This window comes from Littorina saxatilis, linkage group LG4, assembly GCF_037325665.1.
Source record: "Littorina saxatilis isolate snail1 linkage group LG4, US_GU_Lsax_2.0, whole genome shotgun sequence".
Taxonomy (NCBI): domain Eukaryota; kingdom Metazoa; phylum Mollusca; class Gastropoda; order Littorinimorpha; family Littorinidae; genus Littorina; species Littorina saxatilis.
The window spans coordinates 68,500,559-68,629,747 of record NC_090248.1 but is presented as its reverse complement, the minus strand read 5'-3'; the positions used below and the strand labels follow the sequence as shown (position 1 = coordinate 68,629,747).

The 129,189-nt window shown below is 42.1% G+C and overlaps 4 protein-coding genes across 6 annotated transcripts in view; 2 read left to right on the top strand and 2 right to left on the bottom strand.

Annotated features, from left to right (window-relative positions):
* Positions 1-24,558: 24,558 nt before the first annotated feature.
* LOC138965479 (DALR anticodon-binding domain-containing protein 3-like) lies at positions 24,559-42,082 on the top strand. The gene is made up of 13 exons (XM_070337645.1): positions 24,559-24,732; positions 25,331-25,659; positions 28,251-28,570; positions 30,603-30,697; positions 31,608-31,733; positions 31,971-32,047; positions 32,558-32,616; positions 32,978-33,060; positions 35,536-35,662; positions 36,174-36,232; positions 36,619-36,732; positions 37,249-37,317; positions 41,755-42,082. The coding sequence occupies exons 1-13, from the start codon at positions 24,568-24,570 to the stop codon at positions 41,872-41,874; spliced, it is 1,743 nt and encodes a 580-aa protein (XP_070193746.1). The 5' UTR covers positions 24,559-24,567; the 3' UTR covers positions 41,875-42,082.
* A 1,923-nt stretch (positions 42,083-44,005) lies between these two features.
* Positions 44,006-91,116, top strand: LOC138965478 (isoleucine--tRNA ligase, cytoplasmic-like). 3 transcript variants are annotated; one of them, XM_070337644.1, is made up of 29 exons: positions 44,006-44,118; positions 44,833-44,964; positions 46,705-46,861; positions 49,297-49,416; positions 50,092-50,226; positions 52,626-52,710; positions 54,119-54,247; positions 54,561-54,648; positions 56,500-56,560; positions 57,472-57,570; positions 59,630-59,752; positions 60,573-60,664; positions 61,099-61,197; positions 65,587-65,713; positions 65,977-66,050; positions 67,364-67,558; positions 68,316-68,402; positions 70,167-70,395; positions 70,748-70,868; positions 71,927-72,018; positions 72,634-72,711; positions 77,195-77,419; positions 80,486-80,569; positions 84,600-84,893; positions 85,248-85,343; positions 86,211-86,378; positions 87,578-87,868; positions 88,405-88,677; positions 89,526-91,116. In XM_070337644.1, exons 2-29 carry the CDS (start codon positions 44,846-44,848, stop codon positions 89,652-89,654), a joined length of 3,870 nt encoding a protein of 1,289 aa, XP_070193745.1. In that variant the 5' UTR covers positions 44,006-44,118; positions 44,833-44,845; the 3' UTR covers positions 89,655-91,116. The 3 variants fall into 3 exon arrangements, with proteins under 3 accessions (XP_070193745.1, XP_070193742.1, XP_070193743.1); XM_070337641.1 differs by lacking the exon at positions 44,006-44,118 and adding an exon at positions 44,356-44,418; XM_070337642.1 differs by lacking the exon at positions 44,006-44,118 and adding an exon at positions 44,474-44,499.
* Positions 91,117-99,788: 8,672 nt separating this feature from the next.
* LOC138965477 (ras-related protein Rab-7L1-like) lies at positions 99,789-117,184 on the bottom strand. The gene is made up of 5 exons (XM_070337640.1): positions 116,544-117,184; positions 115,953-116,024; positions 108,432-108,613; positions 106,868-106,989; positions 99,789-100,198 (listed from the first exon to the last, which is right to left on the bottom strand). Exons 1-5 carry the CDS (start codon positions 116,662-116,664, stop codon positions 100,060-100,062), a joined length of 636 nt encoding a protein of 211 aa, XP_070193741.1. The 5' UTR covers positions 116,665-117,184; the 3' UTR covers positions 99,789-100,059.
* Positions 117,185-125,682: 8,498 nt separating this feature from the next.
* LOC138965474 (uncharacterized) overlaps positions 125,683-129,189 on the bottom strand; it is a 23,073-nt gene continuing 19,566 nt past the window's right edge. The window contains exon 21 of the mRNA XM_070337638.1: positions 125,683-129,189. This exon is cut by the window's right edge and continues 84 nt beyond it. Coding sequence (XP_070193739.1) covers positions 129,188-129,189 — 2 coding nt within the window. The 3' untranslated portion in view covers positions 125,683-129,187.

Below are 129,189 nucleotides of genomic sequence, written 5' to 3'. Positions count from 1 at the left end.
TGTATGTATATTTTTGTTTGTTTGTTTAGTCTGTTAATCGTTTGCTTGTTTGTCGTTTGTTTTTATTACTTCTTTAATTGATATTCCAACATTTTTAAAACGTATTATCATTAGATTAAATCCTCCCATGGGCGAGGGCTGGATGTAAAAAAGCACCTGTTTGCTTATGCCATTACCCTCGTAAATAAAGAATTTGTCATTGTGTTTCTGTCTCTCTCAAACACACACACCCACACAAGCACACTCAGAGGCACACACACACACACACACACACACACACACACATACGGACGAGGAGCACCTTAGGTACCGGTCATACGCAGACGGATCTGTGTGACTTCTGTACGTACGAAATCCACATTAGGTACCGTTTGGCTATACACAGTGTGTAACCCGTACGGACGAAGGCGTTAAGTACCTGTTTCCTATACACACTGATGGTTGTGTATAGTGTCAGTAAAGTGTGAATAGGTGAGGATGGAACTTTAACCGTCGATCACTTTACATACATGTATAACCTCAATTAATATGTTGCATGTTTTGATTTGTATGTTCCTTACTTTGTCATTTTGTTGTTTATGTTTATTTGCTTGTTTGCTTACTTGTCGATTGTTTGCTGGTTCGTTCGTTTACTTTGTTTATTTCTCATGTTGCTTTACTTGTTTATCATTTATTAGACATTTGTATTAGAAGTAAGGACCGGTTGTAAGAAAAGGCGTCACCTTAAACCTCTATCCTTGAAAAATAAAGTTCCATCATCATCATTATCATCTCTCTCTCTCTCTCTCTCTCTCTCTCTCTCTCTCTCTCTCTCTCTCTCTCTCTCTCTCTCTCTCTCTCTCTCTCTCTCTCTCTCTCTCTCTCTCTCTCTCTCTCTCTCTCTTTTTACATTTAGTCAAGTTTTGTCTGTGCCGGTGTGCGTGCGCGTGTGTAGAGCGATTCAGAGTAAACTACTGGACCGATCTTTATGAAATTTGACATGAGAGTTCCTGGGTATGATATCCCCGGATTTTTTTTGATTTTTTTCGATAAATGTCTTTGATGACGTCATATCCGGCTTTTTGTAAAAGTTGAAGCGGCACTGTCACACCCTCATTTTTGAATCAAATTGATTGAAATTTTGGCCAAGCAATCTTCGACAAAGGTCGGACTTCGGTTTTGTATTTAAGCTTGGTGGCTTAAAAATGTATTAATGACTTTGGTCATTACAAATCTGAAAATTGTAAATAATTGTTTTTTTATAAAACGATCCAAATTTACGTTCATCTTATTCTTCATTATTTTCTGATTCCAAAAACATATAAATATGTTATATTCGGATTAAAAACAAGCTCTCAAAATTAAAAATATAAAAAATTCTGATCAAAATCAAATTTCCGAAATCGATTAAAAAACAATTTCATCTTATTCCTTGTCGGTTCCTGATTCCAAAAACATATAGATATGATATGTTTGGATTAAAAACACGCTCAGAAAGTTAAAACGAAGAGAGGTACAGAAAAGCGTGCTATGCAGCACAGCGAAACCATCACCGCGCTAAACAGTCTCGTCAGTTTCACTGGGTTTTGCGCGAGCGGCGGACTACGGTCACTGTGAAAAAATGCAGTGCGTTCAGTTTCATTCTGTGAGTTCCACAGCTTGACTAAAATGTAGTAATTTCGCCTTACGCGACTTGTTTTTTTGTTTGTTTTTTAAATTGGAGAAAACCGGTTTCTTTTTTTGTTGGTTTTGTTTGTGTGGTTTGCATGGTTGTTTATACAAAAAGCAATTGAGGAGCCATAGATGGTTACTTTGTTTTTCTCCTTTTTTTTATTTATTTTTTTTTTATTCTCGTCCATCCGCTCCCTCCCACCCCCCTCATAATATTCACAAACGTCATATATCACTTCACCTCATCTCGACTTACTCACAATCTTCTAATGTACATTTTATTTTTCAATAATGATACTATTCAAATCGTATCTATCACCATACTAATATTTACTAATACACATTTTTGCAATCAAGATAATGTGATTAAGTACCTTATTATTTTGGCATATATTACTAGGTTGATAACCAAACAAGACATCGTGTTCTGAGAGGTGCACATTTGATCCTGTATTTCTAAAAATATAATGGACAACATTTTCCCAAAAGCTCGTCAACTTCTCACATTGACAAAAAAAGTGTTCAACATAATCAATGTGTTTACAAAATGTACATAATTTTGTTTCTCTAATTTTCATTTTATTTAATAATATATTCGTGGGATAAATATTATGTAATATTTTTCATTGTAACAATCGCAATCTTTTTTCTTTTGTACATTTGCTTGCTAACAGCCAATGACTGTGATCTAGTTTAACCTGATATTTATGTAACCAAAATGTAGCAGCGCAAGGCTCGCTCGCTTTAGACTGGACTATCAGCATGCGAATCTTTCTCGCGGAGGGGTTAATGATCACAGTGTTCCGTGTGTCAAGGTCATTATTGTGTTCGCCTGCTCGCGGGCTGGCTGTGTTTTTGCGAAGTGCAAGCGCTCGCACAGCAGTCTTCACTGCGCGGTACTCAAAAAAATCTAGAGGGACTGTATCCTTTCTTTGTGCACAGCTGGTTAAAAGGAATCATATCTCCGTTAACCCAAATATCTTTCACCATATCTAAATGCGCTTCTATCCATTTTTTTGAGTCACTTGAGAAAAAGTGACTCTATGTAATCGGTCAGTGTTAGTCTGTCCGGCCGGCCGTCCGGCCGGCCGTCCGGCCGGCCGGCCGTCCGTAGACACCACCTTAACGTTGGACTTTTCTCGGAAACTATCAAAGCGATCGGGCTCATATTTTGTTTAGTCGTGACCTCCAATGACCTCTACACTTTAACGATGGTTTCGTTGACCTTTGACCTTTTTCAAGGTCACAGGTCAGCGTCAAAGGAAAAATTAGACATTTTATATCTTTGACAAAGTTCATCGGATGTGATTGAAACTTTGTAGGATTATTCTTTACATCAAAGTATTTACATCTGTAGCCTTTTACGAACGTTATCAGAAAAACAAGGGAGATAACTAGCCTTTTCTGTTCGGCAACACACAACTTAACGTTGGGCTTTTCTCGGAAACTATAAAAGTGACCGGGCTCAAATTTTATGTGAACGTGACTCATTGTGTTGTGAATAGCAATTTCTTCCTGTCCATCTGATGCCTCATATAATATTCAGAACTGCGAAAGTGACTCGATCGAGCGTTTGCTCTTCTTGTTAAATATAAGCTTTTATTTTTATAAACCACTTTTATATTGTTCCACAAACATTGATCGCCAAAGCGATCTTCTCTCTCATAAATCAATGCTTTATTATGGATTCATTTTAAGAGAACTTCTGTCTAAAAGTTTGATCGAATGCATTCAATACCTTGGTTTTAGTAGTGTTGTGGCTTTAAAACAAAGTAAATTTCTTCCCAATACCTGATAAAGACTTAACGGAATCGTTGTCCACGGTTCATGTTTTTGTTGTTGAAGTTTTGCTGCCCATGTCAGTAAAAAAGAAGTCTGCATATCGTGGACGTTTATCATGTTAATACCACCTTCTTCCACCACATTACACAATACATTTCGTTTAACTTTTTCAAAGGCTTTTGTATTTGAATACTTCCTTTTCCAGAGAAACCTGAACAAAATAGTATTCAACTTATCGAGAACTTTAACAGGGGCAAGAAGCGCCTGCATAACGTAAACAAATTGTGAAACTAAGAAGGACTTAATAATACATAATTTGCCGCTTATACTTAAATTTCTTCTTGACCATCTGCAAATGATTTGTTCAACTTTTTCAAGTCTTTTTGGACCAATTTTCCATAATTTCAGAGGCCGGGATGTCATTTTTAAAACTGACTAATTCCCATGATTTTAACCTGGGTATTCCATTTAATATCGCAATATTTCTCTTGACAGTTTTTACGCGATCCCTACCACATTGCTTCCGTTTCACTTTTATTTAATTTTAAGCGAGATATATTGGAAAAATCATCAATAATTTTCAAAACCGTTTCCATGTCGTTTTTATCTTGAAGTAAAACAGTTATGTCATCGGCGTACATAGCCAGTTTCAAGATACGCGATGTTTGTTCTGCAAAACCTACATCTGGTAAGGCAAATCCTTTAATATTGGGGTGACTTCGGATTTGTATTGCTAATAATTCTACACTTATTTCTTCCGAAATCCAACCCATATAATTTATGCAGCTCGTGGTGTTTGTCATTAAACCAATATGTAATGCTATTTGAGACCGTGGAAGAGCCAGGTTGGTTATTGCCCTTTTAACTTCTCTTAAAACTTTAATCCATTTAACAAATTTTTCGCCAAAACCAAATTTTTTAAAGGACCAGACCACATAGTCTTTTGAGATGGAATCGTAGGCTCGGGCGTAGTCAAGGGCAAGTAATATACCTGCTTGATTTCTTTCATTAGCGTAATTAATGACATCATCAATTAATCTAATCAAGTTACTTGCCTTTCTTCCCTTAATACATCCTGTCTGATCTTCTGACACGAGGTCAGAAATAACACCAGATACGCGCTGCGATAAACATGTTGCCAGCATTTTATAATCTGTATTGGTTACAGATATAGGGTTTCCAATTCTTAAGGCTATCTCTCGGCAAATCTTTATCCTTATGGATCAACGTGATAACTGCTCTTTTCTGAGTATCTGACAATTCACCGACTCTAAATGCACTTTGAAGGGAATTAACCACCATCATTTTTACTTTAGGCCAACATTTTTTCATGAAACTTGTAGTCAATCCGTCTAAACCTGGTGACGAACCATTTTTTAATAAAGACAGCGCCCTGCCGATTTCTAACACGGTAAAATCAGTTTCCAAACCATATTTTCGTTCGTCATTTAACTGAGGAATATTTAAATTAAGAACTTTACTTTCAGCATCCTCCTCAACAAAATTCCCATTTTTATCAAACACGTTATTGTAAAATCTCACTTGCTCCTGTAAAAGTCCTTTTTGCGTCGTTATTGAGAGCCATTTTCATCTATTAATCTGTCCATAAATTTTCAATCAGCTTTCACTTTTTCCATATTTAAAAAATATAATATCACTTCACATGCACAATTCTATATAACATATTACAACCAAACACAATAGCAAATAAGCAAAAAAACTCAGAACATGGTTTGAAAGGGTAGCTTTATTGGTCTTTTTTTCGAACGAATGTAAGGATCACTATATCCCGCCAAACCGCAACACGGTGGCCTAGTGGTAAGGCGTCCGCCCAGTGAGCGGGAGGTCGTGGGTTCGAACCCCGGCCGGGTCATACCTAAGACTTTAAAATTGGCAATCTAGTGGCTGCTCCGCCTGGCGTCTGGCATTATGGGGTTAGTGCTAGGACTGGTTGGTCCGGTGTCAGAATAATGTGACTGGGTGAGACATGAAGCCTGTGCTGCGACTTCTGTCTTGTGTGTGGCGCACGTTAAATGTCAAAGCAGCACCGCCCTGATATGGCCCTTCGTGGTCGGCTGGGCGTTAAGCAAACAAACAAACAAACAAACAAAATATATCTCGCCAACTAGAGTTATTACGGCTTGTTGATTTTGCCAATACAAAAGTCATTTTTTCTCACTTCATTGGTGCAAACAGTGTAATAGTGTGTTGTAAATTCTATTGTTATGCGATTGTTGTTATATTTGTAAGCATAAGAGAGAGAGAGAGAGAGAGAGAGAGAGAGAGAGAGAGAGAGAGAGAGAGAGAGAGAGAGAGAGAGAGAGAGAGAGGGAGAGAGAGAGATTTTTCACTCCATCAAAGTATCTCCTTTTGAATGCTAAATATAAGTCAGGGAATACGTCTAAAAATGGCCTCCAAATTCCAGGAAATATGTATATTACCTGGATATTTTAGGGAATATATATATATTCATTGAGTGAAACAGGGAATACGTATAAATCAAATCTCTTATATTATTAAAAGCTGCATCAAAAGGTGTGCAACATTGATATCGGGACTACACAAAATAGAATGTTTATATAATGGGTGGTGGTGGATAATGCTGTCTGGATTAAAATATAAAAAGAGGTAAACAGGTGGCGAACTGTTAAGTTTCACTGACGGTTTAGTCTTCAGTGACAATGCAAATAACAAATCAGAGGTGATTCTTGCTAAACATCAAGCTTTTATTTATTCGTATGAATTTAGCAATGAAAAACGGATTGACAATTAAGGGTAAAGAGAGAGGGGGGGAGAAAGAAGGAGGGGGAGAGAGGGAGGGGGGGGGGGAGAGAGGAACGGGGGAAGAGAGGCAGGGCGAGAGAGAGGGATGCGTGGGGCTGGCGGTGGGGGTTGGGGGGGGAGAGAGGAGCAGCTAGTCGTAGAGCGGTTCGACTCGCGCAGTGGCTATACATTACACGGTTCGCGTGCCATCAATTAGCACGTCGTCAAGCAGGTAACCCGCTGAGAAACCTACTGGAGAGCTAGAGAGACAGCTGGACGCATTCCTTGTTTATGGTCAGCAGATTAATGTACTGCTACACTGAGATTGAAGTCGCAGAGGGTTACATCGGACTGGGTGGCCGAGTGGTAACGCAGTTGCGCTCGGAAGCGAGAGGTTGCGAGTTCGACCCTGGGTCAGGGCGTTAGCAATTTTCTCCACCCTTTCCTAACCTAGGTGGTGGGTTCAAGTGCTAGTCTTTTGGATGAGACGAAAAACCGAGGTCCCTTCGTGTACACTACATTGGGGTGTGCACGTTAAAGATCCCACGACTGACAAAAGGGTCTTTCCTGGCAACATTGTATAGGCATAGATAAAAATGTCCACCAAAATACCCGTGTGACTTGGAATAATAGGCCGTGAAAAGTAGGATATGCGCCGAAATGGCTGCGATCTGCTGGCCGATGTGAATGCGTGATGTATTGTGTAATAAAAATTCCATCTCACACGGCATAAATAAATCCCTGCGCCTTGAATATGTGCGCGATATAAATTGCATAAAATAAAAATAAAATAAATAAATCCCTGCGCTTAGAACTGTACCCACGGAATACGCGCGATATAAGCCTCATATTGATTGATTGATTGACATCCTCATATAGTCACAGTATACTGACACCAGTCCTAGCATGATAGAGCGGCTGTCACTATAGGTGTCTCTCTTTGTGTGTCTGTATCATATTACTTGTGATTAAAACAAAAAATGCCTGATAGGAAACAAATAGAAAAAAATGTTATGACAGAGATTCCCCTAATATTTCCGAATGTCATTTCTACAATGACGCTTTGAATAACGTCTTGATAAAAGTTGGTTGACGTGAAATGTGGCTTGAAAAAAAAGAGCATTAGAACCTTTAACGTAATGCAACAAGCAGAGAATGCAGAGAATATGGAATATTAGCTGTCATAGGGGTACGATACCAGTTAATCACGTTTAACCGAATGTTTGGAGAGTGGAGGGTGTCATTATTGAAGAGAGAGAGATGGAGAGAGAGGAGAGTTGGGAAAAGAGAGAGTGTGTGTAAGAAGGTGAGAGACAGAGGGCGATGGGGAGAGGTTGAGTGATCATATGAGGGGTGTTGTCAATATTAGAAAGATAGAGGGGGAGAGAAGGAGAGAGAGAGATGGGAGGGTGAAGAAAGAGAGAGAGTGTGTAAGATGCCTCCATAAGAGATGTAGCCTAGAATAAAAGCAATGTCCCTCGATGCATGTATTATTTCTCTTAACGAGTATAAAATAAGTTATGTAAGTCATTTTTCGTAGGCCTAATATGAAAACAATAATGTTGAAGTCTGAATCCAGTATCATTATTTTGAACTGTTTCGGTCTATACATGTAGTCTGCTTAAAGCAGAACGCTTCCGTGTAGCATAAATATATATCTTTCATGTTCTCTTGGGACGGGCCAGGGAATGTGTTACAAACTAACGCTTGCTTATTAGCAAGCCCAGTCAGTTCTGTACGCGAGTAGTGAAACATGATAGCGGTCAGTGGATCAGTTACCAACATTCCTACTGACATCTGGTAGTGATTTAGTCTTGATGGTGATCGGTGCTTTCCTTCGTTAGCCACTGGACTTGTCAGTTACATTTTGACGATTATCTGAGCGACCCCTTTTACAGAAAATTCAAATAGCAACCGAACCCATTCATGGAAGATCATATAGGATGTACATTAGGTCCCTAATCACGAAGACGGTCACCTAGAAACTCGCTCAAATATGTGATTTTTCTTGATACATTGTTAACTAATCTAAAAGATTGGAGTTTTTCTAACAATACACACACACACAACGTATTCGTTTTGATAACAAAAATAATGATATGGCATGTATCAATAGCCGGCATGTGATAAAGGGGTAACAAAATAATAATTAACAAGTGACCATAAGGATCCTAATACTTTCTGTTTATCATCTCGTGCTGTGGTTGTTGTTTTATTATTTAAAGTCTTCTTCATCGAAATGATAAGACATCTCGGGCTGATTGGTCCTGATATGGCTCAAAACTTGAGTCGGCTGGATCGAAAGCAAATATCAAGTAAAGTATCTGGGGCTGATAGAACATATAGACCCTAACGGGTGTAAAGTGAGCAAATATTAAAACCCTTCCTGGCCGGATAATATGGTACCTAGGGTCACCAAAGTTCAGAGCTTCTCGGCATCGACTCCGATGAACATGCTTCCGAATAGTGGTGTCACCAGTTTTATCAGTTTTGGAGAAAAGTGGGTGCAAACGAAAACATTTAAACCATGCCTGACGGGATAATGTTGGCACTAGGATCATCAAACTACAGAGCAAATCAATATCAATCACCACAAACTGGGGCCTTAATTTCGGAGAAAATAACTGTGTCCTTACTGGAGACAATTGAGTTTGTTTGTTTGTTTGCTTAACGCCCAGCCGACCACGAAGGGCCATATCAGGGCGGTGCTGCTTTGACATAGAACGTGCGCCACACACAAGACAGAAGTCGCAGCACAGGCTTCATGTCTCACCCAGTCACATTATTTTGACACCGGACCAACCAATCCTAGCACTAACCCCATAATGCCAGACGCCAGGCGGAGCAGCCACTAGATTGCCAATTTTAAAGTCTTAGGTATGACCCGGCCGGGGTTTGAACCCACGACCTCCCGATCACGGGGCGGACGCCTTACCACTAGGCCAACCGTGCCGGTTAGACAATTGAGTACATGTATACGAAATAGCATTTCCTGACGGGATAATTTTGAGTGACACCAGGGTCATCGATCCGCAGGACATAATTATGAGCGTTTATTCCCATGGACCTCGAGCTCATAGCCAAAATGAGTTTCAATAGCTTTACCTATTTGGGAGAAATGAGTACATATATATGTTAGTCATATTGAGAACAGACACAAGTCAAACGGGATAATTGCACTATGATCAACAAACTACTTTGTTTGAATGCAAATGTGTTGTTTGTCCCCCAGAGGGTGGACGTTTGCGTTTGTTCCGGTCAGTCTATATGTCACACAAGTCACTAAAATATCACTCACGCGAACTGTCAAGACGCAAAATAGATAAGTTGGTAAATTGCTCTCCTAACGTGACAAAACGAAAGTGTCTGAGGCTGGAGATCGAATCCCATTGGCGTCGTTAATTTAAAAAAAAAAGCTCACTGGGTGACGCAGGGGTTTGTCGGACCTGTTCTTCTTAGGGGTTGGGGAGGGGGGAGGTGTTGCGTTGTTGTTGTTGTTTTTTGGGGGAGAAGAACATTGCAGTTATGATAAAAAAAATTCTGTCAATATTTGTCCCGCGCTAATCTGTGTGAAATCGCTTACCGTTGCCAATCATAATTCATATATTAATACAGGTACTGGTAGCCTCAGTCACACGAAATTGCTAATTTCTGTGGTACTGGGCAACTTTCACGTTATTCCTTTTGCATGGGCATAGTGGAGGCCACCTCAATCAGGACTGGCTGGGACTAATGTGTTTATTTTTTTTAATTAAGTGGGTTTATTTGAACATTAAATATTTTTACCTACCGCCGGATGCCCTTAGGCACCCCTGAAGCTCGACATGCAGCCGTCCGGGATAAAACTGCCCGAGAATCCAATAAACACTTTAGACAACACAGTATCATGTCAAATCAAGTTCACTCTCAAACCTATCAAGTTATTATTGTTGTTACTTATTGGAATGGCAAACGGAACATCCATTGCCTATGGTTTTTGTAATGTCATAGCTGTATTTCTCCCTGAAACTTTTGCAAATTATTAGTAGGCCAGTTGGTTAGGACACTCTTGCTTCATCACGTTCTAATCACGCACGTTCGAATCCACGCGGTGTCACTTTTTTTTCTCCCTTTCCCCTACGCTACATTACTTTTCAGGGAATGTGTGCTGTTCATTGTTATTTTATTTTACTGATACGTTTTTTATAATTTAATTCGTCATCCAGCGGGGACGTTTGCGATTGTTCCATTCCGTAAGTATGTATGTATGTCACAATATAGGAACTGCGATAAATCCTGAACGGCTAAGTATTTTTCAACCAAACTTTGTAGGTAGATGTAGACACACGATAGCCTATTGCGTGCAACATTTATATTGGATAGGTCAAAGGTCAAGGTCATTACGGGGCCCGATGGTCAAAATACATAATCAGCCATGTCTCCCAAAGTTCTGGGAATATTTCAATGAAACTTTTTTTCATTACATACTCTGAGGACGGGTCTACAAAATAGCAGTTAAAAATTACATAATCACAGCAAAAATGTTTTTCTCAGAAAATCGAGTTGAATTTTTTCTTCTTTTTTTCCCCCTTAAGTTGAAGGGACTAATGTGCTGCGTCTTCATGTTTAATTTCATTTAAAAAAAATGGTTGGCTGGTTCCAAAGTTATAAGGGGTTTAACCATCATATTTGTGGTAATCATATGACTGATAGTTATAAGGCTTCGCTGATCAGGGGAGCTAATCTACTCCACTGAATCACCATCGCTTTGAAGCTATGAATACAATAATAAATCAGTCATGATTCAGACAAGATAAGTCGACCATTGCAACAATAATAGCAATTGATAATGGTATGGATTCGCATAGACACTTTAATATCCACACCATCAGTGATTAATGAAAATCATAAAACATTTGTTACATCCCGTGAGGAGCACGAGTATTGCTAGTGATAATAATAATAAACATTTAGAATCCGAATACTTCCTAATGCAAGGAGCCCTAGTCGTTTACATAAACCGAAGATGGGGAGGTAGAACTTTTCTCTCCCTTCTTCAATGCTAGCGTTCTTGGCCAGGGCACGGTAACTTGATACCAACACGAAAAGGAACGCTGAAACCATGGTCCTGTGGCGCCGCTAACCCGTAACCGGTGGTCAGCATCTGAGTTACAGTGCTAGCTCGGCGAAGCCACGGCGAAAGGGCTACGGCTGTAACCCGATAACGGCACCGGCTGATAACAAGTTCACGCTGATATCAATGGCCTTGCTGCATCGCCAACTACCCTTCTGAGGCTCGGGCACCCCGCTGCACCAGCCTCTCCTTTCACCTCTACTTCTGGTGGCCCAATTGTTCAGTCATACTGCCGGAGACTAAGGATTAAATCCTAAAGAATTTATTTTATAATGGCTGCGCTCAGCATGGAACACTTAACATGCATACACAATTCGACTCCATTTGAAGATCGCACGGCCGAGATATGATCGATTAAAAGTTCGATACAGAGAGATCATGGCATCACTCGCCTGCCATTCTGCAGCAGGAAGAGGGGGGGATGAGGGGGTTCCTGGATAGAGGGTAAGGGAGGCTGGCTATCAGTAATCTGATCGCCGTGACCGCGCGCTCGCCGGATGCTCTCACCATAACTCTGGTCTGACAGCACAGCCTGTCTTTGATACCATCTTGCTGGAATCTTCACAGTTTGATTATTTGAAGCAGTTTTTCACTTCAGTCTTTGTGATACACCAGAGCTGCATGGACGTTTATTTGTGGTCATCTACAACTTTAAAACAATGAAGGTTAGTTTTGGTTTGACTATTCCATAAAATACTTTAACTGAAGGTTTTACTGTCTGTACTGCCGCCTGAAAAACTCTCTTTTAGCAAGGATTTGTATGGCTGAACATTCCAGTCAAAATTCCTATTTTCATGTGTTTTAGTTGTTTTCCTCTAGAATCAACTGATTACATAAGTAACATGCAGGACGCACTATATATTATTGTGGTATTTAATGGTGGTGCTGTTATCAATGTTGAACATTACAAATTTGTGTTCATGAAAACTATTTTACTTGCAGCACTTCAAAGGCTACCACAATGGATGATCCATTAAAAACCTGTCCAATATGCAACGAACCATGTGACGTCGAGTTTAATACCCTGGGAAAGAAAGGATGTGCAAGTATGTTCTCTCTCTTGATTTGTTTCAATTCTTATGATAAATTTGAGTTTCTTAGTGTTCTGTATACTATAACGTTTGTTTGTTTGTTTGTTTGTTTTATGTCCTTTTTATTTTGTTTGTTTTTGTTCTTTTGTTGGTTTTTCCCTTTGGTGATCTTTTACATGTTGTGCTGTATTTGTAGTTTGTTGTATTACTGGGTGTCATCCAGTGAGACTTATCAAAGCAAGTGTGTGGGGTCATAGCCGGTTAACAAATTGCGTGCTTCTGTTGAAATGTCTATAAAAAAGAGTTTGTAGTGAGCAATGTTATTTGTTTGTTGATACAGGAATCAAGGATTCGAGCCAGAGAAGACAGAACAGAACCGTTCAGCCTACAGTTGGTCAAAGGGTGCATATCGAGTGTCGAAGGGATTACACCAACGACAATAATATCGAGAAAGACTTAAGACAGCAAAACAGAGATACCGATAAGACTGAGCTTGGAGAGCGAAGCACACGATCTAAGCAACACAGATTTGACTTTGCAAGTTGCTGCTTTTTCTGTGGGACTCGGGTAAATCTTTCCAAAACACGTGGACCTGATGAGGCATACAGAGTCAGAACATTATCTTTACAAACTGAAATTTTGAAAAAATGTGACGAAAGAAATGATGAGTGGGCAGATATCGTCAAGGGAAAGCTTGAATTTGCAAGAGACCTGCATGCAGCAGATGCTGTGTACCATATAACTTGTAACTGTAACTTCAGAGCGCTTGGTCTGTCAATTCCCAAACGTTATAATGACAAGCCAGGTGCATACGCACTGACAAACGCTCCAAGCCGAAGTGTGGGTAGACCACCGGACACTGAAAAACTTGAAGCTTTTGAGAAAACAGCAGAATATCTCATTAACCACGATGACGAACAGATCACCATCGGAGAGCTTGTGCAGAAAATGCAAGAGTTCAGTGGAGGGGTTGGTTACACCACCAAATGGATGAAGGAAAAGCTCTTGGAGAGATTTGATGAAAAAATCATCATAGCGAACATTCTGGGCAAGTCTAATGTTGTAACATTCCGCACAACAGCTAAATCCATTCTTCATGATTTCTACAGTTCTCCGAAGACTAATGACGACGAAAGTGAAAAACTGAAGCTGGTGAAAGCTGCTGCAGCACTGATAAAGAATGAAATAAAAGCTGCTTCTGCAACGACAAACAAGGAATATCCAACATCAGAGGATATTTCTTCAGGGGCGTACAACCTGGACTTTGTTCCCCAGTCCCTTCAGCTTTTCCTGCGTTTGATTTTCAGCGAAAAAGATGCTGACAATAAAATTGCATCTGTGGGACAAGCAATTGTCCAGGCAGCTCGACCTAGGGTTGTCATCGCCCCACTTCAAATTGGACTTGGAGTCCAAATGCACCACCATTTTGGCTCCCGATATCTGATCGATGTGTTGAATGCGATGGGCTTCTCGTCTTCCTACACAGAGGTGCAGAGATTTGAGGCAAATGCAGCTGTGTCCCAAAGTACAGATATTCCAGGATGTGCCAAGAATGTGATTCTACAATACGTGGCTGACAATGTGGATCACAATTCCTGTACCTTGGATGGATACAATTCTTTCCATGGTATGGGAATGATTGCTACCACAACTCCTGGAACACGACGAACAACGCCTATTCCTAGGTTGGATGTCACCTCCAAAGATTCAAAAGAAAAGGGAACAATTGACATCGTGTATTTCCAGTCAAAGGCAGTTCACTTTGGGAACACTACATACAGGGAACTAGAAAACCTGCGAGCTGTTGACCCATCTATACACCTTGATGTCTTGTGGAAGGTGGTGTGGCCGCTGAAGCCTGCAAGACCTTCATGGTCTGGAACGATGCAGGCTGTCCACAACGACCGTCACCCTGGTAAGTCGAGCGTTTTCTTCTTGCCAATGATCGACATGAACCCTGGTGATCTGACTTGCATTCACTCTACACTGCTGTTCACGGCGAAGGAAGCAAAGAGACATGGCTCGACTCCAGTGCTCACTTTCGACCAGCCCCTATTTTGGAAAGCCCATGAGATCGTCGCCAACAAACCTGATGATGCTGACTTGGCCTCCATTGTTCTAAGGCTTGGAGGTTTTCACATGGAAATGAGCTTTTTGGGCTGCATTGGACGTTTGATGGAGGGCAGCGGTCTGCAGGAGGTGCTAGAACTGACATATGCACCAACAGCTGTCAACTACATGCTTCAAGGCAAGGCAGTGTCCCGAGCAGTTAGAGGCCACTTTCTGGTTGACTCGGCTCTGAACGCACTCCTGACCTCACAAACGTTCAAAATCTCTCTGCCACTCCCAGACCTGGATGTGACACTAAGTGACGTCTCCATTGAGGAAATTGATAGCACAGATGTACCAGAAGATGTGCAAATTGCTGGGACAGTGGATGATATCGCGCCATCAGCAAATGAAGATGCTCCTGTCTCATGTGAGGAGCCTGATGGGGACCTTGCCCGTGCAGCCAACATGTGGGACTTGTTGATGAGTGGAGCTATCCCGCTAGGAGAAGTTTGCGTTGATGAGACAATCGCATCGATTCAGCTAAAACTAGAACGCCAAAAGCAAACCCTCAAGTGCCACCCCACAGCTGCACTGTGGATTCAGTACATGGACATGGTTGACATTCTGCGCAAGTTCCTCAAAGCTGAACGCACAGGAAACTGGGACCTGCATCTGTCCACTGTCCATGAAATGATGCCTTTCATGGCAGCAGCAGGGCACAACCTCTACACCAAATCCCTCCACCTGTATCTCCAGGACATGCTGCAGCTGAAAGAAACTCACAAGGATGTCTACCAGAGCTTCCAAGCCGGTCACCATGTACGCAGGACGGATCGATGTTGGGCAGGCCTTTCTACAGACAGATGATTAAGAGAACAACTAGCATTGCTCTTTGGAGAATGTACAAATATGTATTGGAGACTTTCTTTATTTCTATGACAGTGACCGGTGTGAGATGTTTTTCAAATGTACAAATGTGTATTGGAGCCTTTCTTTATTTCTATGACAGTGACTGATGTTGTGAGATGTTTTTCAAGGGACATAATTATTATCATTCCTGTTGTTTCCTGATTTTTTTCTGATTACGGAATGTGTTCACAGATATTTGTATTCAGTGAATGCATTCATTGAGTGTTTTATGACTGCTTTGATGCTCAATTCTGCAGTCTGCAGTCGACCAATGCATGACTAACGCTGTGAATACATTATTGGTCAATAATGTTTATGAATGTTGTGCAATGTTTGTGTAATGATGTTGGAGTTATGTGCTTTGAATTTAAAATGTTGTCGATTATTTGATTATGTGATGCTTTATCTAATCAATTGCCTTGTTTACGTTTGTTGTTTCATTGCTTGTGTTTGAATGGTTTGCTTTTGTATACCCTGCTCCCTTGTCACGCGGTAGACTATCCAGCGACTTCCTGACATCATTCATCTTACTTTTCTTAGTTTACACTGCAAACTTTGTGGCCTTTTTACATGTTGCTTGAGTGCGCTTACATTCTCCTGTACAGGAATACTTATGTTTTTGTAGAACAAAACCTTCACAAAGATGATGTTTGGTTTAAAATGAGTACAGTATTCTACTTTTAGTTGAAAACAATAAATATGACCTTGTGTACCAATTACTTTGGAATTTCCCCTGTGTGTGTGTGTGTGTGTGTGTGTGTGTGTGTCCTGTGTGTGTGTGTGTGTGTGTGTGTGTGTGTGTGTGTGTGTGTGTGTGTGTGTGTGTGTGTTTAGTGCGTGTATAAAAAAAATATTCGTTATGCTGCTGAAAATGATTACACAGCCTTCACTTCACGCATAAACAACAAATTTGACCTTATGACCCAATGACCTTGACCTTTTGATTTTTAATATCTTAGACATTTTTTTATATTGTAATCATAAACTGTGACTTGCATGTTATATTTGATGTTCGTGGTGTCAAAACAGTTCAGACAATGTAAAAAACGTAGAATCGCTTTGTGACAAAATACACACTGACAAACACACTTGATAACTTTTTTAAAAATAATTATATTTTTCTCGATTTTTGACCAGACATACTACAAACATAGCAGAACATGAATCTGAAAACAGAAATTCTTTAGCAATAAATCCTTGGTTATGGTGCCATTTTCCGTAGACTGACTAGGCAATTTCACCTCTACTTCTGGTGGCCCAATCGGAGGTTCCTCTGCTAGCCACCGATGGTCTGGTTGCTTCAACTTTACGTGATATTTGACATCCTTGACCTCTGATAACATCTAGCCTTGTGTAGAGCACTTGATCACAAAATCAGGACTATTATAATTAAGACAAGTACTATACACTTATAACTTTTTTCATATTTTTTTCTTGCTGTTTATTTTTAGTATTATCATAAAACCATTAATATTACAATTAAGTTCTCATGACCCACAATCTTGACAATAACTGAAATAATGACATCAGTGACTATGCCTTGAAGCTCTTGGACAACATTCAAGTGTGTGATATTTATACTGATATTACTGACTTGAAAAATAACTGTGAAGTAAAATGCTTATACTGTCTTAATATACTGTTTAAAACGTTCGCCAGAGACGCTTCTGTTTAATTTTGGTAGCACTTATTTGAGCCTCGTGCTTTTGTGTTTCTTCATCTTGCCCTTTCTATTGTAATTCGGACTGTTGGATAAATATGTATTTAAACCAAAAGAAGGCGTACTTCTCTTTTTAACTGTCAATAGTTCGATGAAACAACGCATCAGTTCAGGCGCAGTCAAGTCCAGACAAGCCCCTGTCAGTCACTCCAGTACACGCGTTCGGAATGCACGACAAGCTTGATACGGTTAGTTAAACACTTCCCCTCCGCCTTTGGTAACTTGACACTGATAGCGCGGCGGGGAGGTAGCTCAGTTGGTAGCGCGCTGGCTTTGTAGCCAGTCGGTCGCTATCAGCGTGGGTTCGATCCCCACGTTCGGCGAGAGATTTATTTCTCGGAGTCAACTTTGTGCAGACTCTCTTCGGTGTCTGAACACCCCCGTGTGAACACATGCGCACGAAAAAGATCCCACGTTCACAGCGAAAGTCTCAGGGCTTGGAAAACACGAAGACACGCATGCATCATCTCTCGTCTCCGATTATAATGATCGTATTTCGATACTTTGACGAGACAAACCCAATGCTGGTGTGTCGAAGAAGACAGCCACAGCGGGCTTGTTCGAATCAAAGTATCACACCATAACTTCAACGTATTACCAATACCTGTCCCAATATAGACCAGTTGGTCTAAGAGGACGTTAAACCCTAAAAGTCAGTTACACTGATAGCCGAAGGCGCAGCTCCTTTGCCCAGTCCATAAAACAAGAGGCACATACAATACACGCACAGGGGTAGAGGAGACGAAATAGGTGAATAAGAATAATCAGATATGTAATAGTTTTACTGCATTATAACAAACATTTAGGTGTTAATGTTGCTATTTTAAATTAAAGCCATGCTTTTTTTTTTGTTTAAACTGTGGCGTCATTTTCTGGTTTTGTTTTTGTATCCGGGGTTGTAAGAATTTACATGACAAATACAGGCATGTGATCATGCAGCCGAGTTGCAATGAGAAAGGCAACACAGATTCAGGCAGTTCGAGTTCATCATTAAAATTGTCTACTGTTGGTCTTTGGCATGGTGCGTGTCAAGACCTCACAGTCATGCTGGGAAGAAACCCTAGGTAGTGGAAGGTTACCGCTGTTCTCCCCTCACACTCTCTGTATCTCTCACGGTCCCTCTTTCTCCTCCCCCCCCCCTCTCTCTTGTATCTTATAATAAATTTAGAGTACAAATATATATCTCTCTTTCCCCCTATCTCGATTTCTCTCCCTTTCCCTCCTCTCTCTGTTTCCCTCTTTCCTCTATCAATAAATTTAGAATACACATTTTTTTTTCTCTCTCTCTCTCTCTCTCTCTCTCCCTCTCTCTCCCTCTCTCTCCCCCTCTCTCTCTCTCTCTCTCTCTCTCTCTCTCTCTCTCTCTCTCTCTCTCTCTCTCTCTCCCTCTCTCTCCTTTTTAGAATGCAGTGAACGTTTCGACATTTATAATTGTTACAAAACATGTTTGGAAAAAGAGAAATACATTGAATTAATCGAAGATATTAAGTACAGAGTTGCTCTTACTCGTTTCCGCGCAGGAGTATCCGAAATCAACGCTCACAAGTTTCGGAACACACCAAACCAAACGACAAGAAACTGTCCTCTCTGTACAGCTGATAAAGAAGATGAACACCATGTTGTATTTTTATGTCCTTTTTATCAAGACCTTCGAGCAAAGTATTTAACAATCTCGATCTCTAAGACGCTGCAACAACAACTTGTGTATTTCTGTGGCAGTAATGAGGATAATTTGATGAACAGCTTCAGCAGATTTGTGTTCTTCATGTTACAGAAGAGACGAACCCTTAGAAATCAGGTTCAGTGACATGTCATCAGGGTCTTAATGTATTTGTTGAATTTTATGCGTGACTATAATTTATAACTGTGCAGATACTAATGCTGTTATTTTAACCACTATTGTAAGGGGCTGTGGCCTTAGACAATTAAAGATTTGTTCTTGTTCTTGTTCTTGTTCTTGTTCTCTCTCTCTCTCTCTCTATCTCTCTCTCTCTATCTCTCTCTCTCTCTCCCATAATTTATTGATAGTGATACTAATAGTATTCCTTCTCCCGTCACGCTCTCTGTATCTCTCATGGTCCCTCTTTCTCTCCCCCCCCTCCTACCTCTCTCTCTTATCTTATAATACATTTCTCTCCTCTATCAATAAATTTAGAATACGATATTATCTCTCTGTGCCTCTCTCTCTTACTGTCGTTGCGCGCGCACGCTTATTATGAGATAAGGGAGGTAGAGGTAGGGGGGGGGGGGGGGGGAGGGGAAGAGGGAACGTGAGCTAGAGACGGAAAAAGTGAGGAGAGAATACTATAAATATATATTATGTAATAGAGCCTGAGAGAGAGAGAGAGCGAGAGAGATATAAAAGAAAGAGAGAGAGAGATGAGAGAGAGAGAGCGAAAGAGAGAGAGAGAGAGAGAGAGAGAGAGAGAGAGAGAGAGAGAGAGAGACTTAGACTTAGACTTAGACTTAGAACATTTTATTCACATAAAGGGTAGACATTTTAGGCCATAGGCTTAATCTTACAATGTGCCCTTTACATTCACACAAACACATATTCACGCGTGCGCCCGACTAGAATCATAGAAACATCAAACATACAGTAATAATAAATGAGAAAAGTAGTAGAAAATACATGAATGGAACATCAATAAAGCAATTACAGAATGGAACATTAATTACGCAATCACACTTGCGCACTCACACGCAGACGCACAAGGAGGAACACATATAATACTAATAATAATATACACACAACTAAGTGCCATTCAACAAGCACACAATGAGCCTACCAAGACAGGTAGATTTAGCATTATGTAGGCATGCAGCAGTCAATATTTCAGAGTAATAAAATAATTATAATTAACAAAGCTAGCTACAATACCGGCAGCGTAACTTATGAAGACCTCAGTATGTGTTTCCTGAGGGAGGTTTTGAATGCGTTCAATGAACGGCACGTTTGTACATTCGAAGTAAGAGAGTTCCACAGTGAAGGTCCCACGAAAGCAAAGCTAGTTTTGTATAGATCTATGCGAGTCCTTGGTAATATATATATAGATTTGTTTGACACATAGCGCTCGGAAGCTTTAGTCAAGAATGCATTTAGGTATGGTGGGGCCAGCTCATTGAGCGCCTTGTACATTAGAATTAAGATGTTGTAATCAAACTGCTGTTGAAGTGGAAGAATATTGGCTACCTTCAACTTTTCTGACGTGGACAGATAAGGATTGGTTACAATAAGCTTAGCACCTCTTCTGTGCAAGGAGTTTAGTTTTTTCATTATATTTTCACTGGCACCGCACCATACAGTGGAGGCATAATTAATATATGATAGACAGTGTGCCACGTAAAACATTTTCAGTCCCTCCTTGTCTACAAAGGGTTTTAGTTTAGATAGGAGATGGAGATTGCTTGACAGCTTTTTACAGATATTCTTAACGTGTATGTTCCACCTAAGCTCCTGGTCAACTTCAATTCCTAGTACTCTGTGTGATGAAACCTGTTCTATAGGATCTGAGTGCAGTTTTAAGTTGAGGAGAAGGGGCGCTCTCTGATGTTTCTGTCTAGATGTGACTACCATACTGCTGGATAGAGAGAGAGAGAGAGAGAGAGAGAGAGAGAGAGAGAGAGAGAGAGAGAGAGAGAGAGAGAGAGAGAGAGAGAGAGAGAGAGAATTGAATTGAACTTTATTTAACAAGGATTAAGATTTAAGGCTACGCCTTTTCTTACAATCTGTCCTTGGGACGCATAGACACACAATAATATAATTAAAAAAAAATAAAATAAAATAAAATAAAAAAAGTTAAAAAGTCAAGGAGGTCGGAAAACTGCAGCACGTGATAATAAAGATGACGATGATGATGATGATGACGATGATGATGATGATGATGACGATGATGATAATGATGAAGATGAGGCATGAAGAGCATACATATGTGGTTATTCATAAAATCAAATGCATACTATGCAGGTAATAATAAATACAAGCTGGTAGCAATCGAACATGTAGCAATTATGAGAGAGAGAGAGAGAGAGAGAGAGAGAGAGAGAGAGAGAGAGAGAGAGAGAGAGAGAGAGAGAGAGAGAGAGAGAGAGAGAGAGAGAGAGAGTATGTAAAGCGCTTAGAGAACGTCAAGCGCTATATAAATCTCCCATATAAATAAATAAAGGAGTGAGAGAATACTATAAATATATTATGGAAAAGACAGAGAGAGAGAGAGAGAGAGAGAGAGAGAGAGAGAGAGAGAGAGAGAGAGAGGGGGGAGAGAGAAAGAGAGAGAGAGAGAGAGAGACAGAGACTGACACTGACACAGTTTAATTGAATATGGGCCTACAGCCCCTTTCAATGGGGGGGGGGGGGGGGGGTACACATAAATCACAGGAAAAAAAATAGAAAACATGATATTTAAACGTATGCAAAATACACAGTGGTTTGTTCCAAGCATTGCTGCTTTCCTCTATCAATAATCTTGCACATCAATGCTGCCTAATATACACATACAACCGAGAGAGAGAGAGAGAGAGAGAGAGAGAGAGAGAGAGAGAGAGAGAGAGAGAGAGAGAGAGAGAGAGAGAGAGAGAGAGAGAGAGAGAGAGATGCCTAATAAAGTTTGTTTTCAGGCCTATTCACTTCACTATTGGTCATTCTTTGTAAAAGATTGTTTCTACTCAGTTATTTACTGTCAATGATGCTTGAGACACAAGAGAACGATTGCTGTTATTTTTAAATCTGCAGTGATAACTTTTAGGTTGTGTGTAAAAAGTTGGTTCTGTACGTATATTTCATACGTTAAGTACCTTTGAAATTCAAACCGCTACTACTTGACAAAATGATGAGCCTTATTTACAAAAATAAAGGATCGTAGTTCAAACTGTCTGTCTATGAATGTCTGAATTGAATGTGCTGTCCCGATATACAGGTCGAAATAATATGGCCACCAACATCTCTATTTCTGTGTAATAAAACCTTGGAACCGCAGGCGACGTTAAGTACCGCTATGTCCGTACGGAAAGCACTAAGTACCGCTATGTCCGTACAGAAAGCACTAAGTACCGTTGGTCAAAACACCCGACTACTCCCAATTAGGGCTATGTTTCTACTCAGTTATTTGCTGTCAATGATGATTGAGATACAAGAGAACGATTGCTGTTATTTTTAAATCTGCAGTGAGAACTTTTAGGTTGTGTGTAAAAAGTTGGTTCTGTACGTATATTTCATACGTTAAGTACCTTTGAAATTCAAACCGCTACTACTTGACAAAATGATGAGCCTTATTTACGAAAATAAAGGATCGTAGTTCAAACTAACATGCCTACATATAAACATCATAAACAACACACAAAAGTATTATGTACATGGGTTTTAACATCGCAGGTACTTAGCGCGGTACCTAGTGCAGCCAAGGTCTATGCACGGTACCTAAGGCCCTCTCATACGGACATGCCGGTACTTAGCGTCAGCCTCGCACACACACACACACACACACACACACACACTCACACATGCACACAACGACGCCCATTTTCATAGAAACACAGTAACCCCCTCGTATAAGCGGGAATGAAAGAGTGGTGGCCAATGACCCAGATCAACAAACAAAAGTCAAAGCTGGCAACTCAGGTTTGTATTCAGGGAAATTTGCACGAAATGCATGCAGAAGATACGACTTTTCCCTCTATTTTCTCTCTTTTGGAGCGTCAGCTCGGTTTGACATGAAAAACTGAAGAAAAGCCCTGCCTTTTTGCACTGAGAAACTGTGGAAGTAGCGTGTTTACTACTGGGTCTGGCTGTAGTACATTTACCCTCATTTACTTCCTCGTTAGTTTCCAAAGTAAACTCTTTTTTCGTCCCATGCATGCGAAAGTGAGGATGTACTTCCGATGTCACTCAAAACTTTAGAAGTAGTCGCAAAATACCCTGAGTTACTTCCTCGCTTTGCTTCGAGGTAAACCCTTTTTCCGGCCCATGCATACGAAAGTGAGGCAAGTACTTCCGATGTCACTCAAAACTTCGGGAGTTGTCGCGAACTTCTCCCATAAGCATACGGGCCCAGAGTAGGATAACTGTTTCGGTAAACACGGATAGAGCGGGAAGAGACACAACACATCTTGTCATTATTTTCACATGTGTGTTTTTGACTCACATGCGAAGCAAAAGTGAGTCTATGTACTCACCCGAGTCGTCCGTCCGTCCGTCCGTCCGTCCGTCCGTCCGGACGTCCGGAAAACTTTAACGTTGGATATTTCTTGGACACTATTCAGTCTATCAGTACCAAATTTGGCAAGATGGTGTATGATGACAAGGCCCCAAAAAACATACATAGCATCTTGACCTTGCTTCAAGGTCAAGGTCGCAGGAGCCATAAATGTTGCCTAAAAAACAGCTATTTTTCACATTTTTCCCATTTTCTCTGAAGTTTTTGAGATTGAATACCTCACCTACATATGATATATAGGGCAAAGTAAGCCCCATCTTTTGATACCAGTTTGGTTTACCTTGCTTCAAGGTCAAGGTCACAGGAGCTCTTCAAAGTTGGATTGTATACATATTTTGAAGTGACCTTGACCCTGAACTATGGAAGATAACTGTTTCAAACTTAAAAATTATGTGGGGCACATGTTATGCTTTCATCATGAGACACATTTGGTCACATATGATCAAGGTCAAGGTCACTTTGACCCTTATGAAATGTGACCAAAATAAGGTAGTGAACCACTAAAAGTGACCATATCTCATGGTAGAAAGAGCCAATAAGCACCATTGTACTTCCTATGTCTTGAATTAACAGCTTTGTGTTGCATGACCTTGGATGACCTTGACCTTGGGTCAAGGTCACATGTATTTTGGTAGAAAAAATGTGTAAAGCAGTTCTTAGTGTATGATGTCATTGCTAGGTTTAGTTACCCTAAAGGTCTAGGTCAAGCATGTGAGTCGTATGGGCTTTGCCCTTCTTGTTGTGTTTTTGTGGTTGTCCTATGGGTCCGCAGAAGACTTTTGCGTTCTGCAGATTATCTGTGCACTAGGAGGTGGCTCTGCAACCCTAGTCTGGAGGCAGAGAGTCTGCAACAGTCAGTGGGGGCACTGGAAGTCAGTCATGGTCACTGTCAGTAATCCGAAGTGGTAGCCATTGATAGAGGGCTGGGTGACACACGTGAAACGTCAAGCTATATAAATAGCCTACGCTCAAGCCGGCAAACAACTCTGTCAGTGCCTGACACAATTATTTCATTAATCATTATACGCCCGCCCCCTCCCACCCCTCGTACACAGTTGTGTCTGCCATGTTCAGAAGTTGGTTGTGAAATCATCTCAGTGACATAATACGGTATGACAACAACCACCTCATGAAACCCTTGAACTTTTTTCCTCAATAAATATTTTCATAATCGTCGTTGATGTCGTCGTCGTCGTCGTCGTCGTCGTCGTCGTCGTTGTTGTTATTTATGTTGACGTTAGCGCTGAGGTTATAAGCATAGACGTAAGAAAGGATGTTTTTAGAGTGCATTTCTGCCTAAAGACGCTTCAACGTCAACTTCCGGTGTAAACAAGCATGGCTTCCGAGATCGAAGATAGGTACTGTCAGCTGGTGAAAAACGCACTAAAAGAGACTTGTGTGGACTCCGCTAACATCAAAGTATGCCGTAAAAGCAAGGACTTGCCACAGGGAGACTTTGTGATCCCAAGAGGTGTACTAGACATTGATCTGGACTCAGAGGTGAGGTGGAATTTATCGTTCAAGTCATATGTCGAGTACTGTGTGCGGGTGTAGCGATCTCGGATTACTCCTTCAATCAGTGTTCTTACCGGCCTTGTTGATTCCGCAGTCGGTGCATTTGACAAAGTAGTCGTATTTTGGGGTAAAGCTCTCTAATTTCACAACGAATTTCTTTCACTTGCTAGAAACTGACATGCTTTTCTCCCTCAAATAAGTGTATCGCTTTGGGAAAACCTGGCCCAGTATGCCCACAGTAGCATCCCTTCCCTTCCCTTCCCTTCCCTCTTATTCTTATTTTTACTTTATTCTTATTTTATTATTTTCTATCTTTTTATTTTATTATTTCTAACTGACCTCTCTTCGCCCCACCATGCAACAATAATGGTCATTTCATGACCGTAGTTGCAAAACGGAAGAAGAGAAGAAGGAAGATAGTCAGGTCGTAAAGACGAGGGAGTCTTTTAACTTTGATGTAAATTAAAAGAGGTTCTGAACAGAAAATGTGAAAAATCAAGGTCTTAACAAGGGGAAAGTCTTCAAAAGGGGTTCAACTATACATCTTTTGTAACAAAATTTATTTTTAAATTATCTGTTTCAGACTGTGAAGGCAGTCCACCTTGAGGATACCATAGTACGCAAAACAGCCTCTGATGTGTTGCCTATGTCAAGACTCTCCCACGACAAGTACAACTCTGTCATCTTCTTCATCGACAGGAAAAAAGCGTTTGGCAACATCATCCAGCAGGTGTTAACGGCTGGGGAAAACTATGGATTGCATCCAGTTGGTACACGTGAAAGGGTGATTGTGAACCCTGTAGATTTGCATGTATGTTCCACCCAGGATCAGTCACAAGCACCAACCTCTTTGATTCAGCTCAGGGCTGTCATTCTGCTGAAACATGTACTCCAGTTGTTCATTTTTAATGGGTAAGGTTAAGCTTCTTTACTTGTAATTGTTTGACAAACACACACAAGCAATGAAGCATGCACACACACACTTACACACACACACACACACACACATACTCTCTCTCTCTCTCTCTCTCTCTCTCTCTCTCTCTCTCATACAAATAGATCATAGTCTCTTTTGTTGTGATTATGGACACATAGACAGGGGTAGTGTATACCTTAGATTTGAACCGGTCCCCAAAAATCCCAACCGGCCCCCAACCAGCCAAGATTTCCTACAACACCCTCAACGACTAGTATCAACATATGTCGCGTGCTAAACACATACACTTTAGGTACATGTACACTAATAATGCATACATCACATGTGCATTTTCACTTCTAATAACTACCACAAACACACACAAGACTTACTGACAAAATTATATGTTTCAATATATAATGATAATTAACTTTGGTTTTTGAGTCACTTGAGAAAAAGTGACTCTATGTAATCGGTCAGTGTTAGTCTGTCCGGCCGGCCGGCCGGCCGGCCGTAGACACCACCTTAACGTTGGACTTTTCTCGGAAACTATCAAAGCGATCGGGCTCATATTTTGTTTAGTCGTGACCTCCAATGACCTCTACACTTTAACGATGGTTTCGTTGACCTTTGACCTTTTTCAAGGTCACAGGTCAGCGTCAAAGGAAAAATTAGACATTTTATATCTTTGACAAAGTTCATCGGATGTGATTGAAACTTTGTAGGATTATTCTTTACATCAAAGTATTTACATCTGTAGCCTTTTACGAACGTTATCAGAAAAACAAGGGAGATAACTAGCCTTTTCTGTTCGGCAACACACAACTTAACGTTGGGCTTTTCTCGAAAACTATAAAAGTGACCGGGCTCAAATTTTATGTGAACGTGACTCATTGTGTTGTGAATAGCAATTTCTTCCTGTCCATCTGATGCCTCATATAATATTCAGAACTGCGAAAGTGACTCGATCGAGCGTTTGCTCTTCTTGTATAAAATTAAAGCCGCCACAAAAAAACGAGAAATCAAAACAACATTCACACCCTGTCACACAATCAGACACTAAACCTCACTGAAAAATACCCCATATATAATAATTATATACCCCCCTACCACATAATTTACATACTCAGTTTAATATTATCTTTTTCTTATTAAATTAATTTAGTGTTATTTTGTTATTTTTCTTGTTTGCTCTGTCTTTGGTTGTTTTTAATTAATTAATTAATTAAGGAGATTTCTATAGCGCATAACTAAAAGCAATATGCGCTTTACAATATCACTAGGTACGTATAAGCACACACAGACATACTGTTTAGTGTGTGTGTGTGTGGGGAGGGAGCAGATTTTGAGATGTCCTAATCCTAGAATTGTTTATAAGTGATCTTTATGCTTTTTATTCAGAAGAGAGTTGCATCCCTTGTCATGTTGTCAAACTCGGACTTTTCTTCTTGATCATGTATACATTATTGGAATATTGGATTGGCTTTTTATTTCCCTAGTTAATGGGAAATAGTTACAACAATATAATTGTCATCACTAGATTGGTTAGCAATGTTGGTGTAAACAAAGTTTAGAAAAGGCTCTCAGTGAGTATGCTTAGGTCAGTGACCAGTACATTGCACAGAAACTGGGTCAGTGGTACATTGCTCAGATGCTTCACAGTTTGACCCCAGACCGAACCTAGTTACACCATATGAACGGCTCTGGAGGACTGACCAGGGAAGAACAATAAGAGAGGGGGTGAAGTGAAGCCAACAGCACGGAGAGGGGGAGGGAGGTGGGGGGGTGGGTAGCTATGCTGACCGCTGATGCAATCACTAGTGGTCAAGTGAGGCAGAGGGGGGTAGCTTTTTAAACAAAGTATCTGGGCTGCTTGGTTGTATTAGTGGCAGCCCTCTCAAGGTGGGGCAGAGGGGGGATTGACAGGGCAGTAGAGGAGTGACAGATTTTGAGATGCCCATTGGGCAGGTGAACCAGGTACTTGAGGTCGCCCGGATTCTACAGCCTCAGGTGGGTGTTAAGGTACAGCCATGCATAGATAGCATAGTGAAAATTTGCCTTAAAGTTCTTTCCAGCAGCCACTACCAGAAGATTATATTGGCTCTTCTTTGTTAGGTTATAAGTTTCTTTATTTTCTTCTTGGAAACTGCTGAATTTTTGTCAGAGTTTCAACACCTGGCATTGCCACAATACACACTACTAAGACACAAAGATATCAATTCTGCATCTTGACTTTGTTGCATGATATACACTTTAAAAATAAAACTGCTAGGACTACTGCTGTAGATTGATCAAAAACAAAGTGACTGGTATAGCTAGCAAATTAGAAGAAAACTAGAGCTGAAAAAATGTGCCAACAAGTTCTATGACTGGTGTAAACATCCGGGATGTTTGCTTCCAGACTAAGCTGTATGAGAATAACCCAAATAGGTCGCACCAATTCCAGCAAAATACTGGCACAGTAACACACTGAATAGGAATAAACCAATTCAGAATACAGGAGTACATCGTTCGCCCGACATAACAACATTTAAGATTGAGGCTTAAATGTCTTTATTTTTTTATTTATTAATTTTTTGTTACACAGGTACGATGCTGAAATCGCCCAATTCCCAGCGACAGAGAATGTTCAAGATCTCCTGGACGCCTTCAATGTGAAAACTTCCTTGTCTGTTGCAACAGACTTAGATAAGACATGTGAACAGTTGCTGGAAAAAGCTCAGGTGTCGTCATGGAGAGAAGAGTTAACCTCTAACACTGAGAGAAACCAAAGGAAAGCAAGAGAAGAATGTGGAGATGGAGAGAAAGAGAAAAACAGTGTAGTTTTAAACCTGAGGAAATACCTGGCAGACGAGGGCTTGCAAGTGGGGAAAAATGGTTATGATAAGAACCTGAATCTTGCAAATGGTAAGTATTCACTAAGCTGAGAACAAACGGGTCTGAAGCCAGTATGTATACACAATACAGCGCTGCACTGCATGCAGCAAAAAAGATGGCTGATTGTTTTGTGATATAACATACTTTCAGTGCTGATGTCCCACATTTTGCTTAACACTTTCTACCCCACCTATGTTGACCAAGTTTTGTTTTAGCCGAGGCCAGCTGAGCTGCAGCAGGTCACTCAGAATTGTAGTAACTGTGTATCAACACGCTGGAATGCAGGCGTCAGATCAACATTACAGGAAGCGACTGAAGCTAACAATCTGAGTGGATATATCCGTACCTGGTCAGATAGAGCCATATGAGTGGGTACGGATATATCCTTACCTGGGAGACAATGAGTTAATAATGATAGCAATCATAATAATGCGTTTAACCCTGCTCAAAGATCTGTACAATCATTGGGTAAAAAAACAATAACATAACATTATTTACAGTGCACTCCAACATATATATGTGCACCAAAAGAAACAAAAAAGCACAAAACCTCGCAAGTGGTTTGTATCATCAAACTATTAATGACATCAAGGTTTACTTGAGTCTTTTTTACATTTAGTCAAGTTTTGACTAAATGTTTTAACATAGAGGGGGAATCGAGACGAGGGTCGTGGTGTCTGTGTGTGTGTGTGTAGAGCGATTCTGAGTAAACTACTGGACCGATCTTTATGAAATTTTACATGGGAGATCCTGGGCATGATATCCCCACACGTTTTTTTCATTTTTTGGATAAACGTCTTTGATGACGTCATATCCGGCTTTAAATTGATTGAAATTTTGGCCAAACAATCTTCGACGAAGGCCGGACTTTCGTATTGCATTTCAGCTAGGAGGCTTAAAAATTAATTTATGACTTTGGTCATTAAAAATCTGAAAATTGTAATTAAAATTATTTTTTTATAAAACAATCCAAAATTATGTTCATCTTATTCTTCATCATTTTCTGATTCCAAAAACATATAAATATGTTATACATGTATTCGGATTAAAAACAAGCTCTGAAAATTAAAAATATAAAAATTATGATTAAAATTAAATTTCCGAAATTGATTTAAAAACAATTTCATCTTATTCCTTGTCGGTTCCTGATTCCAAAAACATATCGATATGATATGTTTGGATTAAAAACACGCTCAGAAAGTTAAAACAAAGAGAGGTACAGAAAAGCGTGCTATGCAGCACAGCGCAACCATTACCGCGCTAAACTGGCTCGTCAATTTCACTGCCTTTTGCAGGAGCGGCGGACTATGACCATTGTGAAAAAATGCAGTGCGTTCAGTTTTATTCTGTGAGTTCCACAGCTTGACTAAATGTAGTAATTTCGCCTTACGCGACTTGTTTATTTTAATTTTGTTAGTTTATCTTTTTTATTACTATTAGTCTTTCAGTTTACAACCTTTTCAAAAAGAGAAAATAAAAAAAAAATTAAAAGAAAGATAGAAACGCGACTGGACAACGATAACATATGTACCGTTTGTCGAATGGCATGGTATGCCATGTTATTGTTCATTGTTCGATTGTTTGTCATGAAGGCACAGTTTGGGGAAAGTTCAACAAAGCGTGTAATGATTTAGAACAGATGATGTATCGTTTTGAACACATACTTCATAAGGACAGCAGTATCAGTGTTCAAAGCATAATTTGTGCAGCCAAGTTTGCTGCGCGCAGTGGAATTCTAAATAACCTCCCTTAATTTCTTGGATAAAATCTTTTGATCCCCAGCTTACCTGGTTCTGACTTTTGTGAATGAATGGGATTTAAAAGATATATCCTACCAGAGTTTGTGTTATTAATGACAAATCTCCCAAGAACTTCTTGGTGAAATTCCAGTTACTGATTTAAGAAAATACTCTATGAGAAATGGAGAGTATGTATAGTGCTACAGTGGTAAAAAGGATTTCATCCTTGGCTTGCATTCTGTTAGGGATACTTATTCAATGTTTGTTCACCTCACATTGCAATGAGGTGCAATCAATGAATCACTAGTGTTGATGTTTTTCAGTGAAGCTGGAAAATGGCACAATGTCGGATGTTCTCAGAGAAGCTGCTGTAATAGAACTGATAATGTCAGGACCTGGACAAGCCGGCATCCCTACAGTAAGCTTTGTTACATGTTGTGTGTGTGCGTGCTTTCGTGTATGTGGGTGTGTGAATTTCTGGATGCAGTGGGCACTAGCTGTTGGTCATGGGGTGTACATCACAGGAGCTCATTTTGGCTATACGTGCGGGGTGGTGTGCGCATCACCATTTTAAAAGACCTCTTCATATATCGTCATATTTTTACAGTCCCATAAAATTCATATTATGTACAGCCTGATGTGAAAAGATTTGGGTTGCTTAGATCTTGGTTTCAAACCACTGCCTCGCGTTTGCTGACAAAAAGGCCTCGGGAGTAGGCTATCCAACTCTGTTGTCGGTGAGGATGTTCCATTGTATGACTGTGTTTACAAAGAACATTCCCATCTCCCCCCTTTCCCTCGTCGCGATATAACCTTCGTGGTTGAAAACGACGTTAAAAACACCAAATAAAGAAAGAAAGAAAAGAACAAAGAACATCAGGCTCTGTATTGTGTGTGTGTGTGTGTGTGTGTGTGTGTGTGTGTGTGTGTCAGACAGTACTTAGGCCACCAAAAATAGTCTGTTTTTGGTAACATAGGCCCAAAAAATAGGGTCGGTGGGTTGGGATTTGTTTTTCTTTTTTTAAAACATATTATTAAGTTATTTTGCCAAAAAACAACGACTTTTTTTTATTGTTTTATTTTTTTTATTTTATTTCATTTTTTTCCCAAATGCCAAAAAAAAGTCGAGGGTCGCGCGAAAAAATAGGGTCGGTCGGGATGCCGTAAACAGACTTTTTTTTGTGTGTTGCCTTAGGTACTGAGCAATTGGAGAAAGTGCGGTGCCATGCTTTATATGTTTTTTCCCCTTATTTCTTCATGCTTACAATACATGTATAACCTTCTTTTAAATTTGGTCTTTCATAGTTCAAAATATTCAACTGTTTCAGAATGCTGAAGGCAGCAAGGCAGTTTGCGTTCACCTGGTTTCTCAGAGTTTAGCATTCACTCAGCAGCAGGCAGACTTAATATGGAGAGTCTGCTCACCTTCACCTGTGCCACATGCTCTCATTCAGGTATTCTGCCTTGCAGTGTCGTTGTTGTGGTGTATGTTTGTTTGCGTGTGTGTGTGTGTGTGTGTGTGTGTGTGTGTGTCTGTGCGTGTGTGCGTGTGTGTGGCTTTGTGAAATGATTTGTGATTCATTGTTACAAATTCTTACAATAATCAAGATTGTCTTTAATGATTATACATGTACTGATAATGCAAGTTACCTCGCATGTTGTGATGATTTTTTTCTGAATTTTTTCCATAGCGTCATCTTGTGTTTGGTTCAATTGGTCGCCGAAAATCTTCTACATCTGTTGTCTTGGATGCAAAGGAGTTTTACAAGTAAGTGACACAAACACACAAAAGCATACAAAAAGTTGTTTTATTGCTTTTGTCTGTCTTCTTCGTTATTGTCCTCCTTTTATGTTAGGGGGGTTGTTAGGTATGGGGTTTTTTTCTTCTTGTTTGCAGGTTTGTTAAAGTGTGGATGTGCATGTCTGAATGTGCCTGCGCGCGTACATGTGTGTAGGTGTGTGTGTGTGTGTGTTTGAGCTCTTGTTTGTGTGTGAGCTCTTGTTTGTGTGTGTGTGTGTGTGTGTGTAATTCTTGATAATTAAGGCAATTGTATGCAATCTAATGATGTTCAGATACAGGTGTTGAACATAGTGAAGAAACAGATCAGATTTTGTTTATGTTATTTTGCAAGAATTGTATATGTCACTGCCCTTCCAACCAGCGATATTTTTCTTTTTGGAGAAGACATTTTTACTGTGACCTGGTTAGACAATTATGATTATGGACAACAGCCTTCTTTGTAGTTCTTTGTGTCAATTAGCTTGTTTTATTTTCCAGTGTGCGACATACACAGATGACGCAAGCAGCCATGATGAAATATGGCGACCATGATCAAGGTATGTACAGTAGTCATGGTAACAAGTGATCAAGTTGTGCTTTGGTCATTGTTCCAGGGAACGTCCTTGCTGTTCTCCTACACACCCGCAGGCACACATCTACACCTTCTGTGTGTGTGTGTGTGTGCTTGTGGAAATGTGTGTGTGTGCATGTTTGTGAATTTTAAGTAGCAATAGATTAGTCCAGAATACAGCATTCTGGTGAATTTCACACAGGACTGGAGAATTGATTGATTTCTAGTTTATTGTGATTAAAAGCTTTGGGTGTGGGGGGGATGAACCGTAGGAGTTCTCTTGACTGAGATATTTGTTGATTGATTTATCAATGGCCTGATCGTACAAACATGCATTTCACTTTCAGGTGCTGCATGGGATGACATGATTGCTGGTCTGACAGCAGCCAGCATTAGTTTTGATGTGCTCAGCAGTGCAAGCTCTAGTCAGGTGGGTTAAACATTCTTCTTTGTAGTTCTTCTTTCTGTTTCAGTGTCTAATCACTCCTTTTCATCTTCCAAGTGTTAAGAGTTTCACTATCCGCCAACGGAAGTGCTTCGATTCGTCAAAACTCTGGTACCGTCTTGAATAGTCTGGGACATACATAATTATGGTGTTGTGTAAGAAAACTCTAACAGAACAGGTTCAGGTCTCAACACATCTCATTGCTTTGAGCAAGGCCTGCATGGTACAGTGGTACCTGGGATGAAAGGACACCAGCCAAAAGTGTCCCTACGTTGCCAGTCATGATAGGTGTCTGATACAGTAAAACCTGCATGTAGCGGACCCTTATTTCGGCGGACACCTTTGCATAACGGACAATTCAAGTGAGGACGGATGTATTTTACTCTCAAAAACACCTTAAAAGAGCGAACACCTCAAAGGCGCGGACGCGGACACCCTTTTTTTGGTCCCGATTGGGTTCGTTACTTGTCAACAACGGACAAACCCTTGAAGCAGACAGCTAAGTCAGCTTTTAGCAGACGCTGGTCCGCCATCTTGGTTCTGCAAATACAATCTCGCTGGCGATGTGAACGCACGAGAAGCTTATTTTGTAAGCCAATGACAGCACTTGAAAGAAGTTGATTTTTGTATGGTGCACGCTCATTGGTCGATGCCGTGAACTCACAAACATTTCGGGTTTCTACTTTCTGTACTGTGATGCATCTTCGTCTCATCCTTCGTCTTCGTCTCATCATGCCAAAACGAAAAATTTTGACTTTAGAAGAGAGAGTCGATGTCATAAAGACCGTTCGAAAAGTTGCTGATGAGCTGAATTGCGGAAAAACTCAAATTTCCAACATAAAAGCTGATCGAACACAAATTCTCAGTCAGTGGGACTCCGGTGCCAGATTGACAGCAAAATGTGTTAAGAGAAGAAAAACAACCTATGATGAGTTGAACGAAGAACTCTTCGAGCGGTTTTCAACAGCTCGATCAAAGAATCTTCCAGTGAATGGCCCATTGCTTCAGATAAGAAACCGATTGCTCCTCTCCCTCTCTCTCTCTCGCTCGTTCTCTCTCTCCTTTTCTTTGAACAAAAAAAAACAAACAAAAAAAACTTGCGGGCTTCAAAACTTTGAGTTTTAATAATCACTGTGGCAAAGAAGAATCAGTGACTGTTGGTGTTTTTTTTCCAAAAAAATGTTGGCGCATTCATATTCATAAGAAAGGACACCTTGCTACAAAGGACAGTGGCAAGGCTCCCCAAGAGCGTCCTTTGCTAGCAGGTTTTACTGTAGAAATAAATGAAAAAGGGATAACAGGTGTCCTTTAAGGGGAGGCGTCCTCTCATCAGAGGGTCAACACATCATAGGTACCTCTGTAGCAATGAAGAGCTAAAAAATCATTAGCTTAAATTCAAAGACAAAGTCAAAGGACGAAAGCTTTGATTTTTGTCACGTCTGATTTATCATGACTTGATAACGGCGGACAGTACAGTATCAGAAAAGAATAGCTTTGCACTGAGATATTTATCGAAGTTGCCCAAACACAAGCATGAAAACAGTCAAACACAAGCATACAGGGTGGACCTAGGCTAGGGTGGGAACGGCCATTTGAGACTTGGTGCTCACCTTGAGCCACAGGATGAACAATCATCATGTACAATGCAATCAATACATGTGACCACATCCACAATACTTGTACCATACCATGTGACCACATCCACAATACTTGTACCATACCATGTGACCACATCCACAATACTTGTACCATACCATGTGACCACATCCACAATACTTGTACCATACCATGTGACCATATCCACAATACTTGTACCATACCATGTGACCACATCCACAATACTTGTACCATACCATGTGACCAAATCCACAATACTTGTACCATACCATGTGACCACATCCACAATACTTGTACCATACCATGTGACCACATCCACAATACTTGTACCATACCATGTGACCACATCCACAATACTTGTACCATACCATGTGACCACATCCTCAATACTTGTACCATACCATGTGACCACATCCACAATACTTGTACCATACCATGTGACCACATCCACAATACTTGTACCATACCATGTGACCACATCCACAATACTTGTACCATACCATGTGACCACATCCACAATACTTGTACCATACCATGTGACCACATCCACAATACTTGTACCATACCATGTGACCACATCCACAATACTTGTACCATACCATGTGACAGGGATACCAACATTCAGGCTGTTTGGTAACATATCAGTTTTACTCCAGTATAAAAATCACAGAGTTTAATTTGAGGATTACATCTTTTGATTGTAGACACATTAAAAAGAACCACAGGAGAACATCAATATTATTTCACAGGGTTTCTGTAAATGAATGACTACAATGACTTTGAAAAGTGTTCCCAATACTGTAGATGTCTGTGTGTACAAATGTATTTAATGTTGTGGTGTAGGTACAGCTAGACCTGTCACAGGATGAAGGAGAAGGGGGTGTGGATAATCGTAGCGGACCTTTTGTTCTGTACAACTGTGCTCGCCTGGCCACGCTGCTTCAATCCTTTGAGCAACAGGTTGAGCAAGGTAAAGATGGCTTTTTTTCTTAGACTTTTTTTACCTTTGATCGTTTTTGCTGTGGACGTTTACCGTCAGCTCTGACTTACACACAGTGTGTTTCATGGCACATTGTAACGTTTTTTGCAGGTTAAGCATACATATACTTTAAATGCATATTATATGTATGCTAAGACGCACATGTCTGTACAAGGGAGTCACTGCTCATTGTGGCGATGTCAGAAGAACTTAGGTAGTCATATCCGGTAGTCATATCCGGTAGTCATATCGGGGCTTAGTGTTACAGTGGTACCTGTGATGCAAGAGGGCACCTTCCATGTTGTTACTATTTTTACATTGTCAAAAGCGTTGTAACATGGCTTAGCCAGTGTATTACAACCAGCCCCATAGAGGGGTAAACTGTGCTGTAGTGCAAATATTGCTTGTAAACTAAACCTGTTCATTTATTCAAACCAAACTTCTTTATCAACCCCGATCTAAAACGTCTGAAATGTATCATGAAATGTGTAATGGGTTCCAGGAGTGTATCCGGATCTTCCGGATCCAAGTGAGATCGACTTCGGGCTGCTCAGAGAGGAGGCGAGTACACGTCTCATTTTGCTGACATAGCACAAAGCTCCTAAGCTTAAATTAAGATTAAAAATAAACAAAATAAGCAAAAGATAGCTCCTAAGCTGCAGTAATCAGATTATCTACTGATGAAAGTTATTCAAATGGCGGCCACAAATCTGTCACAATTCTCATGTTGAAACACTGCGGAAGGAAATATTTTTACCCTTCACCATGCTTCCTGGGTCGTGGACGACCCAGAGCCTCACTAAAGTGTCTGTATCTATAAAACTATTGGGAATTTTTGACTCAGACCTCATGGAATCCTCCAACACCATAGAAAATGCCTGTGGATACTTTTTTAAAGGATTTTTTTAACCCCACAAATTTCGTCCTGTTGTGATTATTTGTTGCAGGAGGAGTGGACGCTAGCCTTGCTGTACGTGCACGGGTTCCCTCGCCTGGTGCAGGACACCTTGACCAGCTGGCAGCAGACCCAAGGCATCACTGCTGAGGTCCAAACACACAAAGTAAGAACAACAGAGAGAGACAGACAGGCTTCATCTTCAGACCCCAAACACTTGGGAAGTGGAGAGGACAAATTTAAAGGGAGATAGGTAGTGTGTGTGTGTGTGTGTGTGTGTGTGTGCGTGTGTGTGTGAAAGAGAGAGAGATAGAAAGAGAGGGAGGGAGATCAAATTTAATCTTAATTAATAAAAAATAAAAAACACTTGAATGTGAAGTGAGCGAATTATTTTGTCCTGATCTACATGAAATTGTGGTGTTTTTTTATGTCAGTGTTACTCTCGTATAATTCAAGTGATGCTGATAATAATGGTGATTTAACTGTGTGCATGTGTGTTTGTGTGTGTGTGTGTTTGTATGCGTGTGCGTGTGTGTATGCGTGTGTGTGTGTGTGTGTGTGTGTGTGTGTGTGCGTGTGTGTGTGTGTGTGTATGTATGTATGTGTGTGTGTGTGAGTGTGTGTATGCACGTGTGTGTGTGTGTGTGTGTGTGTGTGTGTGTGCGTGTGTGTTTGCTTACAGGTGGCACACTTCTTGCTCAACTTTGCAAAGATTCTCAGCTCCTACTACAGTCGTTACCATGTTCTTGGGGTGATTATACTTTTCATGTGGTTATCTTTGTGTGTGTTGATGTGTGTATGTCTCTGTCTTTGTCTCTTACCCTCTCTCTGCACACAATACAGTAATACTTCATTATCTCAAAATGAGAAATTACATGCTGTTTTTGCTGTTTTTCCATAGTCTTCTTCTTCTTCTTGGCGTTCGCAGAGGTTACACAATCAGTCCAGCACTGGTGATAAATGTTGTCGTTTTCTCCAACTCCTGTCGACTGCCGTATAGTTTGGTCTGCAAGGGAGTTGGTGACGGCCACACTTCTTTTCGTTCCTCATCTAGTAAGGGACATCGCTGTAAGATGTGTTCCGCTGTTTGGTCCTCTTGACCGCAGGCACAGGTTGGTGATGGCGCCAGCTTGAACTTTCGGTTCATGTGAGCATTGAGCCTGTTGTGGCCAGTACGCAGCCTGATGAGGTTGACTTGCTGCTCTCTGGACATTGTGTGGTAGTCATCTCTGTTTGTCCTTGGCCTCATCAATGCCTTGATGATTGTCTTCTGCTCACTAAAGCTGACACTGTTTTCAGGTTGGTCTTCCACGGCTCCTTCTTTTGCCAGCTCATCTGCCCTTTCATTTCCTGGTATCCCACAGTGTGCTGGTATCCACTGGAGGACAACTCTTCTGGTTTGTCTGACCATCTGTAATGCTTTGGCCAGCTGTGGGAGTTTGTCGTTCTCTAGGGCCTGAAGGACTGAAAGGGCGTCCGAGAGAAAGACAACTTGGTAGCAAGGGTCTGCGGAGTCCTGAACGAAGGAGGCGGCCTGCATGAGAGCTTCTGCTTCTGCTTTATAGTTTGTGCAGTGTTTGCCAGTGGCAACGCTGGATGTAGCTGTATGTCCCCCAGGGAACTGGATGAGAATGCCTGCACCTCCATTGAGCACGGCGTTAGTTGCTGATCCATCGGTGTATACATGGATCCACGCCTCTTTTGGGTACTGTTCGTCGATCAGGGCTAAGGTGAGTGCCTGTCGAGCTGTGTCATTCTGATCTTCTCCTGAGGTAACATGTGGAACACTGGTGCAGATCTGGATGCCTGGTTTCTCTGTTGCCTTGGGGGTTTCCTCTTCTTCTTGAGTCAGAGGTAGAGTGTTCTGTGGAAGGACTTCCCTGTACTGTCGAGAAAGTCTCTTGCTCTCGTGTACAAAACTGCTCCGTTTAAGCCGGTTCTTGGTGAGGTTGCTCAGTCTGTGCTTCATGGGGTGGTCGGGTAGGCACTTGAGCTTCTCGGCCTGTACCATAGTCTTGGCTTCTCTTCTCTGACAGAGGGGTTGGATGGTGGTAAGCTTCTCCATTTCCTTGATGGGCGTGGATTTCATTGCACCGGTGATGAGTCGGAGGGCCTGGTTTTGCACACGGTCAAGGCTCTGCAGGTTTGTCTTGGCTGAGGTTGACCACGCTGTGGAGCCGTACTCGAGGTGGGGTCTGATTGTTCCCTGGTATACTGTCTTCAGTATCTTCTCGTTCGCTCCCCAGGTGGTACCTGCCAGCTTCCTGAGTATGGCTAGCTTGCGCCGGGCCTTCGTCTCTGCCTGTGCAATGTGTGGTTTCCAGGTCTGCCGTCTATCAAAGGTGACACCAAGGTACGTTGCTTCTTCATCCTCTCTCAGAGGAGTTCCACCAAGCCTAATGGTTCCGGCTTTCTGCTTTGGCGACAGTGTGAATAGGGTGGTGGAGGATTTCTCCTTGTTGATGGAGACGCACCAATCTTCTGCCCATGCGTTCAGCCTATCTGCCGCTTGCTGCATTCTGTAGGTGGCAGTACTTGCGTGCTCCTCCTTGCACCAGATCACAAGGTCGTCTGCGTAGAGAGCAGCTTTGATCCCCTTGGGCATCTCAGACACCAGATCGTCGATGAAGAGAAGGAAGAGTGTGGGGGAGAGGACTCCGCCCTGAGGGACGCCATGACGAAGGAGGAACTTCTTGCTTTTGGTCTGGTCGACGTTAACTCTTGCCCTGCGGTTATAGAGGTAAGAGCGAATCCACTGGTACATGTTGCTGGACACGCCTTTCCTCAGCAGTTTTACAAGGAGTCCATCTTTCCAGACCTTGTCAAAGGCCTTCTGAAGATCTATCCAGGTGACGAAGACCAGCTTCTGTTCCTGAAAGGCATCTTCAACTTCTTGCGCCAGGTAAGTGACCTGATCTTCAGTGCTGCGGAACTGTCGGAATCCAGCTTGTTCAGGGGCGAGGAGGTTCCTGGATTCCAGGTACCACCTGAGGCGCTCGTTCACAATTCTCTCCAGGGTCTTCACAACACAGCTGGTGAGGCTGATTGGGCGATAGCTGGTGGCCTTCTTTGGATCCTTCCCTTTTTTTAAGATGGGGATCATGATCGCTTCTCGCCAGAGTTGTGGTAGCGATCCTTCTTGCCAGCTGCTGTTGAAGACCTCGAGTAGCTTGTTCTCTGCTGCACTACCAAGGTGGGTTAGCATCTCGTTGGTGATGCCGTCTGGGCCAGGGGACTTCTTCGCCTTTGACTTTTTCAGAGCTGAGTGCAGCTCGTGGAGTGTGAGTGGTTGACTCATGGCGTCCACTGTCGACTGTCTGGCAGGTCTCTCTCTTTTCTCTCTTCTTGCTTCTCTCTGTTTCTCGGGGCTAACATGGAGGTTGCTCTCAGCTGCATAGCTTTCAGCAAATTGGTTGGCAGCATGCTTTCCAGTTAGCACCTTCCCGTTCTCTTCTAATGTGATCTTTCCTCTGCTGGTGTTCTCATCATTCAACTGCTTGGTGAGCCTCCAGAGCTTTCTGCCATCCTTCTCAAGGTTCAGAGAGCTTGTTTTCTCTTGCCAGCTTCTCCGTCTTGCCTGTAGCTTCTTTTTGAGAAATTTGGCTTTGGCTTCCTGGAGGCGGATGTTGTTGTTTTGTGACGGGTTGACTTCTGCTTCCCTTCTGGCGTCTGCCAGATCATCATCCAGTTCCTGCAATTCATTGCTCCAGTAGGGCTTATAGTCTCTCCTGGCACCCCTGGGAATGGACTCACGCGCTGCTCTGAGGATGCTCATGTTGAAGTCCTTCGCCACCATGTTGATGTCTCGACCCTCGACTCTGATGTCTTTGGTGAGTTCGCTGGTGCGGTGTCTAAAGAGGAACCAGTTCGCTCTTTTGTAGTTCCACCGTGGGAAGGAAGCTTCAGTGCAGGACTCCATGCCCAGGGTCAAAAAGACTGGCCGATGGTCACTTCCACCTAGCTGTTCTCCGACCTCTCTGCTGGTTAGCTGGTGCATGTCTTCCGTGCAGAAGGCTAGGTCAGGAGTTGATGTAGTGTGCCATCTTCTGGAGTAGAATGTAGGGCAGTCAAAGGGACTGTTCAAAAGGATGAGACCTTTGTCGTCCTGCCAGTTCTCCACCTCTTCTCCTCTCCGATCCAGGTGGTCATATCCCCAACTCTGTGAATGACTGTTGAAGTCACCCACCACGATGAAGTTGGAGGCCTTTGCGGGGATCGTGTCAAGGGCGAGGTGTCTATCATTGGGGCAGTAGAAGTTGACAAGATGGAATTCTGATGTCTTCGTCTGGATTCGAATCACCTGATATTCGGAGTCCTCCATGTGCGTTTCTATCAAACAGGCATTGATGTTGTTCCTGATGAGGGTCAGGATTCCTCCTTTGCTTCGGTCTGTTCTGTCGGACCTAAGGCATTGGTAGCCTCTCACTTTGAAGGACTTTTGGGGTGTCAGGTGCGTCTCCTGAATACAGCAGATGTTGATGTTCTTCTCATGCAGGATATGCTCCAACTCTGTCTTCTTGTTCAGGATACTTTCTGCGTTCCAGTGCATGACCTGAAAAGGTCGCTGCTGACTGGGTTTCTTCCTGGTTGTGGTGGTGCCAGTCACTTTCCTCCCGCGTCCCCTGGCGTGACAAGACGGACGGGAGGGACCTCCAGTAGTTGGGGCTGGGTCCCTTTGAGGCATGGGACCCGACGCTGCTCCACCCTGGGGGGTCCTCAATGGGCGAGCGCCATTTCCATCTGTGCTGGTTGATTGTGTCATCATTTGCGTAAGTGCGTGTACCCATGGTTTGTTAGAATGCGCCGTGCGGCCCGGGTCCTCCGTCTTCAGCATTCGGGGTTTTCTGTCGGGGTTACCTCACCCTTAGCTCATGGCCCGTACGTCCTACCCTGAGAGCACAGGGGGGAGGATTTTCCGGGATCCCACCCGGAGCCAGTTTGGTCCGCGGCCGCAAGCGGCTGATCTCCATATCTGAAGACCGTTCCCCTATCCGCCACCCGGGGACGCGCTGGGTTGGGGGTGGTCGCCCCACTGAAAATCCCACACTGGGTTAAGAAAGATCAGCCTGTCCCAGGTTTTTCCATAGTAATTTTAAACCTTTCAACTGGATTCCTTTAGGTCTAGGCACAATTGAAGACACGTTGGTGAAAAGAAAGAGAAAGCTGAAGCTGTTTTCCTTCTGTGCAGGGTCGTGAAGCCCACCTTCTGCCCCTGATGTACGCCAGGCTGAGCTTGGTGAAAGCAGCTCACCGGGTTCTCTGCAATGGCCTCCGCTTGTTGGGTCTGCAGCCATTCGCCCAGCTCTGATCACCAATTGTCACCTTGAGATCTATATATCGTTCATTTTGCCGTGTTGAGCCTGAGGTCGGCAGCTCACCGAGTTCTGTGCAACGGCCTCCAGCAATTGCATCTGCAGCCATTCGCCCAGCTGTGTGGGTGTGTGGGTGTGCGTGTGTGTGTGTGTGTGTGTGCCTGTGTGTGTGTGTGCCTGTGTGTGTGTGCTTGTGTGTGTGTGTGCGTGTGTGTGTGTGTGTGTGTGTGTGCGCCTGTGTGTGTGTGTGTGTGCCTGTGTGTGTGTGTGTGTGCATGCGTGTGTGTGTGTGTGTGTGTGTGTGTGTGTGTGTGTGTGTGTGTGTGTGTGCAAGCGTGCGTTAACTTGTTAACCAATGATGGAAAACTGGTTTCACCAAAGAGAACCATGTTAACAGAGAACTGGTAACCAGAGAACTGGCAAACTGATTGCAGGTTTATTTGTTCGTTTGTTGTTTGGTTTGGTTGTTTGTGTTATCGGAGGGGTGGGGGGGGGGGGGGTAGCAATAGAAAAGTACAACACTAGTGTTTTTCTCCATTTGTGTTGTGGATTGTGTCGTTTCGTGCAATTACGTCCAGCGCTTCATTAAAGTGATACAGGCTTCTCAAATCGCTCTGCGTATCTGTGCGTGTCAGTGTGTCTGTGTGTGTCTGCGTGTCTGTGTGTGTCTGCGTGTCTGTGTGCGTGTGCGCACTGGCACAAGAAAAAACAAGTCGTGAAATACACAAGGGTTCACGTATGTTGGCGCCTTATATCCTCAGACTCTTCTTATGTTATCTTATGTAAAGCGCAATGAGACTGCCATTTGGCGGTGAACAGCGCTATAAAAGAATGTTTTATTATTATTTATTATTATTATCAACAAACACAGACACAGTTTTCACGATGGAGACGCGTTAAAGTGATAATGTCTGGCAAAACAACTGTCTCTCGTCGCCCCAAGAGCTACACAGTTCAGATTGGGGGTTTGTTATTATGTCACCACACACCAGGTATACCTTAAAAATAAATGTTTGAGCGCTCAGTTACTCAAGTTGAAAACGGCTGTGTTAGAGTGGGCATGCCAGACTGTAATTCTCATTGTGACTCCTTTATGCGCCAGTCATAAATTTCGTCCTACCTTTCTCCCCTGAGTACTTCATGCGCTATTCCTAGAGATACAGATTTGAAATTGAGCCGAGAGCTACAGAGTTCGAATAGATGACAACCGTCCCACACGAGGAAGGTCTTAGAATTAGTGTTTGAGTGGTCTATTTTTCAAATCTAAATGTTGTGTTTGGTAGTCTTTTCAGACGGTGATATTTTTTTACAAAAAGCCGGATATGACGTCATCAAAGGTATTTATCCAAAAAAAAGAACAAAAACGTCCGGGGATATCATTCCCAGGAACTCTCATGTAAAATTTCATAAAGATCGGTCAAGTAGTTTGGTCTGAATCGCTCTACACACACACACGAACACATACACACACACACACATACACCACGACCCTCGTCTCGATTCCCCCTCTATGTTAAAACATTTAGTCAAAACTTAAAACTTGACTAAATGTAAAAATGATAACCACAAATGGCCCGTATCTATGAAAACTAAATAAAGTATGATGACCGGAACGGAAGTCTGGACTCCTGACACAGTCAAGGATAAGACTAAGAGGCGTACGAGTATATGTGAGTCGGTGCCATCCGAGTTTTTGCTACATGTCTGTCACGGCCAGTTCAGTGAAGCACGGTCCTTATTTAGTTGCCCGTGTTCAGCACACGATGCTCAGCGCCTGGGGCGATGGTTCGCCCGCCCCCCACCCCCTGTCCTCTTTGCAGGTACAGAAAAAAAAGCTTCAGCACTATGAGTGTACACATGAATAGCCTAGAATGTACAACTGTGGCCGGGCGCACAATATCAATGTTTTCTTGTGCCTGTACCTCCCCCTCCCCCCCTCTCTCACTCTCTCTCTCTCTCTCTCTCTCTCTCTCTCTCTTTTACACTAAAACAAAAATCTCATTATCTGATTTTATAGGTTGCTATGATACAAATTAGAACCGCATTGACTAAAAAACAGGTACCACTAGCAGACTACTTTTTTTTCTCCGATACAAGTTTTGGAAAAACAGTGTACCGGAAGTAGCATTGTCGGCAGGACACATGGCCGCCGAAGTCGCTCGCTGATGCAACGTGACTGAAGTTAGAGTTTACAACAAGGCACTGTAACTCACTGGATATCAGAAGGAGAAGAACGACAGGTGTTGCATTTTTGTTTCATCACAGTTCATGCAGCGCTTAAACCTTCCATGTCTCTTGTGGAAGTGGTACACCGCTAACAGATTTCTATCTAACTTCTAAGTGTCTTGCTCTTAACAGCAGTGTATTGATCTATCTACGTATACTAATCTACTAATCTACTAATGTAACATAGGATCTACATAGTACATGTATACAGACTACTCGACTGTCTACTCATCTATGATCTGGACACAGTAGCAGTGAAAGTACTCTATTGTTAAGCTTTGTTCAGAAAGTTCCGGACTGTCGTCAAGACTTATGTTTGTTTATTTTTACTTTCAAATTCGGGAGACTTGGCAGAGCCTCTGCAGTAAATCACTAAATAAAACTGAGAAAGACATGTATAGATTTTACACACAATTATCCTAGTGGGAAGCTAATGTGATATTTTTGCTATTTTATTAACAGTGGCATTTAGTTGTGTGTGTTGTTTAAAATCGACTTTGCTGTTTCAGTGTTTGAATTGATTGCTGGTAAAATCCAAGGATAGTGTCACAAGTTCGAGGAAGCTGTACCAAACATTAACAGACAGAAAGAGAGTATGAACTTGGATGGTAGTGTGCTGAAACTGAGGGAATTCATTCTGTAAAAGTTATTATGGGACAGTATTCTTGAAAAGTTGAATTTGACCTGATTGATAATATTCTTGTCCTGTTATTGTTAACCTTGGCCAGGTCAGTCATCAGAATGGCAAAGACAGTTCCTGACAGCATCAGCTTTCCAGATGAAGAGGAAAAGATCTACCAGTTTTGGAAGGACATTGATGCCTTCCAAACATCGCTGAAACTGTCAAAGGGAAGACCAAAGTAAGAACTCCGTACTCGTTTTGTGCTTCTTTGGTACAGTAAAACCTGCGAGCAAAGGACGCTCTTGGGGAGCCTTGCCACTGTCCTTTGTAGCAAGGTGTCCTTTCTTATGAATATGAATGCGCCAACATTTTTTGTGAAAAAAAACCCCAACAGCCAAATGAATTACATGATTGTTTGTTAGTGGTACATGATGTAGTTTTATTGTATCCATGTATGTGTGCATGTTTATACATTTATGTAAATAGAGTGTCATCAGTCACTGATTCTTTTTTGCCACAGTGATTAGGCAAAAAAAAAAAAAAGGTGTGGTTACGGTAACATAGCCAAAAAAAATAGGGTAGGTCGGGTTACCGTAACCACACCTATTTTTTTTAGGCCTTATTAAAAGTCAAGGTTTTGAAGCCCTCAAGTTTTTTGTTTTTGTTTTTTTTGTTCAGAGAGAGAGAGAGAGAGAGAGCGAGCAAATCCAAATCAAATTTTATTTTAAGAGGGTTGTGGCATAAGCAATATAAACGAACTTCTTTTCAACCAGCCCTCGCCCAGAGAGGGACTATTCTAATCTTAAATACATATATATATATATATATATACAAACGTAAAACAATTACAAAAGATAAGCACAGAGAGAGAGGGAGGGGGGGTGCAATCGGTTTCTTACCTGAAGCAATGGGCCATTCACGGGAAGATTCTTTGATCAAGCTGTTCAACTCATCATAGGTCGTTTTTCTTCTCAACACATTTTGCCGTTGATCTGGCACCGGATTCCCACTGACTGAGAATTTGTGTTTCGATCAGCTTTTATGTTGGAAATTTGAGTTTTTTCGCAATTCAGCTCATCAGCAACTTTTCGAACGGACAGCCCCTTGTCCAATTTTTTTATGGCATCGACTCTCTCTTCTAAAGTCAAAAAATTTTGTTTTGGCATGATGAGACGAAGACGAAGGATGAGACGAAGATGCATCACAGTACAGAAAGTAGAAACCCGAAATGCACAATGCAAATTGTTTTTGTTTGTGAGTTCACGGCATCGACCAATGAGCGTGCACCATACAAAAATCAACTTCTTTCAAGTGCTGTCATTGGCTTACAAAATAAGCTTCTCGCGCGTTCACATCGCCAGCGAGATTGTATTTGCAGAACCAAGATGGCGGACCAGCGTCTGCTAAAAGCTGTCTGCTTCAAGGGTTTGTCCGTTGTTGACAAGTAACGAACCCAATCGGGACCAAAAAAGGGCGTCCGCGCCTTTGAGGTGTTCGCTCTTTTAAGGTGTTTTTGAGTGTAAAATACATCCGTCCTCACTTGAATTGTCCGTTATGCTAAGGTGTCTGCTGAAATAAGGGTCCGCTAGATGCAGGTTTTACTGTACCTGTTTTTGTGTGTGTGGTGGTTTTTTTTAAATTTGATTTTTTTGTTTTTATGCTCTCCCTCCTAATTTCTTTACTGAGGTGTGATGTCATAATTCCTGTGTGTCCTGCCCATGGAGGGCAGAACTCTTGTCAGACAGGACTTATTCCTGTGTGTCCTGCCCATGGAGGGCAGAACTCTTGTCAGACAGGACTTATTTCTGTGTGTCCTGCCCATGGAGGGCAGAACTCTTGTCAGACAGGACTTTGTCTCGGTGAAGACTCTTTACTTCACTGTTAATGTTTTGGGGAGACAGATTGATTAACTGTTTTTTTGTTGATCAGGAGAATATGACATGTAAATTTAACTAATAAGATAACACTGTCGTTGCAGGTACTCGTTCTACGATGGGCCTCCCTTTGCCACCGGTCTTCCCCACTACGGCCACATCCTGGCAGGTACCATCAAAGACGTCGTCACCCGCTGGGCGCACATGAGTGGCTTTTACGTGGAGAGACGCTTTGGCTGGGACTGTCATGGACTGCCCATAGTAAGTTCACTTGATGAACTGGATTGAAAATCATCTTACTTGAATATAAGTTGAAAGTTTTTTAAAGATAAATATAAATAATGCTGGGTAAAAACTGTCATTCGTGTTAAAACCCACCCGTGCCAAAAACATGAGTGAATGTGGGAGTTTCAGCCTATGAGCGCAGAAAAAGGAGAAGAAGGAAGAATAAGGCAAACCCTTCCAATGATAGGACGTCTTGTTGAGTCACTTGAGAAAATGTGACTCTATGTAATCGGTCAGTGTTAGTCTGTCCGGCCGGCCGGCCGGCCAGCCAGCCGTCCGGCCGGCCGTCCGGCCGGCCGTCCGTAGACACCACCTTAACGTTGGACTTTTCTCGGAAACTATCAAAGCGATCGGGCTCATATTTTGTTTAGTCGTGACCTCCAATGACCTCTACACTTTAACGATGGTTTCGTTGACCTTTGACCTTTTTCAAGGTCACAGGTCAGCGTCAAAGGAAAAATTAGACATTTTATATCTTTGACAAAGTTCATCGGATGTGATTGAAACTTTGTAGGATTATTCTTTACATCAAAGTATTTACATCTGTAGCCTTTTACGAACGTTATCAGAAAAACAAGGGAGATAACTAGCCTTTTCTGTTCGGCAACACACAACTTAACGTTGGGCTTTTCTCGGAAACTATAAAAGTGACCGGGCTCAAATTTTATGTGAACGTGACTCCCAGTGACCTCTACACTTTGACGTCTGCTTTGGTGACCTTTGACCTTTTTCAAGGTCACAGGTATGCTTCAGGTATGCATTGTGTTGTGAATAGCAATTTCTTCCTGTCCATCTGATGCCTCATATAATATTCAGAACTGCGAAAGTGACTCGATCGAGCGTTTGCTCTTCTTGTTTTCTTACTTTTTCTGCTACAAAAATAGCTTAAAAATAAATGACATGTTTGGCTGATCCTAAGGGTGTCCTTACATGGCAGGTACATCTGTTTTGTTATGAATATGATGGATGTGGTGTAACGAGCCGGTTTTGTTATTTGACAGGATGTACAAGTGTTTCTGAAGATTCCTTTACTAGTGCCGTATTATTAATGAAGATTAATTTACAGACGATCACTCATTCTTATGAAGTGTGGTTTTGTGGTGCATGCTGTTACGGAAATGTGGTTGTGTCTGTTGCTGCATGCATACTGCCTAGCAAATGTTGGTACAGTGGAACCCCCCTTTCAAAAAAATCTGAAACAAGAGGTGAAGCCTTCAAGGCTCACGTAAGAAATCAACAAACAGTAACACAAACTCAATCACTCCGTCACACATACACACACACAGTAAGCATAGGTGACACGGTGCAAGAGTGGGAGACACTAGATCTAGATCTGTCTGTCTTTAGCCTACTTACGGGGACTCGACTGACTGAGATGGCCAGCTCGACACTGCGCTTTCGACAGCGCTGCGCTTCCTCGCGCAGACACTGGAAACACGCTGTGCAGATTAACCTGTAGGAAATCTCCTTTGGTATCTTCTTTATCTATTTTTCTGGACCTACGAAACAGAACAATGTAAAATCGTCTTTTCCGAATCGGCGAACTGCAGCTCGGTGATAACTGTATCTTTACCACAATCCTTCACGAGATCTGACCTAACCTTGACCCCTGACCTGGTCTACATACCACACACGACACAAACCAGTCACCTGTTTTTACCTCCCCAAAACCCCCCACCACCCGTTTTCTTTGGATACACACTTTAACTACATACGTGCAGACGAAATGTTGATCATTGCTTCAATACTTTAAAGCTGTTGCTCAAATAATAACCAGGTAAAATTAGTATTTCGGTGTTCAGTCAAATGTTAAAGTTTCTACCACAGACATACATACATCTATAGATATATATACGACTAGTGTCTGTCTGTCTGTTCGCGATGCACGGCCAAAGTTCTCGGTGGATCTTTTTCAAATTTGGACACCGTATTCAGCTACACCCCGGACACAACCTCATCGATGAGATATTTCAACACGTGCTCTCAGCGCACAGCGCTGTGCGCGCTGAACCGATTTTGTGTTTTTTTGTCGGGATCCACTACCTGTAACTCTTCCTTATCTTCTCCAGTGTTTTCAGCCGCGATTATCTCCCTTCCTCCGTGTGGCGTCAATCCATATTCCCGTTACTACTCGCCGGCAGCCAAAAATAGGTCTTAAAAGGGAGGGAGTCTTAAAATGGAGGTTAATTTGCAGAGGTTATGAACAGAAAGTCTGAGAAAACAGGGTCTTACAAAGGAGGGAGTCTTAGAAGGTGTATGTAGTGTGGTTTAGTGGCGCATGCTGTTCGTGAGAGGAGCTGTTATGGAGTTCGTGGTTGTCTCTACTGTCGCTGCATGAATATTGTCTAGCAGAATTTTGGTAATAACTAATACAGTGAGAACATAATAAAATCCTTGTTTCTTTGTTTCAGGAGCATGAAATTGACAAGGCCCTGGGCATCAAGGGACCGGACGACGTGTTGAAGATGGGGGTCAAGGCCTACAACGACGAGTGTCGCAAGATTGTCTCCAGGTACTCCAGTGACTGGAAGGTAAGAGACGCACCTCTTTAAATTTAGTCACCTTTTGCCCAAATGTTTTAACATAGACAGGGAATGGAGTAGTGGTGTGTCTGTGTGTGTGTAGAGCTTTTCACTGTTGCCTTCTTTTTAGTTTCAGGCTGACAGATTGAGTAAATGTTTAAATATAACCCCCACCCCAAATCGGCGTATGCTGCTTAAATGGCAGAATAAAAACATGTAAAAGTCCACTCGTGTTAAAAATATAGGTGAACCAGGGAGTTTCAGCCCATGAACGAAGAAGAAGAAGAAGAATGTTTTGATATTGCCTCACGCAACTTGTTTCTTTTTCCGAAGCTACTTTTTTTTTGTAGAATAGCGCTATAAAAGTTTGTATTATTATTATTATTATGGCTTCTTTGAGGATGGATGGTTTAGCATTTAAAAGGTGGGTGTTTTTTTTAGGTTTTTGTCCCAATCAGTGGACTTTTAGAAAGTTTTTTGAGGCTGTAGCATGACAAAATATTCCATTGGTAAAAAAGAAACTGAAGCATTTTTCTGTGGTTTTTTTTCTCTCGTTAAATACGAGTTAGAAGGATGTATCGACAGACATTTTGTTTATGTTTTAATGGAAGGATATGTTGCTGATTTTTGCTTGATTATGCAACTATACTAGAAACTTTACAACTACACTGCATTGTTGAACAGGAGATCATTTCACGCCTGGGTCGGTGGATCGACTTTGACAACGACTACAAGTCGATGTACCCCTGGTACATGGAGTCCATCTGGTGGGTCTTCAAACAGCTATACAACAAAGGCCTCATCTACCGCGGATACAAGGTGAGTAACGTGTCATTACGCAGAGAATTTGTATTTGTTGACGTCTATTTTGTTTGTTCAGATGAATGCAGTTATTTTGTGTGTGACTGTGAGGTTGTGGCCATTGTGTGAGGCCGCTCATGACTGTGAGGTTGTGGCCATTGTGTGAGGCCGCTCATGACTGTGAGGTTGTGGCCATTGTGTGAGGTTGTGGCCATTGTGTGAGGCCGCTCATGACTGTGAGGTTGTGGCCATTGTGTGAGGCCGCTCATGACTGTGAGGTTGTGGCCATTGTGTGAGGCCGCTCATGACTGAGGTTGTGGCCATTGTGTGAGGCCGCTCATGACTGAGGTTGTGGCCATTGTGTGAGGCCGCTCATGACTGTGAGGTTGTGGCCATTGTGTGAGGCCGCTCATGACTGAGGTTGTGGCCATTGTGTGAGGCCGCTCATGACTGTGAGGTTGTGGCCATTGTGTGAGGTTGTGGCCATTGTGTGAGGCCGCTCATGACTGTGAGGTTGTGGCCATTGTGTGAGGCCGCTCATGACTGTGAGGTTGTGGCCATTGTGTGAGGCCGCTCATGACTGAGGTTGTGGCCATTGTGTGAGGCCGCTCATGACTGTGAGGTTGTGGCCATTGTGTGAGGCCGCTCATGACTGAGGTTGTGGCCATTGTGTGAGGCTGCTCATGACTGAGGTTGTGGCCATTGTGTGAGGCCGCTCATGACTGTGAGGTTGTGGCCATTGTGTGAAGCCGCTCATGACTGTGAGGTTGTGGCCATTGTGTGAGGCCGCTCATGACTGTGAGGTTGTGGCCATTGTGTGAGGCCGCTCATGACTGTGAGGTTGTGGCCATTGTGTGAGGTTGTGGCCAATGTGTGAGGCCGCTCATGACTGTGAGGTTGTGGCTATTGTGTGAGGCCGCTCATGACTGTGAGGTTGTGGCTATTGTGTGAGGTTGTGGCCATTGTGTGAGGCCGCTCATGACTGTGAGGTTGTGGCTATTGTGTGAGGTTGTGGCCATTGTGTGAGGCCGCTCATGACTGTGAGGTTGTGGCTATTGTGTGAGGTTGTGGCCATTGTGTGAGGCCGCTCATGACTGTGAGGTTGTGGCCATTGTGTGAGGCCGCTCATGACTGTGAGGTTGTGGCCATTGTGTGAGGTTGTGGCCATTGTGTGAGGCCGCTCATGGAACAAAGAAGATCTGTTTCTGTCAGTTACTCTAGTTATTTAGCAAGAAATGTTAGTTTTGTTGAAGGTCACATGCTACATTCAGAGACTTTTGTTGGTGGGTTTGAAAGGTATCCATTCATAAGAAGTACCACAGTCCTAAGGCCAAAAAAATAAATAGGTGTGGTTAAGGTAACATAGCCCAAAAAAATAGGGTAGGAAGGTAGGCAATCACTTTTTTTTTTTAAACTTTTTTTTCTAATGTGTACAAATTAAACCTACTTGACAGGGAAATAAGTGTGCGACTCGAGCGCTTTCGCTTTCATTGCGTTTTCTGCACTGGTTTTCTTGGGGTTTGTTTTGTTTTGACAAATGTAGTAAAAAGTTATAGGGTCGGCCCCTAAAAATAGGGTAGGTCGGGTTACCGTAACCACACCTATTTTTGGCTCACGTAAGTGTAGCCTATGCGATGCTAACTTTTGTCTGTCTGTGCGTGCGTGTGTATGTGTGTATGTCTGTGGTAGAAACTTTAACATTTGAAGACGTCACATTACATTGACGTCACATTATGACGTAAGAGGGTTAGACGTCACGCGAAGGAATTACTGAAAGTTTCGGTCATTGTTATTTTGAGCGGGCCGAGACTATTTGGCAGTCGTGTTTGTACAGTGTTAGGCTACATGCAGACAGACAGATCTAGATCTAGTGTCTCGCTTTCTTGCACAGTTTCACCTATGCTCTGTGTGTGTGTGTTTGTATATGTGTGACGGAGTGATTGAGTTTGTGTTACTGTTTGTCGATTTCTTACGTGAGCCTTGAAGGCTTCGCCTCTTGTTTTTTTAGGCCTAAGAACTGAGTGTTGAACAATTGTTATTTGCAAAATGACAACCCTGGTGTTGCCTTCAACATCTCCTTCTAGCCTTCTTGCTTGTGTGTATACAGTGGAACCCACTAGTCCTCGCAGTCATGTTGCAAATCTTATGACTAGTCCTCGCAGTCTTCTTGGTATTAAGCTCACACAGACACATTTGTAGGACATTTTAAGTGTAGATCCTTGAGCCTTAGTTCTTGACCTGGCAATCTTCTTGGTATTAAGCTCACACAGACACATTTGTAGGACATTTTATGTGTAGATCATTGAGCCTTAGTTCTTGACCTAGCAGTCTTCTTGGTATTGAGCTCACACAGACACATTTGTAAGAAGTTGTATGAGTAGATCCTTGAGCCTTAGTGGTTGCTGCATTGTTTGCAGGTGATGCCCTTCTCAACAGCCTGCAACACTCCCCTGTCCAACTTCGAGTCCGGCCAGAACTACAAGGACGTTGTTGATCCAGCTGGTATGTTCACTTTTCTCTTCTTCTTCTTCTTCTGCATTCCTGGGTTGAAACTCCCACATGCACTTGTGTCGTTTGCACAAGTGTGTTTTAACGTGTATGACCGTTTTTACAATGCCATATAGGTAGCCATACGCCACTTTCGGGTGACTTTTCTCTTCAATCCACGAGAATAAACAAATTCCGAAAATAACTCTGTCGGGTTTGTATGTGTTTTAAAAGAATGAATACCCTTGCTTTTAGGGAGAAAAACAATCCACAGGCCAATCACTAGCGAGGGGTGTGTTTGAAACTGGTAGACACGGGCCAATCACTAGCGAGGGGTGTGTTTGAAACTGGTAGCCACAGGCCAATCACTAGCGAGGGGTGTGTTTGAAACTGGTAGACACAGGCCAATCACTAGCGAGGGGTGTGTTTGAAACTCGTAGACACAGGCCAATCACTAGCGAGGGGTGTGTTTGAAACTGGTTGCCACAGGCCAATCACTAGCGAGGGGTGTGTTTGAAACTGGTAGCCACAGGCCAATCACTAGCGAGGGGTGTGTTTGAAACTCGTAGACACAGGCCAATCACTAGCGAGGGGTGTGTTTGAAACTCGTAGAAACAGGCCAATCACTAGCGAGGGGTGTGTTTGAAACTGGTAGACACAGACCAATCACTAGCGAGGGGTGTGTTTGAAACTCGTAGAAACAGGCCAATCACTAGCGAGGGGTGTGTTTGAAACTCGTAGACACAGACCAATCACTAGCGAGGGGTGTGTTTGAAACTGGTAGACACAGGCCAATCACTAGCGAGGGGTGTGTTTGAAACTCGTAGACACAGGCCAATCACTAGCAAGGGGTGTGTTTGAAACTGGTAGCCACAGGCCAATCACTAGCGAGGGGTGTGTTTGAAACTGGTAGCCACAGGCCAATCACTAGCGAGGGGTGTGTTTGAAACTCGTAGACACAGGCCAATCACTAGCGAGGGGTGTGTTTGAAACTGGTAGACACAGGCCAATCACTAGCGAGGGGTGTGTTTGAAACTCGTAGACACAGGCCAATCACTAGCGAGGGGTGTGTTTGAAACTGGTAGACAAGGAGCACGTGGGGATTATTTGTCTCCCTGAAAGCAAGGGTATTCACTCTTTCAAAACCCATACAAACCTGACAAGAGTTATTCCCAAATATCGTCTATTCTGATTGGGAAAGAGATTGTTTTACCATATTAGTGTTGTTGCATGTTTGGGCAAGAGGATTTTCCAGTCTCAGTCTTGTTTGGTTTTCCGTCTTTGTTCTAAAACCAGTAAGGAATAGACGTAGGTGCGTCAAAGGTGGTTTGTTGTTAATTGATAATGAAGTTGTTGTTATCTTTCTCAAATTGTGTCAAGCCAGGAAACAGATTGCTTACTGAATTTTTATTTTTGTTTGCAGTGATTATCAGTTTCCCACTGGAGGAGGACCCCAAAACTCTATTGGTTGCCTGGACAACCACTCCATGGACTCTGCCGTCCAACCTTGCCCTCTGTGTGCACCCTGACCTGGACTATGTCAAAGTTCAAGGTCAGCTTTTTCTTTATCCTGCAAAAGGTCTTTCTTTCCCCAAAATGCTGAGGTAGGGGGGTAATTCGCATCACAACATTTTGACTCTTCTTTCAGTATATGACATCATTTCCATTGGCCTTTTTAAAAAAAATTTTTTTTTTTAGAGATAGCTGTTAACATCCTGAAGAAGTTAGCGACTGTCTGACATAAGTTTGATAAAGAATTTACCCAAACTGGTTGCTGTTTTGTTTTCTGTTATTTTTTCTTTTATAGCCGTTAACATTATGTTATTCTTTAACATTGCTTTAACGTATGCTGTTTACATTTGCAGAAAAGTCGAGTGGGAAGGTGTACATCCTGATGGAAGCACGTCTGGAGGCTCTCTTCAAAACTGAAGACGAGTACAACATCTTGGACAAGTAAGTCGTCTCACAAACCTTTTTATGTTTCTTTTTATATTTAGTCAAGTTTTGACTAAATATTTTAACATCGAGGGGGAATCGAAACGAGGGTCGTGGTGTATGTGCGTGCATGTGTGTGTGTGTGCGTGTGTGTGTGTGTGTGTGTGTGTGTAGAGCGATTCAGACTAAACTACTGGACCGATCTTTATGAAATTTGACATGAGAGTTCCTGGGTATGAAATCCCCGAACGTTTTTTTCATTTTTTTGATAAATGTCTTTGATGACGTCATATCCGGCTTTTCGTGAAAGTTGAGGCGGCACTGTCACGCCCTCATTTTTCAACCAAATTGCTTGAAATTTTGGTCAAGTAATCTTCGACGAAGCCCGGGGTTCGGTATTGCATTTCAGCGTGGTGGCTTAAAAATTAATTAATGACTTTGGTCATTAAAAATCTGAAAATTGTAAAAAAAAAATAAAAATTTATAAAACGATCCAAATTTACGTTTATCTTATTCTCCATCATTTGCTGATTCCAAAAACATATAAATATGTTATATTCGGATTAAAAACAAGCTCTGAAAATTAAATATATCAAAATTATTATCAAAATTTTTTTTTCGAAATCAATTTAAAAACACTTTCATCTTATTCCTTGTCGGTTCCTGATTCCAAAAATATATAGATATGATATGTTTGGATTAAAAACACGCTCAGAAAGTTAAAACGAAGAGAGGTACAGAAAAGCGTGCTATCCTTCTCAGCGCAACGAATACCCCGCTCTTCTTGTCAATTCCACGGGCACTGTCTTTGCCACGGGCGGTGGAGTGACGATGCTACGAGTATACGGTCTTGCTGCATTCAGTTTCATTCTGTGAGTTCGACAGCTACTTGACTAAATATTGTATTTTCGCCTTACGCGACTTGTTCTCTGTTTCTTTGGCTGCCATCAGAAACGGATGCTCAAAAGCAGCTTGCGAACCCTTTTCCCCCCTCCCATGTGCAGATCCCTGAAGCACCCGCTGTACACAATTCTACCCATCATGCATAACGGTTTCCATTTCTACTGGCTTCCAGCGATGTTTGAGCATTTATGATTTTGGAAAACTTGCAGTAGTTACTTTGCTGCGATTGTTTTACTCCCATGAGTAATGAGGAGAGTCCTAGGAATGCTGCGATTGTTTTACTCCCCTGAGTAATGAGGAGAGTCCTGGGAATGCTGCGATTGTTTTACTCCCCTGAGTAATGAGGAGAGTCCTAGGAATGCTGCGATTGTTTTACTCCCCTGAGTAATGAGGAGAGTCCTGGGAATGCTGCGATTGTTTTACTCCCCTGAGTAATGAGGAGAGTCCTAGGAATGCTGCGATTGTTTTACTCCCCTGAGTAATGAGGAGAGTCCTGGGAATGAGCAGTGTTACTGTTAGGCTGTCCAGCCGCCCGTAGATTAAAAAAACCTTAACATTGAAGTTATCTCGGATGTTTTTGTAGCTAGATCTTTGAAACTTTGCACACTTCTAGGGTTTGATGATCTCCCAACATACCCCAGTTTGGTTAAACCTCGTCAAATGTTGGGGTCAAAGTGGGGTCATGTTCGATTCATAGAAACTTAACATTGAGGATTTCTCTGTTTTTGAAGCAAGAGCCACCAAATTTCATACACTTGTAGGTTTTGATGATTTTCAAGGAAAGAGGGGTTGTTAGGTTTTGATGATTTTCAAGGAAAGAGGGGTTGTTAGGTTTTCAGTGTGTTCACACTGTTATCACATTCGTATTTCTGTTTGGTTTCATTTTTTGTCCAAAAGATTATCAAAATAGTAAAGACAGTAGGTGGTCTATTTGGGTTTCTTTTTACTCTATGCTTTCCGATTCAGGTTCAAGGGCAAAATGCTGGACGGGATGAAATACAAACCACTGTTCAACTACTTTTCTTATGTGAGTAGCTGTCGATATTATTATTTTTTCTTGTGTAAGTAAAGTATTTCTTTAACTTGGATGCATGATTGTGAAAGAAGGGAACAACTGTGATTTTTATTTTCTAGCTTTTATTTTAATGCCTCTGTATTTACAGTAAAAGAACCCCTATTTTCTAGCTTTTATTTTAATGCCTCTGTATTTACAGTAAGAGAACCCCTATTTTAAGACGTAGACAAATCTAAGAAAATCAGGTCTTAGAAAGGAGGGAGTTTTAAAATGGAGTTAAATTTACAGAGGTTATAAACACACACACAAAATATATAAGATCTGAAAATGGGGGAAGTCTTTAAATTGGGGAGCTTCAAAGGGGGTTACACTATATTTCTTCAAAATACTAGGACACAGCTCTGCTGCACACAACTTACCAGGCTTGAGACTGCCTTCAAAACACCAGGACACAGCTCTGCTACACACAACTTACCAGGCTTGAGACTGCCTTCAAAATACTAGGACACAGCTCTGCTACACACAACTTACCAGGCTTGAGACTGCCTTCAAAACACTAGGACACAGCTTTGCTACACACAACTTACCAGGCTTGAGACTGCCTTCAAAACACTAGGACACAGCTCTGCTACACACAACTTACCAGGCTTGAGACTGCCTTCATTTACAAGCTCTTCAGACCGCCCTTGAGATCCCCATGTTGCACAAGTATGCATACTATTTAAAACGAATTGTGGGGTCATTCTTTCAGGCTTTGTTTACAATTTGATGATCTCATGCCTGGTTACAGACATGGGTCTGTGTGGCTTTGAGTGGGAAGGTTATGAGAACAGAATGGATCGATAAGTGTGTGTAGTGCTTCAGAAGATATGAATTGTACCAGTGTCATTGAATAAAATATCATGTGTTCCCATCATTTTCAGATGCGTGAGAAGACTGGAGCGTTCCGAGTGGTGACAGGGACCTACGTGACGACTGACGCTGGTACCGGCATTGTTCATCAGGCGCCGTACTTTGGTGAGGTAAGAAGCTAGGGACGTACGTGACGACTGACGCTGGTACCGGCATTGTTCATCAGGCGCCGTACTTTGGTGAGGTAAGAAGCTAGGGACCTACGTGACGACTGACGCTGGTACCGGCATTGTTCATCAGGCGCCGTACTTTGGTGAGGTAAGAAGCTAGGGACGTACGTGACGACTGACGCTGGTACCGGCATTGTTCATCAGGCGCCGTACTTTGGTGAGGTAAGAAGCTGCTGCTGGATCTAGCCAACTGCTTTGACCAATAGGGATGGAGAGAGATCTAGCAAACTGCTTTGACCAATAGGGATGGAGAAAGATCTAGCCAACTGCTTTGACCAATAGGGATGGAGAAAGATCTAGCCAACTGCTTTGACCAATAGGGATGGAGAGAGATCTAGCCAACTGCTTTGACAAATAGGGATGGAGAGAGATCTAGCCAACTGCTTTGACCAATAGGGATGGAGAGAGATCTAGCAAACTGCTTTGACCAATAGGGATGGAGAGAGATCTAGCCAACTGCTTTGACCAATAGGGATGGAGAAAGATCTAGCCAACTGCTTTGACCAATAGGGATGGAGAAAGATCTAGCCAACTGCTTTGACCAATAGGGATGGAGAGAGATCTAGCCAACTGCTTTGACCAATAGGGATGGAGAGAGATCTCGCCAACTGCTTTGACCAATAGGGATGGAGAGAGATCTAGCCAACTGCTTTGACCAATAGGGATGGAGAAAGATCTAGCCAACTGCTTTGACCAATAGGGATGGAGAGAGATCTAGCCAACTGCTTTGACCAATAGGGATGGAGAGAGATCTAGCCAACTGCTTTGACCAATAGGGATGGAGAGAGATCTAGCCAACTGCTTTGACCAATAGGGATGGAGAGAGATCTCGCCAACTGCTTTGACCAATAGGGATGGAGAGAGATCTAGCCAACTGCTTTGACCAATAGGGATGGAGAGAGATCTAGCCAACCGCTTTGACCAATAGGGATGGAGACAGATCTAGCCAACTGCTTTGACCAATAGGGATGGAGAAAGATCTAGCCAACTGCTTTGACCAATAGGGATGGAGAGAGATCTAGCCAACTGCTTTGACCAATAGGGATGGAGAAAGATCTAGCCAACTGCTTTGACCAATAGGGATGGAGAGAGATCTAGCCAACTGCTTTGACCAATAGGGATGGAGAAAGATCTAGCCAACTGCTTTGACCAATAGGGATGGAGAAAGATCTAGCCAACTGCTTTGACCAATAGGGATGGAGAGAGATCTAGCCAACTGCTTTGACCAATAGGGATGGAGAGAGATCTAGCCAACTGCTTTGACCAATAGGGATGGAGAGAGATCTAGCCAACTGCTACCTTGAATGGTTGAAAACGACGTTAAACACCAAATAAAGAAAGAAAGAATAGCCAACTGCTTTGACCAATAGGGATGGAGAAAGATCTAGCCAACTGCTTTGACCAATAGGGATGGAGAAAGATCTAGCCAACTGCTTTGACCAATAGGCATGGAGAGAGATCTAGCCAACTGCTTTGACCAATAGGGATGGAGAGAGATCTAGCCAACTGCTTTGACCAATAGGGATGGAGAGAGATCTAGCCAACTGCTTTGACCAATAGGGATGGAGAAAGCAGAGTGAATTACAAGGAAACAGAAGTGCAGGGAACACACAAAACTTGCTTTGTGATTTTCATGTAGACATGGTAAAACAAGACACTAAATTAATTATGTACACCTGTTGCACTTGTAGAGGTTCTTGCTTTGCCCTGAAAACTCTTGCCGTTGTTGTAATACATTTACGAACAAGTTTCTGGCTCATTCTTTTTGTTTAAAGCTGGTAAAAATACTTCAGTTCCTAATTAATTTTAGTCTTAAAAATTTTTTTTATGGTTGCCAAGCACATCATTGTGGGGCGTTTAATCAATTGACATGCATCCGTCCACACACAATATATTTTCATTCATCCTTCACCATTTACCACACAATTTTAGTCTTTAAGAGTTACGGTTTTCTTTCCCTTTTCTCCAGAATGTAAGCTCTTTTGCTTTGGTCTTTCAGGACGATTACAGCGTCACACTGGCAAACGGCATCATCAGCAAAGAGATGAGTGTCATATGCCCTGTGGATGCCTGTGGCTGTTTCACGGAGGATGTCCCGGACTTCAAGGGCATGCACGTCAAGGTACGGAAGACAGAAAAGACCATGTGAATGTGTAGGTGTATGGTGACGAATGTCAAATATAGAAATGTATTGGATTTTCACCGAAAGTGGCGGGGTAAAAATGTCCATACTTGTAAAAACCCACTCGTGCATGAGTGTGTGTGGGAGTTTGAGCCCATGAAAGCACAAGAAGAAGAAGAAGAAATGTATTTTGCTTCAACTGTCAAGCTGGTCGCAAAAAATAGGGGAACCCTTGTTTTGCTGACTTTGAAAATAATTTGTTGAACTTTTTCCTTCATTTTGATGATGTGTTGTGACAGCAAATTGTTCCCAGGTTTGTGAGTATGACAACAGGGGCTTCATGGACAATGATCGTCTTGTGATATGCTTCAGTAGAATATGAGGTAAAAAGCTAGGACAAGTTGAGAAGTTGAGGGTATAACAAAAATGTTGTTGCAATGTTTGCTTCGTGTAATATGCTTCAGTAGAATATGAGGTAAAAAGCTAGGACAAGTTGAGAAGTGGAGGGTATAACAAAAATGTTGTTGCAATGTTTGCTTCGTGTAATATGCTTCAGTAGAATATGAGGTAAAAAGCTAGGACAAGTTGAGAAGTGGAGGGTATAACAAAAATGTTGTTGCAATGTTTGCTTCGTGTAATATGCTTCAGTAGAATATGAGGTAAAAAGCTAGGACAAGTTGAGAAGTGGAGGGTATAACAAAAATGTTGTTGCAATGTTTGCTTCGTGTAATATGCTTCAGTAAAATATGAGGTAAAAAGCTAGGACAAGTTGAGAAGTGGAGGGTATAACAAAAATGTTGTTGCAATTTGTGGCGTGCAGGATGCAGACAAACACATCATCAAGCGTCTCAAGGCTGACGGACGACTGGTGCATGAAGGAACCTGCAAACATAGCTACCCCTTCTGCTGGAGGTAAATGGCCTTAAGCCATATCTGGTTTTTTGTTTGGATTACCTGGGTCATGCAGGGATATCGTTTAGCATCAGTGTACAAAACTTGTTTCAAATCGCCAAAAGTTTGCTGTCTTTTCGGCAGAGCTGCCAAACTTTGTCATGGTGGGAACAAGGTCATGCTGAGGACCGCCAGATACTTCCTCAAATTGCCAAAATAAATTTGGCCTTTTTGGCAAATTGACAGAAAAAAATAAATCTTGGCAACATATCCCTGTTGAGGTGTCTGCTTCCGTTATTTGCATACATTTAAAAAGGAAGATATTAATTTTTCTGACATACCTTAAACAGTTTTCCATGTGTTTGGTATAATTGCTGATTTTTATTTTGCCATGGTGAATGAGAATGTGTGTTTCTCCCTGTAACCAATGGCATGTGTTCATGCTGGATTTGTAGGTCAGAAACGCCACTAATCTACAAAGCGGTGCCCAGCTGGTTTGTGAGAGTAGAACAAGCACGGGAACAACTGCTTGAAAACAACAAGAAGACATACTGGTAAGTGTTTTAGAGTTGGTTGGATTCATTGAATCATATTACAGTAGAACCCCCCCCCCCCCCAATTTAAGACTTCCCCCATTTTGAGACCTTGCTTTTTGAGATTGTTTGTTGATAACCTCTGCTTCCATCTTAAGAACCGGCACGGTTGGCCTTGTGGTAAGGCGTCCGCCCCGTAATCGGGAGGTCGTGGGTTCGAACCCCGGCCGGGTCATACCTAAGAATCTAGTGGCTGCTCCGCCTGGCGTCTGGCATTATGGGGTTAGTGCTAGGACTGGTTGGTCCGGTGTCAGAATAATGTGACTGGGTGAGACATGAAGCCTGTGCTGCGACTTCTGTCTTGTGTGTGGCGCATGTTATATGTCATAGCAGCACCGCCCTGATATGGCCCTTCGTGGTCGGCTGGGCGTTAAGCAAACAAACAAACAAACAAATTCCATCTTAAGACTCCTTCTTTTTTGAGAATGTTTGTTGATAACCTCTACTTCCATCTTAAGACTCCCTCCTTTTTGAGAATGTTTGTTGATAACCTCTACTTCCATCTTAAGACTCCCTCCTTTTTGAGAATGTTTGTTGATAACCTCTACTTCCATCTTAAGACTCCCTCCTTTTTGAGATTGTTTGTTGATAACCTCTACTTCCATCTTAAGACTCCCTCCTTTTTGAGAATGTTTGTTGATAACCTCTACTTCCATCTTAAGACTCCCTCCTTTTTGAGATTGTTTGTTGATAACCTCTGCTTCCATCTTAAGACTCCCTCCTTGATAACCTCTACTTCCATCTTAAGACTCCCTCCTTTTTGAGATTGTTTGTTGATAACCTCTACTTCCATCTTAAGACTCCCTCCTTTTTGAGATTGTTTGTTGATAACCTCTACTTCCATCTTAAGACTCCCTCCTTGATAACCTCTACTTCCATCTTAAGACTCCCTCCTTTTTGAGATTGTTTGTTGATAACCTCTACTTCCATCTTAAGACTCCCTCCTTTTTGAGAATGTTTGTTGATAACCTCTACTTCCATCTTAAGACTCCCTCCTTTTTGAGAACGTTTGTTGATAACCTCTACTTCCATCTTAAGACTCCCACCTTTTTGAGAATGTTTGTTGATAACCTCTGCTTCCATCTTAAGACTCCCTCCTTTTTGAGAATGTTTGTTGATAACCTCTACTTCCATCTTAAGACTCCCTCCTTTTTGAGATTGTTTGTTGATAACCTCTACTTCCATCTTAAGACTCCCTCCATTTTGAGAATGTTTGTTGATAACCTCTACTTCCATCTTAAGACTCCCTCCTTTTTGAGAATGTTTGTTGATAACCTCTACTTCCATCTTAAGACTCCCACCTTTTTGAGAATGTTTGTTGATAACCTCTGCTTCCATCTTAAGACTCCCTCCTTTTTGAGAATGTTTGTTGATAACCTCTACTTCCATCTTAAGACTCCCTCCTTTTTGAGAATGTTTGTTGATAACCTCTACTTCCATCTTAAGACTCCCTCCTTTTTGAGAATGTTTGTTAATAACCTCTACTTCCATCTTAAGACTCCCTCCTTTTTGAGAATGTTTGTTGATAACCTCTACTTCCATCTTAAGACTCCCTCCTTTTTGAGTCACTTGAGAAAAAGTGACTCTATGTAATCGGTCAGTGTTAGTCTGTCCGGCCGGCCGTCCGTCCGGCCGTCCGGCCGGCCGTCCGTAGACACCACCTTAACGTTGGACTTTTCTCGGAAACTATCAAAGCGATCGGGCTCATATTTTGTTTAGTCGTGACCTCCAATGACCTCTACACTTTAACGATGGTTTCGTTGACCTTTGACCTTTTTCAAGGTCACAGGTCAGCGTCAAAGGAAAAATTAGACATTTTATATCTTTGACAAAGTTCATCGGATGTGATTGAAACTTTGTAGGATTATTCTTTACATCAAAGTATTTACATCTGTAGCCTTTTACGAACGTTATCAGAAAAACAAGGGAGATAACTAGCCTTTTCTGTTCGGCAACACACAACTTAACGTTGGGCTTTTCTCGGAAACTATAAAAGTGACCGGGCTCAAATTTTATGTGAACGTGACTCATTGTGTTGTGAATAGCAATTTCTTCCTGTCCATCTGATGCCTCATATAATATTCAGAACTGCGAAAGTGACTCGATCGAGCGTTTGCTCTTCTTGTTGAGAATGTTTGTTGATAACCTCTGCTTCCATCTTAAGACTCCCTCCTTTTTGAGTCACTTGAGAAAAAGTGACTCTATGTAATCGGTCAGTGTTAGTCTGTCCGGCGTCCGTAGACACCACCTTAACGTTGGACTTTTCTCGGAAACTATCAAAGCGATCGGGCTCATATTTTGTTTAGTCGTGACCTCCAATGACCTCTACACTTTAACGATGGTTTCGTTGACCTTTGACCTTTTTCAAGGTCACAGGTCAGCGTCAAAGGAAAAATTAGACATTTTATATCTTTTCTCGGAAACTATCAAAGCGATCGGGCTCATATTTTGTTTAGTCGTGACCTCCAATGACCTCTACACTTTAACGATGGTTTCGTTGACCTTTGACCTTTTTCAAGGTCACAGGTCAGCGTCAAAGGAAAAATTAGACATTTTATATCTTTGACGAAGTTCATCGGATGTGATTGAAACTTTGTAGGATTATTCTTTACATCAAAGTATTTACATCTGTAGCCTTTTACGAACGTTATCAGAAAAACAAGGGAGATAACTAGCCTTTTCTGTTCGGCAACACACAACTTAACGTTGGGCTTTTCTCGGAAACTATAAAAGTGACCGGGCTCAAATTTTATGTGAACGTGACTCATTGTGTTGTGAATAGCAATTTCTTCCTGTCCATCTGATGCCTCATATAATATTCAGAACTGCGAAAGTGACTCGATCGAGCGTTTGCTCTTCTTGTTGAGAATGTTTGTTGATAACCTCTGCTTCCATCTTAAGACTCCCTCCTTTTTGAGAATGTTTGTTGATAACCTCTACTTCCATCTTAAGACTCCCTCCTTTTTGAGAATGTTTGTTGATAACCTCTGTTTCCATCTTAAGACTCCCTCCTTTTTGAGAATGTTTGTTGATAACCTCTACTTCCATCTTAAGACTCCCTCCTTTTTGAGAATGTTTGTTGATAACCTCTACTTCCATCTTAAGACTCCCTCCTTTTTGAGAATGTTTGTTGATAACCTCTACTTCCATCTTAAGACTCCCTCCTTTTTGAGAATGTTTGTTGATAACCTCTACTTCCATCTTAAGACTCCCTCCTTTTTGGGAATGTTTGTTGATAACCTCTACTTCCATCTTAAGACGCCCTCCTTTTTGAGAATGTTTGTTGATAACCTCTACTTCCATCTTAAGACTCCCTCCTTTTTGAGAATGTTTGTTGATAACCTCTACTTCCATCTTAAGACTCCCTCCTTTTTGAGAATGTTTGTTGATAACCTCTACTTCCATCTTAAGACTCCCTCCTTTTTGAGAATGTTTGTTGATAACCTCTACTTCCATCTTAAGACTCCCTCCTTTTTGAGAATGTTTGTTGATAATCTCTGTTTCCATCTTAAGACTCCCTCCTTTTTGAGAATGTTTGTTGATAACCTCTACTTCCATCTTAAGACGCCCTCCTTTTTGAGAATGTTTGTTGATAACCTCTACTTCCATCTTAAGACTCCCTCCTTTTTGAGAATGTTTGTTGATAACCTCTACTTCCATCTTGAGACTCCCTCCTTTTTAAGACCTGATTTCTGAGATTTTTGGAGGTGTTAAAAGAGAGGTTGCACTGTAGTGTTGTTGCAAACAGTCTTTGCTATTATTTCATCAGTCCCACGGGTGGGGAACTGTTCCGCACCATTCTCGTATGGAGCGACGTGTTCCGGTTGTAGATAGTCGCTATTTTGTCACTTGCACTTGATCGCGCGCGAAGGTAGGTTGGTCAGTCAGACCCTTCTCACAATATCTGGCGCATCGTGTCACAGGATGGCTAGACTACATTTACATGTTATAGAAATGTTGTTTGGGGGTCTAGATTGTCAACAAGCTCGCTTTATGTGACGAAAATGCCTGTTTTTGACACGTTTTGGTGTTTTTGTCGTGAATCAAGTTGTGTAGACCACAGAGATTGCCATTTGGCGTGAGACCAATGCTGAAAATATGTTTTCATTGCAACAAAAGCAATCAGCGAGGTTTAGACTGGTTTGTGATTTGATTATTTGATTGAGACCATCTAAAACAAATATTTTGAATGATTAAACTCTATTACACCTGTCGTAAGCATTTAGAGCGCTAGCTTCCCTGTTTATCAGATCATTAATTACGATTAATTTCTGTGACTGGTGGAATGCAGTGAAAACAGTCACTTCGAACATTATTCAACAGATTTAAGAGAATGGTAGTGTTTCACAGGGTACCAGACTTTGTGAAGGAGAAGCGTTTCGGCAACTGGCTGCGTGACGCGCGAGACTGGGCGGTGTCCAGAAACCGCTACTGGGGTACACCCGTCCCCCTCTGGGTCAGCGAGGATGGACAAGAGGTGACCTTTCAGCTCTTAACTTTCAACTCCTAACTTGGCTCAACAAATATTGCACCACTGTTTCTACCTCTGCTAAAATATTCATTTGCATGTCATTTTTCTTTAACTTTCTATTTTCCAAAAGGCATTTTCTTTGGCTGTTTGGCACACTTTTTGGACAAAGTTTTACATTTTTTTGGCCAAGTTTATCGTATTTTTGTCAGTTTTGTGTTGAATGTCAAATGGGATACATTGTTAACAAAGGTCATGTTGTGCGGTGACAGGTGGTGTGTATCGGATCTGTGGCGGAACTGAAGGAGCTGACTGGTGTTGAGGTCACTGATCTACACAGGGAAAAGTCAGTACAGCATGTGTGTGTGTGTGTGTGTGTGTGTGAGTGCGTGTGTGCATGTGTGTGTGCGTGCGCATGTGTGTGAGTTTGTGCGCATGTGAGTGTGTGACTGTGATAGCTTCCACTTTTACACCAATTAATATGAAAGTTAGAAACCTATAAATGTTTCCATATTTGCATCTGTTTGGACCCATTAGAATGTGGATTTGTGAAATCTTCCTCTAATCCCCCCCCCCCCCCTCCACATCACCTTGAAGTGTTTTTGCTTGATTACAATAAAAGCCCTGGTATTTGGGCGTGTGTGCAATTTAGTGAAAGTCTCAAGTGCCATCATTTTATTAATTTTTTTCTGATTTTCAATTAAGGCTTTCCTCGAGTTCGACCCCTGGGTCTTGTATAACGCAGCGTCTAATCCGTGTATGAAATAGGAAAAAAATCAAAGAGACAGCCTGAGTACCAGTCAAACAACTTGTGATAATGCATGTTTCAGCTACTAGGTACTGCCCTGGCCAAGTTTCCTCGAGCTCTCAAGCCACCCAGCTATCACAATGGACCTGCCTTTGATCTGGCCGCACATACAGAGCACACCTGGCGAGATCAAAGGCATTGTGATAGCTGGGTGGCCTTGTTTATAGACACGACCTTCTTCCCAGGGGTCAATGACCCAGTTTTTGCCATGAGAGGTGGTTCCCCTGTCATATCTGAGAGAGGAAACACTTCCTGCACCCCTGGGAAGAAGGTCGTGTCTATAAACAATGGACCTGCCTTTGATCTCGCACTCTGTATTCTTCCTTTGATGTGCGGCTTATTTTCATTCTTCGACCGTTTGTTACCGGTATACTTTTTCAATTTTGGTGCGCCCTATCGGCCCCCTGCGCCCAATGGGTGACTGGATTACAATTTTTTTTAAAAAGAAGGGGGTGCGTCTTGTATAACGAAGCGCCTTGTCACCTGCGGTAGATACTTATTGTCATTTAGAATTTGTCCTATACTGTTTGTTCCCTTCTATGTACCTGGAGAAAGTGCTCTTGAATAGCTGGTTAATCTTGAAGTCCTGGAGAAAGTGCTCTTGAATAGCTGGTTAATCTTGGCTGCTTAATCTTGAATAGTTGGTTAATCTTGAATAGCTGGTTAATCTTGAATAGCTGGTTAATCTTGAATAGCTGGTTAATCTTGAATAGCTGGTTAATCTTGAATAGCTGGTTAATCTTGAATAGCTGGTTAATCTTGAAGTCTTACAAGAGAAGTTTGACCGTACTTACATTGACTGTATCTTTTGGTTGATTGGTTGATTAATTGTTCCCCCACTGTCATTTCAGCATAGACCACCTGACCATTCCATCAGCACATGGCAAGGGTGTTCTGCGTCGTGTCACAGAGGTGTTTGACTGCTGGTTTGAGTCCGGCAGCATGCCGTACGCACAGAGCCACTACCCCTTCTCGAGCAAGAAGGACTTTGAGGACACTTTCCCCGCCGACTTCATCGCTGAGGGGATCGACCAGACTCGTGGATGGTAAGGAGTTCTCCTTTCGTTGATATTTTATTTTAGAAATTGAAAAAAAAGGATAACATGGTAATGATTTGGATTTTTTATTCCAGAAATATAAAGAAAACTTTTGACAGAAATTTAAACAGCTTTCTTGCTGGCAGAATTGAGTTGTCACAAGGTTATCTTAAGTGGACTTTGTTCCTCCCTGTCATTGCTGTGTGAAGACAATTGTTCTTGACTGTAGTTGGACATAACTGTTGCTGCTTGCAGGTTCTACACACTGCTGGTGCTGTCCACACTGCTGTTCTTGACTGTAGTTGGACATAACTGGTGCTGCTTGCAGGTTCTACACACTGCTGGTGCTGTCCACACTGCTGTTCTTGACTGTAGTTGGACATTACTGTTGCTGTTTGCAGGTTCTACACTCTGCTGGTGCTGTCCACGCTGCTGTTCTTGACTGTAGTTGGACATTACTCTTGCTGCTTGCAGGTTCTACACACTGCTGGTGCTGTCCACACTGCTGTTCTTGACTGTAGTTGGACATTACTGTTGCTGCTTGCAGGTTCTACACACTGCTGGTGCTGTCCACACTGCTGTTCTTGACTGTAGTTGGACATTACTCTTGCTGCTTGCAGGTTCTACACACTGCTGGTGCTGTCCACACTGCTGTTCTTGACTGTAGTTGGACATTACTCTTGCTGCTTGCAGGTTCTACACACTGCTGGTGCTGTCCACACTGCTGTTCTTGACTGTAGTTGGACATTACTCTTGCTGCTTGCAGGTTCTACACACTGCTGGTGCTGTCCACACTGCTGTTCGGGAAGCCGCCCTTCAGGAACCTGGTGGCCAACGGGCTGGTGCTGGCATCGTAAGCATCCTTCTTCTCGTCTACAGTGGAACCCTTTTAAGACCTCCAAAAATCTGAGAAAACAAGGTCTTAAAAAGGAGGGAGTCTTAAAATGGGGGAGTCTTAAAATGGGGGTAATTTTACAGAGGTTAAGAACAGACAGTCTGAGAAAACAAGGTCTTAAAAAGGGAGGGAGTCTTAAATTGCGGGGTCTTAAAAGGGGGGTCCCCTGTACTGTGCCATGATGTTCACCAGTCACGTTCACATTGTTTGCCTCTTGAGGCGGTAATGGTTAAACGATGGTCACAAAGAACTGTCAACTGTTTGGAGATCTTGTCCATAAGGCTACCAGTTGTTTCCGCTGCAGGAAAACCACAGGTTATTTTGTAAACCAATAATGATAATTAGACTATGATCATAAGCAAATCATCTCTAGTTCTGACGGTGTACGCTGCTGTGTTGGGCTGTTGTTTCACTGACACAGTGAATTCTAAAAAATTATCGGACAGAGCTGTTTGCAAATCAACCACAGTTTTGTCAGTCTGTTGTTGTTTGACTGATACTGTCCCGCAGTGGGGCACTGCGGTTATGAATTTAAAGCCCCTCCTGTTTTTGGAACCGCAGGAGCTTTCTAGTTTGCTGTTAGGTAGATTTTTGGTTCCTCTTTCCTGTCATGCTCTCTTTTTCTTCATGAATTCTTTTCTTTTTTCTGCCTTCTTGCTCATTCACCTGTATTTTTTCCAAAAATCTCTTCTCTTGCCGCTTGTCTCGCGATTCATGTATAGTTTAATCTGTTAGTGTTCTGATGTAAGTCCAGCAGTAGATAGGTTAAGCCTATTTTAACATACTGGAAACTGGTAATCTTCCAGTAGGTATTAATTTAGTTTTACTAAAGCCTGCTGGGACACAAGTAATGGGTTAGTGCATTTGTAAACAGGAATCGCTTGACAAGTGGCCCCCTTCATCCCCCCCTTCCTCGTCCTGATATGGCTCTGCGTAGTCGGCTGGACGTTAAGCAACAAATAAACAAACAAACAAACAGACTGATACTGTGCTTGTTCGGAAAGAAGTGTTTCGGGTAAAACAAACCAAAAAAGCGTTAGTCAGTTACTAAAACCCTGTTCATATTTGTATGCCATTTTTGTATTTAAAATACTGAAGAATGCAATTAAAAATGTTTTAAAAAAAGCAAAAAGCATTCACACCTCTTGTCAGTGTTTGTCACCGCATTATGCTGATCAGTTGTTTGACTGACACAGTGATTGTTCAGAAAAAATTGTTTCAGTCAAACTTTTTGTTTAAAGCATTCATATCTCTGTCAGTGTATGCCACCACTTGAAAACCACATGTTCGCTCGCGTGTGTGTGTGATTGTGTGTGACAGTGTGTTGTGCATGTGTCACAGTGGGTTTTTGTGTGTGTGGGTTTTTGTGTGTGTGTGTGTGGAGCACTTAGCGGAAAACCACTAGAAAGCTGTTGATAAAAGTGAAGATATTGGGTATTGTTGACAGTGAAGATATTGGGTATTGTTGACAGTGAAGATATGGGGTATTGTTGACAGTGAAGATATTGGGTATTGTTGACAGTGAAGATATTGGGTATTGTTGACAGTGAAGACATTGGGTATTGTTGACAGTGAAGACATTGGGTATTGTTGACAGTGAAGACATTGGGTATTGTTGACAGTGAAGACATTGGGTATTGTTGACAGTGAAGATATTGGGTATTGTTGACAGTGAAGATATTGGGTATTGTTGACAGTGAAGATATGGGGTATTGTTGACAGTGACGGGCAGAAGATGAGCAAGAGGAAGAAGAACTACCCGGACCCCTTGGAGATGGCCCACAAGTACGGAGCTGACGCCCTCAGGCTCTACCTCATCAACTCGCCGGCCGTGCGCGCCGAGAACCTGCGCTTCAAGGAGGAGGGCGTGCGTGACGTGGTCAAGGACGTCTTCCTGCCGTGGTACAACGCTTACCGCTTCCTCATGCAGAACGTGGAGAGGTTGGAAAGGGTGAGCCATGAAATGTGGGATGATACGTCTTGTTTGACGCCCTCATGCTAAAACCATTAGGGGAATATTGCTGTGAAATCTGTGACTTTATCATTGGGTTCTTCCCTCTATGTGGCCCTCCAGCTTTTAACCCCTTTATGTTGCCCTCCAGCTTTTAACCCCTTTATGTTGCCCTCCAGCTTTTAACCCCTTGTTGGTTCTCTGCTGTTTTTGCTTTTGCTTTTTTGTTTTCCTTTGTATGTGTTTGTTTGGTGGTCCAGAAGATGCCTCTATAGGTGAAACAAATTGACTCTGTGTGTGTCTGTTGCTCACCTGTTGGAATCATTGCCTGTGTATGTGTTGCTGTTACCAGGAGGAGGGGTCCAAGTTTGTGTACAAGGAAGGAAAGATGGAGGCGTCCGGTAACTACATGGACCGCTGGATCCTGTCCTTCACACAGTCGCTGGTCAAGTTCGTCACCAAGGAGATGGCCGGTGAGTGGACGAATTCCAATCAAAAACTGTCGGGTTTGTATGGGTTGTGGCAGAGTGACCTTTTCTTGGTGTATGGGTTGTGGGAGAGTGACCTTTTCTTGGTGTATGGGTTGTGGGAGAGTGACCTTTTCTTGGTGTATGGGTTGTGGGAGAGTGACCTTTTCTTGGTGTATGGGTTGTGGGAGAGTGACCTTTTCTTGCAAAACCTTGTACAAACATTGGAGGGGCCAATTACGAGCGAGGGGTGTGTCGAAAAACATCAGGATGTATGAGGGTTACGGTGCGATGGTTAGTGCGTAAGTCTTCAAGCTTTCAATCAAGGCAGGAAGAGAAATATATTGAGTGGATTTTATATGTGCAGACTTGTTATTGCCTCTTCCAACTTGACGTGCGCAGCATTGTTTAAGATGATTGCACATGTTAAACATCTCATACTTGTTTATCAACATGCAAGAGTAGCCTTTGCTTATGGCGTTGTGACTAAGGATGCAAACAAGTCAATGCAGGACCAGTCCCACAAGTCTTACCCTGTGCGGGAAGCACCCAGGTTGTTTAATTTTACTATGTGCCCAAGTGGAGAGATGCTCTTATCCTATGTAAAAGCCTGGCTAGATCAGACGTGCTTTACAGGATTGCTTACACAGTAACAAGTGTATCATTGTGTGAACAGGACACTAACTTCTGTTGTTCAGAGTACCATTGAACATTGGAGAGGGTGTTCCTAGGTACATATCGTCATCAACCTCGATTCTTGGCGATTTTGATGTTTTTGTGCTTCAGACTAAGTAAATCGTTCTCAATGAGAAATATTCTCTAAAAAATAGAACGGACAATACATGACGGACAATACATGACGGACAATACATGACGGACAATACATGATTTAACATTCTTTCATCTTTTTATCCATACCATGTACAAATATAAACACTATTTCACAATACAAATGATCAGTGTTGGCCTTCTGCTGAAAAGCTGTCTAACATGAGTTATGTCAAACTTCTGTGATGACGTGGATGTGCTGTCCCTTGAAGTGGTTTGCATTGTTGTGCGTGCAGCCTACCATCTGTACACTGTGATGCCTGCTCTGGTCAAGTTTGTAGACCAGCTGACCAACTGGTACGTCCGCATGAACCGACGCAGGCTCAAGGTACACTTTACACTTGATTGACATGATTTTGAGTTTCGTGTGATGGGATGGGGTTTCTTTACGTTGTGGGTACTTTAGTAAAGTGAGAGTTGGTGGTGGCTGACATTTAAGCAAGAAGTTTTTTTTATTGTGGCTGTATATATGCTTATCAGACATGGTCCTTACTTACTTCAGGGGGTCACATCATGATAAAACTGTCCATCGGCAAGCTGAAGTCAATTTGGGATGGTCAGTTATTGATGTTTCTTGCCTGGAAAAGCGAAGGGGGTAAGCTGAAGTCAATTTGGGATGGTCAGTTATTGATGTTTCTTGCCTGGAAAAGCGAAGGGGGTCATACGAGACCGCCTCACTCTGATTTTCTTGGTTCCAAATTTGTGTTTGTCTTTGTTATTTTTAGCTTGATAAAAAGTGTCCCTGCCTGACCGTTATAACATTAGCAGGTCAGCTAGGATCGGTCCTGATTGGTCAAATAGCCATATGGGGCACTGAAATGATAGTAAATAGCTTTAGCCTTCACAAATCCATAGACTGATTTGATTGCTTCAGTGATTGATTGATTGATTGATTGATTGATTGATGCATACTCTGAACTTTATGATTTTCTCTGTCCTATAGGGTGAAGGCGGTGTGGCTGACTGTCACAAGGCGCTGGAATCTTTCTACTCCGTTCTCTTCTCCATGACCAAAGTGATGGTAAAGTAACGTTTTCTTCTGCATGACCAAAGTGATGGTAAAGTAACGTTTTCTTCTCCATGACCAAAGTGATGGTAAAGTAACGTTTTCTTCTGCATGACCAAAGTGATGGTAAAGTAACGTTTTCTTCTCCATGACCAAAGTGATGGTAAAGTAACGTTTTCTTCTCCATGACCAAAGTGATGGTAAAGTAACGTTTTCTTCTCCATGACCAAAGTGATGGTAAAGTAACGTTCTCTTCTCCATGACCAAAGTGATGGTAAAGTAACGTTCTCTTCTCCATGACCAAAGTGATGGTAAAGTAACGTTTTCTTCTCCATGACCAAAGTGATGGTAAAGTAACGTTCTCTTCTCCATGACCAAAGTGATGGTAAAGTAACGTTCTCTTCTCCATGACCAAAGTGATGGTAAAGTAACGTTCTCTTCTCCATGACCAAAGTGATGGTAAAGTAACGTTCTCTTCTCCATGACCAAAGGGATGGTAAAGTAACGTTCTCTGCTCCATGACCAAAGTGATGGTAAAGTAACGTTCTCTGCTCCATGACCAAAGTGATGGTAAAGTAACGTTCTCTGCTCCATGACCAAAGTGATGGTAAAGTAACGTTCTCTGCTCCATGACCAAAGTGATGGTAAAGTAACGTTCTCTGCTCCATGACCAAAGTGATGGTAAAGTAACGTTTTCTTCTGCATGACCAAAGTGATGGTAAAGTAACGTTTTCTTCTCCATGACCAAAGTGATGGTAAAGTAACGTTTTCTTCTCCATGACCAAAGTGATGGTAAAGTAACGTTCTCTTCTCCATGACCAAAGTGATGGTAAAGTAACGTTCTCTTCTCCATGACCAAAGTGATGGTAAAGTAACGTTCTCTTCTCCATGACCAAAGTGATGGTAAAGTAACGTTCTCTTCCTTTGTTGTGATTCTTTTTGGTTGTATGTTTTCTTTATTTGTGTCCATTTCTCTTGTAATCCTTTGGTCTGTTTACTTGTCTACACGGTTTATATCTCTGTCAGTGTCAACCTATCATGTCTGTGTCAACCTGTCTCTGTCAACCTATCACATGTCTCGGTCAACCTATCACGTGTCTCTGTCAACCTATCACGTGTCTCTGTCAACCTATCACATGTCTCTGTCAACCTATCACATGTCTCTGTCAACCTATCACGTGTCTCTGTCAACCTATCACATGTCTGTCAACCTATCACGTGTCTCTGTCAACTTAGCACGTGTCTGTGTCAACCTATCACATGTCTGTGTCAACCTATCATGTGTCTGTGTCAACCTATCACATGTCTGTGTCAACCTATCATGTGTCTGTGTCAACCTATCACATGTCTGTGTCAACCTATCACATGTCTGTGTCAACCTATCACGTGTCTGTGTCAACCTAGCACGTGTCTGTGTCAACCTATCACGTGTCTCTGTCAACCTATCACATGTCTCTGTCAACCTATCACGTGTCTCTGTCAACCTAGCACGTGTCTGTGTCAACCTATCACGTGTCTCTGTCAACCTATCACATGTCTCTGTCAACCTATCACGTGTCTGTGTCAACCTAGCACGTGTCTGTGTCAACCTATCACATGTCTGTGTCAACCTATCACGTGTCTGTGTCAACCTATCACGTGTCTGTGTCAATCTATCACGTGTCTGTGTCAACCTAGCACGTGTCTGTGTCAACCTATCACGTGTCTCTGTCAACCTATCACGTGTCTCTGTCAACCTATCACATGTCTCTGTCAACCTATCACGTGTCTGTGTCAACCTATCACATGTCTCTGTCAACCTATCACGTGTCTCTGTCAACCTATCACGTGTCTCTGTCAACCTATCACGTGTCTGTGTCAACCTAGCATGTGTCTGTGTCAACCTATCACATGTCTGTGTCAACCTATCACATGTCTGTGTCAACCTATCACGTGTCTCTGTCAACCTATCACATGTCTCTGTCAACATATCACGTATCTGTGTCAACCTATCACATGTCTGTGTCAACCTAGCACGTGTCTGTGTCAACCTATCACATGTCTGTGTCAACCTATCACATGTCTGTGTCAACCTATCACGTGTCTGTGTCAACCTATTACGTGTCTGTGTCAACCTATCACGTGTCTGTGTCAACCTAGCACATGTCTCTGTCAACCTATCACGTGTCTCTGTCAACCTATCACGTGTCTGTGTCAACCTAGCACGTGTCTGTGTCAACCTATCACATGTCTGTGTCAACCTATCACGTGTCTGTGTCAACCTATCACGTGTCTGTGTTAACCTATCACGTGTCTGTGTCAACCTAGCACGTGTCTGTGTCAACCTATCACGTGTCTCTGTCAACCGATCACATGTCTCTGGCAACATATCACGTATCTGTGTCAACCTATCACATGTCTGTGTCAACCTAGCACGTGTCTGTGTCAACCTATCACATGTCTGTGTCAACCTATCACATGTCTGTGTCAACCTATCACGTGTCTGTGTCAACCTATCATGTGTCTGTGTCAACCTATCACGTGTCTCTGTCAACCTATCACATGTCTCTGTCAACCTATCACGTGTCTCTGTCAACCTATCACGTGTCTCTGTCAACCTATCACGTGTCTGTGTCAACCTAGCACGTGTCTGTGTCAACCTATCACATGTCTGTGTCAACCTATCACATGTCTGTGTCAACCTATCACGTGTCTCTGTCAACCTATCACATGTCTGTGTCAACCTATCACGTATCTGTGTCAACCTATCACATGTCTGTGTCAACCTAGCACGTGTCTGTGTCAACCTATCACATGTCTGTGTCAACCTATCACGTGTCTCTGTCAACCTATCACGTGTCTGTGTCAACCTAGCACGTGTCTGTGTCAACCTATCACATGTCTGTGTCAACCTATCACGTGTCTCTGTCAACCTATCACATGTCTGTGTCAACCTATCACGTATCTGTGTCAACCTATCACATGTCTCTGTCAACCTATCACATGTCTCTGTCAACCTATCACGTGTCTGTGTCAACCTATCACGTGTCTGTGTCAACCTATCACATGTCTGTGTCAACCTGTCATGTGTCTGTGTCAACCTATCGCATGTCTGTGTCAACCTGTCACGTGTCTGTGTCAACCTATCACATGTCTGTGTCAACCTGTCACGTGTCTGTGTCAACCTGTCACGTATCTGTGTCAACCTATCACGTGTCTGTGTCAACCTATCACATGTCTGTGTCAACCTGTCACGTGTCTGTGTCAACCTGTCACGTATCTGTGTCAACCTATCACGTGTCTGTGTCAACCTATCACATGTCTGTGTCAACCTGTCACGTGTCTGTGTCAACCTGTCACATGTCTGTGTCAACCTATCACATGTCTGTGTCAACCTATCGCATGTCTGTGTCAACCTGTCACGTGTCTGTGTCAACCTATCACATGTCTGTGTCAACCTATCACATGTCTGTGTCAACCTATCGCATGTCTGTGTCAACCTATCACGTGTCTGTGTCAACCTGTCACATGTCTGTGTCAACCTATCACGTGTCTGTGTCAACCTATCGCATGTCTGTGTCAACCTATCACGTGTCTGTGTCAACCTATCGCATGTCTGTGTCAACCTGTCACGTGTCTGTGTCAACCTATCGCATGTCTGTGTCAACCTATCACGTGTCTGTGTCAACCTATCACGTGTCTCTGTCAACCTATCACGTGCCTCTGTCAACCTATCGCATGTCTGTGTCAACCTATCGCATGTCTCTGTCAACCTATCACATGTCTGTGTCAACCTATCACGTGTCTGTGTCAACCTATCACATGTCTGTGTCAACCTATCACGTGTCTGTGTCAACCTATCATGTCTGTGTCAACCTGTCTCTGTCAACCTATCACATGTCTGTGTCAACCTATCACGTGTCTGTGTCAACCTATCACGTGTCTGTGTCAACCTATCACGTGTCTGTGTCAACCTATCACGTGTCTGTGTCAACCTATCACATGTCTGTGTCAACCTATCACATGTCTGTGTCAACCTATCACGTGTCTGTGTCAACCTATCACGTGTCTGTGTCAACCTATCACGTGTCTGTGTCAACCTGTCACGTGTCTGTGGCAGAAGGGGATTAAGATAAGACGCAAGATAATTTATTGTCCATACATTTAACAATGGATGAAAAAGTGTGGGTCTTCTACTCTTAAACAACCAAACAACATATGACAACAACAAACATAAAACATACGAAGTAAGAACATCCGAAAATGTCGGAAAAGTTTGCGTAATTATTAAACTTCCTGCTATTCTTATCATACGGGGATTAATATTGTCTAAAACGAGTTACAAAGTTAAGTGATATCTGTGTTGGAGAAGCTAAGATAATGTAAGAATAGCTTCAATGGTACTTTGACGTGTATGTTTTGGGTGAATGGTTCGTGGAATGTTACCGTTTTCACTGTGTAAGACCATCCTTTCTCATTGTAGAACAAGATTCATGTTTGCATCCTTCTCCCTTTCCAGGCTCCCTTCACGCCCTTCCTGACAGATCTCATGTACCAAAACATGCGCCACCTACTGGCCAAAGATGAAACCAGCAAAGACGACACTCGCAGCGTTCACTTCCTGATGCTGCCCAAGGCCAGGGAAGACTTGATCCACACGGAGATCGAGTCGGCCGTGTCACGCATGCAGACCGTCATCGAGCTGGGCCGAGTCATCAGGGACAGGGCAACACTGCCTGTCAAGGTAGGGGTGGACGTTGGAGGCAGTTTGATTTTATTTGTTGCCTTTCTATTGGGGTCTGGAGCCACCCAGCTTTCCCACTCTCTCTCTGTTCATTTCTTACATTCATTTATTCTTTTTTCTATCTTGCGTGCTCTCTCTCCCCCCCTCCCTCTCTCTCTACCTCCCTCATTCTCTTTGTCTCTCTCTCTGTCCCCCTCCCTCTCTCGCCCCCCTCCCTCTCTCTCCCTCCCTCATTCTCTTTGTCTCTCTCTCTGTCCCCCTCCCTCCCTCTCTACCTCCCTCATTCTCTTTGTCTCTCTCTGTCCCCCTCCCTCTCTCTCCCCCTCCCTCTCTCTCCCCCTCCCTCTCTCTCCCTCCCTCATTCTCTTTGTCTCTCTCTCTGTCCCCCTCCCTCTCTCTCCCCCTCCCTCTCTCTCCCTCCCTCATTCTCTTTGTCTCTCTCTCTGTCCCCCTCCCTCTCTCTCCCCCTCCCTCTCTCTCCCCCTCCCTCTCTCTCCCTCCCTCATTCTCTTTGTCTCTCTCTCTCTCCCCCTCCCTCTCTCTCTACCTCCCTCATTCTCTTTGTCTCTCTCTCTGTCCCCCTCCCTCTCTCTCCCCCTCCCTCTCTCTCCCCCTCCCTCTCTCTCCCTCCCTCATTCTCTTTGTCTCTCTCTCTCCCCCCTCCCTCTCTCTCTCCCTCCCTCATTCTCTTTGTCTCTCTCTCTCCCCCCTCCCTCTCTCTCCCCCCTCCCTCTCTCTCTACCTCCCTCATTCTCTTTGTCTCTCTCTCTGTCCCCCTCCCTCTCTCTCCCCCCTCCCTCTCTCTCTACCTCCCTCATTCTCTTTGTCTCTCTCTCTCCCCCCTCCCTCTCTCTCCCCCCCTCCCTCTCTCTCTACCTCCCTCATTCTCTTTGTCTCTCTCTCTGTCCCCCTCCCTCTCTCTCCCCCCTCCCTCTCTCTACCTCCCTCATTCTCTTTGTCTCTCTCTCTGTCCCCCTCCCTCTCTCTCCCCCTCCCTCTCTCTCCCTCCCTCTCTCCCCCTCCCTCTCTCTCTACCTCCCTCATTCTCTTTGTCTCTCTCTCTGTCCCCCTCCCTCTCTCTCCCCCTCCCTCTCTCTCCCTCCCTCTCTCCCCCTCCCTCTCTCTCTACCTCCCTCATTCTCTTTGTCTCTCTCTCTGTCCCCCTCCCTCTCTCTCCCCCTCCCTCTCTCTCCCTCCCTCTCTCCCCCTCCCTCCCTCTCTACCTCCCTCATTCTCTTTGTCTCTCTCTCTGTCCCCCTCCCTCTCTCTCCCCCCTCCCTCTCTCTACCTCCCTCATTCTCTTTGTCTCTCTCTCTCTCCCCCTCCCTCTCTCTCCCCCCTCCCTCTCTCTCTACCTCCCTCATTCTCTTTGTCTCTCTCTCTCTCCCCCTCCCTCTCTCTCCCCCCTCCCTCTCTCTCTACCTCCCTCATTCTCTTTGTCTCTCTCTCTCCCCCTCCCTCTCTCGCCCCCCTCCCTCTCTCTCCCTCCCTCATTCTCTTTGTCTCCCTCTCTCTCCCCCCTCCCTCTCTCTACCTCCCTCATTCTCTTTGTCTCTCTCTCTCTCCCCCCTCCCTCTCTCTCCCCCCTCCCTCTCTCTCTACCTCCCTCATTCTCTTTGTCTCTCTCTCTCCCCCTCCCTCTCTCGCCCCCCTCCCTCTCTCTACCTCCCTCATTCTCTTTGTCTCTCTCTCTCCCCCTCCCTCTCTCGCCCCCCTCCCTCTCTCTCTACCTCCCTCATTCTCTTTGTCTCTCTCTCTCCCCCTCCCTCTCTCTCCCCCCTCCCTCCCTCTCTACCTCCCTCATTCTCTTTGTCTCTCTCTCTCTCCCCCCTCCCCCTCTCTCCCCCCTCCCTCTCTCTCTACCTCCCTCATTCTCTTTGTCTCTCTCCCCCTCCCTCTCTCTCCCCCCTCCCTCCCTCTCTACCTCCCTCATTCTCTTTATTTCTTTCCTTCATTCATTCGTCTGTCTCTCTTACTTGCACTCTCTCTCTGTCTCTCCCTCCCTCTCTTTTGCTCTCATTCTCTTTGTCTCTCTCTCTGTCCCCCTCCCTCTCTCTCTCTCTATTTCTCCCCCTCTCTCTCCCTCTTGTAATAAAGGACCACATGGACCTAATGCTCTTATCCTTCCGTAATAAAGTTTTTGAGTTCGAGTTCTCTCTGCCTCTCCCTCTCTCCCTCGCTCAATTTTGTGTTAAAGTGTGGAAAAACTGCATAGATGCATGAGACTATGCCTGACACCAAATTTCAGGGGAGATTCAAAAGCTCTCTGGCAGACCATGTGCCAAGAGCAAATCAAACCATGGAAGATTACCTATACATCTAATGTTGTTCATGGTATCAAAAATGTTTCCATACATAGCAGTCATCCAGGAAACTTTCTTGAAGATGGCAGAGGAAGTGTGTCGTAACGCAAGGTTTTTCATCACTTGTAATCCCAAATCAGATAGACTGCAAACATTCCATGATTTAGAATAAAAAACAAGAATTGTAGGTCATAGGTCATTGGAATGTTTCATTGTTGACAAAACAAAATGTTACATTTACAGTACGTTGACTCTGTGGTTTAAAGTAGACGGACAGCCAAACACTTATGATACAAATAATGAATTATCTCAAAATGTTATGATACAAATAATGAATTATCTCAAAATGTTATGATACAAATAATGAATTATCTCAAAATGTTATGATACAAATAATGAACTTATCTCAAAATGTTATGATACAAATAATGAACTTATCTCAAAATCCTTGATGAATCTTGCATGCAAAAACAAAATGTTATGATACAAATAAGGAACTTATTTTCGGTATCGTAAGTAAATCCAAAAACAAAGAGACTGCCAACGTTCCAAAATTCAGAATAAAAAAATAACAAACGTTCCAACAAGCTACCTTTCTTGTTTTTTGATTCTGTATCGTAAGTGTTTGTCTGTCTACTTAGACCACTGGGTTGATGCACTGTAAATGTAATGTTTTTTCAATAATTAAAAGTTCCAATAACCGACAATTCTTAAATCAGAAAAAAAAATTCATCTTTTGTAATCTGTCTTTCGTGCCTTGCAGTACCCCCTGAAGGAGGTGGTGGCCATCTCCAACGACCCCAAGGCTCTGGAGGACATCCGCTCCCTGGAAACATACATCCTGGAGGTCAGTACAGTGGAACCCCCTTTTAGGACCTCCACAAATAGGAGAAAATCACGTCTTAACTCATTGTCTCCCAGCTATGGATATATGACTAAGTGCCAAAAGGTGCGCACGAAAAGCGGGCAAAGGGGCTAAAAAATAAAAGTTGACAAACACGACTGATATTGTGATTTTTGTTAAGACAACAGATGCTGGAACCCAATTACGAAAAGAAAAGATAAATTTACCCAAATGATTTTACAAATAACGATAATTTTGTTCGTTATATCATTCAAAACGGCACTGAGTCATAGCATTAAGGTTATCTCGCACGTTTTTAAAGCTAGGGCTTTGAAACTTGGCACACAACCAAAGTATAATGACCTCCAGGTATGGTGCACATCACATTAAACAACATTGAATTTCAAGGTCACAGCGAGGTTAAATTTCCTTTGCAAACTGGAAAATTGTCGTTGTCACGTCTTACATGTTTTAATACTAGATCAGTTAGACTTTACATACTTCACATACTTTCAGCATTTTTATAAAACCTCATTAAAAGTGACCTGCTGGTTAATCTTTGTCAAAGTTCAAGGTCACAGCGGGGTCACATCTGGTCCAAATGTGGAATATTTTCAATTTATTCAGCGCGTTTATAGCACGAGCTTTGAAAATACACACAGTTCTAGTGTATAATGTTCACACACGATTAAAGTCTGGTTGAAAAAGTCAAGGTCACAGCAGGGTCGCGTTGAGGTCAAACATATACATTTTTCAATGAGGTTTTCTCATATGTTTTTGAAGCTAGGGCCTTGAAACTTGGCACACTACGCAAGTTAAATTAAACCTCATCAAATTCCAAGGTCACAGTAAGGTTAAAGATCCTTTAAGGATATTTTCTAAAAAAAGGTGACCGCCTGGTTAATGTTTGTCAAATTTCAAGGTCACAGCAGTGCCATCTGGCTTAAACTTTGAAAAATTGTCAATTTCTTCAACTAGTTTTATAGTGTTTGAAGTCATTCACACATGATGAAAGTCTGGTTGATAAAATCAAACGTCAAGGTCGCAGCGGGGTCGCATTGAAGTCAGACACATACAATTGTCATTTTCACGAACGCCTTTTAAGCAACACCTTTGAAACTTCACACATTCCAAAGTTTTGATGTTGTTTGGTTATAATCAAAGTGTGGTCAATTTCCATGATTGAGAGCATTCAGAGGGGTCAAGTTGAGGTCACACAAAAGAGATTAAATTGTCGACACAACAGATGAGACTGGCTACCACTGTTTAATTTAATACACTTTTATGCAAATTTTAAATTGTGTTCAACCATATACACCAAACTCACCCAAACTCCTGAAACATCCAAGAAAAGGAAAAATGTGTCCAAGCAAGGAAAAACGCCATTTCTTCAAAGGCTGGAATAACTACAGAGGCAGCCGCGTCATTACACACAATGCAATTACGTCATACATCATACATTTCTATGAGTCATGTTGAATGGAATGGTGGCATGTGCCTCTATTCTAGCTAACAACAAAGCTGAAAAAATGAATATTATCTGTTTGTTTTGTTTGTTTTACCCGTACGAGACCTTTCTGTGACCTTGACATGTGACAAGGATCTACCTTAACTTCTTTAAGTCGGAGTTGAGAGTTGTGTGATGTTTGAAGGCTCTCCCTTTAAAAACAACTGAGATAATGATGCATTTTCGTGTTTTTGATTTGCCCATGTGACCTTGAGATTCGACAAAGGTCAACAAGACTTTAACCGTGTATGGAGGCTATTAAGCCCAAAAATGTGAACTTTCAAGGTTCTTGCTTTGAAAAACTCTGAGAAAAAGGTTATGTTTTTTTTTTACCCACACGAGACCCTGCTATGACCTTCACATTTCTCAAGGATCAACCTTGAATTCTCCATGTTGAACAATCATTAAGCAAAAGCGTTGTTTGAAGTTTGAAGGTTCTAGCTTCAAAAATCTCTGAAAAAATATGTTTCATCCGTTTTCTGAACCACATGTGACCCAGCCGTGACCTTGAAATCTGACAAGGGTCAACAAGACTTTTACCATGCATGGGGGCGATTAAACCCCAAATGTGTGTGAAGTTTCAAGGTTTCAACTTAAAAAACGTCTGAGAAAAATATACATTTTCCTTTTTGGACAATGTGTTGCACGCAAGACAACACGACAAACGCTCGTGTTATCATTCTTTTACTTTAAGGTCGACTTGCGTGCCCGCTCTTTCGCTAATCTCAATTAAAATTCATCTTAGAAGTTCGGTTTTATTACGCTTTTAATTAAGAAGATTAAACTAAGACAACAAATAGTTAGTTTTACCCATTAAACTCGATAAGGTAGTGACATTTTATGTTGAACGCAAGAAGGTGTCGCACGCAAGATCTGAAAAGATGTTGAGGACATAATTTCAACACTTGATAGCGCAATCGTGGTTCGTGATTTCTTCACAAATTTTGAACACAGAATGTGTCACGTGGTTCCGTAAATGAAGTAGATCTTTGTACATGTAAATTTTGTTTTTAAAAGAAAATAACCGTTAATTACCGAACATTTTGTCGCACGCAAGATATGACGAAATTTTCAAATCGTTTTCAAAAATGCTGTTCAAAAGTTCTGCAGTCTTTGCTGGATTACTTGAAAGACAGCAGTTTGATACACCGTTATCGCTTGACGTGTCGACATCAATTCCAGAGTTTTTGAAAAAGAAATTTAGTAAATATCTGCGATTGAAAAATGTATGCCGTGATGACGAATCATCTTGCGTGCGACACCTTAAAATTCGGTTATCGAAAAAAAAAAATTCTCTCGAGATTTAGATTTGACGTTTGGTCTCGTCTGTAAAGCGATGTTTCAGGCATTCAATCAAACTAAATGCAATTCATTTGTGCTTCTTGTTATTTTTCTGTGGCATATTCAAAACACGAGGTATCACGATGTCCTTTTTCAGATGGCCGGTTTTGGCGTTATTTTTGACTTTAAACAAAGATAACTTCAAAACCGTTCAAGTCAGACACACGAAATTATGTCCACTATCTCTTCGCACATTCATCCACACACACACCAATTTTCAGCAGACACACGTTTTTAGAAACATTTTTATTGTAAAACAAAGTCGTCTTCTGTTCTGTGAGCACCTTTTGGCACTTAGTCATATCCATACCTACTCATATGGCTCTATCTGACCCGGTACAGATATATCCGCTCAGACTGTTAGCTTCAGTCGCTTCCTGTAACGTCGATCTAACGCCTGCATTCCAGCTTGTTGATACACAGTTACTACACAGTTACTACAATTCTGAGTGACCTGCTGCAGCACAGCTGTTCGCGGCTAAAAAAAAAAATGTGTCAACATAGGTGGGGTAGAAAGTGTTAAAACAAAGGTAAATTTACAGAGGCTATGAACAGATAAACAGCAAGGTCTTAAAACAGAGGAAGTCTAAAATTGTAGGGGGGGGGGGGGGGGGGAAGGGGGGGGGGGGGGGGGGGGGGGGGGGCTTGGTAGGCGGGTTCCATTGTAGGAAAGATGAGAACAAACGAAGGCTCCATTTACACTTTTTTGTGGTGGGGTTGCTTCCCTTAGACGGGTAGCGCTTTTCAGACCTTAGCATCTCGGTCAATGCTTTATGTGATTCGGGTAAGTATATTAATCAAATGAAAATTTATTCTTAAAATTTTCGATTATCAGTAGGAGAGAAGTTTGTAAAATAATGGTCTGTTTGAAAATTTCATTCATTTTTGTTGTTGATTAATTTGTTTAGTGCTTTGTTATTTATGTATTTAATTGCGTGCATGTGCTTCGTCTGTGCAAGTGTTTTTCAAATTCATGTCAGGGTGTCTACTGGTAGATTATGGTGTCTACTGGTGTTTACTGGTAGATTATGCTTTCTTGTCTACTGGTAGATTATGGTGTCTACTGGTGTCTACTGGTAGATTATGCTTTCTTGCTGGTAAATCTGTTGTGTTTTCATTCAAGCTGATTGTAAAATGTGTCCTTCATTATGTTATGTAAAATGTGTCCTTCATTATGTTCCCCAGGAGTTGAACGTGCGAACTCTGACCACCACCACTGACAAGGAAAAGTACGGAGTGCAGCTGAAAGCAGAACCTGACCACAAGGTCCTAGGGTCAAAGCTCAAGGGAGAGTTCAAGGCCGTGTCCGAGGAGATCCGTGGCCTCTCCGATTCGCAGCTTACTGCCTTCCTCCAGACAGGAACAGTCAAGGTCAAAGGGTATGACCTTGAGACAGAGGACCTGCGTGTGATGTTCAGCGTCTCCGAGAAGAAGGGTCAAGGGGAAGGTCATCAGTACGAAGCACATTCTGATGGAAAGGTGAGAGACCTGCTTGCAGAGGATTTGTGTGGAATGAAGTGATTCTAATGATTATGATGAAATTCAGCAATAAGAGAAGGAATTTCAATTCGCAGCTTTGAAATAGTCTCAGCCTTAGTATGATGGTAAACTGATGTGAGCTGAACTCTTTCTTTGAAAACTGTGTTTGGGTATTTTGTTTGTCTGCAGCTCTAGGCCGGAGTAAACATTCCATAATGTAGTTTCTGCGTAATTCATCAACCTTGTCTTTTTAGACACTCACATTTATTATCATTTACTTTCATGCATGAACCTCGAAAGGTTCTTTCTGTTAGTTTGTATGTTGATTTTTGTGTGATCTCTCTCTTGCTGCAGGTGTTGGTGTTACTGGACGTCAGCCCGGACCAGTCCATGTTGGACGAGGGGGTGGCCAGGGAGGTCATCAACAGGGTGCAGCGACTCAGGAAGAAGGTGAGAGCAGGGGGCAGTAAAAGATGCAGCGGTCTGCCCCCCCGTATTAATATGATTAATATGAGCTGAACAAAACTCCTCTAAAATGTATTTTTCTTTCTTGTTTGTTTTTTATTCAAAACTCCTCTAATAATGGTTTTTGATTTCTGCCAAGGCGTTGCCAATAGGATACTATTCTTGTTGTTGGATTCTGAATGTTGGAATGTTAACAGTCTATCTGTTTAGGGATTTGAATCAAAGTATACCTGCCGTGAAAGGGCTCTATCTATGTAGAAACACTTGGCTGGTCCACAGGGTGTCAGCCCATCTACACAACTTTCATTTGGCAGTTTCCAGCAGGTAGTATTTTAAGGCAATCTCCTGATGTGGCTTCATCCAAGGTTCGTCCTTACACTGAGTCAACCTCAAAATGTTCACTCTCCTTTCACTATGTGGCGTCGCTTCCATGGGGTCATTGCATGGGGTCATTCCATGGGGTCATTGCCGCATTTTAAAACTCTTTTAGTCTTGTTTGGATTGAACAAAAGTTTTGGTGACGATTATTAACAATAGTACATTCCTGACTGACAGGCCAAGGTTCAGCCGTCAGACGAGATAACAGTGTACTACAAGGATACAAGTAGTGGTGACGATTAATAATAATAGTACATGTACATTCCTGACTGACAGGCCAAGCTTCAGCCGTCAGACGAGATAACAGTGTACTACAAGGATAGAAGTAGTGGTTACGATTAATAATAATAGTACATGTACATTCCTGACTGACAGGCCAAGCTTCAGCCGTCAGACGAGATAACAGTGTACTACAAGGATAGAAGTAGTGGTTACGATTAATAATAATAGTACATGTACATTCCTGACTGACAGGCCAAGGTTCAGCCGTCAGACGAGATAACAGTGTACTACAAGGCGTCTGAAGACCTGGGGCGTATCATCCGTGAGTTCTCCGACTTCATCCTAGCCACAACCAAGCAGCCGCTGAAACTCTACCCAGTGCCGCCCTCTGAGAACGTCATCATCGCTGAAGCTATGACTGTAAGTATTTGGCCGAGACAATAATAAGACAATGTTATTGAGGGGTCTCCCGCGTCTTGCACAAAGGGCTGGTTCACAGCGTAAGTTGTCTTGGAAAACTTTCTGATTTCTAGTGTGAGTTTTTTTGTCACTTGAGAAAAAGTGACTCTATGTAATCGGTCAGTGTTAGTCTGTCCGGCCGGCCGTCCGGCCGGCCGTCCGTCCGTAGACACCACCTTAACGTTGGACTTTTCTCGGAAACTATCAAAGCGATCGGGCTCATATTTTGTTTAGTCGTGACCTCCAATGACCTCTACACTTTAACGATGGTTTCGTTGACCTTTGACCTTTTTCAAGGTCACAGGTCAGCGTCAAAGGAAAAATTAGACATTTTATATCTTTGACAAAGTTCATCGGATGTGATTGAAACTTTGTAGGATTATTCTTTACATCAAAGTATTTACATCTGTAGCCTTTTACGAACGTTATCAGAAAAACAAGGGAGATAACTAGCCTTTTCTGTTCGGCAACACACAACTTAACGTTGGGCTTTTCTCGGAAACTATAAAAGTGACCGGGCTCAAATTTTATGTGAACGTGACTCCCAGTGACCTCTACACTTTGACGTCTGCTTTGGTGACCTTTGACCTTTTTCAAGGTCACAGGTATGTCTTGAAGGAAAAAAATTGAAATATCATATCTCTGAAACTATTCATCGGATTTGATTCAAACTTTATAGGATTATTCTTTACATCAAATTATTTACATCTGTATTGTGTTGTGAATAGCAATTTCTTCCTGTCCATCTGATGCCTCATATAATATTCAGAACTGCGAAAGTGACTCGATCGAGCGTTTGCTCTTCTTGTTTGTCAGGGCAGCAGTAGCTGTAGTTGTGGACTTCCTTTCAATAGACAAAGGGATATAGAAGTGTAAAAAAAAAAACCCCAGGAGAACACCAATATTGATCTTGGGATTTTGTAAATAATGAAAGTAATGTTGGTTACGTGTAAACATGTCCCCAATACAGTAGATCTTTACACTTGAGAAGAAGAGAAGAAAATGCAAGCGAGAAAACCGTACTCACTTTTACAAAAAGGTTAAGTAAGTAGGCATATGTAACAATGGTAACACTAGAGACCCTGCTGCCTCATAACAGGAAAGAAGGGATAGTCTCCAGACAGCTGCAGAACAATTTTCTCACGATGAACTGCTTTCAGATCAAGAACCATACGCTAGACATGACGCTCACAGGCACACCCTCAGCGCCACCAGCATCAACCGCAGCTGCTCAGCCTACGTCAAAATCAGGCGCAGGGAAAGCCAAATCCACACCCTCGCTCTCCCCCGCTCCGGTAGTTAACGGTGTGCAGCCATGCGTGAAGTTTGTCAACGTCCAGCTGTGCGGCGACCTGACGGCCGGCGAGGGGAGGACGGGGACTCAGGCCACAGTGCTGCTGGAAAACCCTGCCGGTCAACATGGTCTGTCTGCTGACCAGCTGCTGGCTCAGGTAGGTCCACTTAAAGAGGCCTGACAAGTTGCTACAGTGGAACCTGTGTAATGACCACCCCAGGGACCAAATCAAGTTGTCCTTGTAGACAGGTGGTCGTTATGAAAATGTGAATTATGTATGGGGAGAAGTGTTGAGGGGATCTTGGGGATGGTTGTAATGCGAAGGTGGCCATGAGGGGATGTTGGGGATGGTTGTAATGGGAAGGTGGCCATGACCAAGAGTTGGTCGCCAGGGCAGGTTGGACTTTACAATCACAAGTCAACACACAATTATAACTTTTTTTCATTTTTGTTATGTTTTTTGTTTGTTTGTGATGCTGCGACTGAAAACATCTGCATGAAGTGTCCAACTCACTGCTGTTGTTCAACAGCATGTGGCTCTACAGTTTGAAAAAAACCCCAGTATTTTCAGTGAAGACAATTCAGTCTGCTAAGATAAACACATTATCTTCACCCAAGTGGGTCATGTGTGTGTGTGTGTATATTTAAATGTGTCTGCGCATGAAGTACACATCAACTATTCTTCCTCTCCAGGTGCAGTCGGCGTTTGGCCTCAGAGGAAGAAATGTGCAAGTCTTTGAAGACGCCAAGCTGAGCAAGGCTGTGGGTGGGGCAAAACTGGGAAACGTGGCGGGAAAGACGCTCTACGTCAGTACGGCCACCACAAACAACGGAAACGTGACGGAGAGCAGTCTCAAATCTCCGGTGTGTCACTTTGCTAACGTGGAGTCTGGTGGCAAGAAGGCGACGCTACTTCTGGAAAACCCCAGGGGATGCACCTGTTCCGCTTCTGAACTCCTGGACCAGGTGAGAATGATTAAAAAGAGATAGCACCAGTAACATACAGATATTAAAAAGAGATAGCACCAGTAACATACAGAAAGACGAACAAGAAGGACAACATCTGTACATATTATGCACACACGTCCTTCTGGAAAAACCCAGGGGATGCACCTGTACTGCTTCTGAACTTCTGGATCAGGTGAGAATTATTCAGAAGAGATAGCACCAGTCTTCTTTTTCTTTTCGTTCGCTTTTTCTAGACGATAGCACCAGTGACATACAGACAGAGAAACACGCAGGAAAACATACATATTATGCACACATGTATGCATACGTAAATGCACATGCAGAGCAGGAATTGCATGCAAGGCATACACATGTGTCTAACTATTGGTCACGGAAATGTCTGTTCTCTGAAGCACATAGGTTCAAACATAATCATGAAATGTGAATAAAACTGATACATGTAGAAGCAAAATGTTTTCTGAAGTAAATTTCAAGACTTGAGGTCATAAGTTAAAGTTAAATTTTCCCTCCAATGCCATCATGCTACAGTCCAACCTGACCACCTGTTAATAGCAATCACCTGCACACATCGACCACCTGTTAATAGCAATCACCTGCACACATCGACCAACCCCAGACAAGTTTTGTTCCCCAATATAATTCACCTTCCCATAGCGACCACCTGTTAATAGCAATCACCTGCACACATCGACCAACCCTAGACAAGTTTTGTTCCCCAATATAATTCACCTTCCCATAGCGACCACCTGTTAATAGCAATCACCTGTCTACAACGACAACTTGTGATCGGTCCCTTGGGTGGGCATTATGGGCAGGTTTTACTGTATTTTGTTGTTTGTTACCAGGTGCGAGCGGTGTACGGCCTCAACAGCAAAGCTGTTGTGTTGAGCCAGTCTCGGGACAAGAAGGATGCAGTCAAGGTGGACTCTGTCGACCTTCTGTCCCTGCATTCCAAGCAGCTCTACGTGCTATGATGTGCTTGTCACACCTCTAGGGACTTACCATGTGCTTGCGATGCCACTAGTGACTTAGCGTGTTCTTGTGATGCTGCCAGTGACATTTCAACATGAAGGACTCAAAAGTTTACTTTTGCTGTGTTTTTAATTTTTTTAATTTTCTTTTGTTGTTAACGGCATGCATGTTTAGTGTTGTTATTTTTTCTCTCTCTTTTGTTGAAAACAGCATGTTTGAGGTTATTTATTCTTCTTCTTCTTGTTGCCGCTACACGTGGAGACCAGTCCAATTGAGAAATGTAGTGGTCATCTGCAGGGACGCCGCCGTGCCGTACAGCTTATCCTGGATGGGGGTCGGCTCCGGCCACATCTTCCTTCTCAACAACTGGAAGTTCCCGCAGTCTTGTAGGATGTGGTGGGTGTCCTGCTCTGCTTCTCCACAGGGACACATCGGGTTTTGTTGGAAACAGCAATCGTGTTAAGTGATTTGATGAGTTCAGTCTTAGGTCTTGCCAGCTGACCTCTGATGTAGTGATTTGTTTGTGAAACGATGAATACTAATTAATTTGCCTGCATTCAGGGTTCTTCCACAGCCACGTGCAATTGTGGATTATACAACAGGGAAAATGCAGTATGTGTTGGTTTTGGGGGAGGGGGGGGGGGGGGATTTGTAGGCTTAGCATTGACTTCTGATGTGGTGATTTGCTTGCAGAAACTTTTGTTTTGTTTTGTTGTAATAGTCCAGCATTGGACTAAATATTAACGAGTTATTATTCATAGAAACAGTGATGAACTTGTTGTAATAGTCCAGCATTGGACTAAATATTAACGAGTTATTATTCATAGAAACAGTGATGAACTTGCGACTGAAGCAAACAAAGTACATGTACTCTAATAGTTTTTACACTACCAGTGTTAGGGATAATTAAAAAGGATAGGAGGAATATCTGAAGAAATATATTCTCCACAGCCCAACAGAGACGTCTTCAGTAATAATTTATTGGCATCTTTGTTGTTTGGTTGTATTTTGTCTTATTTTGTGTATCGTCGGTTACAGAAAAGTTTGGCAAACTAGAGGGACTGAAGGAAATAATGCTTCTTAGAACACACTCAATAGATTCTTTGCTTGGTTGTTTTGCACATAAGAGAGAATACTTTCACACATTCATGTATGACCATTTCATCTCTAAACTGGTTTATAAACTCAGATTTTTATGATTTGCATGATTGAGTGTAGTTTTAGATTGTATTTATGTTGGTACACAGTGTATATTAATATTAATTAAATGGTTAGCAGAGGTTTATTATATATTTAAATGATTTGCTGCAGTTGTCCTGAATTCCTAACATTCTACAGCACCTTCCTTGTCATTGCTCCAGCTCTATATTCATTTATTTATTTTTGAAATTGTGTCAAAACCTGCGAGGGAAATAATTTTCCTTACTGAATGAATGAATGAATAACAAACCTGACAGATCATTATTTACTTGAGTTGTGTTGTGAGCATTGTGCTTTTCTCTGTCCTGTCTCTTAGGGTCTGAGGATTAGATGTGATGTTGAGATATGGCGTGTGTGTGGAGTGTTGAAGTACACACAATACTTTATCATTAACAATAGCGGGGAAATAGCTCAGTCGAAAGTGGTGCTGGCTTCAAAACCAGTTGTCGCTATCGGTGTGGGTTCGATCCCCACGTTCGGCAAGGGATTTATTTCCCAGAGTCAACTCAGTGCAGACTCGCCTTGATGGCCAAACACCCCTGTGTGCATGCATGCGCACGATAAAGATCCCAAGTTCAAAGCGAAAACCTCAGGGCTTGAAAACATGAATACACGCATGCAGGAAAAGAAAAAAAATTGGTAGTGCCGTAGAATGTATGGCAGCTTGCTTTCCCCAGGGAGAAAGCAGCCCGAATTTCCATAAGGGTAACCTCACAGGACTAAATGAAATCGTATCGTGTCCGTATCCATTATGTCTGGGTGACATCAAACAAGTTCACACACCCTCTCACTTCTTCTAAATGTTAAATCGGCATTTCCATTGAATGTTTTTGCATATTATTTGTGTGGGTAGAGTGTAATGCAATGTACTGTAATGATATTTCCATAAGCTTTTACAGATGATTAATACAAGTCGCGTTTTATACCTTCTTTCACACACACACGCACTCACTCTCTCTCACTCACACACACACACTCACGCACACTCTCTCTCTCTCTCTCTGTGTCACTCTTGCACCCACTCACACACAAGACTGATATATGCACAGGGGTGCATATGGAATCTAAACTCTTTCTGAAAACATTTTATAAGCAATCTGAAGTTTGAGGACACTTTCAAGATAAACTTAAAATTTCACAATAAGGAATTGATGTCTCATTAATCCAGTTAAATAGACCGAGTTCAACAATACCTGTCGGGTTGTGTGGGTTGTGAAAAGAGTGAACACCCTTGTTGCTTTTAGTGAAGCAAACTTCACCATGTAACATAAAAGGCCAGTCACTAGCGAGGGATTTGTCTGAAACACATGGGCGGGGATATAGCTCAGTTGGTAGCGCGCTGGATTTGTGTTCAGTTGGCCGCTGTCAGCGTGAGTTCGATCCCAGGTTCGGCGGAAATTTATTTCAGAGTCAACTTTGTGTGCAGACTCTCTTCGGTGTCCGAACTCTCCCCCCGTGTACACTACATTGGGTGTGCACGTTAAAGATCCCACGATTGACAAAAGGGTCTTTCCTGGCAAAATTGCTTAGGCACAGTTAATAATTGTCTACCTATACCCGTGTGACTTGGAATAATAGGCTGTGAAAGGTAAATATGCGCCGAAATGGCTGCAATTACTGGCCGTATAAAATTTCATCTCACACGGCATCACTGCAGAGCGCCTAGAACTGTACCCACGGAATATGCGCGATATAAGCCTCATTGATTGATTGATTGTAAGATAAAAGGCCAGTCACTAGCGAGGCATTTGTCTGAAACGCATGTAAGATAAAAGGCCAGTCACTAGCGAGGGATTTGTCTGAACCGCATGTAAGATAAAAGGCCAGTCACTAGCGAGGGATTTGTCTGAAACACATGTAAGATAAAAGGCCAGTCGCTAGCGAGGGATTTGTCTGAAACACATGTAAGATAAAAGGCCAGTCGCTAGCGAGGGATTTGTCTGAAACACATGTAAGATAAAAGGCCAGTCACTAGCGAGGGGTTTGTCTGAAACACATGTAAGATAAAAGGCCAGTCACTAGTGAGGGATTTGTCTGAAACACATGTAAGATAAAAGGCCAGTCACTAGTGAGGGATTTGTCTGAAACACATGTAACATAAAAGGCCAGTCACTAGCGAGGGATTTGTCTGAAACACATGTAAGATAAAAGGCCAGTCACTAGTGAGGGATTTGTCTGAAACACATGTAAGATAAAAGGCCAGTCACTAGTGAGGGATTTGTCTGAAACACATGTAACATAAAAGGCCAGTCACTAGTGAGGGATTTGTCTGAAACACATGTAACATAAAAGGCCAGTCACTAGCGACGGATTTGTCTGAAACACATGTAACATAAAAGGCCAGTAACTAGTGAGGGATTTGTCTGAACCGCATGTAACATAAAAGGCCAGTCACTAGCGAGGGATTTGTCTGAAACACATGTAAGATAAAAGGCCAGTCACTAGTGAGGGATTTGTCTGAAACACATGTAACATAAAAGGCCAGTCACTAGCGAGGGATTTGTCTGAAACACATGCAAGATAAAAGGCCAGTCACTAGTGAGGGATTTGTCTGAAACACATGTAAGATAAAAGGCCAGTCACTAGCGAGGGATTTGTCTGAAACACATGTAAGATAAAAGGCCAGTCACTAGCGAGGGATTTGTCTGAAACACATGTAACATAAAAGGCCAGTCACTAGCGAGGGATTTGTCTGAAACACATGTAAGATAAAAGGCCAGTCACTAGCGAGGGATTTGTCTGAAACACATGTAACATAAAAGGCCAGTCACTAGTGAGGGATTTGTCTGAAACACATGTAAGATAAAAGGCCAGTCACTAGTGAGGGATTTGTCTGAAACACATGGACAAGGAGCGTGTGTTGAAAGGTGTCCGTGATAAAGCCAAGAGTACTCGCTGGTTCACAACCCATACAAACCTGACAGTTATTTCAAGAGTTTTTCTATTGCCTAAATTCAGCCTTCCAGCAAGCCCACATGCTCACACACAAATACAAGGTGAAAAACAAATACTAAGAAGTCCAGACAGTATTCAGTGTATGTTGAATTTAATGCTGTATACAGAGTTACACATAATGCTTTTAGTTATGCGCTATAGAAATCTCCTTAATAAATAAATAAAATAATGGGCCATTTTTTCACAACCATGGAAAAGTTCATTATCCCTTTCACCATCATTCAAAACTTGTTTCTGGAAACCATTCCCAATTGATGCGTTTAGTAAACAACATGCAACAGTTCGGTGTCTCTTATTATTGAGCAATTGAACAAAGACCCTTTCCGTCACTTTCATCCACTCACACAAAAAGAGTTGTGGTCCAGTTTGCCATTCACTGTCGCAGCATCAAAAACACAACCAACAATGGAGACATTATAATTGTGTGTTCTTCATGAAAGATATTGGTATGAATATTGTTTTTCATGTACAGTGGTACCTGCCATGAACGGACACCCTTGGGACCAGTGAAAAGTCCCTACATTGCAGGTGGCCTGTCATGACAGGTATATCTTGGTAAAATAGACAAAGGGCCTCCAGAAAGTGTCCTTTCATGGGAGGTGTCCACTGATCAGAGGGGCTTCACATTGCACGTACCACTGTACATGTACATATAATCAAGGAAGTAACATTCAGACTACTTGAACCACTTTCAACACTTTCAAAGATTTGTGTGTATAATACTGCAGTTGTGTAATACACCAGAGTTTAGCAAAGGCATAGATAATCAGAGAAAAACAGGAATAAATTGAAATAAAGAGGTGCATGTATCGGCAATGAAACAACACCCTTGCCAACAGCAACATTTGCAGGTGGCCCGTAATTTTAGTAAAGATAATAGAAAAATTAAGAGACAAGAAAAAGTGTCCGTCTATGCAAGGGGCTGCGTATCACAAACATCAATACATGGGCATGTCACTGATCAGTGTAACAAGCAATCCACCGGGCATGACACTGATCAGTGTAACAAGCAATCCACCGGGCATGACACTGATCAGTGTAACAAGCATCCGTCAAGCAATCCACCGGGCATGACACTGATCAGTGTAACAAGCACCCGTCAAGCAATCCACCGAGCATGTCACTGATCAGTGTAACAAGCACCCGTCAAGCAATCCACCGGGCATGACACTGATCAGTGTAACAAGCATCCGTCAAGCAATCAACCGGGCATGACACTGATCAGTGTAACAAGCAATCCACCGGGCATGACACTGATCAGTGTAACAAGCATCCGTCAAGCAATCCACCGGGCATGACACTGATCAGTGTAACAAGCACCCGTCAAGCAATCCACCGGGCATGTCACTGATCAGTGTAACAAGCACCCGTCAAGCAATCCACCAGGCATGACACTGATCAGTGTAACAAGCACCCGTCAAGCAATCCACCGGGCATGTCACTGATCAGTGTAACAAGCATCCGTCAAGCAATCCACCGAGCATGACACTGATCAGTGTAACAAGCATCCGTCAAGCAATCCACCGGGCATGTCACTGATCAGTGTAACAAGCACCCGTCAAGCAATCCACCGGGCATGTCACTGATCAGTGTAACAAGCACCCGTCAAGCAATCCACCAGGCATGACACTGATCAGTGTAACAAGCACCCGTCAAGCAATCCACCGGGCATGTCACTGATCAGTGTAACAAGCATCCGTCAAGCAATCCACCGAGCATGACACTGATCAGTAACAAGCAATCCACCGAGCATGACACTGATCAGTGTAACAAGCACCCCTCAAGCAATCCACCGGGCATGTCACTGATCAGTGTAACAAGCACCCGTCAAGCAATCCACCGGACATGACTAAAATGAATCTGAGAAACAAAGGGAAACAAGCGCTTTAAATGCATACAACATGTGCAGCAAAAGTTATGCGGAACCGATCTCCTGGCACAAGAATACCAAGCATTGAATTGAAATGAACAAGCAACTTTCATCCTCAAAAATTATTATTTCTAAAATGGGTTTACAACATAATATATCATCAGTGTGTCATAAAGAATGCATCATTTTCGGCAAGAAACAAGTTGACACACTCTCTCACTTCTCACTTTTGGCAACATTTCCAAAACAACCAGACTTTTTTGTAGACTGCATCAGCACTGTGATTGACACAATCGGCACTGTGATTGACACAATCGGCACTGTGATTGACACAATCGGCACTGTGATTGACACAATCGGCAAGTAAATATTTGAAAGAAAAAATGGGAGGTTTGTTTATGGAACGTTTGAATTATTGACAAAACTAAACATTTACTAGAATCTCAGTTTATTTATCTTTAAAAGATACACGTACAAGATGCCCTGCATAGCAAAAAATACAATGTGATTATGAAGAGATGAACACTTATGGGGCGGTCACACCAAAGGATTTTCCTATAATCCACCCGATAACAGGCTGGAATGAATATGTAACTCCACTGTAAAACCAGCTATGATGAAATTGTATGCGATGCTATCATAGCTGAACAGAGCATGTTCTATTTTCTATCATTCAATTGCAAGTCAAAACACTCTCAGCCAATCAGAATGCGCTGAGGCCTTCACGTTATGACTTGAAATAAGGAGGCAGACATCAAACAGTCTGCTTTTGTCCATTAATGTTATGATACCGACAGCCTTACGATTTATTTTCTACTGCTGATACATGTATATTGTATATTGAAGTCACCAGACAAACTTCGTTCCCGAAATTCTTTGCCACTTCAAAAGACATGCAGAAAAAGTGACATTTAACGTGAAGCTATTAATCAAGTTAGGACGTCTTTTCGAACTTTGTTACGCTTCTGACGCAAGAGATTTTACTGCCAAAGAAAGGGTCAAAAGGAGATGTTTTGGCTTTTTTAAAAAAATCAATATCGTATCTCTTTAACAAACTGTTCAGGCCAATAATTTATTATTCAGATTTCAAGGAAACATTTTACATGTACTACGGTACAAAAACTTGAAATACACCCACCAGTCGATCTGATAATTTACACGTTAAGGCCTTCTGTCAAAAGATACTTAAGAAAGGGTGCGACTTGCCAGAGCATTTTGAACAATCAGCTTTGGTAAAAATCCTCTGCTGTCGTGATTGATTTTAGCCCTGTGACTGGGTGCAGCTTACAAAAGACTTGTTGGGCGCTGTCGTGATTGATTTTAGCCCTGTGACTGGGTGCAGCTTACAAAAGACTTGTTGGGCGCTGTCGTGATTGATTTTAGCCCTGTGACCGGGTGCAGCTTACAAAAGACTTGTTGGGCGCTTTCGCATACAATGGATTAAACAATGGCACGGCAGTGTGACCATAGCTTTAGATTGGGTTGTTTGGTGTTGTCTGCCAACGACGGCAGTACATGGCTCAAAACAATAAGGAAAACTAATAAATATTTTCTACTTAAATATTTTATCCACATGTACACACAAGAAAACACATTTTATACATGTAAAAATCAGACATATTTCTCCATTCAGTCACACATAAACGAACATAGTTATTCTTTAAAAAGAGCAGGTCGTTTCAAGTCCATATATAAACACAGTCAAGAAGATTACTAGGAATAGAAACCCAAATCCACAGTGTATATCCCAAGTATATTGAAGTGAAAAAGATAAAAACATATAAAAATTTGAAGCACTGTAATATAGCTACAAGCATCCATGAAAACAGATGTTAAAAAGAAGCAAAGTGACCAGGTACAAATGGTTGTCACAAGAACACCCACTTACCACTCTCCGGTCCTATACTGGCAACTTCGTCAAGAAATATACCCCTACTTTGGCAACATACAAAATGCTCTGGAATGTTTCGTGATATTTGGTCCCACTGGCATGTTTAAATCAAATCAGAGTACATTTACAATGTACAAGCTTTGTACATTAGTATCACGTAAAGACTCGTACAGGTATAATACCTTTATTGTGACCAAAGGGTTGGCAATATGTTGGCATCCAAAATAAAGACCATTGCTTGCACTATTTTTTCCCTCAACCTTTTCCTAAAGAACAAACGGCTGTCTACTGCTACTACTTCTGAGTACTACTGCACAAAACAAAACATTCTTGTGTGAATTTTGATGAACTGACTATATTCATATTAAACCAACAAAATTCAGTTGAAGCAAAAGCACAACTACTTATAAGAATGTAATGGTGACTGAAGAATCAATGTGGAAAAATAAGAAAAGAAGTCGGTTAGGTGCCAAACGGACACCCCAGTGGGAAACCATTTCAACAGTAACTTTCATCATCTGCAGCACATGTCCATCGCTGCTGTGTGGCAGAACCACACCGATGTTGTGCATCGCAAATTTCTGGAGACAAACTTGATCATGAGGCTAGGAACAACAAAGCCTCTTGGTCTCAACATCAGAGAGTAGTGACAACCCTCGTCAAAGACATCCCAGGAGAGAGAGAGAGATAGAGAGAGAAAGAGAGAGCAAGCGAGCGTGACGTATTACGTAAGACTTGTGTGTTTATGACGTCTATAGCAGGAGAGAGTAATGACGTTTTGCGCGCTACGTATGACGTAAGACTTGTGTATGTATGACGTTTTTTGCGAGAGAGATTAATGAAGTTTTTTTGACGTACTTTTTGCTGTGACATATTTTCATTCACTTTTTTTTGATCTGTCGAAGGAACTATGATCCGAAACGTCATGTTTGTTTTTTGTTTTCAGTAAAGAATCAACTCATCACCGACTTCTTTTCTTATTTTTCCACAACTACTTATGGTCACAATCAAAAAGTGAACTATCAAATAAACACAACTACTTATCGTCACAATCAAAAAGCAAACTATCAAATAAACAAGGGAAAATTCTTGTTACACCTTCATCACAAACAGAAAGAATACAAATGTTTGAAAGAAGTAAATGGAAAATTTAAAAAGGCACACAGTTTCTATCACACTTGGCACAACAATATCCATTCATACCTGCATTTTTTGAGTTGAAGATCATAATAAATCACACAAAACTGCAGCTGCATCACATTCACCTCTGACATCTTTAAAAATGTGATCATTCTTTAACAAGACATACAATACAGTGGAACCCCTCTTCAAGACCCCCACATTTTTGACTGGAGTCCTCTCTCAGGCTTGGCTTTTTTTTATTTTATTTTTTTAGATTTTCCTGTTCATAACCTCTATAAATGTATCCCATGTTTGTCTTCTTTTTACATTTAATCGAGTTTTGACTAAATGTTTTAACATAGAGGGGGAATCGAGACGAGGGTCGTGGTGTATGTGTGTGTGTGTGTGTGTGTCTGTCTGTGCGTGTGTGTGTGTAGAGCGATTCAGACCAAACTACTGAACCGATCTTTATGAAATTTGACATGAGAGTTCCTGGGAATGATATCCCCGGACGTTTTTTTCTTTTTTTCGATAAATACTTTTGATGACGTCATATCCGGCTTTTAAAAGTTGAGGCGGCACTCAGGCGGTTTTCAGTCCTTCACACCCTCATTTTTCAATCAAATTGATTGAAACTTTGGTCAAGCAATCTTTGACTCAGTCCGGACTTTGGTATTGCATTTCAGCTTGGAGGCTTAAAACTTAATTAATGAGTTTGGTCATTAAAAATCTGAAAATTGTAATTAAAATAATTTTTTTGTAAAACGATCCAAAAATAATGTCATTTTATTTTTCATTATATTCTGATTCAAAAAAACATATAAATATGTTATATTTGTATTAAAAACAAGCTAAGAAAATTAAAAATATGAAAAGTATAACTAAATTAAATTTCTGAAATCGATTTAAAAACAATTTCATTTTATTCCTTGTTGATTCCTGATTCCAAAAACATATAGGTATTATTTTTGGATGGAAAAACAAGCTCAGAAAGTTAAAAAGAAGAGAGATACAGAAAAGCGTGCTATGCAGCTCAGCGTAACCACTAACGAGCTAAACTGGCTCGTCAATTTCACAGCCTTTTCCACGAGCGGGGGACTGACGATGCTATACTGTCTTGGTGAGAAAAAAAATGCAATGCGTTCAGTTTCATTCTGTGAGTTCGACAGCTTGACTAAATGTAGTAATTTCGCCTTACGCGACTTGTTTTTCTTTCCGTTCGTCAGAATCCATTTTTATGACTCAGTCCTTTTTAAGAGTGATTTTCTCAGATTTTTGGGCGGTCTTTAAAGGAGGATTACACTGTATGCGTAAAATGGAATGGTTATGAATGAGAAGAAGAGGATCGTGAGGTGCGTCCGTCACAACATTAACAACTGCACCGCGAACCTTGGTGCACATCCTCATCTTCTCGGCTGAGATGGCGGATAGTGCCGTTGCCCTGGGTTGCAGATTCCGAGAAGCCTTCCAGCTCTGCGTGTTTACTCATCATCTCTTCTATAAGGTAGCTGCAAAAAAAAGTCGTAAGGTTAAAACTGAAAGATAAATGGAACAAGGGACTGTAGGGGAGAAAAACTAACAAAAAAACTATAACAAGAAGAGCAAACGCTCGATCGAGTCACTTTCGCAGTTCTGAATATTATATGAGGCATCAGATGGACAGGAAGAAATTGCTATTCACAACACAATACAGATGTAAATAATTTGATGTAAAGAATAATCCTATAAAGTTTGAATCAAATCCGATGAATAGTTTCAGAGATATGATATTTCAATTTTTTTCCTTCAAGACATACCTGTGACCTTGAAAAAGGTCAAAGGTCACCAAAGCAGACGTCAAAGTGTAGAGGTCACTGGGAGTCACGTTCACATAAAATTTGAGCCCGGTCACTTTTATAGTTTCCGAGAAAAGCCCAACGTTAAGTTGTGTGTTGCCGAACAGAAAAGGCTAGTTATCTCCCTTGTTTTTCTGATAACGTTCGTAAAAGGCTACAGATGTAAATACTTTGATGTAAAGAATAATCCTACAAAGTTTCAATCACATCCGATGAACTTTGTCAAAGATATAAAATGTCTAATTTTTCCTTTGACGCTGACCTGTGACCTTGAAAAAGGTCAAAGGTCAACGAAACCATCGTTAAAGTGTAGAGGTCATTGGAGGTCACGACTAAACAAAATATGAGCCGGATCGCTTTGATAGTTTCCGAGAAAAGTCCAACGTTAAGGTGGTGTCTACGGACGGCCGGCCGGCCGGACAGACTAACACTGACCGATTACATAGAGTCACTTTTTCTCAAGTGACTCAAAAATGTACTCGCCAGAAAACAGCAACAAGAACACATGAGAACAAATGATTTGTTAAAACAAGCAAACTGATCAGGTACCAAACTGACCACCAAACTGACCAGGTACCAAACTGACCAGGTACAAATCATGTTTTCTTGTGAGTACATTTTTATTGTTATCTTGTGAAAGATAAAACAAATGAGACAGAAAAGAAGTGTAAGACACGATAAGTCTTGATATATATGACGGTTACAGCATAAGCCTAGTCTGCGTTTATTCTCCTCCAGCCAACATCCAGAGAAATCACATAAAAATCACGTAAATACATATTTATACAAATGGATCAGTACAAATACTTACACAAGAACAATTTTACAGAAGGATTAGGGAACAATGAAAACAAAATCGTGAGAGAGTGTGAAAGAGACAGAGAGTGTGAAAGAGACAGAGAGTGTGAAAGAGACAGAGAGTGTGAAAGAGACAGAGGGTGTGAAAGAGACAGAGAGTGTGAAAGAGACAGAGGGTGTGAAAGAGACAGAGAGTGTGAAAGAGACAGAGAGTGTGAAAGAGACAGAGAGTGTGAAAGAGACAGAGAGTGTGAAAGAGACAGAGAGTGTGAAAGAGACAGAGAGTGTGAAAGAGACAGAGAGTGTGAAAGAGACAGAGAGTGTGAAAGAGACAGAGGGTGTGAAAGAGACAGAGAGTGTGAAAGAGACAGAGAGTGTGAAAGAGACAGAGAGTGTGAAAGAGACAGTGTGAAAGAGACAGAGAGTGTGAAAGAGACAGAGAGTGTGAAAGAGACAGAGAGTGTGAAAGAGACAGAGGGTGTGAAAGAGACAGAGGGTGTGAAAGAGACAGAGGGTGTGAAAGAGACAGAGAGTGTGACAGAGAGTGTGAAAGAGACAGAGAGTGTGAAAGAGACAGAGAGTGTGAAAGAGACAGAGAGTGTGAAAGAGACAGAGAGTGTGAAAGAGACAGAGAGTGTGAAAGAGACAGAGAGTGTGAAAGAGACAGAGAGTGTGAAAGAGACAGAGAGTGTGACAGAGACAGAGAGTGAAAGAGACAGAGAGTGTGAAAGAGACAGAGAGTGTGAAAGAGACAGAGAGTGTGAAAGAGACAGAGAGTGTGAAAGAGACAGAGAGTGTGAAAGAGACAGAGAGTGTGAAAGAGACAGAGAGTGTGAAAGAGACAGAGGGTGTGAAAGAGACAGAGAGTGTGAAAGAGACAGAGAGTGTGAAAGAGACAGAGAGTGTGAAAGAGACAGAGAGTGTGAAAGAGACAGAGAGTGTGAAAGAGACAGAGAGTGTGAAAGAGACAGAGGGTGTGAAAGAGACAGAGGGTGTGAAAGAGACAGAGAGTGTGAAAGAGACAGAGAGTGTGACAGAGAGTGTGAAAGAGACAGAGAGTGTGAAAGAGACAGAGAGTGTGAAAGAGACAGAGAGTGTGAAAGAAACAGAGAGTGTGAAAGAGACAGAGAGTGTGAAAGAGACAGAGAGTGTGAAAGAGACAGAGAGTGTGAAAGAGACAGAGAGTGTGAAAGAGACAGAGAGTGTGACAGAGAGTGTGAAAGAGACAGAGAGTGTGAAAGAGACAGAGAGTGTGAAAGAGACAGAGAGTGTGAAAGAAACAGAGAGTGTGAAAGAGACAGAGAGTGTGAAAGAGACAGAGAGTGTGAAAGAGACACAGAGTGTGAAAGAGACAGAGGGTGTGAAAGAGACAGAGGGTGTGAAAGAGACAGAGGGCGTGAAAGAGACAGAGAGTGTGAAAGAGACAGAGAGTGTGAAAGAGACAGAGAGTGTGAAAGAGACAGAGAGTGTGAAAGAGACAGAGAGTGTGAAAGAGACAGAGAGTGTGAAAGAGACAGAGAGTGTGAAAGAGACAGAGAGTGTGAAAGAGACAGAGAGTGTGAAAGAGACAGAGAGTGTGAAAGAGACAGAGAGTGTGAAAGAGACAGAGAGTGTGAAAGAGACAGAGAGTGTGAAAGAGACAGAGAGTGTGAAAGAGACAGAGAGTGTGAAAGAGACAGAGAGTGTGAAAGAGACAGAGAGTGTGAAAGAGACAGAGAGTGTGAAAGAGACAGAGAGTGTGAAAGAGACAGAGAGTGTGAAAGAGACAGAGAGTGTGAAAGAGACAGAGAGTGTGAAAGAGACAGAGAGTGTGAAAGAGACAGAGAGTGTGAAAGAGACAGAGGGTGTGAAAGAGACAGAGGGTGTGAAAGAGACAGAGAGTGTGAAAGAGACAGAGGGTGTGAAAGAGACAGAGGGTGTGAAAGAGACAGAGGGTGTGAAAGAGACAGAGAGTGTGAAAGAGACAGAGGGTGTGAAAGAGACAGAGGGTGTGAAAGAGACAGAGAGTGTGAAAGAGACAGAGAGTGTGAAAGAGACAGAGAGTGTGAAAGAGACAGAGAGTGTGAAAGAGACAGAGGGTGTGAAAGAGACAGAGGGTGTGAAAGAGACAGAGAGTGTTAAAGAGACAGAGAGTGTGAAAGAGACAGAGAGTGTGAAAGAGACAGAGAGTGTGAAAGAGACAGAGAGTGTGAAAGAGACAGAGGGTGTGAAAGAGACAGAGGGTGTGAAAGAGACAGAGGGTGTGAAAGAGACAGAGGGTGTGAAAGAGACAGAGGGTGTGAAAGAGACAGAGGGTGTGAAAGAGACAGAGAGTGTGAAAGAGACAGAGAGTGTGAAAGAGACAGAGGGTGTGAAAGAGACAGAGGGACATGCAGAACCTGAACATTGACATTGCTTATTAGGTCTGAGAGAACCTTGCTCACAGAATTGTTTCTACCAGACACATATACACCTTTGACCGATATATGTACATCTAGAACCTTGCTCACAGAATTGTTTCTACCAGACACATATACACCTTTGACCGATATATGTACATCTAGAACCTTGCTCACAGAATTGTTTCTACCAGACACATTATACACCTTTGACCGATATATGTACATCTAGAACCTTGCTCACAGAATTGTTTCTACCAGACACATATACACCTTTGACCGATATATGTACATCTAGAACCTTGCTCACAGAATTGTTTCTACCAGACACATATACACCTTTGACCGATATATGTACATCTAGAACCTTGCTCACAGAATTGTTTCTGCCAGACATATACACCTTTGACCGATATATGTACATCTAGAACCTTGCTCACAGAATTGTTTCTACCAGACACATATACACCTTTGACCGATATATGTACATCTAGAACCTTGCTCACAGAATTGTTTCTGCCAGACACATATACACCTTTGACCGATATATGTACATCTAGAACCTTGCTCACAGAATTGTTTCTACCAGACACATATACACCTTTGACCGATATATGTACATCTAGAACCTTGCTCACAGAATTGTTTCTGCCAGACATATACACCTTTGACCGATATATGTACATCTAGAACCTTGCTCACAGAATTGTTTCTGCCAGACACATATACACCTTTGACCGATATATGTACATCTAGAACCTTGCTCACAGAATTGTTTCTACCAGACACATATACACCTTTGACCGATATATGTACATCTAGAACCTTGCTCACAGAATTGTTTCTGCCAGACATATACACCTTTGACCGATATATGTACATCTAGAACCTTGCTCACAGAATTGTTTCTGCCAGACACATATACACCTTTGACCGATATATGTACATCTAGAACCTTGCTCACAGAATTGTTTCTACCAGACACATATACACCTTTGACCGATATATGTACATCTAGAACCTTGCTCACAGAATTGTTTCTACCAGACACATATACACCTTTGACCGATATATGTACATCTAGAACCTTGCTCACAGAATTGTTTCTACCAGACACATTATACACCTTTGACCGATATATGTACATCTAGAACCTTGCTCACAGAATTGTTTCCACCAGACACATATACACCTTTGACCGATATATGTACATCTAGAACCTTGCTCACAGAATTGTTTCCACCAGACACATATACACCTTTGACCGATATATGTACATCTAGAACCTTGCTCACAGAATTGTTTCTGCCAGACATATACACCTTTGACCGATATATGTACATCTAGAACCTTGCTCACAGAATTGTTTCTACCAGACACATATACACCTTTGACCGATATATGTACATCTAGAACCTTGCTCACAGAATTGTTTCTGCCAGACACATATACACCTTTGACCGATATATGTACATCTAGAACCTTGCTCACAGAATTGTTTCTACCAGACACATATACACCTTTGACCGATATATGTACATCTAGAACCTTGCTCACAGAATTGTTTCTGCCAGACATATACACCTTTGACCGATATATGTACATCTAGAACCTTGCTCACAGAATTGTTTCTACCAGACACATATACACCTTTGACCGATATATGTACATCTAGAACCTTGCTCACAGAATTGTTTCTACCAGACACATATACACCTTTGACCGATATATGTACATCTAGAACCTTGCTCACAGAATTGTTTCTGCCAGACATATACACCTTTGACCGATATATGTACATCTAGAACCTTGCTCACAGAATTGTTTCTGCCAGACACATATACACCTTTGACCGATATATGTACATCTAGAACCTTGCTCACAGAATTGTTTCTACCAGACACATATACACCTTTGACCGATATATGTACATCTAGAACCTTGCTCACAGAATTGTTTCCACCAGACACATATACACCTTTGACCGATATATGTACATCTAGAACCTTGCTCACAGAATTGTTTCTACCAGACACATATACACCTTTGACCGATATATGTACATCTAGAACCTTGCTCACAGAATTGTTTCTACCAGACACATATACACCTTTGACCGATATATGTACATCTAGAACCTTGCTCACAGAATTGTTTCTACCAGACATATATACACCTTTGACCGATATATGTACATCTAGAACCTTGCTCACAGAATTGTTTCTACCAGACACATATACACCTTTGACCGATATATGTACATCTAGAACCTTGCTCACAGAATTGTTTCTGCCAGACACATATACACCTTTGACCGATATATGTACATCTAGAACCTTGATCACAGAATTGTTTCTACCAGACACATATACACCTTTGACCGATATATGTACATCTAGAACCTTGCTCACAGAATTGTTTCTACCAGACACATATACACCTTTGACCGATATATGTACATCTAGAACCTTGCTCACAGAATTGTTTCTACCAGACACATATACACCTTTGACCGATATATGTACATCTAGAACCTTGCTCACAGAATTGTTTCTACCAGACACATATACACCTTTGACCGATATATGTACATCTAGAACCTTGCTCACAGAATTGTTTCTACCAGACACATATACACCTTTGACCGATATATGTACATGTAGAACCTTGCTCACAGAATTGTTTCTACCAGACACATATACACCTTTGACCGATATATGTACATCTAGAACCTTGCTCACAGAATTGTTTCTACCAGACACATATACACCTTTGACCGATATATGTACATCTAGAACCTTGCTCACAGAATTGTTTCTACCAGACACATATACACCTTTGACCGATATATGTACATCTAGAACCTTGCTCACAGAATTGTTTCTACCAGACACATATACACCTTTGACCGATATATGTACATCTAGAACCTTGCTCACAGAATTGTTTCCACCAGACACATATACACCTTTGACCGATATATGTACATCCTAAGAACCGCTTCTACCTTGAACTGGACAATCGTATGCACTCTAGATATTGGCACCCTCAATGCAAATCAAAGTGCCTCAATATTAAATTTTCAGGTTGGCTTTGTAATACAGGAGAAAGCGACACACATTTCCCTGCAAAGGGATGGATAATAAAGAATGAAATGAAATCTCACTTCATGGATTCGTCGATCATGGTGCCTTCTTTGACGGACGTTTCGCTCCATCCCAGGAAGTCGTGTTCCTTACACATCTCTTCTATCTCCTCCTGCTCCACCTCTCGCTGGCCAAGGTCACACTGCACAAGACAGAAACAACAACAACACTAATTAATTATCAAATTACAATTATCAAACTGCAATTTCTCCATGTGAGATAATAAAGTTAATTTGATCGGATTTGATTTGAAATAACCCAAGGGAAGTAAGCGCTCTAAATACATACAACATGGAGTAAGCGAGAATTATACGGAACCATTCTCCTGGCACCTAAGAGAATAACAAGCATTGAAATGAACAAGTGGCTTTCATCCTCAACTAATTAATTAGTTTTGAGACATGCATTTGACTTTGCCTTAGCCGCTTGGGTCGGCGTAACTTACACCTCTTTGTTTAAGGTCTGCCTTGAAGGTGAGGAGAGAGTCAGATGTCCAGAACAGCGCGGTGCAGTTTAAATAAGGGTGCAGTGTTCGTTATATAACTGAGGCGTGTCAATCGCAACAGTGCCTGAGCTAAACATTTGTGGGCACTACCCACAGCCCGGCACTGTGAACATTCCCCCTCCCTTCACCTCTCTTGCAACTATCTGCCCTACCCTTGGTCTCATCACTATCTGCCCTACCCTTGGTCTCATCACTATCTGCCCTACCCTTGGTCTCATAACTATCTGCCCTACCCTTGGTCTCATCACTATCTGCCCTACCCTTGGTCTCATAACTATCTGCCCTACCCTTGGTCTCATAACTATCTCTCATAACTATAATTGGCAATTCTTTTTGCCTCTTCTTCTTCAATCATGGGCGCAAACTCCCACATACACTCTTCTTTTTGCACGAGTAGGTTTTTACGTGAATGACTCTTTTTCCCCCTGACATTTACAGAGATAGCCATACACTGTTTTCAGGGGATGCATCTTGACACTTTTGTGTTTCTATAAGTCACCAAATTCTGACATGGATTACAGGGATTACAGGGATTACAGGGATTACATGGATTACAGGGATTACAGGGATTACAGGGATTACAGGATCTTTTCTGTGCGCACTTTGTCTTGTGTTTGCATGTACACTTGAAAGGGTAGGTCTCTTCTTCTGCGTTCGTGGGCTGAAACTCCCACGTACACTCGTGTTTTTTGCACGAGTGGAATTTTACGTGTATGACCGTTTTTTACCCCGCCATTTAGGCAGCCATACGCCGTTTTCGGAGGAAGCATGCTGGGTATTTTCGTGTTTCTATAACCCACCGAACTCTGACATGGATTACAGTATCTTTTTCGTGCGCACTTGGTCTTGTGCTTGCGTGTACACACGGGAGTGTTCGGACACCGAGGAGAGTCTGCACACAAAGTTGACTCTGAGAAATAAATCTCTCGCCGAACGTGGGGACGAACTCACGCTGACAGCAGCCAACTGGATACAAATCCAGCGCGCTACCGACTGAGCTACATCCCCGCCCAAAGGGTAGGTCTTAAATTTGGGTCTTTTAAAAGGGGGGTTCCACGGTATTTCAGATTTCCTCTGACCTTGTTGGCGAGCAGTAAGCAGGGAACGGCCGCACCGTCTGCCAGCTGACACTTGCTGTCCAGGTCTTTCTTCCACCGCACAGCGTTCTGGAAGGTGTTTTTCTGGGACAGGTCAAACATGACGATGCAGGCGTGGGCATCCTTGTAGTACACTCTCGTCATGGAGGTGAAGCGTTCCTGACCTGAAACAGATAGATATTATCTCAAATGAGAAATGAATGACCTAAAAAAAAGGGTACAAAAGATGGTCAACATATGCAGAAAAAGCCTGTGAAAAATAGTACTCTACTGTTGGGACTATAGGGCGCAACTTTTTACCTCAACTTTTACCCCTGCGCCCTTTTGACCGGTATCGCCATGGCATGTGTATGGCGAAAGAAGAGTACAGATGTACCCACAAGCTGAGGTCACAAGGCAAAACAGCTCTGAGAATGCAGACTCTCTGATTTCAACGCATGTTGGGTAGAAAACGTAGCTAAATTTCCACTCAGTATACATGTCTTTCCTTTGACTTGTGGCCAATACACGGGAAGCACCTATTGTGTGGATTTGTCTCATTTTAAACTTAAAAGCAGGAGTTGCTCCTTTTACAACGAAGCTCCTTATATAGTCCCGAAAATATGGTACATGTACTAGGAATTAGCATGGTGGAACTGATGTCACTTCCTGTTAGAGAACCAACTGTCAAGGGACTCTTATACACAACAATCTAGTTTCATACCATTTACATGGGTGGAACTGAAACATGTCATGAATTGTGAAGAACCAGACCAACCAGACCAACCAAACTCAACCGAATCAAAAAACAAAACAAACAGAGAGAAGAAAAGAACAAGTCGCGTAAGGCGAAATTACTACATTTAGTCAAGCTGTGGAACTCACAGAATGAAACTGAACGTAGTCCGCCGCTAGTGCAAAAGGCAGTAAAAGTGACGAGCCTGTTTGGCGCAGCAGCGGTTGCGTTTTATAGCACGCTTTACTGTACCTCTCTTCGTTTTAACTTTCTGAGCGTGTTTTTAATCCAAACATATCATATCTATATGTTTTTGGAATCAGGAACCGACAAGGAATAAGATGAAATAGTTTTTAAATCGATTTCGGAAATTTAATTTTGATCATAATTTTTATATTTTTAATTTTCAGAGATTGTTTTTAATCCAAATATAACATATGTATATGTTTTTGGAATCAGAAAATGACGAAGAATAAGATGAAATTGTTTTTGGATCGTTTAATAAAAAAATAATTTTAATTACAAGTTTCCGATTTTTAATGACCAAACTCACTCATTAGTTTTTAAGCCACCAAGCTGAAATGCAATACCGAAGTCCGGCCTTTGTCGAAGATTGCTTTGCCAAAATTTCAATCAATTTAATTGAAAAATGAGGGTGTGACAGTGCCGCCTCAACTTTTACAAAAAGCCGGATATGACGTCATCAAAGGTATTTATCGAAAAAATGAAAAAAACGTCCGGGGATATCATACCCAGGAACTTTCATGTCAAATTTCATAAAGATCGGCCCAGTAGTTTAGTCTGAATCGCTCTACACACACACACACACACACACACACACACATACACCACGACCCTCGTCTCGATTCCCCCCTCTATGTTAAAACATTTAGTCAAAACTTGACAAAATGTAAAAAGGCCATAATCGAATCCGGATTTTCGGCATATATCGGAAGAATATCCCACCCATGCATTTATTTCTGATATATAGGGGAGATAACTTATATAGTCAGAAGAGCCCTGGCTTTGAATTTGAAACCAGTCTGTCATGATCAGCGTGGGTTTAAGTCCATGTTCGACAAGAAATCTATTTTCTGAAGTTAACTTTGTGCCGGCTTTCCTTGGTGTCTAAAAACCCATGCTTGTGCATGTTAAAGATCCCAAGTACACAGCAGAAGTCTCAGGGCTTGAAAAACACAAACATCTATGCAGAAAAGAAAACTTCACATGACTTTAAGAAATGACCGTACCTCATACTGTTGTTTTAAAGATAAGGATGAGTGTTTGACACATTTTGTTCATTGTATGTCTTTAATTTTGAAGATAGCTTAGAACCTTTGTGTATCTGTAGATAGCACTTTGTACAATCACTTCCCTTCAAAAGTACAAAAACCTTGCCTTGGAAGAACAGCTTATAATTTCTCTGTATTTCAAAACTGACTGAGGTTATGAACAGTAAGTCTGAGAAAACAGCCAGGGTCTTAAAAGGGAGGGAGTCTTAAATTAAAAGGAGGGTTCTACTGTACAGAGTAGTTTTATCACAAGCAGGGAGGGTTCTACTGTACAGAGTAGTTTTATCACAAGCAGGGAGGGTTCTACTGTACAGAGTAGTTTTATCACAAGCAGGGAGGGTTCTACTGTGCAGAGTAGTTTTATCACACGCAGGGAGTGTTCTACTGTACAGAGTAGTTTTATCACACGCAGGGAGGGTTCTACTGTACAGAGTAGTTTTATCACAAGCAGGGAGGGTTCTACTGTGCAGAGTAGTTTTATCACACGCAGGGAGTGTTCTACTGTACAGAGTAGTTTTATCACACGCAGGGAGGGTTCTACTGTACAGAGTAGTTTTATCACACGCAGGGAGGGTTCTACTGTACAGAGTAGTTTTATCACACGCAGGGAGGGTTCTACTGTACAGAGTAGTTTTATCACTCGCAGGGAGGGTTCTACTGTACAGAGTAGTTTTATCACAAGCAGGGAGGGTTCTACTGTACAGAGTAGTTTTATCACAAGCAGGGAGGGTTCTACTGTACAGAGTAGTTTTATCACAAGCAGGGAGGGTTCTACTGTACAGAGTAGTTTTATCACAAGCAGGGAGGGTTCTACTGTACAGAGTAGTTTTATCACAAGCAGGGAGGGTTCTACTGTACAGAGAAGTTTTATCACACGCACGGAGGGTTCTACTGTACAGAGTAGTTTTATCACTCGCAGGGAGGGTTCTACTGTACAGAGTAGTTTTATCACACGCAGGGAGGGTTCTACTGTACAGAGTAGTTTTATCACAAGCAGGGAGGGTTCTACTGTACAGAGTAGTTTTATCACACGCAGGGAGGGTTCTACTGTACAGAGTAGTTTTATCACAAGCAGGGAGGGTTCTACTGTACAGAGTAGTTTTATCACAAGCAGGGAGGGTTCTACTGTACAGAGTAGTTTTATCACAAGCAGGGAGGGTTCTACTGTACAGAGTAGTTTTATCACAAGCAGGGAGGGTTCTACTGTACAGAGTAGTTTTATCACACGCAGGGAGGGTTCTATACTGTACAGAGTAGTTTTATCACAAGCAGGGAGGGTTCTACTGTACAGAGTAGTTTTATCACAAGCAGGGAGGGTTCTACTGTACAGAGTAGTTTTATCACACGCAGGGAGGGTTCTACTGTACAGAGTAGTTTTATCACAAGCAGGGAGGGTTCTACTGTACAGAGTAGTTTTTCACAAGCAGGGAGGGTTCTACTGTACAGAGTAGTTTTATCACACGCAGGGAGGGTTCTACTGTACAGAGTAGTTTTATCACAAGCAGGGAGGGTTCTACTGTACAGAGTAGGTTTATCACAAGCAGGGAGGGTTCTACTGTACAGAGTAGTTTTATCACAAGCAGGGAGGGTTCTACTGTACACAGTAGGTTTATCACAAGCAGGGAGGGTTCTACTGTACAGAGTAGATTTATCACAAGCAGGGAGGGTTCTACTGTACAGAGTAGTTTTATCACAAGCAGGGAGGGTTGTACTGTACAGAGTAGTTTTATCACACGCAGGGAGGGTTCTACTGTACAGAGTAGTTTTATCACAAGCAGGGAAGGTTCTACTGTACAGAGTAATTTTATCACAAGCAGGGACGGTTCTACTGTACAGAGTAGTTTTATCACACGCAGGGAGGGTTCTACTGTACAGAGTAGTTTTATCACACGCAGGGAGGGTTCTACTGTACAGAGTAGTTTTATCACAAGCAGGGAGGGTTCTACTGTACAGAGTAGTTTTATCACAAGCAGGGAGGGTTCTACTGTACAGAGTAGTTTTATCACACGCAAGAAGGGTTTTACTGTACAGAGTAGTTTTATCACAAGCAGGGAGGGTTCTACTGTACAGAGTAGTTTTATCACACGCAGGGAGGGTTCTACTGTACAGAGTAGTTTTATCACACGCAGGGAGGGTTCTACTGTACAGAGTAGTTTTATCACACGCAGGGAGGGTTCTACTGTACAGAGTAGTTTTATCACACGCAGGGAGGGTTCTACTGTACAGAGTAGTTTTATCACACGCAGGGAGGGTTCTACTATACAGAGTAGTTTTATCACAAGCAGGGAGGGTTCTACTGTACAGAGTAGTTTTATCACAAGCAGGGAGGGTTCTACTGTACAGAGTAGTTTTATCACAAGCAGGGAGGGTTCTACTGTACAGAGTAGTTTTATCACACGCAGGGAGGGTTCTACTGTACAGAGTAGTTTTATCACAAGCAGGGAGGGTTCTACTGTACAGAGTAGTTTTATCACACGCAGGGAGGGTTCTACTGTACAGAGTAGTTTTATCACAAGCAGGGAGGGTTCTACTGTACAGAGTAGTTTTATCACAAGCAGGGAGGGTTCTACTGTACAGAGTAGTTTTATCACAAGCAGGGAGGGTTCTACTGTACAGAGTAGTTTTATCACAAGCAGGGAGGGTTCTACTGTACAGAGTAGTTTTATCACAAGCAGGGAGGGTTCTACTGTACAGAGTAGTTTTATCACAAGCAGGGAGGGTTCTACTGCACAGAGTAGTTTTATCACAAGCAGGGAGGGTTCTACTGTACAAAGTAGTTTTATCACACGCAGGGAGGGTTCTACTGTACAGAGTAGTTTTATCACAAGCAGGGAGGGTTCTACTGTACAGAGTAGTTTTATCACAAGCAGGGAGGGTTCTACTGTACAGAGTAGTTTTATCACACGCAGGGAAGGGTTCTACTGTACAGAGTAGTTTTATCACAAGCAGGGAGGGTTCTACTGTACAGAGTAGTTTTATCACACGCAGGGAGGGTTCTACTGTACAGAGTAGTTTTATCACACGCAGGGAGGGTTCTACTGTACAGAGTAGTTTTATCACACGCAGGGAGGGTTCTACTGTACAGAGTAGTTTTATCACACGCAGGGAGGGTTCTACTGTACAGAGTAGTTTTATCACACGCAGGGAGGGTTCTACTGTACAGAGTAGTTTTATCACAAGCAGCGAGGGTTCTACTGTACAGAGTAGTTTTATCACAAGCAGGGAGGGTTCTACTGTACAGAGTAGTTTTATCACAAGCAGGGAGGGTTCTACTGTACAGAGTAGTTTTATCACACGCAGGGAGGGTTCTACTGTACAGAGTAGTTTTATCACAAGCAGGGAGGGTTCTACTGTACAGAGTAGTTTTATCACACGCAGGGAGGGTTCTACTGTACAGAGTAGTTTTATCACAGGCAGGGAGGGTTCTACTGTACAGAGTAGTTTTATCACAAGCAGGGAGGGTTCTACTGTACAGAGTAGTTTTATCACAAGCAGGGAGGGTTCTACTGTACAGAGTAGTTTTATCACAAGCAGGGAGGGTTCTACTGTACAGAGTAGCTTTATCACAAGCAGGGAGGGTTCTACTGTACAGAGTAGTTTTATCACAAGCAGGGAGGGTTCTACTGTACAGAGTAGTTTTATCACACGCAGGGAGGGGTCTACTGTACAGAGTAGTTTTATCACAAGCAGGGAGGGTTCTACTGTACAGAGTAGTTTTATCACAAGCAGGGAGGGTTCTACTGTACAGAGTAGTTTTATCACAAGCAGGGAGGGTTCTACTGTACAGAGTAGTTTTATCACACGCAGGGAGGGTTCTACTGTACAGAGTAGTTTTATCACAAGCAGGGAGGGTTCTACTGTACAGAGTAGTTTTATCACAAGCAGGGAGGGTTCTACTGTACAGAGTAGTTTTATCACACGCAGGGAGGGTTCTACTGTACAGAGTAGTTTTATCACAAGCAGGGAGGGTTCTACTGTACAGAGTAGTTTTATCACAAGCAGGGAGGGTTCTACTGTACAGAGTAGTTTTATCACAAGCAGGGAGGGTTCTACTGTACAGAGTAGTTTTATCACACGCAGGGAGGGGTCTACTGTACAGAGTAGTTTTATCACAAGCAGGGAGGGTTCTACTGTACAGAGTAGTTTTATCACAAGCAGGGAGGGTTCTACTGTACAGAGTAGTTTTATCACATGCAGGGAGGGTTCTACTGTACAGAGTAGTTTTATCACAAGCAGGGAGGGTTCTACTGTACAGAGTAGTTTTATCACAAGCAGGGAGGGTTCTACTGTACAGAGTAGTTTTATCACACGCAGGGAGGGTTCTACTGCACAGAGTACCGTACTTTCCGGATGACAAGGCGCTTCGTTATCTAAGACGCACCCCCTTCTTTAAAAAAAAAATTGTAATCCAGTCACCCATTGGACGCAGGGGGCCAATAGGGCGCACCAAAATGACCCAGTTTTTGCCATGAGAGGTGGTTCCCCTGTCATATCTGAGAGAGGAAACATTTCCTGCATCGGGGTCAGTGACCGGTCAGTGACCGACTTTAACTGAGTAAAAATATGTGTGCTCTGTGTGTGCGGCCAGATCAAAGGCATTGTGATAGCTGGGTAGCCTTGTTAAAAGACACGACCTTCGTCAATGACCCAGTTTTTGCCATGAGAGGTGGTTCCCCTGTCATATCTGAGAGAGGAAACACTTCCTGCATCGGGGTCAGTGACCGGTCAGTGACTGAGTTTAACAGAGTGGAAATCTGTGTGTGGGCCAGATCAAAGGCAGGGCAGTACCTAGTAGCTGAAACATGCATTATCACAAGTTGTTTGACTGGTACTCAAGCGGTCTCTTTGATTTTTTTCGTATTTCATACACGGATTAGGCGCTTCGTTATACAAGAACTCGAGGAAAAAAGTCGCGCCTTATGACCCGGAAAGTACGGTAGTTTTATCACACGCAGGGAGGGTTCTACTGTACAGAGTAGTTTTATCACACGCAGGGAGGGTTCTACTGTACAGAGTAGTTTTATCACAAGCAGGGAGGGTTCTACTGTACAGAGTAGTTTTATCACACGCAGGGAGGGTTCTACTGTACAGAGTAGTTTTATCACAAGCAGGGAGGGTTCTACTGTACAGAGTAGTTTTATCACACGCAGGGAGGGTTCTACTGTACAGAGTAGTTTTATCACAAGCAGGGAGGGTTCTACTATACAGAGTAGTTTTATCACAAGCAGGGAGGGTTCTACTGTACAGAGTAGTTTTATCACAAGCAGGGAGGGTTCTACTGTACAGAGTAGTTTTATCACAAGCAGGGAGGGTTCTACTGTACAGAGTAGTTTTATCACACGCAGGGAGGGTTCTACTGTACAGAGTAGTTTTATCACACGCAGGGAGGGTTCTACTGTACAGAGTAGTTTTATCACACGCAGGGAGGGTCTACTGTACAGAATAGTTTTATCACAAGCAGGGAGGACACACACAAACAAAACAATATTTACATACCTGCTATGTCCCACAGCTGAAGCTTAATGTTGCATCTGTCCGACCAGCGTATAACTTTCAGGGCAAAATCAACTGCAGAAGAGAGACAAGTAAATCAGTCATGATGTATTATTGACATATATTGTTTACAATAGACTGCAGTACCACATAGATTTGATGACGAATCCATAGATTGCACATTGCACGGAAAGATCATTTTTCTTGTCAATGTCATGGTAGTTGATACATGTACACGGATCTGTTGTTCTGACAATCAGTGACATCATGACTTGTCAGATTATATTGGGAGAATGTAACAGGATAGTTGGTGAGAAAGAGATATGCAGACCTGTAAATAGCTCAGTAACAATAATACTATGAATGTAAACATTTGTCCATGAAACATACATACACGGACAGACAGACAGACAGACTCACACACACACACACGTGTACACACACACACACACACACACATTTTCAGTTTCACAATTTATAATCCTCACTATACAGTTCTGACATAAAGTGAGAGAAAGGTAAACACAAAATATTAATGTCTTGTAATGAATCTCAATCACACACAAAATTCTTGATTAATATGCAGTCACATACCACCAATGGTCATTTTGTAGTCTCTGCGAAATGAGTCGTTGACATAACGGTGCACAAAGGACGTCTTTCCCACAGTGGGGTCCCCAATAATGATCACTTTGAATAAAACTTCCTCTGCCATTGTACAACCGGCGCAGCTTCTTTTCAGACACTGAATGTTAATCAACTTAATGCTACAAGAAACGATGATGACACCACAACTGTCTTGTGATTATGTGGGCCTGCATTCAGAACTGACCCCAATTCTTGTAAAAGTTTGTCTGTTATACTTATAAGCTTTATGCACAATCCCACTCAGAGCCAAGTTCATTTGAATAGATGGTTGTCATGTTGACAGGTGGTCAGCAGATACTTCTGTCACACACGGAGTTTGATCCATCGTTACGTGTAATGATTACATCCAGTTGGTCTCAGTCGTTGCTCTTTCGAGATAGCACACACAGGTATTGGTAAGTCCCGTGTGTCAGCTTGACCCCAAACTTACACACAAATTATTGCGTGTTTCTTGTAACTGATTCTGTTCTGTTGTTTGTCATGTGCAAACGATCTTTCAAAATCATGTGGATTTCAAATGAACGCGACAAGTTTACCACATTGCAGAACCAGAAAAAAAACAAGAAGCAGAAGTTGCTTTCCCACCAAGTCACATGATCAAGCACATGGCCTCATTCATGTGATTGGGGCCATGTAGGGGTTTGTGAGGCAAGCACGCAAAACATAATTTCCGTCAAAATAAGCACGTTTATACTTACCTGTATAGTTTATCCGTCCAACAGACTCAAATACAAGCCTTTAAGCTTCTGTATACATTTTGTTGTTGTTATATTGACAATAAAGTATACTCGGGATGATGACCCTATGCAGAACCTCACACTAGGGGAGGTAAAGCCCAACAAACACAGGTTTATTTCCGGGTTTCCACATTGGTTGACAAGGTTCCTTTCGGTATTGAAACTAGATGGGGGGAAATCTCAAGTCATTTTCAGTAGTGAGAAACTGGGTATACATGTTTTGTAGTACGTTTCAGGAAGATATCACGTTTTACAGTTACTTTTCTTTTGAGTGGGTAAGATGAAATATTGGAAGCAGACGTATGCTTTCAGATGTATGAAGTTCTACTAGTACTTGTATTGAACTTGAACTTGAACTTGCGATGTTTAAGGCCTTAGGCCTGTTCATCGATCCTGTCGAATAGTACTCCAATAACACTTTTGTTGGTGGCATGCGCGGGCGGTTATTGGTAGCACGTTGGCGAGAATTTCTCTGGTCTGTCTGCCCAGAAATTGTCCAGCCTTCCTTTGAAACTGTTCACTGATGGTGCTGTCACAACTGTTTCTGGCAGACTGTTCCAGTGAGGAATCACCCTTTCTGCGAAGAAGCAGCTCCGAACGTTCAGCCTACAAAATGGTTTGTACAACTTGAGGCTGTTTCCCCTAGTGTCTTTGGTTTCGGTCAGCTGGAAATTCGGGTTGCCTGTGTCGTAGATCCCATGCATATACTTGTAGAGGTCGATCATGTCACCTCGGAGACGCCTGTGTTCGAGACTCGGTAGTTTGAGTACAGCAAGTCGTTCTGGGTAAGTTTTCTCACTGAGAGCCGATATCAGTTTGGTAGCCCTTCTCTGTACGTCCTCTATTTCCTTGCACAGCAGTTTCTGCTGTGGTTGCCATACTGAATGCCCATATTCAAGGATTGGCCTGACAAGACTCTTGTAGAGTTGTACAAACACCTCCCTATCCAGATGCTCAAACGATCTCCTGATGATGCCTAAGGTTTTGTTTGCCTTCGCAGTTGCTTGTGCAACATGTCCCTTGAAACTCAGGCGATTGTCTACAAGTACACCAAGGTCTTTCTCCGTTTCGCTTTCTTCTAGAGTGATGCTAACCTCCTCACCACTTTCGGATCTCCCTTTCATGTGATAGCTGGTCTCTGTGTGTTGTTTGCCTAGCTTAAGGACACTACACTTCTTTGGGTGGAACTTGAGGAGCCAGTTGTCAGACCACTCTTGTAGCTTGTCCAGATCTTCCTGCATGACAACAGGTCCTGAGGGCACGTCAGTACGTGTATATAGCTTGGTGTCGTCAGCAAACAACTTCACAGAGCTGGTGACTTGGCTAGGCAAGTCGTTTATGTACAGGGTGAAGAGCAGAGGGCCCAATACACTTCCCTGGGGGATTCCACTGGTGACTGGCGCTTTGTCTGAGTGTGTACCGTTCACAATCACTTGCTGATGCCTGTCCGCTAGAAAGTTGCGTATCCAGTTAAGGACGTTACCATGAATTCCATGCGCTTCAACCTTCGCGATCAGTCTTGCATGTGGAACAGTGTCGAATGCCTTCATGAAGTCCATGTAGGCTATGTCAACACTGCCTCCTTCATCTAGAATCTTTGTCCAATCATCCAATGCCTCAAGAAGATGGGTCACACATGACCTCCCTTGCACAAACCCATGCTGATTCTCACAGATGAGATTGTTTGACCTCAGGTGATCATTTACTGCCTCTCTGACAAGGGTTTCCATAGCTTTGCATAAGATGCATGTCAAGCTGACCGGACGATAGTTACTAGGCTCTGTTCGACTACCTTTCTTGAAAATCGGTGTCACATAAGCTTGTCGCCAGTCTTCTGGAATCTCACTGTTCTCCAACGACAGTCTGAATAGTCTTGCAACCGGATATGCTAAAGACTCAGCTGTTTTAGCCAAGACACATGGGTTGATACCATCCGGGCCTTGTGCCTTATCTGTCTTCAAACCAGAGAGCAGTTTCTTGACCTTTGCTACTGTGATCTCAAAGTTGTGGACTTCACTACCAAAGACATAGTGGGGGGGAGGTGGAATATTGTCTGTTGCTTCTTGGGTAAATACACTCTGAAAGAACTCATTCAGCACGTCCGCCTTTTCTTTGTCTGAAGAAGTTTTGTCACCATTAGTTTTCTTAAGATCTGCCACTCCAGTCCGACATTTTGTTTTGGATTTCACGTAAGACCAGAAGGCTTTGGGGTTTTGCTTTGAGCTAGCCGCTATTTCTGTCTCTAGATTTTTGGCTGCCTTTCGGCATGCCCACCTTGCTTGGTTGTTAGCTCTCTTGTATGCAGCTTTCTTCATTTCTGCTTCTGCCTTTTCAATTTTGCTAGGTGTCTTGTCATCCCCCTCCTTTACTTTGGATTCCCTGAATAGTCTATGTTTCTTACGCACAGCCTCAAGTGCCTTAGCATCCATCCATTTTTTTCTTTTCTTCCCCGATACTTTTCTGGTTGGAACATACTTGGTGACTGCCCTGTCAATCCTGTCTTTGATAATGATCCATGATTCATTTACTGATTTGTTTTCAAGTTCTCTGTCCCAGTCCACTTCACTCAACATTTTATTCATGTCATGAAAGTTTGCTTTCTTATAGTCTAACCGGGTGCGCTTAGTTTCATTACTTTGATAAGCACATGTAAAGGTAACCATCAGTGTCGCATGGTCACTTTTCCCTAGACTGGCTGAAGTGTTGATTTCCCTGACCATTTCTTCACGGTTTGTAAGCACTAAGTCAATGAGGCTAGATCTTTGACCATCACGAAATCTTGTGGGTTCACTCTGTTGTTGGAAGAGAAATGCGTCTTTAGTTGCCTTGTAGAATTTGGTTGCTGGATGGTTCTCACTACCGGCACATTCCTCCTGGAATTCTGGATCTGGATCTGGATGTAGTACATTGCAGTAGCCAATAATGGCTGTCGTCGCAATGGGCGAGAGAGCGCAGCGTGACGGAGTTTAAAAACTTTCTATACATGCATGCCCTTCCAGGTTGGTGGTGTCAACTGCTGGAATTTGGGCAGTGTTTAAAAGCAGGATAAAAACACCTGGCGGTGCGCCTATGGTGGTGGGGCCCTGCCAACACCTGATGTAAATGTGTTGGCAGTTGCTGAATGTACCACGGAGTCTTGTAGGCGGTTCCATTCAGCCGGCGTCCTGACAAAAAAAGAGTTTCTATACGGTTCAGATCGGCTATCCGGAATTTTGAAGGGTCTCGAGTTGTTGTAGACTCGCTTCTCAACGGGGTTTTCTGATGTGCACCCGTAAAACTTTGTTGATATAATTTTCCGCTTGGTCTTATCTGCGGGGGTGAGGAAACTTTCTGGGGGTATGGCTGGTACTTGTCCTCCCGTTATTTTATATAGCATTGTCAGGCGGAGTTGTTTGCGCCGATCTGCAAGTGTGGGTAGGTTTAGTCGCTGTAGCATTGCTGTGATGCAGCCAGGTTCTCTGGATCTGTAGTCTTTGCAGATGAATCTGGCTGCCTTGTGCTGTACCTTCTCGATTTTGTCGATGTCCTGTTTTAGATAAGGGTCCCACACAACTGCCCCATACTCAAGGGTCGATCGGATGACAAGTTCTCTCTAGCATAATATGTTGTGTGCATGTGTCTGAATCTCTGATAATGTTCACTGCTCTGTATCGACAGTTATACACAGTATTGCAGATGGGGTGTGTGTGCATATATGTGTGTGTGTGTGTGTGTGTACACGTGTGTGTTTAAGTATACCAGTTTCATAATTTGATTTAGATTTAATTGAACAGCGCTCCAATATATGACTAAAAGCAAGTTTAATGATAAATTGACTTATTTTCAGACATTGACATACGTGCCAGGCAGGGATCTGAGCAACTCTTGAACAACTGCAGAGTAATACAGCTGCAGATCCGAGACCGAGGGACATCACATTTTTACCTTTCTTAGATCAGCTTGCAAAAAACACGGACAGATCAATGACAGTTTGTTTGCTGCAATCTTGAGTAATTTGTGGTATGGTTTAGTTTGTACTTGTACAACATTGCAAGTTCAGTGACTGCATCTGCGTGATAAAGATCGAGAAACTTGAGAGAAAAAAGACGGGTGCAGAGCTTCAACAATGAATGAGACACAGAAGGCAGCCATCCAACAGAACTGGGTCTTCCTCTTGCAGAATATGGATGTGGATGGATCAATGCTTCTGGATCACTTGGTGGAGAAACAGATCCTAACTCTTCAGCAGAAGGAGATGGTGACAGTGCAAAGTGTCTCAAAAGACAAAGTGTCTAAACTGCTAGAGATCCTGCAGAGGAAAGAACCTACCGCCTTTCAAGGGTTTCTGAACGCGCTAGAGGATTCGAACCAAGCGCACGTGGCACAGCAGCTCAGACACGCTTTTCAACCAACGGAGGAAAGTCCGCAGGGCCCTGAAATTTGATATGAGTGATTTTATTTAGATAGTTCACATTTCTGCATTTGAATTGGCTGCAGGAATGTACGTACATGTACTTGTTTAAAGTTCCACGACACTGCAGATTGTTGTCTTGCTATGGGTGCTAAATCTGTTCTACCAACAGTATGAGTAATTACTGGGCTGGGACATAAGCAGATTAAGAAACATAAGCATGAAAGCACCATTATTGCTGTCGACGCTTAGTGTCTAATTTTTAAGATGGCTCGCGAGATTTCCCGTGTCTATTTTAAGTGCTATTCGTAGTATGATGGGATATTTAACAGACATCATGGCTGTGTTTGTAGTGGAAAAAATTGAGTTTTGTTGCAGCTGATTGACATAACAAGTGAGAATTCCATTCCCAGAAACACTGCAGTTATACTCAGCTCTCTTGAAAACAGTTCTCACTCTACAATAGATGGGCTGTTCAACTTGCAAAGGGACACAATTTCAGACACCAAAGCGCTGACAGGGGGGCATGCTTGCTTGTGCCTTGGCTGGGTAGAATGACTCACCTGACATAGTCTTTGTCTATCCAAATTACCTTAGGCCCTTCACTATAAGTTTTGACCCGGACCAGTCCATTGCTGTCTTTTTAGCTTATTCAGAGGACTATAGGGCTTCCACTGAAGAAAAGCAAAAATCCCTACAATTCTAGGAGGGGGGGGGGGGGGGGGGGTCCAGAAAAATATCTAAAATTGTATTCAAAATGGTGGTGTCTGATGCAAATCTGAACACATTTATAGGTTTCTCATTTTGACATTTCTCAGTAATGAGCAAATTGACAGGATAGAGGGAGGGAGCCCTGCATGAATGTGAAGGGTGCCAATTGTTGATTAACTCACACCGGGTCTTCCTCTTCCTGCCTTATTCTGGGTAGAATGGCTTGCTTTAAACTTGAGCTCCACAGGGGTGGGATGAAATGATGTTTCATTGAATGGTGGGGAAAAGGCAAGAGGTGGTGATGACTTTTCTGGAACTACAGTGGAACCCGGTTTAAGACTCCCTCCTTTTCAAGACCTTGTTTTCTCAGACTGACTGTTCTTAACCTCTGAAATGACGCCCATTTTAAGACTGTTCTTTTTAAGACCCGTTCAGACGGGTTCCACTGTAAATATTTTGTTTGGTTAGTTGATGAGTACAGTGACAGCTAAACCACACTGTGCCATACATTGGCTCCACAGGGGTAGGGCTGTTTTACTTCCAGGTGGGCTTTTGTCAAGACATGATGGTGACTTTTCTATGGCTGTTGTTTGTTGTTATTTGATGTGTGCAAAGACCGCTGAAAGTACATTGGGCCATATATGATATTTTTCATAACCTTTGAGAGGGAATATAAGCTTTACAATTTGGGCTTTTTATGTTGCTTTAGTGGTTGTGCATATTTGCATATTTGCATATTAATAATGTATGGTACAAACCAACTCTGGTCAGCTGGCACCTTTTTGCTTGATGCAATGAAACCCCCCTCGCCCCTTTTGCATTTGAAGACCCTCCATTTTAAGACTTTCTCCATTTGAAGACTTTGCGTTTTCTGTTCATAGCTTCTGTCAATTTTCATGTACCTCAAATTTAGAAATCCATCCATTAAAACCTGATTTTCTACATTTTGGGGGGTCTAAAAAAAAAAGGGGGGGGGGAGTTCACTGTATTAAACATGATGCCTTTACTATGTAATTTTCACATATATATGAAATGTTCAAATTTGAGTACAGTGATGCCTGATGAGTGAACACCTCCCAGTAAAGCTGTTGGGGTCTATGTCGACCAAAAGAGTGGGAATCTTTTGGGGTATTTCTTAAAACATACGAGTATGGTTTGCAATTTTGATTTTGAAAATTTAAACCGATAACTAAATGAAAGAAAACGCAGCTAAATTACTCGTAATAACGACATACTGCACGCGATTTCAGGAATTCTAACAGATTTTTCTGTGGGACCGCCATTGTGGAAGGGGAAGTAACACTAAGGTAACTCAAATCGGTTTACAGCAGTCACGCGCTTGGCACGAGATCGAGCGGTATCCTATACTTCCTTACAGGTACTCCACATTGTGGGATTCCCTGTATACAGAGAATCCCTCTACAGGAAGTTCACCTACAGGGAATCCCACTCTTTTGGTGGACATAGACCCCATCAGCCCCAGTGAAGGGCACCACCTTGCAGTCCCTTTCTCTGTCATCTTTACCTCAGTATACCTTTGACGACAGGCCACCTGCAATGTAGGGACCTGGCTGGTCCCAAAGGTGTCCTTTCATCGCAGGTACCACTGTAATACTTGTAATTTGTTATATATGGAGACTGTGTTTTGTATGGATGTTTACATAGACACATTCAAGCTAACTCTGTGTTTGTCATCTCAATTTTAGAGAAAGGTTTGAAGGGCAGAGCTTTCATTGTACTAGAGAGTGGCAATCATTTTATGTTGAAACTTTACAACATTAATGAAGTTCTCAATGTATTTCCTCTTCCCCGCTTGAATAGTCAGACATTGCATTTATACAGGCAATGGAAAGGATCTGAAAAATGAAAGGTAGGACCGTAAACTTATTAATACATTGGTTGATTGATTGGTTAATTAGGATGACAAATAGAACTTTTTTCATTTATTTACTAGTTTGTTTTTTTGAAAATGGTTTTCAGTGGAATATTTTGATTGAAGTTTTTTTTTTTTAATGTTGGCATAATGTTGGTTAACATACAAAAGGGAAATTGATATGTTAATGAATTACATGTATGGTCAAACTTCACTGCACTGTTATGAATGTGCCTTCTTACCCTTTCAGAGGTAGATGGTTTAGCTGGCATATTAATTGTAGAGTTGTGAAAGTTGAAAACTAAATGGAGGTAACATTTTTTGAAGTTTTTTATTTACAATTGTGCTTTTAAAAAAAACCTGGATGTATCCATATCAACAACAGTCTGTGTGTACATGTATTTGGTGCTTCTTTATTTTGTATGACTGTTATAAAGATGTATACCTTAGTTCCCTGCTGTGTAAACTTTCAAGTAAACCACCACAGATCTTTTCAGGCTTTAATTACACAGGATAGGAGCAATATCTTTCAACTTTGAGAAATACCAAACGTCTGTGTTTACACCTGGAATCACACAGCATGCCAAGCGTTAGTCTCTTGATCCTACATCCTGTACTTCTGTTCCATCTACTTCAACCAACTGACGGCTCTCACATTTTGAAGCGATCGATACATTTTGAAGCGATCTAGATGGCAAATTGATTTCCCAGGTTGACAAAGGTGTCCAGTGTGAAATGAATTTAGCAGAACATCCCTACACTGTGTGGGAAGCCGCCAGGCTGGTGTCTCTAGGTATATGTGCAAGTGAAAGGATGCTTGTGAAGGAAGCAGCCAGGCTGGTAACTTTAGGTATAATGTGCAAGTGAAAGGATGCTCTTATCCCGAACAAAGTTGCTTATTGCCTTCATTAAAACATCAACAGTGGGACTTGGATCTCACTTTGCAACACCAATGTTGTTTTGCTGAATTTTTGTCATAAATTTCCTGTCTCCTTTGCAGTTGTTGCACGTGCTTCATTTTTGATGTTGTGTGGTGATTTGATGTGTCATGCAAGCGAGCAACATGCACAACCACACACACACACACAATACACTCATGCATGTACCAGTGAATCCACCTTGAAGAGCCCACCTTGAAGAGCCCACCTTGAAGAGCCCCAATTTACCACCACCCCCTCTTCCCTTTCAAGACCTTGTTTTTTTCTTCAGATTTAATGATCATAGCCTCTGCAAATTTACCTCCGTTTAAGACTCCTTCTCTTTTATCAACTGACCTTCTTGGACCTCGGGCGATCTTGAAAGGGCCAGTACCACTGTCCAAGCTTATACTCACTATAGCTCGATCATTCTTCCATACGAAGGAAAACTGTCTGGTTAATCTTTTAGCAAGTTTATTTCTACATGTATATAGATACATGTATGTAACAAAAATATGATTATGTAGTGATCGACATAAGCACTGCAAGATTTTTGCAAAATACTCACACACACATACACACACACACACACTCACAGGACAACTTATGTCACGGGCCTGTACTTTCTTCAGATACTTTTGAACACGTAGCATTGTATCAACATGGAGCATTTTGTCATCATTGATCATGGTATCCTCAGCATTCAAGCACATGGTACATAAGTTTAAATCAAAAGCTTTAAGATACAAAAAAATATAGAATATAAATAAACACAATGCATCTGAAATCCAGCAACAAAATGCCAGTAAACGTTATTCATTAATTGAGTACAATTCACAACCAAGTGTTTGCTAATACACCTAGCAATTAAATATTTTCTGAACAGATGTCTAATAGTAGTCCCTTTATGGTACTTGGTTGTACATGTAGCATGAAATCAAAGGGATGTGCTTGTGTGAGTAAAGTCTTCACTACATTGGTAGCTGCAATGTGTGGCCCCTCTGATGAAAGGATGCCTCCTAAGAAAGGGCACTGTTCTCCCTGTGTCTATTATCTTGACCAAATATACCTGTTAAGAGAGGCCACTTGCAATGTAGGGCCACTTTCAGATGGTACCTACCAAGGGTGTTCTTTCATGGCAGGTACCACTGTACTTAGGATAAGCTTACTCTCACATTCACCTTTTGTGAATTGAAGAACACGATAGTCAAATGAATAAAAAGTTACTGCAGTGTTACAATACCAAGAAATGACCATGCGGTTATCAGAATGATAATTCATATTTCTGTTTGTAAACAAAACCCAAATGATAAAGTTGGATTGTATTGTATACTGTTATTTCTTCTACTTAGTTAAAAAAAAATTTAATATAATTATGTTCTGTTTATTATTAGAATTAAGCTATATTTAGCAGAATTTTGAAAGATGCAATATCTTCTTGTTTTTACAGCACAATTTCTGGAATGTCTGCAGTTAATATTTTACAGCTTTACAGCAAGTAGCCATTATTTACAAATAAGGGAAATTGTATATCGAGTCTAATGTCTAATATGCTGAAGATACTGATGACTACAAAATATTTAGTGGCAACAATATGAACACATAATAAAGATTTTTGATACCATTTTTTGTTGTATAACATGAGCAAGAACTGGCATAAAAATGTAAAACATTTGTGTCGTAAATGGTATATACATTTGTTCATAAAAACGCGCTTCAAATGAGAACTCCGATACACAGATCTAAAAAAAACATCAGCACAATTTGAAATCTCTGGTACATGTAATAACAAGAAAAGGAATTTCAACAGCACCATTTGGAAGATTGTTTCATCTTCATAAGAGTTGTCAGTGATCAATATGTGATGCTAAATTATTCAAGAAAACAAATTGGGAAAACGATACAAATGCTGGGCTAATATAAATTTAAGAGTAATTGTGTGTTGAGCGAAAAAGGCTTTGTTCTGCGAGAAAAACCTTGTCATGAACACATTCTTAACATGGAGTCCGACAGTCACTACATGTACAACATTCAAGCAAATCAAAATGCATTAAAAGAATAGAGGTACACGCACAGAAAAATTAATAACAGTACAAAGATCTTCAAAAAATAAATTGCTGCAAGCTAGCTTTTGAAAGAGGAAAGCACTGCTGTCATATAGTCCACAATGTGTCCATGCGGAGAAACTAAACAGAACGCGCAACACATCATCCTCCAGGATTGCAGGAACCTTCAAATCACAATTTCAAGCAGTTGAACATGGCGGCTGCCTCCCACCCAGTTGAACATGGCGGCTGCCTCCCACCAACTTGGTAACTTTCTCGTGCACCTCGGCTCCGATCTCCAAGTCTTTCTTTCTTTATTTGGTGTTTAACGTCGTTTTCAACCACGAAGGTTATATCGCGACGGGGAAAGGGGGGAGATGGGATAGAGCCACTTGTCAATTGTTTCTTGTTCACAAAAGCACTAATCAAAAATTTGCTCCAGGGGCTTGAAACGTAGTACAATATATGACCTTACTGGGAGAATGCAAGTTTCCAGTACAAAGGACATAACATTTCTTACATACTGCTTGACTAAAATCTTTACAAAAATTGACTATATTCTATACAAGAAACACTTAACAAGGGTAAAAGGAGAAACAGAATCCGTTAGTCGCCTCTTACGACATGCTGGGGAGCATCGGGTAAATTCTTCCCCCAACCCGCGGGGGGTGATCTCCCAGTGCGACAGTTGAATGAGAATGAAGACAGAAAAGATGTCCACCTCAGGTGAGCACCAATATTAACATGACATTATGACAAGCAAAATCTGAGCAAACTTCTACATCAGACAGCGTCTGACTGGGAATCCCACAGGGTAGAAAAAAAGGCCTGAGAAAACATGAAGAACGAACCTTGAGGAAAAGAATTAATGCACAAGGCTATTCACCTTTGTCAACAAACTTTTTTTTAAAGATAAATAAACTGACCACACTGAACAAATACATGTCATAAAATCTCCAACAAAAGTTGAAACAAATCTGAAAGGCTCCTTGTATTTTAAAACAATACAAAATACAAACATTGACATAATTTAGGCAAAGTTCGCTCCCACATACGTGAGAAAAATAACATGTAAGCAAGCTGGAAGTACAGCACCAAGAATGTTGTTGCCAAAAAGTAGATATTTTTATGCTGCTAGTCAAGGCACATAAAGAAATATATATACCCCGTGGTTACAAACCTGCAGTGTATGAGCTAGTGCTTCACAACACATGGATAATCAGTTGCTGCACTGGCAAAAATTGCGTAAAACTAATTAGAAATTGTGAAGCAACACAAGTATTGATACTGTCTACACATACATGCAGGATGTCATATCGTATTCAACAGCAGAGAACGAACATATGAACACTGGTTGCAGAACTGAAAGAAGGATTGCGGTATTGCATGATTTCACGTACTGAGCCATTCTTAATATTTCCAAACGCACACAACCACTTAAATAAATCAGATGAAGACCAGATTTAAACTGATGAGTCAACAGTAAAATAACAAGATGATTGGAATTCACACTGAGACAGATATGTCATTACATGCAGAGATGACCCTGTCATAAGCACAACATGATTAATTTTGCCAAAGCGTGATACTGATGATTCATTTTGAAGACTAGAGATATTCAATTTAACTCTTGGATCTGACCAATAATCTCCTCTATTGTAACTTCGTGTCATTGCATGTGTTCCTATTTCATCTTTACGAACAAGCTAAATGTTTAAATCTTGCATTTTTCGTCACACACAAGCAGGCATGCTATATACGTCACTTGACAGTCTGACTAGTCAGCAACAACCTCAACCATTCATTTAACAAATCAGCTGTCACTTCAAATTTCAATGTGTAAATGTCGACGCCTAGATGGTCTAAGTTTGTGTATGTAAACCCAAAGCTATGCAGAAAAGCGTTCCGTTGGCATGATC

Coding starts and splice junctions, on each gene's coding strand:
- LOC138965479 (XM_070337645.1), top strand. CDS start 24,568: ATGGCTTCCGAGATCGAAGATAGGTACTGTCAGCTGGTGAAAAACGCA. Junction 30,698..31,607: donor GACAAGCCGGCATCCCTACA/GTAAGCTTTGTT, acceptor CAACTGTTTCAG/AATGCTGAAGGCAGCAAGGC. Junction 36,733..37,248: donor CTGAGGTCCAAACACACAAA/GTAAGAACAACA, acceptor GTTTGCTTACAG/GTGGCACACTTCTTGCTCAA.
- LOC138965478 (XM_070337641.1), top strand. Junction 46,862..49,296: donor ACTGTCATGGACTGCCCATA/GTAAGTTCACTT, acceptor TCTTTGTTTCAG/GAGCATGAAATTGACAAGGC. Junction 65,714..65,976: donor TCAGCGAGGATGGACAAGAG/GTGACCTTTCAG, acceptor GTGCGGTGACAG/GTGGTGTGTATCGGATCTGT.
- LOC138965477 (XM_070337640.1), bottom strand. CDS start 116,664: ATGGCAGAGGAAGTTTTATTCAAAGTGATCATTATTGGGGACCCCACT. Junction 108,614..115,952: donor TCAGCTGTGGGACATAGCAG/GTATGTAAATAT, acceptor TATCTGTTTCAG/GTCAGGAACGCTTCACCTCC. Junction 106,990..108,431: donor GCTTACTGCTCGCCAACAAG/GTCAGAGGAAAT, acceptor TGTCTTGTGCAG/TGTGACCTTGGCCAGCGAGA.